A 121,896-nucleotide genomic window follows, 5' to 3' on the forward strand; every position below is an offset into this window, starting at 1 on the left:
GCTGTCGTAATTGCAAAGAAATTCGTAGGAGGTTTTCGGCGTTGAAGGTTTATTTATTTACCTCCAGCCTCTGTTAGAGCCGGGGCCTGGCCAGGGGGCACTGGGACTGGTAGGCACCCCAGTGACCCCTCTTCTCTCTCTGTCTCTCTTTTCCTCTCTCCTTCTCTCCTCCCAAAAGGAGCCCAGTGCTTTCTCTCTATTTATTTATGTATCTCTGTTGCTCTCTCTCTCTCTCTCTCTCTCTCTCTCTCTCTTCCTAATAGAAGCCCAATGCTCTGTCTTTCTTTTCTTGCTCTCTCTCTTTCTCTCTCCTCCTAAAGTAGTCACTGTACCTCTCTGAGTATTCCAGCCCAGGATACAGTATCTATAGAAGACTTATCACATGACACCACTGCACAGTCTCCTGTCCTCCAGTCCACATCAGCCACTTCCTCCCTGTAGATAGCCTGCAGGAAGTGTCTGACCGATGAGAAAACCAGCCACAGATTGTATGCCACAGCTAATTCAATTTGTTTGCTATCAGTTATTCCTGGCGCTTGGATCTGCAGCAATGAGTGTGTATGTCTGTGTGTGTGTGTCTGTGTGTATCAGGCTCTTAGACACTGAAAGAGTGAGGTATGTAAGAAATGCACTGCTGTGCTGCTCAGGGGTTGTGTGAGTGTGTGTGTGTGTGTGTCTGTGTGTGTATGTCTGGGTTGGGGAAAAGTGCTCCACAGCTGGCGTGACAGGGGACAGATCCACACATAGCTGGCGTGCTTCTCTATAGCAGGCCTTTATTGCTGATATCCTATTGCCCTTTCTCATAACTGCCTTCATATTTCTGTCTCCATCACAGCTTTCTCCCAGACAGTGGACCACAGAACGAGCCTAAAGAGAGCTACAAAGACACACACCACCACATCCACTTGCTTGTGAATGCAAATATATAATCACACAATCATGTGGCAGCAACTGGATGCATAAAAGCCTGCAGGCTTGGTCAAGAGGTTCAGTTGTTGTTCAGACCAAACATCAGAATTGGGAAGAAATTAGATCTAAGCGACTTTGACTGTGGTTTGTGTAGCATGTAATTGTTGCCTGTACAACAGTTTTTTGAGTTTACAGAGATTGGTGTGAATCACATCCAGTGACCGGTAGTTCTGCTGACGGGAGTGGAACCTGCTGTGGTCTTCTGCTGTGGTGGCCTGTCCACTTCCAAATTCAATGTGTTCAATCCCAGAAGATCAGCAGTTTGTGGCACCAACATGCCACACAAACCCCAGTCTAAATCACTTAGGAATAATTTCTTCCTCATTTTGATGTTTGGTCTGAACAATTTAAATTTGTGACAATTTCTGCATGCTTTTTTGCATCCAGTTGCTGCCACATGATTGTCTGATTAGAGTGAATTTGCATTCATGAGAAGGTGTACAGGTGTACTGAATAAAATGTTTACACACACACACACTCACACAGTATACTGGGAAGAAAAAGACAGAGATGCACAAGTCTGAGAGCTGCAGTATCCATGGTAGCAGCAGGTGAACATGAAGTCATGAGGATGGGCAGACCAGATGCTGAAAGAAGTATTACTTCTGATCCAACAGCATTGTGAAAAGTTCATATTCAGGGCATATTATATTAAATGAATCGATGGAATGCATGTCTGGAACATTATGTTACGTCTTTGAGAAACTCAGAATAGATTGTTTGCATCTGTTTGAATAGTATGCGGGCATCTGGACATCTTGAACGTTTGTTTTCTGTTCTCTCAATGTAATGTTGTTTTTACAGCTGTGTTCAGCATCACGCAGAAGACAAACGGACATACCACATGCCTTATTCAACTTGAGTGGCAGTGTTTGCTCACATCATCTCAGTCCTCCCCATCTCCCTTCTTTCCTGTCCACTTAATGCTTCTCATTCTTTTGCCCTCTCCTCTCCTGTCAATCACTTTTCTCTGTCTCCCCTTTCGCTATTTTCGTTTCTTGTCTCTCTTCCTCTTGCTCTCTTCCTCTCTCTCATTCTCTCCCTCTCACTCACTCACTTATTCTCTCTCTCTCTCTCTCCCAGATCTGGCAGATAGTCTGGATGACTTCACCTTCCATGAGCAGCTGCTGACCCCTCGGCTGGCCACTGACGGAGCAGGAGCGTCCTCCTCCGGACCCTCCCAGGGGTGGAGCTACCTGGTGGCCGTCCTCTCCCTGCCCCTCCCCCTCCTCCTGCTGGGGCTGCATTGACCAGTAAACAGCCTCAGCTTCTCCTCTGCCTCTACACAAACTCGTTACAACTTTTCAATCGGCATTAGCTAGAGCCCTACTGGACAGTTCCTCAACGTGGCTGAGATGAGAGAGAAGGCTCCCTACTCCTCTACTACAAGCCCTCTCTGTCAGCTGTTGTACTGTGTGTATGGAAATGGATCAAACAACAGTTTTCACCTTTTACTCTACTGAACCCAGTTTTAAACTAAGACTTGTGGATGACCTGAATTGTCCCGTCCCTGGCCCTACATGAACCCACAGCACTGTGTAAATAACTAACCACCCTCTACCCCCCTTTTCCCTCTGACCTGCCCCTCTCTGGGTGACACTACTTCCATGGCTACTGCTGCTACTACCAGGAAGTAGTCAGCTCCCCAGTAAGGACGTATCCCCCCAGGAGAGGAGAGCAGTCTACCCCGCCCCTTCCGTCCAGTTCCTGGGCTGTAAATGCAGAAGCGAACATCAAGGGGTTCAGGGGTTGTTGTGAACTCTTTGTCACCACAGGCTGAAACTTACACCCATCGGGGACTCAATTGAAAATGAACTTTATAAAAGGCGGTCAAAGCTCTTGGTCTTTTTCTGTCTCTTGACCCTCCCCCCTCCTCCTCCTTCCCCCCCCCCACTCTCTTTCACTCTGTTTTCCATGCTCCCTTTCTCACACACACTCCCTCTCTCTCTCCTTGATGGTGATCTGATGAGGCCTAAATTATGCTTGTTAGATTAAAGTTTGGCTACAAGTGTCAACCCCTCACCATCTCTACTCCTCTCTAATCTCTACTGATGTGTTGCCCCGGCAACTGCTGAAGCTGATGTGTGAACGGTCAGCTTTGTTGGGCTGGCTCAAGTGTTTGTGTCTTTTAATCATCTGTGTTTGCATTACTTAGTGGAAACATACTGTAGTGCTCTTTCAGTGATAAAACTACCCATCAATTAAGGGCTATCACGTGAGCCTCCTTTCACCATACAGGATACTGTGTGTGTTGTCTGCATTATTGACGCCATGAACGTCTATGTTGGTTCAAACTTGGTTTGATTATTACAGTATTGATGTGTTTTCAAATGAATATGTGGGAGAATAACTTGTTACTTACTGGTCGTCTCTTTGTTCAGTGTGTCCTCTGCTGTCACTGGGTACCATCTTCCCAGCTGTCTTTAGCATAGGGGGAAATAGAGCCTCATTAGACAGACAATATATATGTACATATTTCTTTGATTTGACCATGTGTTAGTCCAACAGAGACTTCAGAAGGTTTGAACCATGTATCTAAATTGTATGTACAGTAATTCTTTGCAGGTTTAAAACTAAGAGTTGAAATATCTGTGTCGACATTGTTATTTAAAACAAAATGAGCCAGAAAGAGGAATAAATCTCCCTGACTACCTAGAAGTTGGAAGCCTAGGTTAAAGTGTGTTGTTTTTCATTGAAACCAATCATTAGACCTTTAGAGATACTGGTGGAATTAAGAATCAATTAAAGCTCACTTTATTTTCTGAGCTAAAAGGGTGGTTCTCTAACTCACTGTGAACACACGCACTCACATAAGCACACAAATAAATTACACACACACATTCACATGTTCCAGTACACACGAGATAACATAGTCGTTAACAGCATTCAAGTTTTCATGCTAAATGGTTTAGTATTCGCTTTTGCTTTTTTAGGAAAGCCAAAGACATCGGCTGAAGGAAGGCTGAGAAGTATACGTGTGAAGATTGCGAAAGTTGTTGTTAATTATCTGGGTGGGTTTATTTTTTCTCCAGCCAACTGCCTTGCCAGTTTGGCATGACAACAACAACAAAAGATTTAGTTGTGGCAGAGCCGGAGTGGCAGCCAAGGCAACCATTAGCCAATGTGAATTCAAAACATCTTATATCCTGTGTATCCTGGAGTTTGGGGTCTAAAGTTGAGTTATATTAGATGTAGTTAATGTTTTGTGTTCCCAGGCAGTCTGTGCGTCTGTGGTCAATGTGTCTGTGTGTCTGCCGCCTCTCTGTCTGTCTGCCTGTCTGTGTCGGTCTGCCTGTCTGTGGCCCTGCAGTTCTTCCTCCTACCAGAGGAGGGATCTGTCCTGAGTAGGCACCTGGCTGGGGCATCAGACTGGAAGTGGGTCAACAAGTTTACTCAGCACAGCAGGAAAGTGTTTACAATTACTCCGAAGCACATATTTTAATAAATTGTCCCTCGAGGACTAATATACAATACACCTCCTTATATCATCACGTGACCAAGGTGACAGACAGTCATCCACGACTCACACATACGTCAATAGGTAAATGTGCTTCATTAGTCCTTTTGTTATCTCTCCTGGTGAAGCTGCTCAATCTCATCAACTCGTCTGTAACCCCCCACCCAGCCACTGCACACACAAACGCCTGTGGTCAAACATCACGTCTAAAAGCTCACATTCTGTGAGAGATCTACTGAGAGTTCTCCTGTAACTTTTCACCCCCACGCACCCGTCTCCTCCTCAGAGACAGAGGAATGAAAGACACTGGTACCGTGTGCTTCTCAGCTGTGCTGGCTTGCAAGGACAGAAGAAGCAGCTTATCAGGAGGTGAGCAAACGCAGAGGCCGAGCAGAGAGGCCGAGCAGAGAGGCTGACCCTCACTGGAGGGCTGTACTGAATGCTAATGTGAGGCTAGAGAAAGGGCAAACAGGCCCATTGAAATGCAGAGCCCTCATGTTTTCTTAGGGTAATATTGGGGCAACGTTGGAAGGGCCCGCATTATCAGAGTAAAAGGTCAATTTGATGTTAGCCAGTTGGAACAGCAGGAGCGTTGGCTGACTAACAGGGAATAGTTTGGTTTTCTGATTAACTGAGTGGCATTTGAATATGACTCTGAACATACACTGAACCTCACGCACACATCTCTTCATTGGGGGTTTTTCTTTATTGTGGCGGACATTAACAGACATTTACATTACATTTACATTTAGTCATTTAGCAGACGCTCTTATCCAGAGCGACTTACAGTAAGTACAGGGACAGTACACTTCACCCTACTGAGGCAAGTAGGGTGAAGTGCCTTGCCCAAGGACACAACATCAGTTGGCATGACCGGGAATCGAACTGGCAACCTTCGGATTACTAGCCCGATTCCCTCACCGCTCAGCCAACTGACACGCAACTTTCTGTGCAAAAGTGTGAAGACGGCAGACTCTACAGTTCATGAATGATTAAGTCTGGTTCGTTCCCCTTGCTGCAGAGGAAGTGGACGAGGAGAGAAGCTTGAAACATGTCATGTCGCTCAAAGCTTTTTCACAGTTAATTGCCATGGCAGTGGACCATTTTCTTATCTTTTGTTGGCCTGTTGAGAGGAGCGACAGGCCCACGCTCTCCCAGGCACCTCCAGCATCCTCCCTCCATCCATCCTCTTGCTTCTCAGCAAACCCTGGTTCCCCAGCAGCAGCAGCAGCACTCAGGCTGAATGAATGGAGCAGGCTGTGGAATGTGAACACACAAAAGGAGGAATGTCATTTTGCTGAGTGCTAGCTACCCCCCAAACGAATGTGCATGCATACACACACACACACACACATACACACACACACACAGACACACTCAACTCCACCACTAGTTCAGGCATGTTTAAACACAGGGGGCAAAGCTTTAAAGTCTTGATATTATGTTCATATTTAGCGTGATCCTACACAGCAGGCACAGCTTGGAAACAGAAGTTTACTACTGGATTCACTGGAGTACATTCACAGTTGGGTTAAAATATTTATTTGGTCAGACAGAAAGACTCTGTTTCTGTGTGATTCTCTCCTTTGATGTCCTGCAGACACACAAAGTATCCCGCACTTCACTTATTTTTTGTTGACAAGCAGCCACACCAGACACAGATGTTTCTCAAAACATATCCTGTAGGCCTATCCTATTTTCTATTTTAGTAGCTCCAGGCTGAAGACAGATACTACTGTACTTTTTTTTAGCTCCTATGGAATCCACTATCCCTGCAGTATTCGTTTTTTGGGGCAAAATATCACTGATTCCATAAAGTATAAATATAGGCCTACCTTGTTCCATGAATCAATTTTAATTAGGTGTTTTGCCACCAGCGTATCTTCTTAAAAGGGATACGGAATTGTCACTTTATACACATTAGGATTAAAAGGTTTTACAATTAGATATGAATCACACATGAGCACGGCTAACTCTAAATCCTCTACCAATTCCTGTTTCCGACTGCTGAAAAGGTTTGACTCGTGTGAAAGACACTGGGGGCGAAGCCCTGTTCCGTGCTCCACCCCAGGTATTTGACGTCGCCAAGTCTTTGTCTACGGAACTTGCAATTCTGGCTATCCACCGGGAGTCGAGACTTTGCTAGGCGCTTTCTCTGGACTTCAGCACGCAGACAACACGGTCTATATCTGTATAGCACCCACAGCGCGCTGAAGATCGCAAAAAACTTTTCGGCAACTTTTTGATTGTCCCGTCATTGTTGGAATTTAAGTAAAAGTGGATGCAAGTTTTTTGAAGAGCATTTTTAATCGTGTTGCTGTTGTTTTTAGTTGGTGTACTCACTTGTGAAACATTTTATTTTAATCCAATGTTTTGTTGCATGCTTTATGTTTTGGAAGAGTCTGGAACTCTTACACTTTGAAGACTAGAAGAAAAGCCACTTTCTGAAGGGGATATCTTTTAAACTTTCCCCCTAACCATTTTTGGTACTTAAACACTTTCACTGGTGGCCAAAGAACTGTTGTGAATGAAGACAGCTTTGCGCGAACTTTTAGAGCCAGCGAAGTGCAAGGAAATCAGCGCGTTTCTCCATGCGGACACTCAACGTGGGAGTTGAAACTCAGTACTAGCTTTACAACTGAGTGCCCATTTTATTTTAAATTTTAAAACGCGAGTTTAAAACAACTTTTTTTAACGCCGCAATGAAGACAATGTTAGTATTTTCTACGCTATGCACATTGGTCTTGCTTTTTGTTTCGGCGAAAGCAGAGTCGAAGTCGAAAAACTGCAATGAAGTGAAGGCTGCATACAGATCCAAGGGCTTCAACGCCAATGATGTTCCTAACAAAGGGATACATGGTGAGTTCGCAAAATACTTTTTCATGAATAACTGGAAGGTCGCCTTCTTATTTACAATAATCCCAAATGTGTTCAGGCATATGTCACAGTGTAATTGTCGCTTCCTCTGTTAGGCTGGTAAATTCTTGAAGTTGACTTGATTGAAGCATCTTCTCAGTTGTTAACAGGAATCATACCTGATATAACAATGTAATACCTTGCACATGTGAGAAACCAGCTTGCATGTCTCTTCTTTGTTAGTCAATGAAGTTAAACTACACAATTTGAACTTTTCCTGGCCAGTAATGAAAAGATAAGGCCTAGGCCCATCTGTGGAATACCAAGTGACAGATTTAATTGGTATTAGTGACTAATGAATGGTTCATTATGTATCCCATTCCTGTATCTTAATTCGGATATACTTCGGATGTAGGCTGGTGCGTAAACCTATACTCACCAATATAGGAAACAATTGTTGCTGAATTACAACAACAGGAACTAAAGCAATATACAAACTTCAACCGCAGTACAAGCAACAGGGCCTCTGTTTACCTCCAAGCTTCCGATGGCATTGAAGTCGTGACTTTAAGCAAGTATATTGATTGAATAAATGACAGTAGTTGGCTCAGACGTTGCCTGCTTTTACAGTGCCGTTTTCGACGGTCTTTTTTAAACATTGTAACATTAGTCTACTCTGAACGGGAGTCTAGCGCCAGTAACCCCCTGTCCCCCTCCCCTTCTACCCGAGAGTTTTAGGCAGGTTATTTGTGTTACCAGTGTAAGTGCAGCAACCAGTCTACCACCCCATAGTGTAGCAAAAATAGTGAATGTTTAGGAGTTCAGCGTGAAACTTTTTTGTTTCTTTTTTTTTGGGGGGGGGGGGGGCTTCTTACATGGCCTTACAGTGAAGCATTGAAAGGAGCGGAGAAGGGGGGATGGGGGTTAAGAAATTCCTCCCTATGACTCGCATTCTTAAATCCCTCCCTTCTTCCGTGTTCCCCCTTTCATTTATTTGGGGGCACATTTCATGTTTTGCAACGTGTTGTAACGTTTTGGTCACTGGTCGTTAGTTCCAGGCAGCTTGCTCTTGACTTGTAGTTTTGTTTGCATAGACAAATAGGCAACCGTTCCAATTTGGTTTGAGTTTAGAAATGGATCCAATAGACATGACAACTGTTGCCAGGTACTGTTATATTTACATGTCAATTAATCCTCAAGATTATTTTGTTTTATGTAACACTCTGTTTAAATCATAAAGAGTGGTATGAAAAAAAAGTCAATTCAGGCAAGGCCACATATGCCTGAGGTGGTTTTTTTCCCTTCAGGACACCTTCCAATCATGGAAAATGCTCCCCATGTCTGAATTGGCTCATTCGAATTTCACTTGTATGGCTCCCTCAGGGTAACCAAAGACTAGTTTTTCGCATTTCACACAAGCCTGTTGGCTCTTTGTCTTGTGGTTGTATGTCATTGTCATGGAAAGCACCATTGAGTGTACCCCAACATGTCTGCATTTATTGTGGTGGATCTCTGTGTTTTGTTGTGATGGTTCTGAATGAGGGCCATTATAGAGGGCAGTTGTGTTGAGAAGGTTTCAGTGTGCTGCACGCACGTGTCTCCCCACACAATGAAGACCCGGCCCACGCCTGTCTAGGCCTTGGACAGGGCCCACCTCAACGTGCAGCTCTTTGTCATCGATAGGAGAGAGACTGAGATAATTGATCCAGAGAAAATGACCAGGCCGTACTGTCGTCAGAGGACTAGGGCTCTCCAAGCGCAAAAGAGGGACACAAAGGTCCCTTGCTCCAGGATAACAATGTTTGGCGTTGCTAGGGAAAAAACGTCCCGGAGGCTGAAGCCTAATTGAGCTCCCTCCTCTGTCTCTGGCTTTCACAGTTGTAGCACTTCACCTTGCAGCCAGTCAAAACACTCTTTCTCCTCGTTCGCTGAATGAGTCTGAGTGCATCAGCCAGGCACCAGCACCAGCCCAGCAGACGCACACAGGAAATTAGGTCTCATCCCTGCCCTTTCCTCCAACCTGTGTGCTTTTTTCCTCCGAGTTGAATCAGAAAGGGTATTATAATCATTATTATCGTCAGTTAACAACAGTGACATTTGCTGTTAATCATTCCATTCCCCACAAACACTCCAACCCTGCATCACCTGAACATCAGTGTTTATTAAACTCCAAAATTATAACCATAAATCAGAGACTTACACTGTGCTACACTGTGCTTCTTATTGCAGATGTATCCCTTCTCAAACCACAAGCATCTTTTGTTATGACTCAAGGCACGGCGATAACAATGTTGGTAACCATTCCTATTAGAGATTGCTCAGTGGGAATCCAGGCTAAGCTTCCATAGAAATGTTTTAATGCAATAGAAACTGTAATGGACAAACTCAATGCCTGGACATGAAGTGATATTTGGAGTAACAGCAGACTTGATTGTTAAATGCAGTCTTGATCCCATGTCCCAATCTTGCACTCGACTCACGTGGTGCTAGTTAAGGCCTCATTTCTGATCTCCACTCAGTTGTAACGGGGTCCCGGCTGTTATTGTATTTTGAGTTGCACTGAGAATAAAGGATAACTTCTACTCGCTAGAGACTGCTCTTGCCACTCTACTCTTTTTTCTAATCTCATATAGGGAACCCTGCTGGAACCCTACGGATGACAAAAAAAGACAAGTGCGTGTGTGCGTGCATATGTGTGCATGTGAGTCATGGATAGAGAATATATGTGGGTCGGATAAAATCACTGCCTCAGTGTCTGATCGCTGGCGTACATGTTGAGCAAGTGTGTGTATGTGTCAAGTGCTTTAGTGCACAGTGGTGTTGGGGGACATGCTCTTCAAAAGAGACAGAAAACAGAGCGCTTAACACTGACCAGATTGGTATCTACCATGTCAACAGCTCCTCATTCCAGGGCTGCCTTCTCTCCCTCTCTCTTACTCTCTCACTCTTTATCTATCTCTCTCTCTCTGACTTTCCCTTTTTCTTTCTATATCTGTCTTTGCTCCTCAAGCAAAAATCTGCTTTGGTTTACACTGGGAGTCTAAGCTGACGTCATGCGTCAGGTATGGGACAGTGGCAAGATCAAAGTGGAGAGAGGGCTATGGGTACATTTCCCTCTCATCTGCACGAGGAACATCCAAGCTCATAATCAGTACGGCACATTATGGCTGAAACTCAAAGCGACTATGACCTCAGCACATTGGCTTCTCAGAGAGCCAGAGCCATTCTGTGGTGGTCTCTTTCCTCCCCCCAACAGGTCTCTGTAGGTGGCTGGCTTGAGCACCCCATGCATCTTTATGGCTTGGTAAATAATGGGTTGTGTTATTGCGATGACATTCAGAAGATAAGATAAGATGAGGAAACTGGGACACAGTCTGTCAAGGCTTTTATTGCTGGAGGCCAGTCTTTGTGGGAGTGTGCTTTTGGGGTCAGTCTGAATGTGTCCCACTGTTCTGACGTCTTTAATGATTAACTAATAAACTACTGGGCTACAATCTTGTTTTATCCCTCAAGGTCACCCCTGTTAAACTTTTAAAGACGCAACCAAGCAGTTCTTTCTCTTGAATTTATTTATATGAGAATATGTCATGATGACTGTACGTATTACCAACGTATTATTCGGTTATTGTATTTCATGTGTTTGTTTTCCTATCATGACTTGGAGCAGTCGTGTCATTAGGGTGTGCTCAGTTGGCAGTTTTCTCTGTCAGTTTAATCGGTTTCTGCCTCCAACTGCCATCTCACCTACCACCTGCCAGCCAGACTGTAACTGCTCATCTTGAGTTAGTAGATAAATCCAGAAGGAATCTTAATGAACAAAACACTGTGAAACACGTCTCCCCTGATTATTGTTACCAGACCAGTAGTTAATAGTTGATAACTAGTCAGCCACTTTTCATTCTGTCTCAGTGTCATTCTGCTTATGTAGTCTAAGATGCTGGTCAATATCTGGGGTCTACTTCCTGATTAGCTTAAGAGCAAACGTCCAATAATCAGAGGCTTCAAAATGGCAGCTAGATAATGAGATGGTTCCTGTTGCTCTGCCTTGGTCTGTGTATGCGGTCGGTCTCCTTGGTAACTGTTGACAAGGCTCCTGTGCGTAATTGAGTTTGGGTGTCATGAGGAAGAGGTCTTGTGAACCTGGGGCTTGCTCGGCTGCTGGAGCTGTGAGAGACAGACAGCTTGATAACGAGAAGAAGGCTGCAAACAGGAAGTGAGGCACGTAGCTGAGTGTGGAACAAGGTGTAAGGCCATGAGGAACCAGTCTGGACCGGGGAAGACGGGGGCTGAGTGAGTCGGTCAGGGAGTGTGGGAGTGAGGGACTGGGTAAGAGTGAGGGAGTCGGGGAGTGAGTAATGATTAACTGGGTTAGGGTGTCTGGTGAGGAGTTTGAGAGCACGGCTGGACTGTGGAGGCCCGGGGGTTATCTCAGGTAATGTACACTGACTAACCTTGAATCTCAAGGCTCAACTCCTGTTTTAACAGTTCAAGCATGAGCACCTTCCAGGCCACATCTGATCTTAGAGGGAGCTACTCCTTCATGAAAAATGGTTTTGGTTTTCAAAGCACCTCCGCTACGCACCTAAACAGTGTAGCGGGGAGAAGGGGAGGTGGGGGGGCCACGTGTCTGGCGGCGTGCTGGGGTGGCGGGCAGCTCTCTTATCGGTTTCCTGTAGCGCGGGGCTGGGGAGGCAGCTCCGCGACCTGTGTTTCTGATGGCGCCCAGCTCTGCTCTGACCTCCGTTGCGGCTTCCTTATCACTCTTCAGAGACAAACAGCCTTATCAATCCTCCACCGAGCAAGGTCTTCTGCAGGAAGGACCCAACCCAGCATGCAGGGTCGTGCTCTCTCTCCCTTCTCTGTTCTTGAGCAGTTTATTCCATGTTCCCAACCCATGGGATAAGCTGGACGGTTTCTGCCGGCGCTGGACGGCATTCGTCCTGCTGCATCCACAACAGCAGCTGAATGGGAGCTTCTGTAGAGCAAACGTCCACACTCTCTGCCATCTCTCCCCAGCCACAGCTCAGGCTTGCACTCTTGTCCTCCCTCCCCCGCCTGCCTGCCCTCCCTCACCCCCACCCCAATCCCATGGGGGGTGGATGCAGTGTGTAGGAACAATGGGGCACCCCCCTTTTGGCCAGTCTGCCCCCCCCCCCTCCCTGCAACATTCCAAACCGGACCACCAAGACCCACACACAGGGAGCCCCCAAACTGAGAACAACAACAACAAAGAGAGGAAGAAAGAGAGAGAGAGAGATTTACAGGGGTTTTCAGTGAATTGTGACTGACTAAGAGTTGGTGATAGAGCTAGTGTGTGACACAGGCTCGGGGAATTCAAGGGAGTTGGAAGTAAAGTAACATGGCTCCAGGCTAGATGCATGGGCTGTGACTCACCCTCTCTCCCCCTCACTCATACGCCCATAAGGACACGCAGGGACATATAGCCTGTTGCTCTCAATAGCCTCTGGCCTTTATTGAACACTCATGTGTCTCCCTCTCTCTCTCCTAGTTTGGCACGGAGCATGTTTTCTCGATGGGGGGGGGGGGGGGGCTGTAGCTTCATGTAGGGGACTGCGTGTATCTGAGGCGATCCGTGAGGAGGAATCTGGATCTGGGTTTGTGGTTTTCCACACTTGGGCTTGATGGGAGCACCCCTTGAAACTCCTTGTTAACACGTCCTGTTTGCATGCTGTTAAGTCGGCAGTCTCTCTCCCTTTCTCTCTTCTTCCCCCCTTCTTCCTGACTGACATGTCAGTTCCCTCTCTCTGCCTTTTCCTCTCGGAGGAGCTGCACTCTTAACAGCTCCTGAGAGGGCTCTGTCTTTCTCTTTCCTCCCTTTATTCCCCCCATCCTTCCTTCCTCACGCCTTGGTGAATCCCTCGGTTTTCCAGTTCAACATAATGGTTTACAATCACTTTCCTGCTGCTTTTTTTCCTTCCTTCTCCACACCCTGTTTCAGAGACTTATCCTCTTCAGCAGTCCCTCGCTTCCCTCCCCCCACCCTCATTCCCTCCCTATCAATCTCCCTCACCCTTGTTAGCTCTCTCCCCCTCTCGGTCTGTGTCTATCTTCTCCTCCGGGTTTCTCTGTGTGGGAAACTGTCCAGATGATTTCCGTGCCAAAACCGACTGCTGCTGCTGTCGTTTTCACACACACGTCTCCTCCAGGCTTTGCTGTCATGCCTCAGCATACCAGCGACTTGTCGTTTGCTATTGTCACACACAGACATGCCGCTGCTCCCATGCCAACGCTGTTGCAGCGTGGCTCAGATACATTCGCGCTGCTCCACGTTGCCGCTCCCCTTTGCTGGGGAAGTCCTTTATGCGGGAGGTGGTGGGTGGTGTATATCTTTTTTTTTTGTTTTTTTGTTCCACTGATATGTGAGCTGCTGTGTGTCTCTTTTGTGTCGATCCCCTCGGAGCTGGTGTCACTCGGCCAGCTGTGAGGAGTGTGGAGCGAGGCTGCAGGCACTGATCCCAAACTGCAGGGTGGAGGCCGGACCCCCTGACCCTCCTAGCTGGCTGGCCCACACTCAGCCCTTACAGGCCTTCACTTCCTCACTCACTCAAGTCATCCTATTAGCCTTCCGAAGAGGCACCAAGGACAGTATGGAACTCACTGTGTAATTCAGTCACGATTTATTAAATGCAGCGATAGTGAGTATGATGATGACCAGGATGATTATGGTGATGATTAGGTTGGGAGTGTTTCCAAAGGTCTCTATGGTTGGGGAGAGGCGTTAGGGCCAAACGCCAGGGACTCTACTGCATGTTTGGGCTGAAACCCCAGTGCTGGGTCCAGGCCAGATGAGATGGAATCCCTGCTAATTACTCCCAAGGCCTACATCAAGACTCCCACCGATGAGGCTCCCACTAACACTTAACTCAGTTTTCCAAAGTACAGTCGGCCTAATAGGTCACCTAATTACCTAATCCCTCTCTCTGTAGTCTGCTCTTGAAAATGTATAACATAATAATTATTTGAAGCAGAGAAGCAAAGGTCTTCTGCTTTTGCTTTAAAAACTAAATGTTTTGGCCAAACTAGAAAGCTGTGGGAGGCATTCTGGCTTTTTCACATAGCTCCAGGAATTTGACTGACGAGGTGATGCCATGTCTTAAAACTGGTCGTCAAAAACCAAATTTAAAACATGAGCCAACCGCCGGCAGTAGTCCCACTGGCTAAGGTACAATTAGAAAAAAGAGAAACTTTCACAAAGAATCAAATACTTTTTGAATAAAGGCTCCAAAGCTCCCAAATCACCCAGTTGGTGAGTTTGAGGTTGGTTCTCCCTGGAAGAAAAACTAGGCTTTGTGAGGAAACCAGAGACAGACATTCTGGGAGAAAGAACCCATCTACATTATTGAAGCGGCACAACCAGACTCATATCTGCCATGATTTATTGACATTCAGTCCACATCGGTGAGGAGAGGGCCGAGGAGTCCATGACTCAAGCTCAATAAACCATTCTACCTTTAGGTTTAGGTTTTCGAGCTTCCTTTGACAGTTGGCTATGAGTGGTTTTCTTCCCACCGCCTACGCTGGGTGTCCAGTTTCCTGAAGCCCAACAGGTATATCAGAATCATTGTTGCCCTTTTGTAGCTTTGAGGGCCCAGAAACCTGATCTTGTACCTGACCTCATTCTGCCTGGGGGTCTTCGCCGGGCCTGTCCTGCCTGCCTTCAACATCTGGTGGATTTCAGCTGCTCTTGGATGTCTGTTATAAACATTGTCAAAGACTTCCCCTGTCCTGATGAGGTGCGCTTAGCCTTTTACTGACTAGGATGAAATGTATTGTTTGTGTGTTAGAACTTGAAAGGCACTCATATGGTGGATCTTGCCGATGTATTGTCTTTTTTCATTTCTTTTCATCCTTTTGTGATGTCTCTTGAACTCTTGCCTATACGTGCTGATGGTTTGCTTTAAAAACATGTACGTTTTCAACAAAAAAGAAAGAAGAAAAAAACAGTTTCAAAAAGGAATCCAGAAAGGCCCAAAACACTGATTTACTGGTACTGTGAAGCATGTTTGAGTGAGGACACATTTGTAAGCTTGACAGAAGTCAGTAGTCCATTTCTCTTGACAGCCCAACATTGTTTGTGTAAGGCTCCCATGGTAAAGCACTTGGCCTTAAGTAAATAGTGTTTTTCAGGCCCTCTTTTAAAGTCTGTTTTCATTTGTGTGCTGTGAGTTAGTGGAAAAAGGGAGGGCTACTGAAGAGTCGACGGGAAGATCTTTTGTGCCTCGTTCCTTTTCCTCCTCTCTTCCCTTGTGATAATCACGCTGTGCTGTAACTTGTCCTCTCCGTTTGTCTGCAAAACCTCGGCCTGTCTCTGCAAAGCTGGGAGATAACACGCTCACAAACACATACACACACACTTGTGTGTGCACGCACGCACACACAGCCCCAGACTGCCAAGCTGTAATCCACGGTAGAGGCCCTAGATCAAACGGAGAAACTCAACCACTCATAAAAGGCCCATACCTGGAAGAAGGACGCACAGAGAAATGTTGGATTAACGGTCTTAGCTTAAATCACATCCTCTGTCTCGAATGGATTCACTAGATGTTTGTTGCACAGGTTGCTAGTGCTGGTGGTTTTAGCTTTTTCTTTCAGTGATGTCATGGGTGGTTTGGCCCACCCTTGTGTCTGTGAGTAGCTGTCTGTGGTGTGTAGCTGTCTGCCATAGGAGTCCCCAGAGATGTTCGATGTCCTCCACTCTTCTTTCTGTTGTACTCTTCGGCAATGAGATCCACCATTGTAAACGAACACGACATTGACACTCACATTGCCCCACGCACACACACACACACACTCTCTCACTCACTCACACACACACACACACACACACACTCACACACATATTAATAGTGCTTTCCCTTCAAGACAGAGAGAGGTGGGAGCTACCACCTGAACCCATCTCTCTTCAGCTGTACCAACAACCTCATCTACATTCAGACGCTACATGGGAATAAAGTTCACACTGCATTGTAATTCACTAATCTGGAACCATATTTACATTTACATTTAGTCATTTAGCAGACGCTCTTATCCAGAGCGACTTACAGTAAGTACAGGGACATTCCCCCGAGGCAAGTAGGGTGAAGTGCCTTGCCCAAGGACACAACTTCAATTGGCACGGCCGGGAATCGAACTGGCAACCTTCTGATTACTAGCCCGACTCCCTCACCACTCAGCCAGGCTGACTATGTTTACCTAACGCTGGCTCACATGCAGAGATCCGACCGTCCAGAACCGTCCTCCTATAGCATTCAGATGAGACGGGAATACAACTGCAAGCTCATGAAGCTCCCAGGGTTTTCTGTGTTCTGGTGTGAGCAGCTCCGCTGGTGAGCGTAGGCCGCTTGGTGACTTTTTAAATGTATGTGGGGAAGTTAAAATCATTGACAAAGCAGTGACCTGGGAAGTGGTGTAGGCAGGGAGCTTTTGTGTGGGGAGACAAAGGTGGAGACGCAGGGCTGGGGAGGGAGACGGGAACAGACACAGAGCGAGAGGCCAGGGCCATGTTGTGGAATCTCCCCAGGGGCTTCTGGGTAAATGTTCATGGATGACAGCATTTTGGAATGTTCACAAATGGAGAGTTTTAATTGGCCGGAGGCCCTGACTGGCTTAGCAATCAGAGATGGACTCTGGTGGCAGGGGGTTAGGATTTATGGGTCTCAGTGTGTGTGACTGTGCACCAGTTAGAATGCATTCCTTTCTCAATTTTTTTTCCATTCTTTTACAACAGGGTGTTTTAGTTAGTTAGGAAAAGATTTCATGGTAAATTTCCAAATAAATGGGGAGGGGACCTGTTCTCGGTGTTACTAAGACGTACTACATTTACATTTACATGTATTCATTTAGCAGACGCTTTTATCCAAAGCGACTTCCAAGAGAGAGCTTTACAAAGTGCATAGGTCACTGATCATAACAAGAAGATAGCCACAAAACATTGCGAGTAGCCAAAACATGAAGCACACATTGTGAACAACCAAAGTAAGTGCCAAAGGGAAGAACCATACGAGCATGTAGTTAAACAAGTTACAATTAAACAACATGAACTGCTATAAGTGCAAGTGTACCTGTGGAAAAAAAAGACAAGCAACAATAATAAAAAACAATATATCACAGCGAGTACAAACAATTTTAAATCAGTTACCACTAACCACAAGAGCAACAAGTCTCTGAGCAAGAGTCATTGTGATCCTTGAGGAAACTAACATCGGGTCAAGCGAACCATTCCTAAGTACCGTTGTACTCCCGGAACAAGTGCGTCTTGAGCCTTTTCTTGAAGGTGGAGAGACAGTCAGTGTCTCTGATGGAGGTGGGGAGTTGATTCCACCACTGGGGGGCCAGACAGGAGAAGAGCTTGTGTTGGGACCAGGCGGTACTGCTGTCAGGTAGTGTTGGGCCGTGTAGTGAGGGAGAGTAGACAGCTCAGTGTTACAATGGTTTTCACCCTGACTTCTGCTCCTTCATGTTATTCAGTTTTATCAATGTCGTGCCATCCAAAAAAGCAAATCCTGGCAGTTTGGTGTTTTGACAGCTGTGTTTTGTGAGAGATTTTAATCCCTGATTTATTTAAGGAAACATAATTTTCTTTCACAGATGCTTTCCATGGTCTTGCGGCTGGCTGCCTAGTTATGCTAACTGTAAAATATCTCCCTCTCCAAATTGAATTCTCCTTAACCTAAGCTCCTGAACCCATAAGGGAATGTGGAGCATTCTTCTAAATGGATTAAAAAGGGCGAGTCAAAGCGCATGTTACAAGGCAGGCTACTATTTCTCTCGGCCTGTCTGCACCCACTACTGTTGAAAGGACTGTGAAGGATGTCGGTGTCTCTCTGTGACCTGGTGGCTTGGTTTTAAAGTTAACTTCCTGTCTCTCCGCCCCGGCAAAGAGTGGCAGCTGGGATGCTCATTACTCGCTCAGCCAGACGATACAAAACTAATCATTAACTTTGTGTGACTTCTCTAACCACATGTATTGAGGTTAAAGTTGTTTTCAGCAGTATCTGTTGCATTCTTGATGTACCCTTCAAATAATTGGTCACGCCACACAAATGGGTACTCCCATGCAATAAACTCTGGTATTGTATTAACATTGAGTCATGCTTTTATGCTGTCATTTTATGGTTACATAGTAATCCAAGAGAACACCCGGGACTCTGAGCACAGTCCACATGTTCTGTTTCCACATTTTCTGTTTCGTCATCGAAACAGAATGGCAGATCCACATGGTTCTGATTGGCCACAACAGAGCCACAGAGGAAGTTCTCACGTCGTCGGCAATGGTGGCCGGGGCGAGAGCGGCCCGGGGTTGGCTGTGGTGTCTGTGTGCTGAAAGCTGCTTCCTGCAGCCCTCCCGCAAGAGGCTGTATGTCTGCGCGGCGTGGGATATCCTGCTCGTTAGCACACTTCCTCGTTAACACAGCACCTGCCCTCCCCCCAGGCCGGGGGGGGTGGGGGGTCTGCCCAATAACTCGCCTGGCGTTGAGGGGGATCCATGTGACGTGATAAGTAATTATTCGCTAGTAGGTTTCGAACTCGTGTTACATTGACACCCTCTCATGAGAGTGTAGCTCCATCATTTATAACACAATCCGACACTCTTCCATACTTATTCATAACAAGGACATGCATACACGGGGCACTTTGTTGTGTCAGTGTACCAGTCATGCGGAGTAAGCGCATTCATAAAAGTGAGACGAGGTACTCCATTGTACAGCTGCGCTTTGCTGAGCTGCTGAGTCCGAAATGCCAGGCCCAGAAGAGGAATAGAACAAGCTGAAGCTACCGTATTAATGACTCGGCCCCTGACTCGGCTGCCTCCATTTTGTTTAGAGCTTCTTGGCTCGTTCAGAGCTGCCCGAGTCAGTCCACCCAAGGATGGGAAGCGTTATGAGGTTGTCCAAACTGCTGTAAACTTGTCGTGCCAGTATTTTGAAGGGAGGTGAGGTGGATTGGGAGAGAAGGAGAAAGTAATTCCCTGCCCTGATGATCTCCATATGAGCAGTTTAGTCTCTAATAATGGTCTCCGGTTACAGGAGAACGTTGTTTAACATTTTCCCCCTTGCGGTGGTAACCTCGCAATGAGGTTTGTGTGTGTGTGTGTGCTTTTTAACATTTGCTTTTACCTTAATGTTTAAAATGTATTAATAGAGTTCCATCTGTTTTCCGGTTGAGTGGGACAGTGGTTGCGGTCTACTGATCAAGCTTTAGAAAGGTCTCCCTGAATATCTTGAAACGCTGTCCAAAGACGCAGAGGAACACTGAGCCTTTTCAGCCGGGCCTCTGTTTAACCTTTGAAACACTGCAGAAACAGAGCTGCTGGTGGAGAAGGCTTGTGTTCAGATGTCGGGTGAACGTTCTAGTGTTCCACCTTCCAGTTTCACACAGAGCTCAGTAGGGAAAGCTTCGTGCCAGTGACTTTGTCTCGAGTTGGGTGGATTTTAAAGTGTCTCCTAGGGAAATGATTATCCCTCGGCTTGACTTGAAGTAGATGTGTATAGACATTTACGGAGGCACTGACTTGACTCCGATTGAACGAAGACTGGGAGTAGGAGGAGAAGGAGGGAGAGGTGGGGGGAGAGAGAGATGCAGGAATGGTGGAGAAGAGCAGTACCTGACAACATGCTCTGACATGACAAACTGGAGAAAGAACAACCCTCTGAAAAGTAATTGCTATCATTTTAGAAATGAAATATCTAGTGGTTAGCTGTCTTTTTATCTTTCCCCTCCATTCGACTTAATTTCCCTCCCCTGTAATTCGCCTCTGCGAGGCATTCGAGGTATCATACTTGGAGCAATCGGGCAAAGATGGAATCACTTTGTCAGTAGACGTCACAGTCTTGTTACTGCAACCTTGTATCGGCAGCCATGGCAACCCTGAGTCCTCAACAGACCTATATCTCAGTCAGAGCTATGTGGAGGAGGGACCGTTGGAGCAGTCGAGGAAAAAAACAAGTAGAAGAAAAAGTTACCCGACAAATGGTCCCACTCCTCCAGCCTGGGGATAATTACAGCTCTGGATGAGGTGAGGTTGGGGGTGAGCAGGGAGAGAGGGGGTGGAGAGGGTGTTATGACTGCAGGGCGTGTAGATTTACACTAGTTTCAGTGTGAGTAATGCTCCAGGCCATGTTTACCTCCTCCGCATCCACTGTAGGGAGCTATCAGAGTGACTGACTTAAGGAAGAGAGCTTCCAGAGTGAAACCTTATATTTCACAATCTCGGGGCTGGGATACATGACACTTTGGCAGGCAAATGACAGCAATTTACTGATAATCAAGCTATTTTCCTGACATCCGTATCCTCTTTGGGTGTGCTGCTTTCATGTGTTACCTCAGCACCATTTGTTGCTGCTGTAATCTAAACAGGAATCTAGTTGGTGGCTTCAGTTGTGTGTGTGTGTGTGCCCTCAGCCAGACAGGGGTGTGGTGTGAAGAGCGGTTGGCGGACTGTTGCTGTGATACGTTAGTGACAGACGCCGGTCGTTGGTCAGGGGGCAGGCGGGGACCCCAGGGCCTCCTTCATGGCGCTCTTTTAGCGGTCTCTGTGGCGGCTGGAGTTACGGACTGAAATAATCCCCTGGGGAATTTATGACTTCTGACTAAGAGTGTTTGTGTGTGAGAGAGTGTGTGTGTGTGTGTGTCATTTAGTATTTTATAGCTGTGTGTATATCTGTGGTCTTCAGTGTGTGTTAATCTCTGTTTGTTTGTGTGGGGTGTAAGGCGTGTGTGTATGTGTGTTTGTGTGTTTGTGTGAGTGGTGGGTGAACTTGCTGGTGGACAGAGGGGTCAGGGGACAGGACCTCTCTCAGAGGAGTGGCTGTTAACCTTTCACCCTGGCGGTTAAGCCTGCAGGGTGGTGAGGGTGAGGTGAGCAGGGGGGGATTCCGTCTGGGCCAGTCAGGGCCACATGATGGCAGGCATAGGGGGCGGTGTGGTGTCTAATCTGGGTTTTGTCCACCATGCATTTTCACCTCCCCCACCATCCTTCCTGAGAACCCTGGTTAGAACGTCAAAGGGAAGTGACTTATTTTATGAGGCGTTTAAAAAGAGAATGGTGGTCGCCCACAAAGGAGAAGCCGGGAGCACTGATGAATAACATGACACACAGTCACATGTTTGTTTACAAGCTTATGTTCTCTTGTTTTGACCACCATAAATACTCATTTCTCCTTTTGATTGACACTTGAACAATGCCACCCCTTGGATCCCCATGTAATTAGGAAGCGAGACAAACGAGGTCTTTGAAGGGTCTCACGTCTGTGACAAAGTGTTTTACCCAGCTCCCCCCCCAAACACAAAGGCTCCTGGGAAGTCCCTCTGTCACCCTTCACATCCACTGATAACGAGCAATAGATTCCTCATAAGGCATCATGAGAAGGACTGAACATTTCGAAACCAAAGACTTTATTTGTTATTGAATGGGCATAATGCGTCTTCCATTTCCCAATTGATTCGCGGGGATTTGAGTGGCGGGCTGCCTTTATGCCAAATGCACTTTACCTCATAAAAGGCTTTTCAATTTCAGAGACAGTGGCAAGAAATACATGTCTGGTTCTCATTTGTACACTGTGACTAATGCTAGTTTCCTCATGGATGAATCCCTTCAGAGAGTGTCTGCTGCTGTGGCAAGCAGGGGCCCTGGTGGAGTGCTGACTGAATAGCTGTGTGTGTGTAGGTAGTGTGTGTGTGTGTGTGTGTGTGTATATAGGTAGTGTGTGTAGTGTGCCCACTGCTTATTTTGGGTCGCTCTCCCCTCCAATCATGCTGGTACAAAGAGGTATGTGTTGGGCAGTGATGCGATGTGTGAATGTGCTTAGGTAGTGGTTGCCAAATCTGGGTGTGTTGACCTTGTCCCTGAAATATGGGGACTAGTTTGGTGGTGTCTTCCCTTCTCTTTGGTGCATTGTGAAGAGATTCATATTTTAATATAGGCTAAGCTGCTCTCAAACTCAGCACGCTCAGTTTTTTTTCTGTGTCCCTATTTTGCATTGACAGTTGCATCAGTGTCTTATGTATGAGATGGTTATTTGTTTATTTTGATGTTGATTCTTGCGTAAGTGATCACGATGTTTGTGTGGCGTGTATCCACAGGAAACATCTTCATCTCACACTAGTCTAGCTGTTGGGGGGGCTGAATAGGAATTAATAGATGTAGGTCTTCTATTAACATCCCACATTGGTTTCTTGTTCTGCGGCCAAGTGTCTGCTAGCTACAGCCTTACGGCTGACTTTCATTTAGTATGAAAAGGTGGGGACTTCAGTTGAAAATGTTCTCTGTGCAGGAAAGCAATGTGTTGCCCGTGACGACGGTGTGGAGGCTGCCTGTGCAGGCGCGTAGGCCCCGGGTCGCTTGGTGCAGGCGGGGGAAACCAAACAGGCTCATGGAGCCTGGGCAGAGTGAAAGGACCCCTGTGTTCTCCCCAAAGTCCAACAGCCGTGTTTAGAAAGAAAGAAAAACAAAACATTATTGCAGCTGCAATTTTGCATTCGGCCTCCTCTACCCACGGCCGACCTCACCCCCGTGTTAATGGGATGTTGAGCTCACGCCGACCACCCCTTTCTCAGACACTTGTTCTAACTCCAGAGGACTCGGTTACATTTTGAACGGTCACTTTGTTCAGTCGGAGAAGGCAGAACGTCTTGGGACAGTGTCTGCCCGGAGCTTGTCAGCTTGTTCAACATCCTGCTTTATGTCAGTCCAATCTCCAACCCCCCCCCTCTCTCTCTGGGATACACACACTGTCAGTCTCCTATGAGAAGCAGCTGTAGAGGTGCAGTGTAGAGCGTCTGGACTGACCGGGGCTCAGAGCCGCTCATGTGGGCAGAATAAAACGGCTCAAACTGAAACACGTAAATCAGCATTTCTCCTCTGATGTGAAAACAAGATGCCACTGAAGAATTCTTGGACCGTAGCCGGGAAGACAATATGTGCTTGCCGCACCTGAATGTGTGTTGGTATGCACTTGCTTGTGTAAGAATGGTCATGATGGAGGTCTTGAAGTGTGTGTGTGTTTGTTAAGTGAGTGTGGTGGTGTGATAGAAGTGTGTGTGTGTGTGTGTTATGTGCGTGTGATGGAGCTGTAGAAGAGTGTGTGTGCGTTACGTGCGTGTAACAGAGGTATAGAGGTGTGATGTGTGTGTAACCCTGTGCTCCGCCCCCTCCAGGAGCTCCGCTGAAGGTGTGTCCCCGGGGAGTGTCCTGCTGCACCCTGGAGATGGAGGAGAAGCTGAGTCAGCAGAGCCACTCAGACCTGAAGGCCCCAGTCTCCCACCTCAGCAACAACCTCCAGACCACCTTCAAACAGAGACACAACCACTTTGACCGTAAGGAACACACACACACACACACACAAGTCATGTTGTAGCTGGTTTGGTTTTCACTCCTAGGCGCACTCATACATTTCCCTGCCAACACGCATACACAAACACACACACACACAGAGTACTGGGCTGTTGATCCCTTGCTTATCTCCTACTGCCAGTCAATGCTCAGTCTGCAGAGTTGCAGCCCTTGTGCAGCGAGGTTTTGACAGACACTCCCACCTGCCAGAGCAGAGACACCCAGTCTGTGTGTGTTGGCCCCTCCACCTGTCTCACAACGTCTATGTCCTGGGTCCCCGTGTCCCCCTCTCCACTCTCTCCTGGCCTGCTGGGGGAGCCAGGCCTGCTCCCAGATGGACCGCGCAGACGCTCACAGGGCCCTTCTTGCACATACTTCCTGTTCTGTGTGTTGCGCGTGTCTGTAAATATCTGGATCAGGTTTCTCCTGTAGGGAGGATGCATGGGAACGTGCAGCAGTGCTGAGTCACTGGGGAAAGGGACAGTCTGGTCACTGTGCTGAGTCACTGAGGAAGGGGACAGTCTGGTCACTGCTGGGGGGCTCCCAGGCCCCCCCCCCCAACCTCACCACTACCACCAGCTACTGCCTGGGGGGGGGTAGATACTGGGGCAAGGAAGGGTGGAGAGGGTGATGGGATGATTGTGATCAGAAACACACACACACACACACACTCCTGCCACACAAACACACTGTCATGTGTTCTCAGCCCCAAGTCTTCACATGTTTTGCTTGGGGTTTGGGACGTGTAGTGAAAGACCTTAACAAGAGGGGGCTGGGGGGGGTGACAAAAGGATAGTCAGTTACATGGAGCATGTGTATTGCAGCCAGATGTGAACAGGAATTTGACGTGTTGGAATGCAGTGGCTGCTTGAGCTTCCCCCCCCCCCCTCCGTCTCTCTCTCTCACTGCCCTTTGTCCCATCACTCTTTTTCTTTCATTCCTCTTTCTCCACACTTTTCACTCTGTTCTCCCCCCTTCTCCCTCCAATGCTCTTTCTCTTCTATGTCACACAATTCATTTCTCTTTCCTTCTCCTTTCTGCTCATGATTTTATCTTCTGTTATTATGACTGCTAGCAACCACTTTTCTTCTTTCATTTGTTCTTTGACTGCCCATTCCTCTCTCTTCTCTGTCTCTCTCTGTCTCTTTCTATCTCTCTCTCTCTCTGTCTCTTTCATTCCCAGCTCTCTCTCTTCCTCCCTTTTCTGTTTGGGTGGAGTGTGTGCTGGTCAGCCTGTTTCTCAGAGCTGTTAGATGTGGGGTACCTTTACAAGCCCTGCTGTGCTCTCTCCTCCACCTGGAGTATGAGACCAAGATTAGGTGGCAGGCTCAGGTTTCTTTCCCAACATTTCCTGTTCTCACGTTGAGCTAACTGGAGCAGGCACTTCCTCCTGACGGATCCACGACAGGAAGTGGGTTGCATTGTATTTACAGTGACTGGAGATGGTAATGATGATGACGCAACCTAATTGCTCATTTTCACCAGTATACATAGGAATAAACACAGCTGCATAGACATAGGAGTGCACACACACAAACAAACTCAGGAAGTGGTGTGTGTGGTTAAGCAGACTCCTCGTCATGCGCCTGGAGGTAGGAGTCATGGCCAATTAAGCGCTGGGCCAGAAATAGTTCCCGCTCTCCATTGGTCAGGATTTGTCCCTGTCTGTCTGTCCAGTTGCACTGACCCTGTCCAGTGCAGCTATGTCTGGGAGTTAAGCACTGGGATTAAGCCCTTCCCTTCCCCCCAGACACACACACAAACACCCCCCCCCCCTTTCCACCCACCCACACATCAAGACGCATCCATCCACCACTGCAGCCTGCTCACAGCAGCCTGCTCACAGCAGGAGGGATGGAATCCCAGAAGAAAAGGGAGAAGCTCAAGGACTAATTGGCACAAATAGGATGCAATTACTGCCTGGGTTGGTACTGGGAGGAGCAGGGTTTATGGTAGCTGGGGGAGGAGTAGGGGGTGCGGGAGGGCAGGGGGAGGAGATTGGGGGGAGTGCAGGAGGAGAAGGGGGGGCGACAAGGTCCAACATGAAGGGAAGGGGGGGTGGGGGGGGAATGGTCAACTCTTTTCATGGAGTGATGGATTGTGACCACCATCGGGGCTCTTGAGTGTGGAAATGCAGAGAAACGTTGAGAGAGAGAGAGCGAGGGAAAAAGACAGGAGAGAATATAGAAAGTCTTGGCGGTCATCTGTCTCTTTGTCCCACATGATTCTTGGTTGTCAGGAGGACTTTACTCACGCACACTTCCACTCAGGCTCCTTCCTTCTCCCTGCAACCTTTCACCCACATTTTCTTAAACCAATGGCTGCAGCGGCACATTTTTTGAGGGAGCGAGCAGCTCCGCGGCCTGTTGGCAGATGGCTGGATGTCATAAACCGTTTTTAATGACGATGCAAGATGCTTGTGTAACGCTGGTCTCATACAGGCTCTTAACTTCAGCCAGAGAACCCCCCCCCCCCCCCCCCAAGTCTCCTAAATGAAAGTTAGTAACCTGAGGAAGGTTTGTGACACCTCATATGACACGTCTCACGCTCCTGTGCCTGGCTACAGAGTTGGATGTGTTGGATCATCAGGAGGGCTGAACAGACAGAAGATGGAAGTACAGTCTCTCCTCCTCGTCCCATGGCTCCTTTCACTGACTTTAAACTTGTGGCTACTATGACATTCCGTAGAGGGGGGGGGGGGGGGGGGGGCTTTTGTTTTAATTTCTGTGAATGGAGTGTGGAGCTGGGTGCCCTCTCGCCTGTCTTTGTGTGTGTGTGTGAGGGGTGGGGTGGGGTGGGGCCTTGGGGGGAGGTAAATGGAAGGGCTGCAGTGTTTCCGGTATCCTTGGCGACACAGTGGGGATTTGGAGTTAAAAAAGCCCTCAACTTAACCCGCTCCAAACCACCCCCGCCTTGCCTTCGCCCCTCCCCCACCTAGTTTTTTTCTTCTTCTTTTTAGTGCGTCAGTCTGAAGTGGAAGTGACAGCGCTGCTTTGGGACTGTGTGTGTGTGTGTCCTGGTGACAGATTCAGGAGCATTTGGTGACTCCCTCAGAAAGAGCATGGGAACTTTACATTTCAAAGCGGAACAGAGGGCACCCAGAGAAACTGCAATGAGACAGAAGTTTTGTGTATACAAGGAGCAGAAGGAGGGAGAGTTCAGTCCACACAAAGACTGAAAGGGGTGTGTGTATGCGTGTGTGCATGCAAGAGTGAGGTGAATTTTTTTTGTGGGGGGGAGAGTGTGGAATTCTCATTTTGTTCAGATTAAGAAAGTGGTGGTGGTGGGGTGGGTTAGGGGGGGGGGTGATCGTGGGAGAGGGGGGCTGGATTATTTGGGGTGGAGGGGGGGGGTGATGGACATTCCTCAGGATGAAGTAGGTCATTGTTCCCTGTCTCTAGTGAAGAGAGCCCTCTGAAGGAACTGATGAAGAGAAAGCAGTAGAGGGAGAGAGAGATGTGGGGCTGGAGGGGGGTACAGGTCCCCTACTCGGGGAGGGGACGGGGCTGCATTATTCAGTAATCCTATTGAGAGAGCCTCTGAGGGACAGACCAAGAGAAGCTGGGGAGAAAGGAAGGCCAATGGAATGTGACAACAGAAAAATGCCATTGATGGTGGTCAGTTTGAAGCGGCTTGATGTGGAGAGACATTTCTGTTGAATGGTGTAGTCTACAGGGACGAGGCAGCTCTGCTCCCATGCTCAGCCTTCAGCCACATTGCCTGAAAGAGACTCCCCCCCCCCCAACTCTTCTTCCATTTCCAACTGTTTCTCTTCCCATACAGACCAGGTTTTAGGACTTCTGCTGAAGTCAGGAATCCAGGACAGGTCAACTGGAATAAACATCAGTCTGTTTTGATGGTCTCCCAAGCAGGTTGTTCTGCCGTCCGTGGCAGTGTTCCCTGCTGTCGTATATATGGAAGCATGGTTGTTTGTGCTTCTTCAAATTTTCCTCTCCCTCTGTCATAGAAATGACATGGTTGAAAACATCTTTAAAACAGCCATCTTTAATGTTTTCCGTTCTTTGTTTATGGAAATGTGTACAATGTTTGTTTAGTATACAATCACAGTGTGTCTCAAAATCTTGTTATATTTACAATCCCACAGATAGATATAATTAAATCTGTCTAATTAATTTCAGATTTTTTATATGAAAAGTCACCACAGTAAAATTCTCTATCTAATTGGGTTTAAAAATGAAGCCAAGCCTATCCCATCTTAAATATTTTTTATCTTGATAGCTGAAAGCCAATGTTAATACTTAACCGCTATTCTCTTGTTCTTCTTCCAAGAGTTTTTCCGGGAATTGCTGGACAACGCCGAGCGTTCTCTGAACGGCATGTTCGTCCGCACGTACGGCCTGATGTACGTCCAGAACGCAGAGCTCTTCAAGAACTTCTTCCAGGCGCTGAAGCGCTACTACGTGACCGGGAGCAGCGCCGTCAACCTGGACGCCATGCTCTCGGACTTCTGGGCCGACCTCCTGGAACGCATGTTCCGATTGGTCAACGTGCAGTACGAGTTCAGCGACTCGTACATGGAGTGTGTCAGCCAGCACACCGACCAGCTGCAGCCGTTCGGAGACGTGCCACGCAAGCTCCGCCTCCAACTGACCCGGGCCTTCGTGGCGGCACGCACCTTCACGCGCGGCCTGTTGCTCATGCCCGAGGTGGTCAACAAAGTCTCCACGGTAAGAGAACGGGCGGGTGATGTGACACACGGGGGGGGGGGGGGGGGGGGGGCTGTGTATGGGCTGAGCAGGATCTGGGTGTTGGGGGGTAACATGCAGCCAGTCAAGCTGCGACCACACAGCCCCCCCCCCCCCCCCCTCCTTCATCCGCAGGGCCCTCTGTGCTGTCTCAGCAGGTGTGGTGACTGCAGGTGAAGTATGACAACATAATGCAGCGGGCCAATAAACAGTGAACTCCATATCCCAGGGTTTTTCTGACCTATATGTCTCCGTTGGGGTGGAAACACTGTGTGTGAGTGAGTGTGAGAAAAGAGAGAGCTGAGGTCTGATGTTATGCCTGAGTGACATAACGGTTTTACAACAGTCCTGGCAGGATGGTGTGTGTGTGTGAGTCACTAATCATTAGCTGCTGCACATTGGACTCCCGCTATAAACCTTCAACCACCACTGCCATGGTCTGATTTATATTTTAAGGAGCAGAGCTTGAGAACATTTGAATTATGAGGGCTCCAGTGTGTCAGTTTGTCTGTTTTTGTCAAGTAGGACCAGATAAAAGGAGCTGTGGACACATTCACTGTCTTTCTACATTCCATTGGTAACTGTCCCCTGTGCCCTCCTCTCTCCCTCCCTCCACCTCTACTCCAGGTGAGTGCCTCCCCCAGCTGTGTGCGAGCAGCCATGAAGATGTTGTACTGTCCATACTGCTCCGGCCAGGTGGCCCTGAAGCCGTGTCAGAACTACTGTCTCAACGTGATGCGGGGGTGCCTGGCCAACCAGGCGGACCTCGACACCGAGTGGAACAACTTCCTGGGTAAGAGGAACAATGACTCTATACTTGACTACTAGAATGAGTCTTAAGGTACTTTGACTTGGCATACAGGTGGCTTACTATTTTGGGGTTTTGCCCTTTGTCCTGTGAATTAGTGTCCCAACTGCCATGGCTGGTATCTTATCACTAGTTTTTATAATAGTTGATTGTGTGTGTGTGTACTTGCATATGTACGCGTGTGTGTCAGGCTGTATAGGCACAGTTTACTTTCTCCTGAACCTCTTTTCCTCACTAGGGGGGTGTCTGCTGCCTCCTTGTGTGGCAGCTTAATTTAGGTGCCTTGTTCAGCACCCCCAACCGTTTAACAACCCCCCTTTCAGCTAACACACTGAGTAGCCTGCTGTGTGCTCCCCCCTGGTGGTAGAAGTGGGGAACATCAACACAGGGATAATTAGAAATTAAATTAGAAAGAATTTGAAAATGTAAAGAAACTGCATCCTTTACCCAAAGCAAAGTAATAACTATGTGGTTGTATATACATATGTGTTCGTGGCTGTGTTTTAGATGCCATGCTCAGCCTTGCTGACAGACTGGAGGGGCCCTTTAACTTTGAGTCTGTCATGGACCCCATCGACGTGAAGATCTCAGAAGCCATTATGAACATGCAAGAAAACAGCATGCAAGTTTCACAAAAGGTAGTTTTCAAATTTGTTTAGTAAAGACTGTGTGTGTGTGTGTTCGCACACATCTTTGCTTTGTGAGTTTGTGCTCACTCCAACCTCTACCCAGGTCTTCCAGGGGTGCGGCCAGCCCAAATCCAGCATGGCCTTCCGTAGCCGGCGCTCTGTCAAGGAAACAGGCTTCACCGGACGCTTCCGTCCCTACAGTCCCGACGCCAGGCCCACCACTGCCGCAGGGACCAGCCTGGACAGACTGGTGAGGGACATAGTCCAGTTCTCTACTACTGAGCAATACCTGTCACAAACACCCATACTGATGGTGTAGCGCAGAGCTGCCCTTTCCAGTTCATGGACAACTAAGCTTCTGTTGTTTTTTTGCTACAGAACAGTAGCTCTCCAGGAACAATGTTGGGCAGCCCTGGCGTAGGCAACATACTTGAAAGTCAAATATGGACAAATATGGTAAATTGAGCACAATTGCTGATCCGTTTGCCACCTACTCTGTCTAGGTAACGGACGTGAAGAAGAAGTTGAAGCATGCTAAGAAGTTCTGGTCCACGCTCCCAGACACTGTGTGTGTCGGGGAGAGGATCACCCTCGGTGACGACTGTTGGAACGGAACCGCTAAGAGCAGGTGAGGTGCCCGGTTCTTACCGTACCACTGATGCTGGGATATCAAGAGAGAGAGACAGAGAGAGAGACAGAGAGAGAGACAGAGAGAGAGACAGAGAGAGAGACAGAGAGAGAGACAGAGAGAGAGACAGAGAGAGAGAGAGACAGAGAGCGACAGACCGAGAGAGCGACAGACCGAGAGAGCGACAGACCGAGAGAGCGACAGACAGAGAGAGCGACAGACAGAGAGAGCGACAGACAGAGAGAGCGACAGAGAGAGAGAGACAGAGATAAGATAAGATAATCCTTTATTAGTCCCACAGTGGGGAAATTTGCAACAGTGGGGACATTTTCAAGATCAGAGGGAGAGACTTGTTTTTATGCCACCCTCTGTCGACATGGAGATTCTAAAATTAATTTTTGCCTCTCTGTTTTAGATACGAGTCTGTCGTCATGGGTAATGGATTGGCCAATCAGGTGTCTAACCCTGATGTGGAGGTGGACATCACAAAGCCAGACATTGTGATTCGCACCCAGATTGCTTTGTTGAAGGAAATGACCAGCTGGCTCAAGGCTGCTCACAGTGGCAATGACATCTCCATTGACAATGGTAAGGAATAAGTACCAACGGCCGTTACCAGGCTTGCTTTCCTGTGCTTATCCTTGTCTCTGCAGCATACTGACTCCCCTCTCTTTCCCCCCTTCTCTCTCTCTCTCTCTCTCTCTCTCTATCTCTCTCTCTCTCTCTCTCTCTGTCTCTGTCTCTGTCTGTCTGTCTGTGTGTTCAGATGAGGATGCGAGCGGAGGAGGAGAGGAAAGCGGTAGTGGCTGTGACTCCCCGTCCTGCGAGGCTGACCGGGACATCTACTTCTCGACTCCGCCTAACCCAGTCAAGCCCCGCGTGGTCCCCGTAGTCAACGTGCAGCCAGAAGCCCCCGCCAGCGTCGCCACGGCACCCAGCAGCATGGCCCTGTTGGTGTTTGCCCTGGCCGTGCTCGCCCCCCTCTGGAGATAAAACTGACCAGCGAGGGGGAAAAGAGAGAGTCAAAAAGAAAGAAAAGTGAGACAGACGGAGAGAAAGGGGAAAACTGTCAGAGAGACATTAAATAAGACTGCCTTCAGGACCTCGGTCTGTTTGCCATCGGGGGGGGGGGGAAGACTCTTGAGTTATTAATATTATAATAACTTCACTTTAAAAATGTTTGTTTGTTTATAAAAATGGACATCAGTGTACAGCGATACAATATTCTTCCAAAATGTTTTTTTGCTCATATTATCCCGATTTAAGTTCCACACATCAGTTCTAGGGAGTCCCCTTGTCACACCACATGAGCATTATATCCCACTATTCATAGTTTAATTGCTACCCTTAAATGGTTGTTATTCCGATTTATTTGAAAAGGAAGCAGTGCGCGGTTCGTATGAATGTATTGAGTACCTGTGTTTGTGTCTGTGTCTCTCTGTGTAGCGTGTGTGCGTGTGTGTGCTTTTCTGAATCTATTCACCAATGCGTTTCCCTTATGAGATCAACTAAGGAATGATGTAGCATGTACTCATGTTTTGTTGTGCATGTTTGTGTGTGTGCTTGCGCTTCCTTTTTAGACATTGGCCATATGTTTGGGCTGGTCAGGGATGGGGAAACAAATACCTGACAGGAGCAAAACGACATGTCTTGAAGCTCTGGACCGGTTTTCAGAGCAAGACAGAACATAAATCAGGTTGCTCTGTGAAAAATACAATGAATGAAGCTCCAGGGCTAACATTGACATGGTTTGGAAGGAGGAGAGCCTGGTTGGTGAGGGTTTAGTGCTCTCTGCATGCCCATGCTGTGCATACAATTCAGTATGTATGAGTAAGGAAGTGAGGAGTATCACATCCCAGGCGTCCGACCTGTATTTACACTCAACTGGTTCACTGAGTTCATACCTCATGTGTGTTTTTTTAGTCCTTTTTAAACTAGCAGTGTTGAAATTGAAAGTGTCTGATGGAGTTGGAAAGGTGGGGGGAAAGTCCCAACGTAGAGAACAGCGAGAGAGGAGGGACTCCCCTGTCATGACCCCTAAAGAAGGCGAAGTTAACACTTGCCAGGCCTGGATCCCTGAGTCACAGTCAGTCTGATAGGTTGAGCTCAGAGCAGACTGTACAGTCTTGCGTGTTTGATAAAGGAGTGGCCTTGACAGGGAGGGGCTTGCATGTCCAAAATGTTTGAGATGAATCAGAAAAGAGAGAAACAAAAGGCAACTCTGATTCAAATCGGAGAAGAGTGAAACGTGGATGGTATAAAAGAAAATTGTAACAGGGTTTTATGTGGAGGATGTGGTCTAATTGTTAGTCATTGTTGGATATAAATATATATATTCGGTACTACAGTGAATTTTACAGCTAATTTTAGGAACTGGTGGGAGAGGTCTGTGTACAGAACAGATGAGCTTTTGGGGCATTTCTTTGTCCCACATAGACATTTACCTCTTTACTCTGATTGATTGACATGTCTTTTTGAGATGTGTTGACTTACAAAGTCTGTCAACCAAGGTCCCTTCTCACATCCAATTGTTTCAAATTCTTTGTTTTCATAGCATATAAATTTGATACCATCCTGTCTGATGTGTACAATGAAACATTGGTATGCTTTTGGCTACTTCTCATTGTAAGAAAAGAACATAGTTAAATGTGGCAGGAAATGTCAGATCGTCTCTAACGTCAGTTGAGATGTCTAGGTGTTCCAAGGTGGTGTCACTGAGTTTCTTTTATCGGATGACTTGACAAGCACAACAGTTTCTTGTGGTCCAGAAAGTCATGGATATTTTATTTTTCACATTACCCTCCAGTTGCTCTTGTACAGTAAATTATGTAATTGCATGTTTATTTTAAAGCATTTACAAACATGGTTCTAGAAATGACAAAAATATCTGAAAAACACAGTATTCAGAATGTATTGATATGCATATTTGTAGATGAAAAGATATTAATAATTTTTACAAATTAACAGAAATATTTGTATGGATATCAGATTACCTGTTTTACATATGAATTCTGTAAAAGAAACAGATTATCTTATCTGCAGTTTTTTCGGAACCATATTGGCTGATTGTATGGTATGTATGGTGATGTCTGGACAGGGCTGATTTCTTTAGACATTTTGTGCCTCTTCTTTAGTTCCTCCTTGTGCCAGAAGCATCTTTGACTTCATTTATATTGTACATTTAAAGACAGCTTTAACCCCTAATGACATAATGCCCCCTAGAGTTATGATTGGCCAGTCAAGAGGGCTCAAAAGGATCTAGGACATAAGAGATTACGCCATGAAAGGGACCTCATACATACCTATGCCCACACAAAATATCTATGCTGTCATTTGACAACTCACATGGCTTTACTTCTTGTCCTACTTTTGTTGAGTTCTGAGACCTATTACATCATCTTGTTATATATTTTTTCAAACGGTTGTGCTTGTTTGTGTCATTAGGGGGAACTTATGGGGTATCTGTTATCAGACTCATTTTTCAAACCTAACCAATTTGTGTGCGTGGGGGTGGGGGGTGGGGTGGGGGCAAGGATGGTAAATGTCAGTGCTTGAGGGTCAAGGCAGCAGCCTTTTCCAACCAACAGCTCTGCTGGCCAGGCAGGATTTTCCTTTTTATTTGATCTTTAACAGGACAGCCATATCGTGAGAGCTGCCATCCTGTAGGTTTTTGCTCCTTGCCCAGTACTACTAACCTGATCCATCTTATCAACCAGCTTCTTATTATAACTAGATATGTTACATTAAGGTTGGAGCAGAAACCTAAAGCATGGTAACTCTCCAGGAATGTGGTTGGGCAGGCCTGATCAATAATATGGAGCACCTTTAGTTCTGGGAAAGAAAAATACAGATGAAGTTGGTGGGCAAGATACTCCTTCATCTGACTCTGGTACTCAGAACGCCTCTTGCCAGAGAAAAAGAGACTGAAAAACAATAAAACAAAATGTGTAAATATTTGAGCTGCCGTTTTAGAAGTCTCTGAAAGAGGCCATAACAATCCATACAATTTTTACTCGGAGAATCTCCTAAATGTTATGATAAAAACAAGAATGACATAGAAGATCAATTGTAAAAGAAAGGTATATTAAACAACATTTCCTGGTCTTGTTCAAATAAAGACTGCCAATATTTAAATTGTTTTTGCATTTTTCAAATCATTATAATACTTTTTGCTTTGTTGAATGTGCAGTCAGACATATCTGTATTCAATATTCCAATGTCACACAACTCATTCTGCCACATACCATTCGCATTACGAAGTTGCTACCATATAAGGATATGGATTAATATGGTTTATTTACGTAATTTTCTGCCTACTATTATATTACAGATATGTCAAAATGCCGAAACCCGGGATCGAACCAGGGACCTTTAGATCTTCAGTCTAACGCTCTCCCAACTGAGCTATTTCGGCTTGTTAACAAACGTCCTAGAGGCTACATTATCATCAGTGTGTAGAATTACTTGACATTTATGGCAACTTTATAATATTATGGTATTATAGTATATAAATATTGTATGTATAAATCTTTCAAAACTCAAACCTTCAACAAGTTAGAAATGCGTAGGCAGGCGGAGCCTCGCGCCCCCGCCTATGTATGTGACGTCATTATCTGGGAATCAAGGCAACCAACGCAGGGACTGATGGGAGGAAAGGTTAGAGATCGGACGGGAGCAGATGAGGGAAACCTGATGTCAGCTGGAGTTAACTAGGTACACACAAAATGTTTAAAGCTGGATAGCTTAATATATGAATCCATATAAATCGCCTGCCGGAGAGAACGAGTCTAGAAAAACAAATGCGATAAGGCTAGTACCTCCATTGTTTATTTGGACTTGAGCCAGCCGACAATACGATAGCCAACGTTAGCTAGCTTACTAGCTAGCTATGTCGTGCATTGTTTTGTTAGTTAGATAGCTAGCTAGCTAACTGGTGCTAGCTAGAACAGATATAAGCAGTGTTTCCCCTAAGCCAAAACTGGGAATACAACTGCCAGTTATGTGTATATGTTTCTTTCTGGAAGATGGATGAAAAGTCCACCAACAACCACCGCCTCATAATTGCCCTATTGATGGTGTTCCTCTTTGGTGTGATAGTGCTTCAGTATGTTTGCCCTACCTCCGACTGTCAGCTGTTGCACCTAGGGTCATTGTTTTCAAAGTCCGGGGACAATACTGTTCGATCCCAGACAGAAGAACACGGAATTGGGAATGGACCCGGAGTAAAGGACCCGTACGTAGCCGAGGACGGTGCCCTGGCACGTTTTGTTCCCAGGTTTAATTTCACAATTGCTGACCTTAACCGTGCAGTGGATTTTAACATCAAAGGTGACGATGTCATAGTGTTTCTTCACATCCAAAAGACAGGGGGTACAACGTTTGGACGTCACTTAGTGCGTAATATTCAACTCGAGAGGCCTTGTGAGTGTCATGCTGGCCAAAAGAAATGCACTTGTTACCGTCCAGGTAAAAAGGAAACATGGCTTTTCTCACGGTTCTCCACCGGTTGGAGCTGTGGTCTTCATGCGGATTGGACAGAGTTGACCAATTGCGTTCCCTACCGTATGGACACCCGTGAGCCTTCCAAGACACCATCTGTTCCCAGGTGAGCAACATGGTACCACAATGCCTAGATGGTGTCCTTAAAAAAGACAAGGTAATGCGGATGAAGATTACAAAACTTCAGGATATACATTTGTATGAATGAAAATGGGTTGAATGATGCCTCTTGGCTTTATGGGGTTGGATACAGTAAATTAATATCAAGCCCCTCTGTTATGTTACACTTTTCCTTCTGGCTCCACAGAGCACTTGAGTGGATCTCAACATCTCTTCCCTTCTTAAATTGACCACCAAGAGGAATATCACTTGGTGTCTACTGAGTGAAGCGCTTGTGAGGTACACCTTAAAACATGTCTTTCCTTTCTTCTCCTCCAGTAGGAACTACTACTATATCACCATCCTGCGGGACCCGGTATGGCGCTACCTGAGCGAGTGGCGTCATGTGCAGCGTGGAGCCACCTGGAAGGCATCCCTGCACCGGTGTGACGGCCATGCGCCCACACACACCGAGCTGCCCAGCTGCTACTCTGGGGATGACTGGTCCGGCTGCTCCCTACAGGAGTTCATGGACTGTCCCTATAATCTGGCCAGCAACCGGCAGACACGCATGCTGGCCGACCTCAGCCTAGTGGGCTGTTACAATGTCTCGGCCATGAACGCGGACGAACGGTGGGCGGTGCTGTTGCAGAGCGCCAAACGAAACCTGCTGGACATGGCCTTCTTCGGGCTGACCGAGTACCAGCGCAAGACCCAGTACCTGTTTGAGCGTACGTTCCGCCTGGCGTTCATAGCGCCTTTCACCCAGCTGAACGGCACGAGGGCAGCCAGCGTGGAGGTTCCCACTGAGACGCAGCACCGCATCCGCCAGCTGAACCAGTGGGACGTGGAGCTGTACGAGTACGCCCGTGACCTCTTCCTCCAGCGCTTCCAGGTAGCCAGGCAGCAGGAGCGCAGGCAGGCCAGGGAGAGGAGGCAGCAGGAAAGGAGGTGGCTCAGAGGGAAGCTGGCAACCAGGCGGGGGAGGCCGGAGACGCCCAGCGAGAGACCCGGGTGGCCTGAGGCCCGGCTCGGCCAGAGCTCCTTTTTAACCACCCCTGACGTTAGACACAAAGGAGGGGCTGATGGAGGGGAGGTGGACACCGAGGTGCAGCTGCCAGACTGGTGGGACTTGGAGGAGAACAGCACCATGGAAGACTACTTGGACAATGTAGAACAGTGGTAGTGATGGGACCAAGCTGGAGAGACTGGGGTTTAACTTTGCTGAGTTTGCCAGGTTTGCCTTCATCCAACCGGATTCAAATGGTAACAGTGCATGCATCTTTTAACAAACAACCAGATCTTTAGTTCATTTGTGGCCAATGCAATACTACTGTATGTTTATACTGTACTAGTTCTCGATTGTAATTTGTGTATTTAACACATTTTTGTGTTCAGTACATTTCTTATGAAGTAAACCAAGGAGTAGTCCTTGCCAATCCAATGCAGACCACAATCACCCAGGCCTTCTCGGATGTTTGTTTAATTACACCCCTTGCACTGAACAGTATTTCAAATATCGTGGGGGGAGGGGGCGAGATACATGCCAATCTTTTGTATATCTGTACATGTGAAAGTTGTTAATAAATATGTTAATAAATTCTGAATTTATGGCAACAAAGCTTTCAGATATGTCACATGTATGTTACAAGAAAAAGGCTTGAAGCAAGGAATTGGACTAGTAATCAGAAGGTTGCTGGTTTGATTCCCAGCTGTGCCAAATAACGCTGTGTCCTTGGGCAAGGCACTTCACCCTACTTGCCTCGGGGGAATGTCCCTGTACTTACTGTAAGTCGCTTTGGATAAGAGCGTCTGCTAAATTACTAAATGTAAATGTAAGCAATGGTTCAAAGAGAAATAACCTAATTTAAAAAACCTTAATTAACCTGTTTACCTCAACATGTTGCATATTTTGTTACTGTTATCCATTTATTATATACTCATTGTGTCCTTTTCATAAAAATAAACATAAACTTGTGTCCTGTTACTTTTAATGGTCAAAGATAATCAATGTTGATTAACATCAGTGTCTAAGTTTGTGTAGGACTGATGTTCAAAGCACTACAGCAACAAAAAAGCCTCTGTTGAGTGTGCACAAATGGCCTATAATCGATTTATTAAGTATAGTGATGTATTGCATTGAAGTATCGTAATTCTGGGAACTTCCAGACCTGATGGAAGAACTGTTTTACTTTAAGGGAGTCAGATGGCTGAGTGGTGAGGGAGTCGGCCTAGTAATCTGAAGGTTGCCTGTTCGATTCCCGGCCGTGCAAAATGACGTTGTGTCCTTGGGCAAGGCACTTCACCCCACTTGCTTCGGGGGAATGTCCCTGTACTTACTGTAAGTCGCTCTGGATAAGAGCATCTGCTAAATGTAAATGTAAACCTGCCCTGTTGACATAGCAGCACCTTACTTGCCTTGTGCTCCAGCAGGTGGTGCCACAGTCATGTCACGACCTACAATGCTGGATTTATCTATTACTGTACATTTTTTCTACTTTTGTCTACTGTAAGGATTTACATGGTACAATATATACTTTTGAGTATAAATGTATTAGAAATAATTTCGCCAGTCCGGTAGCTGCACGGCAGGAAGGCATTCTGGTAAGGTGTCAGTTTTGTCCATCAAATGTGTAGGCCTGTCATCGTAATCATGAATCTCAGCAAATTTAAAATAATTATAATGTGGATTTTTTATGCATTAGACAAGTTATTGGGATACTTTTATATCTTTAGTCTTTCCTTAGATGTTACCTGAAGCTGTCATGGTGTGACTCAGGTATGTCTGGCACAGATAGCATCCTCCTGCCCGGGACAAAGCCCGTAGCCAGTATTTAAATCTCTGAAATGGTAGTTAGTCTGTTGGGTGCTCTCCTTTGGTTGATACAGAGGGCATGGGATTCCCATAAAATGGAGGCAATACACGGCAATGCGTAATACCACCCAAGAGACGCAGACGAACAACACTTTTCAACTCCTCCCTTTCGCCTTCCCTCCATCGATTTTACCTCGCCTTCTTGACTGTGTGCTTTTTATTTAGGCATGTAGCAAGTTGGGACATTTCACTTCGCGCGCTTCATAAATGTGGGCTCGTTTCCTCATTTTTCAACCCATGCACATATTTTGACACTGGCTTGCCTCTCTGTTCTACTGTCGTCTTTCAGCGAAGAACGACATCTTTGCCAATTATTAGGCGACATTTGTAGGCTACTTTGGCTGTCACATGTGTAATTTAGTAAGCAGACTGTGATAAGAAGATTTTGGACCGAAGAACGTTGTGGATTTGGCTTTAGCTGTTCACAGCACAGGTAAGCACACGTCTGTCGCATTTGACTTTCACTTAGCCTCGTGCTTTATTTCATATTTCATACAGTAGATGCAGCACATTGCATGCCCAAAAAGTGTTCATTTGGACATGTAATTACAGTAAACGTCTAAAGTAATGGGAAACGTATAGGGCAGACAATCGTTCTCATCTCTGAGCTGTATTTGCCTGTTGCTGGGTAGCTTAGCCACGCCACACCAATAGCTGCATGAAAATGAAACGAGCGTCATTTCACACCTGCTGTCATAACGTTCATTTTAGTAAAATCCAATAGCAGTTATACTGACGACTAGAGCTACTTTAATGCCAGCCAGTCCTTGATCATCCGATTTCCAGTTGGTATAATCAAATATGAATACGGAAGACATTAGATTATTGTCATTGTCGTTTACAAAAGGCGCACTTTCATGGCACATGTGCAGCGCTGGATTAATTTCATACTCCTGTGTTCCTTTTTATTAAAAGCTTAATTTCAGTAAGTAGCCTAAACCTCTGCAGTTGACCGACTGTGGACTGTAATACCAATGCCTTCGTTAGCAAGGATACCATCTCTTAGTAGATACTAGATTTTAAATATCTGCACAAAACGGCTAGGCCTAATCGCCTTTCGGTGTAGACCTTCCTGTCTAGGCTTTTACTTGGCTTATTCTCAGGATATGAAATTAAAGGCATTTAATTACACTATGGGATTAATAATGTTTTTTATTTCTTAGTGTGATTGGGTGATAAGCCCACACAAAAGCAAAGTATTTGTATATTAAAGTGAGTTTCCTTTTTTTCAGTGGGCCAGGGTTAAATAAGGTCACTTGTATCAGCAAAGTTACATTCCACTCAGTCAAGTGTTATTCCCTAATTTGATTGGTCAGATTTACACATTGATATAACAGGACATGGGAGATCTACGCCAAAGTCACATAGGCTTATTCTCCTATGCACCATATCCTTGCATTTAAACACATAGTGCTCAGTCTTTGTGTTGGTGAGTCTTTTTGAGTCCATGCCATTGTCTTGCCTCATTTAACAGCACGGCGAGTCTAGACTAGTTTATGTGCTCTCTCTCACTCTCTCTCAATCACCCCCCCGCACACACAAACACACTTTCTCTCCCTTGCCTTCACCCTCACCATGGATCTGTGGACTCTGCACCCATCTAGCTAGCTTTGTTTTACTCCGTATAAACACTGATAACTGACACACACACAACCTCCTGTCCTCATTTCCCCCCACACAAGAAGGCCTGGGCTGCCCTAGATGATGTGTGTTTTTATGGTGCAAATAAAACATTACACTGATAAAGCAGCTGCATTAACAAATCACCAAATGTTATGCTTGCTATATGATATTGATTTAGCCATAATATCTGCTTATGCTCACTCAGTTCACTGGCACTAGATATCTGTTATCTGACAATGGGTCTTAAGAAAGGGGTGTAGCTAAGAGGTAAGACCACTTGTATTTTTTTATTAGCAAAAATGTTGAGGCATTGGAGTTTTGATCTGTTGTGTTGTTGATTGATTTAATTCCAATGTGGAATATAGGCTACACGCCTCAATCTATGAGGCATAGCGTACTGTTCTTATCCCCTGTTAATCATTTATGGATTTACATATTGAATTGGTGTGTCAGAGGATGTATAGTGGTGTATTTGTCTGTTTTTGTGAATGGGTGCTGTGGTGCTTTAACAAGCTGAGGGGATAATAGATACTTAACCTAATTACTTTGCTCTCTCCCTCTAGCAGTGGGCTTTAAATCTCATAGTTCCCCATAGCTCCCCTTGTCTTCTCTTACATCTCTTTCTTTTTACGCAACCACCTGATCTTTCCTTTTGGACCCAAGCCCAAAAGTGTCATTTTCAGATCTTATCATCCTTTCAGTAAAATGTTCATCTTAAAAAAAAAACGTCATGCGTTTCATGATTCCGCCCCTTTTCAGTTGGGTGAACAATTTTTCACCTAGCTGTGTGTTACTTGGTGTCAGCCGTGCCTCCCTCCCACACTCCCAGAGTTGACTGACTTGGCTGTGGAAGAGAGCAATGCAAGGGAGACTAACTGACAAACATTTAAAAAACAGGGAGAATTCCACAGCTTGGATTGGCTGCTGATATCGCTTTTTCAGTCCTTGTGTTTTTTGAGCAAGGTTATTCTTTCTGTCCTTCAGTTTTTAAAAATATTTATTTTACTTTACGATGGCAACATAGTCCTTCTTTCATGCAGACCGGTAAATATGCTCTGTAATGGTGGCATCCCTGCTGGCCATACCTGCCTACCTCAGCTTTCTGGTGTGAAGGTTACACTGTCATGGAGTGCCGCTCTATCTTTGATGAGGGACGCAATGCGCTGAAGGCTGGAGCCCAAGGCAGAAGCCGGCATGCAGGCAGCCGCTCTTCCCCCAACCCCAGCTCCCACCTCCACCCTGACCTCTACCTGCTCCCATCCTGGAGCCCCCCACCCCCTCATGCAGACATGGGGAGGGAATGCAGCAGCATGCTGCCCTATATACTCTACCATGCTCTCCTCACCACTCGGCCAGTCAGTGCTCATGCTTCATAGAGAATCTGTCTACTGTTGATATAGGCTAGGCTAGGAGGTGGTGTCATCAATCGTTTTCCCCTTCTCCAACTATTGATGTGTTTTTTTTATCGACCTATTGATTTGTATCATGGAACTTTTGCAGGTTCAAAGGTCACCTATCTTACAGCAGCTACTTGTGTACGTGTGTGTTGGTTTTGCTATGGAGTTGAGACTGATGCAAAGTGTTTGTCAGGTTAATGTGTATACAAAAAATAAACGCTGCTGCCAAAAACTTGAGATATCAGGTATCAGGAAAAGCCTTTTTATATCTTTTTATACCTTGAAAGATTACTGTTCCATGTGTAACCTTACAGAACCAGGCTCACTTTCATGTTTGTTTCATTAAATCCTAAAATTATGTTTCATTAAAAATATACAATTATATTTTTCTTAAGAACACTGTCACAGGAACTGTAAGTGTGTGTGTGGGGGTGTGTGGGAGATTGTATGCGGAACAGCCTTGCTGACCTTCACTCCCCTATTTTCTCCTTCTCGCTCTCTCTGTCTCTCTCTCTACTATCTAGATATTTACAAACATAAAGCAATAGTTACAGATCCTTCTCTCACTTCTCTCTCATCTCATCTTTTGTTCGATGTGTCCGTCTCCTCTCCTTTCCTTCTTCCCCTGACCCCTCTCCTTCCTCTGACCTCTCCTACGCTCCATTCCTCACCTTAGTGTCCCTCCTCTGCAGCATTGTGAACACAGGGCCACTCCCAGGCTCATGTACAGTCTTTACAGCACTTCCATACCATAGGGTTGCGCCTGAGAATATATGCAGATGGTTATTGCTTGGATATATAGCTTATGAATGTCTGTTCAATTATTCAAACACTAGCCCCATGGTGTGCTAAGAGAATGATCAGACGTGCTAGCCTAGCAGGCATGTGCCGTTTATTTGAGGTCAGTTTACTTTCCGTAAATCTGCCAGTACTCCTACTATTTGCACATCTTCACCTTATCTTGAGAGTGTCATATTATTACAGATAAACCTAACACACGTAACAAAAAGTTGACATGTATGCATTTGGGACATGAATGGGCCAGTGTGGCTTTGAAATGTTTTGACTGTCTGACACATCTGTTACAGCCTGCACTGGCTAGTTGAATCAATGTTGGATATTGGTTACAACTGTTACGTCTAATGTTAGTTACTGCTGTTCTACTAATGTTGGTTGCCGAGAAAATGGGATGAATACTTATAGGTGTGATGACAGGGTGTCTCTATTTGTAATTGTCACGGCTGTCATACACCAGCTATAGTGCTTCATATATCATATAAAGAAGTTCCAGAGGTGCTCAATACCTTTGCAAAAAACCGTGAGGGTAACTACAATGAAGAGGAGGCTTTGTTAATGAATGTGTTGGCTCCTGAAAGGTCACATGGTTCTGTCTGTTAAGAACACGGGACGGGAGCGTCATGCAGGAAGCAGTATGGATCCTGAGCGCCATAATGGATCGGGGAAAACCTGTGTCTGCCGCGTTAACTCACCACCAGTGTTCGTGGGCTTGGGTTGGGGCAGCGTGGGGGGGGGGGGGCAGTGGGTGTCAGTGGGGTAGCTCCTGTGAGCATAGAGGGGTTTGATGATGATGCTGGCAGCAGCAGCTCTGCAGAGTGCTGAGCGGGGCTCAGAGGTGTGGGTTAGCGGGGGCTCGTGGCGCTGACCTGGGTCTGCCTGCAGGAACACAGCGTGCCCCCCTGAGGAAACTCTTCATCGATCTGTAGGTAGGATGAGAGGAAGGACGGGGAGGGAGAGGAGGGAGAGGAGGAGGAGGGACCAGCCTTGCTTAAGCAAGCAATCCTACACTCTCATCTCTCATCCCTTTTTTTATGCAAGTGTGTGCCTTTGTTCTTGAGTGTGAAGGTGGGTGTATTAATTCAATTCCCCACCTCTCCCCACCCCCACATCTCTCTCTCCCTTACTCCACCGCAGTACTCTCCTTCTGGCTGTCTGTCTGCGGACTCTCTCTCTCTCACGCACATCATCACACTCACACCCCCCACGGCTCCTCCCGTCTGTGTCTGTCGCTATGAGACACAGGGACAGATAGAATCTTCTCCCATCCCGTCTTTACCTCATTTCCTTTCTTCTCCCTCTTTCCCTCTCTCTTTTTCCCTCTCTATTTCCCTCTCTCTTTCTCTCTCTGTCCCTCTCCCTCTTGCCTATTCACTCAATGAATGGATATACATTCAGGACCTCATGTTTTCTCTCCCTCGAGCTCTCTTTCAGACCCGTACCCCTTTTTCATGTGATATGTGATATGGCTCTACTAAAACGGATCATCAGTTGCTGTCTTTCACGTCATCATTGACTGTTAACGGCCACTACCGTATTCTAGTCCTTTACGCACCCGACCACACCACACCTAGCTGTGGACAGTACAGTAAAACTCTTATCTTGCCCATCTATCTACCCGCACTGCAGAGAGGCTTGCTGTTTGAACAAGACACAGGTGTGTACACACTTCCGAGATAGAGAGAGAGAGAGAGAGAGAGAGAGTTAAAAGTCAGACCGTTTTATTCTCTTGTTTGAATCTGGGCATGAGGCTCCGCCATGACAGACTGTGCGGGAGGAAAGAGAGAGGGAGGGAACAAGGACGGGTGGTGGAGGGAGGGAGGAAAGGAAGGAAGGGCTCTGTGTGGAAGCCGTTCCCTCATTGGTTCGAAGGCGCACCCTGCACGCTTCCTGATTGGCTGTGGCCCTGCACTGTGCACAGCAGCTGCAGCTGTGGAGAAATGCCCCCTCTCTATCCTTTTTCCTTGTCACTCCTTTTTTCTTTCCCTCGTATTCAAAACTGTCTGCAAGAGACTGCAAGTGCCAGCTTGTGCCAGTTCAAGGACACTGTATTTCAGCATACATACACAGCATGATTCATGTCAAGTTTGTCAATTTGCTTTGCCAGGTGACGTCTCTTTCCCCTTCCCCCTTTTTCTCTCCCTCCCTCTTTCTCCCTGTCCCTCCCTCCCTCTCTTTCTCTCTGTCCCTCCCTTACTCTCTCTCTCTCTCTCTCTCTCTCTGTATCTCTTAATCAAGACGTAGCTTGCCCTTTCCTGTGCATTGCTGCCTCCCTTCTGTCTGCTGCGCTACTCTACCTCTGTTTTTCTCTCCCTTTCCATTCTCTCTCTCTGTCTGACTTCTGTCTCACTTTTTTGCTTCATGCTCCACCAACCTCTCACCTCCTTTTTTTACTGAGTTTACTTGTTGACAAAGTAGGCTTGATACTAATGATTCTACTTCCAGAATTTTCCTGACATTGCTTTTTTAACATTGGATGTTTATCTTCCGGTTTTTCTTCAGCCAGCTACTTGCCAACGGGTTTTTGATAATCTGTCTTTTTTTTATGTTCGCCCCACAGACAGGTTATTACGGAAAGGGCAGACACACCACGAGGACAGGGAAGAGGAGGATGACGGAAGGATAAACGACAAGAGGAGAGGACCAGGAAGGAACGCGGAGAGGGAGGGATGAGAAAGAGACTGAAATAAGAGGAGGAAGCGGAACTCCAAAGTGCCTACTGTGAGTGGCTGGCTGCAGGTCCAGTGCTTGGCTGCGTAAGTGTTCGGCTGCTGCTGCTGTGTTGCTGTCGCTGTCCGCCTGGCGCTGCGTGGGAGCCCTCCTCCGAGCCCTCCAGGGTAGGTGAGAGAGAAGAGGAGCGCTGTGTGTGTTTGGCCTTGAACGAGGATATATTTCACCCTGACAGCCAGAGAGTCATCTGTCCTCCTGCTGATCTGCAACCCCCTCCTCCCCCCCCTCCTCCCCACCCGTCACCTCGGCTCATCGATACAAGGACACTGGTCGATAAGGCTGTGTGCTCTTTCTATCTTTCCGTTTCCCTAACGACCTGAATCGTCCGTACTTATCGCTCCAGTTCCGAGTTCATCCCGAAACTCACCGTGCGGACGTGAGTATGACTGTGAGAGACTGTGGATATCCGAGGTGATTTGGGTGTGTAAAGACAAAGTCAAATATAGGGAGTGGCCTGAGGGGAGAAAGATATCGAAACTGACGGTGACAGACTCATCAGGACACAGAGGGTACAAGAACACGTCATCTGAATGCCTCCTTGTAGGACAACGCCTGTCCAAACTACGTTTCCCAGAATGCCACACTGAGGAGCCCTCTCTTGTGATGAGACAGAGCTGGCCTCTGCTCACTGCCTAGGCCTGTTATCTCAACCTGAAACCCATAGATCTCTCACCTGGACTGGCCCTGGAAGAATCGAGACTAGTCCTACTCATCTTAAAACCCAAAAGGACCTGCTTTTGATTTGTGCCCGGGATAATTTTAGATTTTTACTCTCTTGTCAAGGAGTTTTTGTGTGTACATTTGAGTGTTCCATCACTTGCCTTTGTGTACGCAGTCTTATTTTTTCTTCACTTTGCTCCTCGCACCACACGTCTGCCATCTGTGTGTGTGCCTGTGTGTGAGAGGCCGTGATGGCGGTCAGTATGGCCATGGGGCGGGACACTAAATGGCTGACCCTGGAGGTGTGTCGGGAGTTCCAGAGAGGCACTTGCTCGCGGTCGGATGCCGAGTGCAAGTTTGCCCACCCTTCCCGCAGCTGCCACGTGGAGAATGGCCGAGTCATCGCCTGCTTTGACTCACTCAAGGTAACGACCTCGCAGGCAACACACACGCACACACACGCACACTCATTGATAACGGGTCAAACTAATACAATCACACACAAATACACACGCAACTTGCCTGAGTGGGCAGAGGCTTTCAAGGTTTTGGAAATATTCAGAACCTAGCGACACCTGAAATACTGCCCCTCCCAGGCCTGCGTTTCATCCTCGTCCATTCATCCTCCTGTCCTCTAAAGCCATTTTGCTGACTAGCTGTCCCTCTGCTGCTGATGTGGCCCAGTCACTCTGACCCAGACAGTGCAGCTGCTTCCTGTCTCCCCCCCATACATCTCACCTCCACAGCAAGTCAGACTGTCACTGTGCAGAGAGTGACTCAGATACACCATCCAATGCAGTAGTGATGATGTTGCTGTATGTCAGAGTAGCTGGAACTGTGTTGACATTTTGGATTCGTGTTCGAGCTGTATGTGTATGGGTCTGTGTGTGTCTACGTGTGTGTGTGTGTGTGTGACTGTGTTTGTTTCTGACCAGCGTCCCTGCAGTGAAAAAGAGAACCCCAGACAAGGCGCTCTCTGTCTGAGTGCAGCTGCTGTCTCCCCGTTTATTGAGTTAGAATTTATTATTCAGCCATTTTTCTGTGTTATGTCCTCCAGAGCAGAGCAGAGGGGGAGATGTGGAAAGAGAGAACAAGAGAGGGAGAGAGAGAGAGGGGCCTAGCAACAGCGCAGGAGTGCCCACCCATTGGATAGTTTGGTTTGATCTTTGTGAGTGGCACTGCTGTTTTTAGCACAGAGCAACAGCCTGGCTGTGTGTGGGTTATATTGACGTGTGGTAGATGGGAGCTGCTCTGTGTTGGAGGGACTCTTGTGTTGAAGGCCCTGTTGGGCTGTCTGGGCACTCAGGGGGGACTCAGGGTCACACAGTGCTGGCGCTTTGAGAAAGTTACAAACAACTGAAGGTCATCACGGCTCGCTTTTTATCAGGAGCCAGCCGTGCTTTCTCACACACACACACACACACACACACACACACACACACACACACACACACACACACACACACACACACACACACACTCTGTCCACACACTGTCCTCACACACAATTTGTCCACACTCCATCCACTCATATTTTATCCTTCTATGTTTATCCTCTATGTCACATTGATGAATAGTTTATCGCAACTGTCACGTATACAGGTTGACTAAGAAGAAGGAAGCAAGTTTGGTTCCTGTAGCAGCTCATTCCGCCTTTCCTATGCTCTTTTACTCCCATACTCCCATCCTCCCCTTCTTGCTAATTTATGGATTTATCTCCTAATGGCCACTTCACTGTCCCCACATATCTGGCATCTCTTGTGCAATGCTGTTCCTTCTGCTGCTCTTCCAGCTGCCCTGTCTCTCTGCCTGCCTCTCTGTCTGTCTGTCTGCCTCCCTGTCTAATCTGTCTGTCTGCCCTTCTGTCTCTCTCTGTCTGTCCTGGTCTGTCTGTCTGTCTGGTGACCTGCTGGGGGAAGGGCAGCAGGAAAGCATGGAGGTCCTTTACCTTATTAACGGGAGTGCTGGCGTTGTTTTAAAGGATGATAGGTGCAGTCACATTTGCCCCCAGACCCACTTTGTTCATAAACTCTGGACAACGTTCAGCAGAATACTGCTCTTGCAGAGAGAGAGAGAGAGAGAGAGCTCTTTTGGATGATGTAATTGTCTAGCATGCAGAGGATCTTGTACAGCAGGGCAGGGTGAGATTCTGCACCTAACACAAAGAAACCATGCAGGGAATATTTGCCTGTCTAGGGGAGGTAGTTATTATTAGTCAGATGACCATGTGCAGTATTTGTCATAAATGCAAAGCATGGTGCTTTTATAATGCAGATCAGTTTGCTGTTCCACCTTGTATTGGTGAATCAAAATCTCTCTCTTTCTCCCTATCCAGCTTTGTCTTTCTCTCTCTTGTACTCTCTCAACCTCTCTCTCTGTATTTTACTTTAAACCTCTCTCTCTTCTCTGCATGCATAGCATAGAGACTACTGTACTAGGAGGGACTTCCTCTGTTGCTTAGCGTGTTGCCATGGTTACAAGGAGGAGATTCCTGACCCAATAGATTCTACTTGACATGACTTTTCATTTGCCTCTCCCTCTCTCTTTTGTTTTTCACTCCCCCCCCTCCCATCCCCCCCCCCCCCCCCCCCCCACGGTTTTCTGTTCATGTCCTGTTCTCAATGCGGAGAATAGTAATGTGTAGCACACCCCATTGGAGTATGATCGTCTGCCAAGCTATGTACAGCAGACTATGTACCAGAGACATCATTAGGTGTGTTATTCTTAGTGTCCTCAGAGTGTTCTACTGCTCCTCAGTATTGAGGTTGGTTTACCAAGCTGGCTCACGAGACCTGTCTTCTAATTACTCACACATCCCTTAACACACAGGCTGCTGACGCAAACCCCACTGCCCTCTCCTCCATCTCTCTGGTGTCTGGCACCCTCTGTTTGTATGAGGCGCCCCGCATGCTTGCCTGCCGACACGCTGGACTGCGCCTGGCTGTTCAATAACAATGTTAACAATGAATGTTATTAATGACACGCTTTTGACTGTGATGTGTGTGTGAGGCAGTGTGGAGGTTCAGCTGTGGGAGACACTGCGGCTGTCCACCTCTCTGCCTCCGCCTTGGCTGCCATCCTGCTGCTGCCGACTGGCTGCTCAGCACTTCTGCAGATAGGCGTCCTCCCTGCGTCCTCATCACAGCGCGACGCGATCCATCACAATTACCCTCGCCGTCCCCGTTCAGTGACATCACTAGCGCTAGAGTGTCTCCTCTGGCAGTGGGACCAGGACACAACCTTCTGGCTCAGCTTTTCGGATCCTTTCACTCTCTGTGACTAGTTTCAGACGCACATAAACCCACACACATGCAAACATACACACACACACACGTACGAACACACACACACATACAAACATAAATACTGTACATATACGCATGCAAACACACAGAGGCTGGTTCAAGGGGGGTGTGGGGCTTGGTGGGGCTCTTTAAGGGGGTTAACAGCTCCGCTGCAGATGGACAGCTGCTAGGAGCCCAGGGGTTTAATGGGGACTGCAGTTCTCTTCCTCTGTGAGAGTCTCTGCTTTCACCTGCAGTGTTCCTGCACCACGTCTTCTACCTCACACACATACATACACACACACACACACACACACACATACTGTACACTCACACACTACCAAATAGAACCTGACAGCCAGGCAGGGCAGAGGACAATGCCTTAGAGGGCATTTCGAAGAATGTAATTAGTGGAATGAAAAAACTTAGATTTTAAGTTGGTTTAAAACTGGCAACAATTTGAATGAAAGTATTTAAGAGGGACTTGGGGAATTATGTCCCTGGCAGAGCTCTGGGGCAGAGGCTTCTGGTGACGAGCCAGACCCTGCTGGCTGAAGTACACCACATACCAGAGCAAAGGGGAGCTTTTATGGACAGTAGACCCTAAAGGAGTATAAAAATATATATTTGAAAATATTTGAATGACATTTCCAGGAAAAGTGAGAGCTCATAAGGACCTCTGTCAGGACATGTCAGGTGTGTGCTAAGGATATGCATATGTTTTTGCATATAAATTATATATACAGTGGATTTTGTTTAGGGAAGTGTGATACAGACATTCTATCTCTCTCTCTCTTTTTCCAGGTCTAATAAGGTCACTCAGTAGGTTAGCAAGCAGGTCTCACTGGTCTCTCCCCCCCTCCGCATTCCGACTGTTACACATTATGTCACCAGCCATGTGCCTCAATCTGTCACATGCCCTGATATGTTTGTTTTCTCTGCTCTATGGAAAGCTGCTTACTTCCTAGACTGATAACTGACTGGAGAGGTTGATACAGGCTGTGGTCTGAGAGAGATTGGAGCATGTGTTTTCTGAACCCTGGGTTTATCCTGTGTCAGCAGGGTCTCTCAGCCGGTACTGTGCTAGTGTGCTAAACCTGGCACAAGCCATATCTCTGTGTCCGCGCAATTTTCCGTGGACTCATTGTGCTTAACTAGGGTTATCTTTCAGTCAAAGGTTTTTTTCTATCCTTGAAATATCTAGTAACATTTTTATAATGATTGGTACAAGAATGGGGTGATTCAGTCTATCTGTGTCACCATGGCAATTAACAAGAACTTCAAATGATGCACCAATTAAAAGTATTCTCAGGGCTGCTTGACTTTCCCAATGTGTCATATTTAAATAAATAATCATCTGATATTAGATTCTGAGTTTTCATAAAGCACCATATATTCCTCCAATTAAAGTATTTAATTATATTTTTGTAGCAGTTTTTTTATTCTCCATTTCTGATGGTACTACCCTGTATTTGTCGTTGTCCATTCCTCATTTTGGAGATGGGGGTGACGGGACAACTTGTCCTATAGCCTTTTCTGGCTGCCTGTCAAGGAAACCCCTGCGTGATTTATCTCTCTAATCCCATTACTCATCTCCCTGTCACACTGGTTCATCTCTCCTGGATCTAATAACTAAGAGCCACTGCAATTTATCACTCTGCCTGCCCTACAGTAAAACTGAACCCCGCCCTTCTCTCTCTCTTTCTCTCTATAACCTCCTTTTCTCTTCTCCCTCCGTTCTGCAGGGCCGCTGCACGCGTGACAACTGTAAATATCTGCACCCCCCTCCACACCTCAAGACGCAGCTGGAGATCAACGGCAGGAACAACCTGATCCAGCAGAAGACAGCAGCCGCCATGTTGGCCCAACAGATGCAGTTCATGCTGCCAGGGGCCCAGCTGCAGCCAATAGTGAGCAGCTTACACTAACACTAACTTAGCCATGGTTGTTTCTGCCAGTATATATTGTGAACAGCAGGTTTTGAACAAGAACATTGGCTGCTAAAGTGATATGTCTCGCTCTTTCTCTCTGTATCCCTCCCTCCCTTCCTCCTCAGACCACGTTCCCGGTGACCCCGTCCCTGGCTACCAGTCCCAGCATGGCGTTCAGCCCCTATCTGAGCCACATGGGTCCAGGCATGGGCCTGATGCCTGAGCTACTGCCCAGCGGGCCCCTGCTGGTCCCAGGGAGCCCCACCGGCCTGGCCAGCATGGGCAACGGCAGCTCTGCACACAAACACATGCGTACAGACAAGCTGGAGGTGTGTGATGTTATGTCGAACCATTATGCCACTGTGTGTATGGTGTGTCTGGATGTCTGCGTGGTGTGTCTGGATATCTGTGTGGTGTGTCTGGATGTCTGTATGGTGTGTCTGGACGTCTGCGTGGTGTGTCTGGATGTCTGGGGTGTGTCTGGATGTCTGTGTGGTGTGTCTGGATGTCTGCGTGGTGTGTCTGGATATCTGTGTGGTGTGTCTGGATGTCTGCATGGTGTGTCTGGATATCTGTGTTGTGTTTCTGGATGTCTGTGTTGTGTGTCTGGATGTCTGTGTGGTGTGTATGGATGTCTGTGGGGTGTGTCTGGATGTCTGCGTGGTGTGTCTGGATGTCTGGGGTATGTCTGGATGTCTGTGTGGTGTCTCTGGATGTCTGTGGGGTGTGTCTGGATGTCTGTGGGGTGTGTCCGGATGTCTGCATGGTGTGTCTGGATGTCTGCGTGGTGTGTCTGGATGTCTGCATGGTGTGTCGGGATGTCTGCGTGGTGTGTCTGGATGTCTGCGTGGTGTGTCTGGATGTCTGCGTGGTGTGTCTGGATGTCTGCGTGGTGTGTCTGGATGTCTGCGTGGTGTGTCTGTATTACAATAAAACAACCCCCCCCCTCCTCTCTGGGGCCTCCAGGTGTGTCGTGAGTTCCAGCGGGGTAACTGCACGCGGGGCGAGAGTGACTGCCGCTACGCCCACCCCCTGGAGGCAGCCATGGTAGACGGCAGTGAGAACTCGGTCATCGTCTGCATGGACTACATCAAGGGCCGCTGCAGCCGCGACAAGTGCAAGTACTTCCACCCCCCTGCTCACCTGCAGGCCAGGATCAAGGCTGCCCAGCACCAAGCCAGTCAGAACGCCGCCACTGGCACCATGGTGAGACCAGCACACCCACCACCTCAGCATTATCATCCTGGCTTCCACACCATAGCCTCGGAACCATAGCCTCAGAGCAGAGCAGCCTCACAACACAGTAGTGTGGGATGGCACGTATTGCGTTTTTGAAGCGTGTTCAAATTAAAGCTTAACAAGGTAAATAAACTTGAAATACTGTAGGACGTTTTGGTGTTTGGCACGTGAAGCATTTACCACCAACAACCTCATTACAGCACATCTGACTTAATACTGTTTTGTTGTATTGGAAATTTTTGTAAAAGTTAATAAGGAAATCAATTCTCACATAATCCTTCTATTAACGCTAAGAAATCCTATGATTTCTGTATCAGTCGTTTTAACGATTTAACAATTGCAATCGATTCAGTCATAAAAAGCCTGTCAAACTGAATTGACCCAATTGAGATTTCATAGAAGATTATGTGGTTTATCTTCCTTTTAATTTTAGTACTGGAGGCTCGTGTTCTTTTGTGTGCTCTTGATATGAAATTAGCAATGTGTGTTCCTGGGTGGTTGCATGAGGCACTGTAAATACACTGTCTGCATTGCAGATAGATGCAAAGTAAGAGAGTATGAAAAAAGATTCAGAGATTCATTATATGGATGGTTATAGCAAAAACTGGTCAAGTGCAGTACTTCCAGTTCTAGTGTAAGTTTGTATTTTGTCTGCTCCTGACATATTTTTACAAGCTTGCTTTTCATTGCATGGTTTCATCATGTTGGCTGTACCTAATACCCTCTCATGAAGCTACTGTTTGTTATTTACTTTCTTACACTCTGCTGCTTAACATTTTCACCATCATGCGTTGTTCCTGACTATGACCTCACCCGTATCTCCACTGCCTTGCTGTCTGAGTGTCGTTTGCTTAATCCTTATTGGTTGGCTGTTGTCATGTGCTCACTGCCCGCCTTACCCCGCCCCAGCCTGTTGGTGTTCCTCTGATGGGAAACCTGCAGCCACTCTATGACGTGGTATTTTGACATTTCACCTTTTTTTTCGATCTTTTTATCCTCCTGTCGTAAATGCAAATGCCCTTCAGGTTTTCCTTCATTCAATAGATGGTGCAACATGGTTTTCGGTAGAAAATAGAACCTTTGCAGATCCATTTTGCTATTGGCTGGGCCAGTGGGATTGGCCTGTCTTTCAGTAGCTGGTTTAAGATACTGCAGCATCCTCTACTGGCGGAGAAAAGAACCAGACAAAGCTGTTCAAACTGAGTGTCTCAGTCCACTGGCACTGCATCCACTAGACGATGCTGGAGTTGTGTGGGGTGGTTCTGCATTGTAATTCTATTATATGAATCCGTATTAAGCAGCTTCATCGAACCAGTTGTTCTACCACTATTGTAGTAGTTGTAACTCTAACTATTTTTCGTTTTGTGTCTGTTCTCTTTCTCTGTCTGTTTCTCTCCCTCCCTCCCATCTCCAGGCCCTGCCCCCTGGGGCCATGCAGCCGCTACCAAAGAGGCCCTCTCTGGAGAAGAGCAACGGGGCGGCGGCTGTCTTCAACCCCAGCATGTTCCACTACCAGCAGGCCCTGGCTAACATGCAGCTGCAGCAGCAAGCCTTCATCCCCACTGGTGAGTCCACATGAAGAATTCAAGAACAACATTTTAGGGGTGTACATTTAGACATTGTAGTTGATTTTAGCATCTCACTGGGGAAATTTACATTTGGCATTGGTTTATGTCCAACCATGCACTATCCCATAGTGTAGGACTCGGAATCAGGCATACAGACTCCTAATGTATCTATGTACTATGTCAACACTTGGATCTGTGGGGTTAAGTTATGGGCGGTTTACATAGGTAACCAGCTCCAACATGAAACATGAATGTACATTAAAAAACTGGTTTATTAAATGGCCGATGTTAAATGGCGAGCATTATTTTGTTTCTCTAGAACTTGCACATGCTGTTGGATGACTGTTTGTTAGTAGGAGGTTGATACAGTAGGTCGATGTAACAGTTGTTGTATTAGAAGGTGGGTAGCATCGGGGGGAGAGAGAGAGGGCAGTCTTTGATGAGGATGTTCAACATTACCCCTGTGACCTGTCAGCAGTGTGAATGTGCTGTGTGGAATGTGGGGCAGATGACTATTCTCATCTCCCTCCTGCTCTTACTCTCTTTTTCTTTCTCTCTCTCTCTCTTTCTTCCTTTCTTTCTTTCTTCCTATCTGTGCTCTGTGCATTTGCTCCCCTCTCGACGTCGATAACACTCACATGCCACCTCTACAGGTGCTACCAAGTTGCGAGCACCTTCACGCTTGTGCTGCTGTAGTATAGAGAGAATGTACACATCCCAGTGTGACCCACGCTTCCATCTCCCCCAGCTCCTTCTCCACCAGGTGCACACACTCCCAGAGTGACTAGTAATACTGCACACACACGACAGCAACTAGCTTATCAAAGGCAGACCATCAGCGCTCTCAGTGTATATCTGCATCCTGTGTCCTCCACCGCTCTTCGTCTATTGTTCTGCGTGTCATGTGTGTGTGTGCGTGCGTGCGTGTGTGTATATGCGCATCCCCTCAGGCCTCCATATTGTCTCTGCTGTGTGTTGTACCTGTGACAGCCTCGACATGGCTCACCTTGTTCCTGTCGCTTGCACTAACCTGAATGTTGTTTTTGTCTTGTCGATCCCCCAACCCCACCTCCTTCCTCCCCTCACCCTCCTTCTTTCCCCCTTACCACCCCCTCACTTCTGCATGCTGTGGCAGGCTCAGTCCTGTGCATGGCGCCCTCAGGAGGCATGGGTAGGTCTGCTCCTTCACTCACTGCTGCTGGGGGGCATGGGGCAGCTGGCAGTACTGGGGCTTCTCTGTTGAGCGGACTGCAGGGAAGGGAAAGGGATGAAGGCAACAACAAAGGCAACAACAGGACAGATATATGTTATCACTGTTTGAGGATGGTGATGCTGTAGGTCTGTCATATCGAGGCTAGGAACTGTAGAAGATGTGAATGGTAGCTGACTGTAGAGCTGAGTCCATCATAATGGTCAGCCTTGAGATGCTTTGGAGTTTTTTTGTCTGCCTGTCACCCTGTCTCTGTCTGTCTGTCCGTACGCCTCAGAACACCTGCTTGTCATCTTCACTGCTCTTACTGACCTTCTTTTTAAACTCATTAACAATTCTATGGCTATTTGTTTGTGTTCATATTTGCAAGTCCATGTGTATGTGTGTGTGTGTGTGTGAGGATGCTTGTTCATGTGGGCACAGCAGATAAGAGTGGGTGCGCCTATGTGCGTGTGTGAGGGAGACATTTCAGATAGCTTTGAGCGTGGGGCCAGTGCTGGGTCATGTTGGTCTTGCTGTAAGCCCCCCCACCCCCTCCCTCTCCTGTCTCCTGTAGGGCTAATGAAACCCCCAGTCCCGCTGGCAGCGGAGGGCCGCTGGGAGAGGCGGGACTGGAGCAGCTGCAGGCACCCCCACAGCCGCCTCATGTCAGTGCCTGGATATGCTGGTGAGGGGAACGTTCAGCCCCCTCTCTGGCCCCCTGGCCATGTACTATTACCCTCCCCCCTTTCTGGCCCCCATAACACACCTTTCTAGCCTCTGCTAGTTTTCTAACAGTGTGTAGATGGTCGGATTCACAAATCCTCCTCTCTGCCAGTCTACAGCACAACAAAGACTAATCTGGACCTCACATTGAATTTAGCCTGTGTTCTGCTCCTCTCTCCCACCAACCGTCTCTGGAGGAGGGGATCCCTCTCTGAATTGCTCCTCCCAAGGTTTCTTCCATTTTTTTTTCTCCTGTTGAGAGTTTTTTGGGAGTTTTTCCTTGTCTTCCTTGAGGGTTTAGGTTGGTTGAGGGGCAGTTCTATGGGCCTATGTGAAGCCCTCTGTGACATGCTTGCATGTAAAAAGGGCTATACAAATACATTTGATTTGATTTGATTGAATTTAGGCCATTTTTATCTGATATAACCCCTCTGGATGTACTGTATATATTTACACACATCCACATATTAATGTCCATTGATATTCATATTCCCAGACAGAAAAGGATATCAAAGTAGCAAAGTCTAAAGAATGTGCAGTATGTGCCTTGTTGTTTGGGAGAGAAGGTCTGGCTGTTTGTGAGTGCTTTAGCCATCGGCTGTTTATGCATTTCCTACCCTGTGTTTGTGTTTTGTCATCCATAGCTCAAACCCGTATGATGATAATATGATGCTAATTCAGGATTTGTTAAGGGCAGCAATTCTTAAATAAGTCTCGAGATAGAAAACTAAAAACACGACCACTGTTTTTATAACCCATGATGCAGGGTAGTGTAGAAGTGAGCTCTTGAGATGCTGACCTTTCTCTGTCATTTAAACAATTCATAAAATCATCTATTTTGTCTAGTTGGGGAGTAGGTGAGACTTGAAGGAGATTTTGATCAAATATCTCACCAAAGATAAAGAGCTACAGTAGTATCGCATCAGGATTTCCAAACTGTTATAGCCAATATTTAATCAAAATTAAGTATTACATTTTTGGAATTATGTGATAAAAAAAATGACAAATGAGTGTCATATTATAGTCAGGATCCCTATGTGAGTGTGTGAGTCTGCATTTTACAGAAATAGCTTTTGCTTCCTTTTTCTCTTACTCATTTGCTCCCCCCTCCCCACACATGCCTCCTTCCATTGGAATACAACTATCAGATGCCTTAGTCTGATTTGATTGTATGACTATAGAATAATGCCATATTTTGTAAACTCTCAGTTGTGGAACTACACATTTCTCCATATTTCTTAGAACATGGTGTTTCTCTCAATAGAAATAGTAACGTGATTTTCTTTTTCTCTTATTTCATTTGCATGTGTCTTGATTCTTGTTGAAACCCCTCACCCCGGCGGCAATGTCACATGACTTGTTGCCTCGATATTTACTCCTCCTCCACATTTCGCCATGGTAACCATAACATCCCCTCCTCCTCCTATTCCTCCCCCTCCCCACCCATCCCCTCGTTCTCTGTCTCTCGTCTGACTCGCCTGAATAAAAGTTCCCATGATGCACGGTGCCACCACCTCCACTGTTTCGTCGGCCTCGACCCCAGTCACCAATGTTCCTTTCGCAGAATCCGCCGCCTCCAATCAGGTTTGCCCCTTCATTTTGGGTTTTCTCTTTTGTTTTAACCTTAGGTTTTTAGACCTCTGTCCACACAGAGACATGACCATAGTCCTTTTACTGTAAAGTCCACCCAGCTATATCTCCATACATACTGTATGTGTTCACACATTTCACTCCTTTGTGTCACTTTTTAATGTAACAAAAGTGAGCAAGTGAAAAAACAGCATCCAAGAAGAGCTTTAACTTTATCAGCAGGTGACAGATCAGTTCTGGATCATATCAAACGTTCCTGATGCACTTAGGATCTAGTGTCATCTTCTCTGTCTGTCTCTGTCTTCACTGTTGTGATCTGTGTAGACTTTATATTTGCGGGGTGGCAATTTCAATTTCTCACTAAATTCCCAAGATCCAACCACTGCCCTCACTCTCTTCTCTTATGTACACTGTGTATAACTTGTAATGAGAAATACTGTATTACTTTTATTCAAAATCTTGATGCTTTTGAACTGTCTGTCTTATACCAAAGTTATTAACTTTTCCTCATCACTTGTTTTCTATCTTTCTCAGTGGAAGGGTTTCATGTTTCCTCTTCCTGCTCCGCCCTCTCTCTTCCAGTAGACCCTTCGGAGGTTCTGAGTGCCGACCCAATGGATCTTCAGTGCATCCCCATGGAAACCCACTTCTGTCCTCTCCCCAAACTGCTGGTTGCAGCTCCTGTGGCGCTGAACCCAGTAAGCCTCTCTCGAAACCCCAGTTAAACTACCCATAAACATAGTCACCGCCCCCCCCCCCCCTCCCCCCATCAGTCAGTTCCTCTTTGCCAACTGACCCTACCCAAGAACACAGCCAATTATCTGAATGCATCTAACATGTGCCTAACCTACAGTGCACCCCAAGTGAGAGGTAGTGGTAACCTCATTTAGGAGGTACTCACGTAATCAATTTGTCAACAATGTTGATATATACACAGGCAATACTTAAGCTTGGACCCATTACTGTTGATAGAAACCAGCCATCCTGATGCACACTAACTTGAAGGAGCAGGCTGACTGAGGAAATACAGCTCCTAATTCCTTACAGCCATACACGCTCACACCTTTAACACACACACACACACAACAGTAGAATCAGCAACCCCTCACAGAGACCATGCTGTGGATGTGAATGAGGATTGAGATCTAATGATCCTAAATATTTGACTTTTTTGGAAAGCAATTTTCCTGATGTTGGATGCACCTGCAGTGGGGTTTTAGAATTCTATGACATTTTAACTTTTTCCTTTTTTTTGTATTAATTTAAGTAATTGTAGTGGGTCATATCATGTTTACGTTTAAATGTAATGACAGTTGAAATGTGTTGTGTTATATATATGAACCCATTTGCATTTTGATTGTTTATTTGTCTGTGCCTTTAATTTATCCCTAAACTGAAGGGAGTTGTTTTATTACCATAAACAATTTAAAGTGATTAAAACTAATTAAAAGACTCAGTTAGCCTAAGATAAAATGCAAAGTCTGAATAATATACTTTCCAGATGTGGTTTCTCTGAACACATAGAAAAGGCTATATCCCAAATACCAATGAATTGAGTTAAAATGTTTTACCCTTAAAACATTAATGTACAGTATGTTACAGATGACCATTGGATATTTTTAAAGCTCACTAAGATGTATTGTTTATCATGTAACCTCAAAAAGATTCCCGTCCCCTGAAAGATACTCATGTGTTGCTTTGATTATAACAGAAAATGAGGCAGTGTTTTGTGGGTTACAGCTCTCAGTTGGTGTTGTTACACCCAAGACAGTAATGTTTGAGAGGTAACATTTAAAATATATTGTCAAATCAAATCAGTAGCCTGACACAAGGGATTGTGATATCATTATTGTGATAGTGAGTGTGGGACTAAATTAAGAGATACTTTCAAGAATGTGGTTCTTGACTCCTTGGTTCTAGAACAAGCTGCCTTATACAGCAGAGGTGGGGTACCTTATGTATTGTTTGTATTAATCTAACAAAGGATTAACTAGATTAGAGGGCTCAGATGGTTGGAGCTACAGCTGCATTAGTGGGTTAGTGCTATGACTTGATTTGCAATCCAGACTTTGTTAGCTCCCATTGTGCAATGTAAAGGAAAGACAATCTAAAGGAGCTCACTGTCCACCAGGTATGATTGACTGCTTATCTTGGTCTCGGTGCCACACAAGCTCTCTGCGCACTGCTGGACTGTCACCGGAAATCTCCTCATGACATGATATTAAAACCAAAAATTTATTGTGAAGATGAAGAATATTAGGCTTCTCATTTGTTCTTTCTAGAACTTTTCTGTACTGAGTGGCAGATGGTGGAACTACGGTGTTGTTTTCTGGTTTGAGTTTAACATCCTGCCTTTGTGCCAAGGTTTCTTTCACAAAGGTCTGTCTGTGCCAATCAGGTGGAGCGGGGTGTGTACACAGAGAGCAACCCTCCTTAACTAAATGCTGTCAGATTGATACCTGAAGGAATTGTCCCCACTGATTTAAGATGTTACTTCTCCAACTGATGTCAATGAGTTTGTGCTAAAGAATCAGTGTCTGATGTAATCCCTCACATTCTTTAATCAAGAAGAAAGTGGTACATTCATTTGTATCTGTTTTACGGCTCTGCAGGGAGTACGTTTAGAGAGCTCGAAAAATGTCTGTGTTTAAAGATGTATTTGATTCTTGTCACTGATTGTGTCCTTACTTTCAAGTCGGCAGACTCTAAATGACAGAACTACAGTGGTCAGGTGGTCTTGTACATAGTTTAGTCAAGGAAAGACTTAATTGTAAAAGCCAGAGACACAATAAGAAAGTTTTGATGGACTAGATGATGGTTTGCTGTTTGAAATCATCTGTTTGCAGTAAAGAGAAAATAGGGTAAATAATGTTGTTGACATTACATCAAGATTTGTTTGAATGTGCCCTCTCACTTGTCTCAAGTCTCCTTTACCCAACCACAGTCCATACACTGTAATGACAGACAAATCCTTAAGAACAGGTGCGTTAATTAGCACTTTTATCTTCTATGTTGTGTCTCTGTAGTTTCTTCTTTGAAACAGCTGTGCTGTCTCATCTTTGATGATGTAAAAATTGTCACACTGAGTAGTCTATATAGATGTTTTGATGACTAGACACAGAGTCGCCTATTGAGGTAGTTTTGACATATTAAAATGTAAAAACATTTTCCTCGTTGGAAACATTATCAGACAGCCGTTCATGTTTTAGTCATGTCATTGTGTGGTGAATGTATCTAATAATGCAAAAATTCTGAACATGTCCATTTAAAAGACCGGCATGTTTAAATGTGTTGATTTACTACATAGGCTATTTCGAAAAGGTCAAATAAAAACCACATTAAGACAATATACTGTGTTAAAAAATGTTAAGTATGTGTATTGTCATATAGATTTATATTTAATGTTTGTGGGTGTGAAGACTACTTTCAGAAACAACTTTGGGCAAATGTGGTCCTTGCATTTTATAGCCATTCTTTGAAGCATTGAAATGCTTTTTTCAAGGCAGAAATGATCCTTTCTGAATCAATGAAATTGATTATTAGAATGTCCAGGCAAATTAATTTGTCTAAATCTTATAGCTTTGAAGTACTTGATTTGCCCAGCCAAGATGAAAATATCTCTCTCTCTCTTCTATCTCTCTCCCTTCTGTCTTTCTGTCACATCATTATGCCTTCTCCAACTGCTACCCAGCTGGAAATAACAAAATACTTGATGAAAAAGTTGTGCCTCTCTTGGGGGCTTTAGCATAAGTGTTTCAGTACACTGACATTTTTAAGAAAGTGTGTATTCCTTGTACAAGAAAATAGTTAGCTAGAGTAATTGTAGTGTAAATGGTACAAATATATTGTTATTTTTTCCTTGTACTGTTATGTTCCAAAGTTTCTCTCTCTCTCAATGGTAATTCATAGAATCTTCATCACAAATAATTTCTCAATTGTTGTAACAAAGGTGTGACTACTATCCACAGACAGAACTATTAGGGATAATTTAACAAATTTTGTTTGATAAAAAAGAAAACATAGCATGACTATAAAGTAATCTTCATTTATACATAATTCATAGTTTCTGTAGATTGCCATTTAAGGAAAACAATAAAATACAATATATGAAAATATATACATTTGTATCTATACAATGATAGATTCATTGTTACTTAATAGTACGTTGTTGTTGCAATGGCAACAAAATGACAACATGGCTACCTTTGTATATCTTAATTGTGAATTTTTTCACATATGAATTGAAATAATGTACTACACTAACTTATTCAGAAAGGGAATGTCTAGTTAGATTGTCTTGGATTGCGAAATTATTATTTTTTAAGAAAAAAAGTTAAATCCTTAATGTCCAAAGGTCCTCTGGGGAGATCAGGTGTTTGTTTTGTTTATCTTTTGGGGTCTTAAAAGTTTTTGTTTAGTTTTGTTTTTTTTAAGTAAGAATGCATCTAAGATCTTTAAAGCGACCACCAACAGTATGTCTATCTAGGTGGAAAAGAGACTTCTGGACTTGATACAAGATTTAAATGACTCGGCTTAAAGACATCATTGTATACTTCCTGTTTGGTCTTATCACCATGTTATATTCAATTTAAAAAGGCACTCAAAATGACATTTGCCTATGCAGAGATATCTGTTTTCAGTATTGAAAAATTAATCTCATATTCCTGGGATAGCCTCTTGCACCAGAAAGAGCTGATTTAACAAATGTCTTGGATTGGTCTTTAAGTATAGTCTCTTTGCCCCCTCTGGCCTGTCCAGCTGTGCTGGGAAATGTCGATGCTCGCTTGAGCTTAGTTTGTTCAACCGGTGTACGAATGTGTGATATTCACCTTGTTTGCACTTATGTACATAACGAAGTCAAAATATTCCAAATTTATTTTGAATAAATATAGAGAAAAGAACTGATAAAAATAAAATACCTGTATTGTTAAAAATAACAATTATAATTTTAATACAGTGTAAAAAGATAGTTGTTTTTGAGGGATTTGTCTTTTTTGTTTTCTTTGCTAGTGCCCTACTCTTCTCAAAGCATGACATTGCCCGCTGTAAAAGACAAACAGTAAACAATATGCGTCAAAAGAAGCTTCATGTTTTGCTATACCTTATAGAGGCACAGTTTGTAAGTCCAACTATATCTGATCCTGACAGTCAGATGTGTAATTGGTATGTTCATGGGTTGAATTGATATGAAGATCAAATGATAATAAGATATTTTCTACATTGAAGTTGTGGTATCAGAATTTGTTTTTTCCCAGAATAAATATATGGTCAGCCTACACATCATAAATACTGAACTACATATATTTAGTATTACATCAAAATTCACCCTTATGTGGAGCAAATATATTGTGTCCGTGTTCCCCCTGCAGGCTGTCTGGGAAATGGTATGTGGCCAAAAAACAATCAGATGTCAGGATCAGATGATAGTGGGGAATGGGTGTGAGTAGTATTAAAAAAATGTTTTGTAAGTTCATTTGTATTACGTTTGTAAAAGGGTTATTCTTTGCTTAGCCATCAGAAACCAAAACAACAATAAATCTGAATTCTCCACAGGATTTTAGTCCAAATTTAAAAAGGAACTTTTCTTTCTTTTTTACAATCACATAGTTGCTAAACAAACATCCCCAACTAAAGCCTCTCTGTTTGTGCAAACTTTTGATGTACATTTGATGCTCTTCAATTGCTTTGGAAGCCAATGATTTTGTTGCCATGGCACTCGTCATTAGGGTGGTGGAGGGACTTGAGTCTCAGCAGGCCATTGGATAAGATCAGTCCAAGGCCTTAAGATTGTAACGAGAACAGAGCTGCAATAGACTTAAAGTCAGGACTCCCAGCTAGTACTAACTGAACATGGTTATAATTTGTTCTACTACCCTTCCCATAAATTGCCACTGTGCTTAGTCATATGAAAGCTAATTATTTTGTGTCAAGGAACTGTTATGAAAGGTTTTGTTTTGTTTATTTACAGTTGCAGAACTTGCTAAGTATGTGACGGATGTTACAACAACCTGTACCTATACCAATTCCAGTGTCCATATAATATATCCCTTTAACGTTGAGAGTGATGTTTGCTGCCTGGGTGTCAGGCGTGGTTTCTGCTTGACAAAATAACATCACCATGGTGAGAATAAAGCACCTAAGGTAAGAAGCTGGGGTCTGTGCATGCAAATGAATGTTCAGGATATTTAAAAGCCATATGACAAGAGCTCCTCTCTCCTCCACTCTAAGACAAACTTGAAATTGACAGCTTTGATTCTTGGTATTAAATGCTTCTCTAATTCACTTTCTATTTAGCTGTTTGTGCTTGTATGTGCTAGCGAACTGTGCTCAATGCCAATTTATTTCGCTATGTATAAATATATAGATGCACACTGTAATGTATGACTTCTGTTATTTTTGTTTTATCTTTAATAAAGCACTTAATGGTGAACATCTCTTCCTTGGTTTTCAATTGTTCAATACTGATATCAAATAATAGTCCATTAAGAATTGTCTGTATATCAGTGACTTGTTCCGCTGGGCAGGAATTCATGTTAAGTTGGCACCTGTTTATTTACATAATATTTTTGTAATCATTTTCGGTTTTCGGAACAACAAGTCTAGTCTAGTATCTGTGTCCAGTGCAGAATTTTAGACCGAGGCAGTACTAGATTTCTAGCAGGAGTGGTTGGTACAATGCTTGTTCAGAGATTCTTTAGTAAGCAGTCTTTTTCCTTTGGGCTGAGACTTTTTTAGTTGAGGACAGCCTCGGATATGATACTGCTCCTTTTTTTTCGGAAAACATAACGTCATGTTGAGAGTTATTACTATGTTGTCTTTGGCCTGCATGACTTATAAACGTATCTAAAATGGCCAAATTACAGTGCATTGCCAAATTCACTGTGTTGTTTGGGCCCTTTAACGGATGCACTGAAGGTCCCGCCTAAAATTATATTTTCACCAATGAAAACACCAGTTGTTTTGGGTCTTCTCTGGTTGTCCAATCGCCGCTAAATTCCTCCTTGGCCCTCCACTGCATACCTTTTCTCAGTTTTTTTTACATGAAGTGTTGTATTTGCACCAATTAAGCGCGATGTGTTGGCAATTGGTGCCATAGCTTAAGATACCTGTTAAGGGAAAATATGCGGTACTTTTTTTTGCAGTGTGTGTTTCCCAGTACAGGACTTGGGGAGAGGGCCGGGAGGCCGGTGTAAGAGAAAACTAGCCAGGTTGAAGGGAGGTCCATGTTGGGAAGCTGGACACCAACCACTACAGTGGTTTGCAAATTTGAAATCTCACATCTCAGGAGTTCAAAAACGTTAGCTGGACGTTACCAAGTGTGAGCGCAGTACTGTGGCATACAGGTCAGGACGTCGCTGCAGTTTATGTGGCAGGCAGTAGCCTCGCGCTTTTGCGACACCGCCGGTATAGTTTGCTGAGGCACTCATCGCTGCTGGCACTGCCATGCTCTCTAAACATTACGTTAGCTAGCTCAGCATTTGCTCATTGTGCGTCTGTGCTATCTAGCTTGCTAATTAGAGAAGAAATAGCAAACGAATGCACGCCTAATTTTTACGATATCCCCATACTGTCCCTCAAGGTGCATTTAAACCTTGCGGGATTTAGCATTAGAAGACTCCTTATCGAGAGCGAATATGGGGCGTTGTGGATTTAACCAACTTTGCTAGCTAGCTAAGTTAGCTAGCTGGTTGAGAAGCTTGCTCAGGACTGCGGACGTCTGTTGTAAGTTTCATTGAAGCTGGTTAGATTTTTCCTTGTTACAGCTCACGTATTATTATCAACAGAGAGGGTTCGTGTGTTGGGTTTGTTTACTTGATTCATGTTGGTCTAAATGTTGTCAACGGATATAGCTAGCTAGTTAAGTATCCCGGGTCAAGCTCGTGCACCCTAATGAAGGAGTACAAAGTGGTTGTGTTAGGAAGCGGCGGTGTCGGCAAGTCCGCGCTGACCGTCCAGTTTGTCACGGGCACATTCATTGAAAAATATGATCCAACAATTGAAGACTTCTATCGGAAAGAGATCGAAGTGGACTCGTCGCCATCCGTGCTTGAGATCCTTGACACGGCAGGGACAGAACAGTTTGCCTCCATGAGAGATCTCTACATCAAGAATGGCCAGGGATTCATCCTTGTCTACAGTCTCGTGAATCAACAGTCTTTTCAGGTAGATACTGTTCGTACTATCGTACCAGCTCACTCAAATATAAATTGTAGTCCCTTGAGTTACGAATATGAGGATATGAATGGGCCTACAGATTGTGTGATGGTTCAAATGTGTGGTGGTATTTAAGTTCATAGCCTTAACAGAGAATCTTGGTCATAACTGTGAACCTTCGATCTTGACATGCTGTTTGGCTCTTTATATAGTGTGCAGCACATTAATATAAGCGAGTACAAATGTCCAGCTTCCCTCAGCAAAATTAACACAGTACACATGTGCTTACAACCCTCCCATGTGCCACAGGACATCAGACCAATGAGAGACCAGATAGTGCGTGTGAAGCGCTTTGAAAAGGTGCCTCTGATCCTGGTTGGGAACAAAGTGGACCTGGAGTCAGAACGGGAGGTGGCTGGGTCAGACGGCCGGGCCCTGGCCCAAGAATGGGGCTGCCCCTTCATCGAGACTTCTGCCAAGAGCAAGACCATGGTGGATGAGCTGTTCGCTGAGATTGTCCGGCAGATGAACTATGCCACCCTGCCAGAGAAGCAGGAGCAGTGCTGCACTGCCTGTGTGGTGCAGTGAGGGACTGAGGCGAGGGGAAGGGTACCATCCTCCCCACACCTCGTTCTCAGGTAAGGGGAGGAGGCTAGATATTCCTAGAATAAAGATACAACCCACATTATTAACAAGAATGAGTAATAGGGTGTGGCCCTCAAAGGTGAAGAGCTTTCTTATAGAGAATGGAAATGGATGCATGGGAGTTGTGCATGCACTACAGAGAGAGGCATGAAGGAGGGTTGGTACAAAGAGAACAAAATTACTGCTATTGGAGAAGAGCTAGAGGAGGGGGGGAGGTACTTTGTGAAAATGTTGGTTTAACCGGTTATCATAAGATCACAGAAAGAATGTGGCGTGAAGAACCAAACTGCCTGAGCACAGGGGTGGAAATGCGGAGCTAACGAAGAGAAAAGAAGATAGTATTTTAAAGAGCAGAGTAGGGGTAGAATAAACTAGAGAACTGATCTAGAGGGGAGATCCCAGAGAAAGGAAGAGGAAAATGCTACATCCTGAAAATAAAACAATGTCCAAAAACAGGAAACAGATTTCTGTTACATAATAAAACTAACACATAAACAGTCACACACTGTGTTGAAATAGGTTTTTCCCCCAGTGTCTGTAAGGATGGATGGATCAAACAGGGTTGAATGCAGTTGTAAGAATTTTGCACAGTATATTTCAGTCATTTTTGTAATATATACGTTTGTATTCTTGCTTTTCCAATGTCGTTGTCATAGATGCATTTGGCAGGATTTCTACCACCAGTTCCTGCTTTGATACCCTTTGACCCCCAGTGACCACTCCAGCTCCACCACACTGACCGACTCAGCTGGCAGTGTCACCTGAAGGCATGTTTGAAATCTGTTCACAATGAGACATCCAATGGGTTTGGAGTCTTCTGAGCCTGTCCTGAGCAGAGTTTTGATACCTGGACTGTGGAGCACATGCATCAGCAGACTTACTGGCATTCATCCAGGGGCGGCTAGTCATTGCCTAAAGACAGACTTATGGAAATGGGGTAGACGGGCTGTTAATGGATTTATATTTTCATCTAGGGGTTGAGAATGCTGGAGTCTGCTTGGGAGTGCAGCGTCCCCTCGAAGCTGCTCAATCATTATATCCCTGAGTCTACTTTTTACTTGTATCATTTAAATTGAACACATCTGATATCTAATTTTAAGTGATAACAGCTGTTATGCAGGTTGGAGGCTAGAGGCCAGAATTCTATCAAACCATTCAAAACACATGACTGTTGTGGTTTACTAGCTGATACAGGTCAGCCATAATATATGTTGATATGACAGTATCACACATGCATGTTGTTAGACTACTGCAGTGTGGTTTTTAACTACAGGAAAAAAAACAAGTTATATCATGCAAATACTGTTTTTAGATGGCAATGTGGTTTGATCAAATTCTGGCCCAGGGTGATTTTAACTGACTAACATTGTGATATTTTTATTGCATTTGCTTTTCTCATATTTATTAAAATCTCTAATTACAATGTCAGCCAATTATCGCTTTATTTTATACTGGCTTTTGGTTTTGCTTTTGTGACATTTCAGTATGTTGTTTCTGAAGTTATGAATTAACAGAGCCTTAATAATTTCAGTCTTACCCTTTGGTGTCTTTGTGGTTATTATCTATTTTCTTCACTCTAAACTCCCCGTCACCATGTTCTCATTATGACAATGACTTAACTTGTCATGCACATACTTAAAAATGACCACTTATAGTTGTATGTCAACAACTGCTACAACACGGGTAGCTCATACACTACCTTTTACGTTTAAAGTTGTCAACAGTCACAGAAGAGATGAACGTTTCTCCTTTTGGAAGGATAGCTGACATTTGAAATGGTAAAAGAAAAAGAACTTTTTTTAACAATAGACTGCAAGTCTACGTTTGAAACATCTACAAACTGTAGTCTTAGCTCCCAACCTATAGGTGGCAGTGTAATATATTTTACGGAAACGCATAATGAAGAGTCAACGACAGATTTCAACGCAATCTACGCCATTGACTCATGTTATGGAGCTAGAGAATATTATTTTAAATGGTCTCTAGACAGTTAAACTTTGAAATAATGAAGATAGTATTTGTAACTGTAGGAACAACGAGCTTTGATAACCTTATTGAAAGTGTGACATCTCCCGAAGCTGTTCAAGTGAGTGCCAAAGTTTGTCACCGATATCTAGTATTGGTGTAGTTGGTGTGACTCGAGCAACATCCCACAATTGACAAGCTGGCGAGTTTGACACTTGCATAAAGATTCTTTCTTCATTTCTCACTAGGCTTTGAAAGCTCGTGGGTACCAGCACTTGATTCTTCAGGTTGGACGAGGCTCCGTCCTTCCAAGTCCAGAAGCTTGTACAGGCCTGACGTTAGAAACCTTTCGATTTAAGGATTCAATTGCTGAAGACATCACACAAGCCGATCTGGTTATCAGTCATGCTGGTATGAACAACATTTGATACCTGATGTGGGACATGTAATGTGAATACATCGGTTATTTCAGGAAAATCCCCAGTGTTGACATATTGCTACATAATACTACTAGCATTATTCTGCATCAGAAGAATTTGTTGAGATAAAATGGTGCAGCTAAAATGACTAAATGTAGATACTATAATCCATCTATACTCCATCGTTATGAATTTCTAGGGGCAGGAAGCTGTCTTGAGACCCTTGGCTTTGGCAAGCCTCTGCTGGTAGTTGTCAATGACAAGCTGATGGATAACCATCAGCTAGAGCTGGCCAGACGGCTACACCAGGACTTACACCTCCTCTACTGTACATGCAAGTCAGTGCTTTTACTGTTTATATTGTCTCATATTTGCCAATATTAAATTGCCAAACTGTCTTCATAGGCCTGATTAGACATGATTATAACAGTCCTCCTCTAAATTCCCAGCAACCTTACAGAGACCCTGAGGACCATGGATTTGTCTCATCTCTCTCCCTTCTTGCCTGGACAGTCTGAGAACTTTGCCAATTTTCTGGACAAGGCTCTTGGTGTACAATGAGGCACATATATTTGGTTTACTGCTCTGTGTCACTGTTATGGACTGGACACCCTGTATTCTCTGAACACCTTGCCAGCTCTCCATGGTGTGTGTGGTTGGACTACTTTCTTCACTGAATCCTGATTCTGACTGATGGATGAGGCCTTCCACTTAGTTGTTGGGAGCCGTATGGGTTTTATTTTAAAATAGAGAAATGAGGAGAGCATGTACTGTTACAAAGGACTAGCGAAGCAGCTTATCCTGAAGTGATTGTTGTAGGTTAATAAAAGTTTTGGTGAACTGTATTTTCTTATATGAATTATAATTATCCTCTTTATAGTCACAGTCCGAGCCAGTAATACAATGAGCTTTCATCTTTTTAATTCTTAATAGTATTAGATATCTGCATCAACAGTGACAGTTTAGAGTGGAGTTGCACAGTGAGATGAAAACAAACACCACATCCTGCTCAGATGAAGATGAAGGCGGGGATACAGAACAGACAGCAAACCCAATGTACGTTGTCATGAAAACAAACCGCATAAGAAGGCCAGCTGCCATGTACATCACAAGAGAAATTATGACATCATGAAGATTTGAAAGTCTATAGAATCATCAAAACCGATAGAACAGTTTGAAAATCAATATGACATGGATTTTTTTTTAAAGAGTAGCAACCTCAGGCATGCTGGTTAAAAAAACAAACAAGGAATTCTATTATGTTCCTCTATATTAAACATGGGGGTAAGTTATATTGTGTCTTGAGATACATATTTGCTTGTTTAAATGTCTTGTTGATAAGGTTGAGACTTTATTGGTCTAAAATCAATAATGTTCAGACCAATGTTCGCTATTGGATAATATTATGGTGGCTTGTACAATATTTGCTATCTTGTCATTCTTTAATAACTTATCTACAGAATGAGTTTTCCTTGTATTTAACAGAGATATTACAGTGTAAATAAAAATATGAATACTTTTCATGTTTTATATTACATATCTTATATACACATTGTTTGAGGGATGAGTAAATGAAATATTCTTTAAACCTTGCCAAAACAAAACCTTTCCGTGCAGACAATGAGACATTTCTTGCGAGCACCAACTGCCGTGTGGTTGTCCTTCTCCAGTACATGAGATCCAAGCTTGGCCTTCCAGAGTCAGGTGGGAGTTTAGATTCACGAAGAGTTATGGGCATGGGAATTATTGGAACGTCCAGGACTATTTCGTACAATGCAGGAGGGAAGGGCTAAGAGGACGCTTAAACTGCATTTTTTTCCTGCATCCAATGTGTGTGCACAGGGAAAGCAGGCTCTGTAAATATTTCTGGTGTGATATAAAAGGATGTAGATGAAGATTGAGCTAGGACTATTTTTAAGGGTGGGGGGTTGGAGGCTACTGTTAAATATTTCACAAGGCTTCACTCTAAGGGTTTCTGCTTACACCTGCTGGGATATGCTCAGCTCACCACACATTAAAACAGACTGAGAGGGAGATTCCTGTATTAATGAAGCTATCATTACTGCTCTCATTACCACAGAGATTAATGGACCTCATTGGGTGTGGCCACAGCAGAGCTATCAGCTGTGTATGAATGGTTATTATGCTCTCCCTCGTCTTCATCTTTAATTAAAACTAGAAATTGATCTAACTACAGCCTTAGCTTAATCCATGTCAGAAACAAAGCTTAGTCTCTCTGGGTGTTTAATATATGAGGAAGCACAGCTGATTGTTGACATAGAAGTTTTGTTGATCCTTCTTGGTCCTCACATTGACAGTGTGTCTGCGTTCGTGTGTATTTCAGAGCTAGTGGATCTGTGTGATGACAAAGGCTCTCTGAAGCTGATGTTTCAGTCCCACCTGTCACAAGAGTATTGCAGTCAACTACTTGCCTCCAGATGCACCTTTACTGTCTGCGTTATCAACAGTGAGCCACGCTTCTACATTTATGTTTAGCAGAGTGTGAATAGATGTCATCTTTCCCTTTTAATGTGTGTTTTTCACCTTGACAGGAAATCCAACGGATGGTGCCTATGTTTCCATCACTCCCTCAGTGACCAATCCAGATCCTGCCCTTCTCGGTAGCAGCTGAGCCTGGATGAAATCACTGGCATAGAAACTTCTGTTTGTGTTCACTATGTGCTTATCTTTGCTGTTTATTTTCTTTAGTGTGAGTTTATTTGTGTGTGTGTTTGTTAGAGACACTGCAGACTCAGACTGAAAGTCTGGAGAGGGCTCGTCTTCGACACCTCCGTTCTCAAGAGGACCGCAGATCAACAGAGATGCCTACTCAGGCCCAGCCCACACAGCCAGTGAGTGTTTTTTTGTGTGTGTACTATTACTGGCACACGCATATGTGCCCACATTGTGCCCACATATGTGTCCTTTCTTTGCCAATCACATGGTTAGTATGACAAGCTGCTCATAACTGTACATTTTAAATGTTAAGTAGAATAGCAACCTCTCCACTGTGTGCTGCAGGCTAAAGGTCGAGGCCGAGCAGTACATGTAGAAGCCCCTGATGAGGAACCCCAACGCCGTCCCGCAGGGAAGAGGGGCAGGAACTGAAAAATGAAAACATCAAATTCAATTATATGCACATAAAGGAGACTCAACTGAAACTTGAGTAGACATTGGGGTTTTCTAGCAATATATCTTGTGATTTCTTCACATGAAATTATAGTGTTTGTGTGGGGTCATTAGTGTAATTTATTTACAATGATATGTGGCAGGATGTAGGTCTATCAATAACATTTGCATAGGATTCCAACAGACTAGTTTTACACCCACAACAGCAATGCCTGCGGTATAATTTATTTTTATGACAGATAAGACAGATAAGAAGTAGGCTAAATTAAGTTGCTGTACCAAAACTTGCCACAAGGAGAAAAATGTAATTCTCTTTTCTTGAGCCATCTTAGTTTGCCAGATATTTGTACATGCATATCAGAAGATACTGACACTGCATGACCCATCCTACCCTGCACACAAAAAAGGACCCTGATATTACGTATTTACCAGAAATAGGTTAAATCGTCTTTAAAGTTGAAGATATATAATTGAATGATTGGGTTGTAAGCTAAGCTAGCCTTAGTTATGCATAAGTACAACAACATAATTACAATTCCAACAACAAAGAAAGCATTGTTTGATTCAAATAGCCTAACACAACTAAATAAACAAAAATAGCTAGATATTTTCGATAATGTAAAAAGATTTGGGTAGCCATAGTCTTTTAAAAACCGAAAATAATAAATAGTGATCTGTGCCCAAGTCTCAGCCTGTTTATTAATACTTGCTAATTCCGTTGTTTCCCTATACATACCTACTCTGTTTTGGATTTAGAATAGCCATGTCTCCCTTTTAATAAAAGTGATATTGCATTATTCCAATGCTGCTGCCACTGCCACTGATTTCCACAAACTCTCGACACTCGTAGCTATTTAAATATGGTTTTGTTATTCTAAAAACGACTACACATTAATTTACATGTTGGCTATGTAATAGTAGCCTGGCTCTGCCCTCTTACGTACTTCCGCTCAATTTTGATTTAGCTTCTATACTAGGTCTGGCCATTAGGTAAGTAAGTCAGATGTGTCCGGTTAATTTTCTACCGGCCAATCAGCGAACAGAGGGAGTGGCTGTCATGCGCTAGTTTGTGTTGTAGTTCCATAATGGCGGCGGAGAAAGATGCGAGCGAAGCCATTCGTTCCGTTGTGGCAACGCTGCCGAATATCCATAAACTAAAGCCAGAGCAAGAACAAGTTTTGCTGAGTTTTGTTGGTGGCCATGATTGTGGCCCTCCTCCCCACGGGGTTCGGGAACATTTTGATTTTCCAGCTACGGCAGCTAGCTCTGTTACAGTAGTGGTGAAGGAATTGGCTAAGGCGAACGATAGCGATTGGTTATGGCAGATCAGAGTGGCTCTGGGCAGATCCAATAGTTTTAAACTTCAACAGAGTACCCGCCTACAAGGAAGTCAACACTTGTCAATGGAGCCAGGCCAGACTCTCTGTACAAATGAAATGTACAAGAGTCTGGTTAGGACCAGGCTAATGTAATAGTAGGCCTAAGTAATAACGTATACAAGTGTGGTATTATAGGTAGGGGTTAAGTAGCTACATTATGTACGTTCATTTGCGGTAACGCAAAGGGTCCTTTACTTCCGGTTAAGAAGATCGTGCAGGGTATGATGGATCGTACAGTCACAGATATGTTTGTTGATACGCTTGATTTAAAGGCAGTAAATACATAATTTTCGAACGAGAGTTGTTTAGCGCTCCCTTCTTAATTTTTTACTTTCAGTGGAGAATAGTTTTAAGATGGTCCCTTGACGTAAGTGACGAATTATGTCATTTACGACTTCAGTGATTGGTGGGTATGAATACCTGTTTGTTACCAAGCGTCAACCTGTTGGAAAATTGTATGAAATGAGTTTGGATGGATAATTCTTTTAAAGGTGCATGTAGTGTGTGAACCCCAAGGTTTTATCCCTGCTAACTGTCAGGAGTTGATGAGCTGTACTTGTAATTGTCTAGTTTTGCTTTAGTGAAATAATATTGAAAAGGCCCAAAACATTGTTAGAATATGAAACAAGACTGTACATACAGAAGCAAAGGTTATAGCAAAATACACCATATGCGGTGGGTGGAATACCGTTACACAGGAAATAGTGGGCGAACAGGCGGTTTGCTTCAAATGTCATTTTAATTTGGCATATTTTATGTTCAATTAAATGTATAATGGCAGCTTGATGTCATATGCCACACACTATTCATTCTGTATTCTTCAGAGTTGAAGTCTTAAACTGAAATAATCTGATAGAGCATTTCTGGCTCTGCAAAGGGATTTGAAATAGGCTACTGGTGGTTGTGGTTTCCCTGCCATTCAGTAAACAGCAACTAGGGCTTGATCGGTAAAGCGTAGCTAACTTCCCTCTTGAGAATCGCCGATTTGTTTCTTCAGCGTATTTCTGTAGAAGGCCCAGTGTTTTATGAGGAATGAGTCTGGACTTCACCACAGTTGCTTTTGTTTCGTATGCCTTTTCTTTTAATATGCCCTTTTGTAAACCAACATTCTCAGAAGTGGCTCCAAGTGTTTTTCCCCTAAACTCCAGAGAGGGAATTTCAGTTGGATAACAGTCTAAATGTCCTTAGAGGTTCTTCAAATGACCATGCTTTTTATATTTTTCATCAGTTGTCTTACAACAATAAAATTCCTGTCTTTCAAGACAGTTGCTTGAAATGACTGTGAATTGTTCTTGACACACTTTCTGACGTCATAGAAGAGCCTACTTCCGAATGTGAAAACAATTTGTATACAATTAAGGAAGTCTGTAAAGCAGCTGTCTGAATCACGCAGACATGATCTTGAAAGAAGGACATTTCTTATCTTAGGAAACTCTGATTGACGCTTGATTAACCCAGTGTCAAGACATCTGTAGTTATTGTGTTGATCTTTGTACTTCTGTGAATATCAGTCAGAATCTTAACTAATAAATTATTTATGTTTCCTCAACAATTGTTTTGTAATCAGTCTGTTTTCATAACTAGTCTTGTGGTAGACATGTATGAAAACGACATGTATCTGCCAATTTCATATCTTGTCTTTTGGTGATGGGTAATGACGAAATTTCAGTAAGTATTGTACAAAGTAGCGTAATTCTCTTTATAGCAAAATATTGGTTCCATTCAGTTAGCCTATTTAGAGCACATGATGGTTTTATGCAACACTACTTTTACCTCACAATTAGAAGCTAACATTCAATGTTTCAACTTGGCCTATAAAAGAATGCTCCAAGTGTTAAGACAGTTATCTTTCCTTACTCACCCACTCAAGTAGGAAGAGGTTTCTCTCAACTCTTAACATTTCAGTTTGCCAGTTTAGACTAGCCTGTGATTGTTATCATATGATATTTTTGTGCATATCTGTTTGTTACTCGAATGGATTGCATTCGGGAAGGCTTCTTCCAGTTTCCCCTCAAGCTAAAACAGAATGTAAATATTTTTGTATGTCAATTAAGTAATAGTTTGCAATGCAATTTGTATATTGTCCACTGCAATAACACAACATGAGTAATGTGATCACAACATGAGTAATATGCACTGGGTGATCTATTACTTGTAGTTACAATCATGGTGTTTCTTTGTATGTGTCCCTTGTGTTTGGATGTGTTGAACAGTTTTAGAGCTGATCAACTAGTCCCTTCTCCCCTTGGAACCAAAGTTACAGTGACTGAAGGCTGGTTTCAGTATAGTGTACAACTGTATCTCCATCACCATTCACTGGCGTGTAGTTGACTCCCAGCACAGATGACTCAGTCACTGGCAGCAACTCATGGATTATAACCCCAATACATTTCCCAACTCTGAATGAAGTACTTGTTCTGCCAGATGAGAGTATAAAGACCAAAACAATTCCAATGAGTGGCATATCTCATGTTTTTGTAAACATATGTGTGAATGCCACAGCCCTCCAGAACACAAAGACACCATGCAGGAGTAACTCTTAATATTTCATGTTGCATCTACATACTTATTTATTTGTTGCCCTTCATTTATTTGAATGCAGTAATACAAAGGACATTTTTAACTTGGGGTTTAGTCCAGTGACATACCTACAACATACTGTCTACTATCAAAACATATTGCCTGCAACAGGTTTTACCCTGCATGGTTTTCCAACTATTTTACCAATAGGAGGAGTTCAGTGGGAGTGTGTTTCTGAAGACAAAGCAAAAAATTGATGTTTGTCTTCAGATAGAACGAAAACATTCTGATTTAGCAATACGTAATAGGATGATGCCCAGATTTCAGTTGTTGGACAAAGGACCTTTTCATTCAAAAAAGTTGGAATTGAGTTAGACCAAATAGAAAATAACAAGGGACAGAAGGTCAATTAAATCTCAGTCCAAATGGAAAAGCTATTTGTGTGGGTATCACATGGTGAGACTGCAGTGATACTTGTTTATTTGTAGACCGCAGAAAGAGGAGGGGGCATTAGCAGGGCCTTGACTAAACCACATCTCAAAAAGAGTTTGGCCTTATAAATATGTCAAATATGTCAAGTCTTTTTAAAGTCTTTATAAAAATGAAATTCTAACATGGAAGCAACAATTTCTTATTATTCTTAAAACAAAATGTTGCCGCCATTGTTCATTAATTAGTCCCCTGCTACAAAATGTTTATCATTGTTGTGGTATAATACATGTTTGGCTTTTGAAAGAGGTAATCTAATTATTTATACAACCCAAAAGACACTGTGGTCTCCTTGAAGAAGTACACCAGTCATCAGTGTAAAGCTCTCAGACCAGCTTAGTGAAAATACAGACAGGCAGCAGAAGTGAGCCGGTTGTATTTTCCTCAGGTTCCTGCTGACAGCGCCACAAAAGGAGATTTAATGTTGTGATTTATTATCAAGCAATAAATTGATTAACCTGTCTTTTGTTTTTGCCTGTTCATACTTTTCTGTACCTTCCCTGAGGCTTTGTACAATGCCAACCATCACAGCTACTTCTTTGCGCAGGGGCTACAAAGTTTATTGATTCAAGTTTGACAGAATTCATATTGTGATTATATTTCAAATGAAGGTTCTTCTGCAGCACTGGACTTCCTTCTAAAGTAAGTAATGACCTCAAATCAATTATACGTTTATTAATATATCAACTGTATACTTTACTGTATATGTTATCACCCCAAGTCTGGCTCTGTGCAGAACTAAACTGATCTAAAAGAGGAGCATCGTTTTCAGCATTCAAGACTGAAATAGTTCTGTAATAATTCAAGGGATGCTTGAATTTGCCACCTTATCGACATGAAATAAATAAATACAAGTTTGTGGTTTACAGAATCAAGAACACGTTCATTAAACTAGCCATACAATGGATATCTTAGAAAATGTGTTTTTCATACAACCCCCAGTTTCTTGCTCCGCCCCTCAAGGATTTGATTGGGTACGCTGCAACTGGATCTGTCAGTGCGCTCAGTCTCATCCGTTTCTCCTGACTTGTAGAAAGGGACTCTGCTTTGTTAGCTGGTTGGGCAGACTTGAAGAGAGACAGAACCGCATTCATGCACTAGATAATAATAGAAAAATGATCATCTGTACGAAAAAAATGGATTATCCCCTCGGACATCAATGTCAGCGCGTTCAAAAACAGGTAACACGTTTTCTTGACTTATCTGTACTTCCAGGTATCTTAACACTATAACTTCAGAAAATCGGCTAAGCTAGTGATCTAGTCTATGTCTGACATTCATTCATTTGTTCTGCTGTGTGAAACTTGAGGCGGATTTGTTTCCTCAAAATAATTTGATGTGATTGTACATAATTACTATAACCTAAATATAATATTTGATCTTGTTGACTTTTCAAAACTATCCAGCTAGCTCTAACGTTTAGAGAAAGGAAGCAAGCTCGAGACTAACTCAGCCACTTGGTTAACTAACTTGCTAATCAGCAAGCTAACTAGCTAACGTGTATACATTTTCTTGCTAGTTAATGGACGTTATGTTAGCTAGCTAAATGACAGTTGCTGAAATTCAAGTTTAATGGGGCAGCTCGCTTGAGAGAACAAGCATGTTGCCACCTACCAACGACTTATAGTGTTATTTGAAATGTACATTTGTCCCCCATACCCTAGTTTTAGCAGCTAGCTCGATAGTTTCAAACAGTTCTGAGCTCCAACTTTAGACTGTGACAAAGAGCTTGTTAGGTAGCTTCATATGCATTGCTGGCTAGTTCACTAGCTAATTTAAATCAGACTAAACAACGAAGGAAACCTGTGTGTACACATTTAGAGGTCGACTGACAACATATATCGAGCCTCATGCAAAAAATGAAATTATTTGCAAGCTACTTATGTGTGGGCAGTCTGCAATAACTGGAACTACCTAGCTAATATTGTTTTGTGCATGCTTATCCTTTACAACGTTCAGTATTTTAGGCAAATGATTACCAGCCTGCGCATTGTCTTATTGCAGTAATGACATCATTTCAGGAAACTGTGTACTAATGTAGTGTCAGTAAATTTAACACTCAGTCTCTCATATCTGAAGGTGGTAACAAAGAATGCAACGAATGAGCTGAGATCATAGACAATATGAGTCCGTGGTGGCAGTAATTTGTTTGCATCAAGGAAACTCTCCAATTCGCTTATGTCCCATGCAGCAGAAATGTTTATGACTTGTTTTGTATTTCCTTTTTTACGTCAAGATTCAGTCCTCTTTGTGTGCAGTGATGCTGGGTGCACTGCCAATCAAAGTTGTTTTTCTCTTCCCTGTGCTGTACTTCTTTTTGCAACCGAAAGGGGGCATTGCATTTAGCGCAACTTGTTTACTGCAATTCAACATAGAAGTGAAACAATGGAGGAATGTGATCAGTGATATTGGCACCGATATAGTATGTATTAACTCCTGATCACCAGCTTGTCTTTAACTTAGCAATGACATGCCATTGCCTGGCTATAGTTATTTAAAAATCATAAATCCCATTTATTAATTAATGTCAGATGTGCCTTTGGGCTTGTGAACAGCCTATTATAAGATACTGCCATGAATAGCTCTTGAATTGAGATTAAAGTATAAGCCTATGCCCTCAACGATAAAATGTTAAAGAACGAACAATATCTTCTCATGTTTACCAGAACATTCTTCTGTCTCGAGAATTCCAGTTGTAATACTCAGTCTGACGTACAGTGAGAAGGCAACTGTTAATAATGCACCATCTCATTGTTGAGTCTTCTATGAATGTGCAGAGTCAAATAGACAAATAAACTTGTCAGTATATGAACTTCTCACACTTGCCCAAATTAGATGCCTCCTCCTTCTAACTGTTGCTCCCCTTGGCCCCTTCTGTCAATAACAGTACCATAGATAAATGGCAGACGTTCAAGTGCATTCTTATCACTAGGCATGCACAAATGAACCATTTCTATCACATGCCTTAGTTTAGTTCAGAGAAACCCATACATCTGATTGAATACTTTTCTCTTACACATAAAGATACCAGCAAACCATAAAGGAACTGACAAGCAAAGCAAATAGAGTAACCATGATATCTTGTGTGACTTGTCAGTCCTGCTTTTATTCTTTGGTTGTGTGTGTGTACATTTTTCAGTCTGCCACTCAAGCGATATGTATTGGTCACATGTCACGAAGCTTTACATACCTACCTATAGAAAAGAGAAACAAAGACAATATTTTAGGGCATTTCTGCTTTATTTGTATAGACAGTGAAGAATTACAGGAAATGCAGGGTGGAGAGAGAGAGGGGGGCAGGAAATGCAGGAAATGGTCCAGACTGTACTCGAACCCAGGCCCCTGCGGTAAGGCCTCAGCCTATGTGGCCCCAGATTACTTACCTATTTGCAAAGCTGGGTTGTGTGTCTACCCGTTTGTCACCATCTACAGCTTGGTAGTGTGTTGTAGTTGTGTGTATGCTGTCCTATCCAGTTTACTCTCCCCTTCCCCTTTGGACTGCAGCTGGTTGTTTTGAACTCCTCCCTGGGTTCAGGTTGCAGAGCCAAAAAAGGGGTCTGGCTGTCCGGCCTCTTGTTTTTCCGGTGAAGAGGGTCGGGTGTGTTGGTTAGGGCCATCAGGAGGAGGACACTAGCGCGTGACAAGAACGGACCCCTTCAGGCCTACTCGGAATGCAGATTGAATATCCCTTGCCTCCTCCTCTCCTCCCGTCTGCAGCCCAGCCCCCCTGCAGCCCACCTCCTCTCCCCCTCATCCCCCTCCCTCACTCTGACACATTTACCCTTGGACACAAACGACTGGCATCATTTCTCTAGTTCTCTTTGTTCTGCTCTGCTGTCTCTGGTCTCTGCAAAGTGCACCTTTCATTTCCTGTCTTTCACACTTCACCATTTGTGGACTGCTGTTTGTTTGTCCTGTTACCAAAGCCTTTCAACGTGTCATCTCCTATTTCTTTTTCTACCCCCTGCCACTCTCCTTTTCTCTTTTGCATAGACAGCCTGCGTTGTGTTTAGCTTACAATAAACAAATGGCTGCCCCTGTACACTGGAGACAAGCAGGGAGGGTGTGTTAGATTGCCAAGGCTTTTGCATCTCAAATGATTGTACCCTCGACATGGTCAGAGGAGATGGTTCTTTTCTTCAGAGAGCAGAGCTAACCTAACAGAGGAGGTTATTTCAAGAAAGGAAGTCATGCTAACTAATGTGATATTTGTCGAAAGCATGTTTGTCCGTCAGCAGATTTGGCATGGCACACAGATGGTGTCATTGCTGATGGGTTTGAACAATGTTGGTTCCTGTTTTCACTTTGACTAGTCCTACTTGTTTCTCCTTCTAAAGGAACATGTCCAAACATGTTTTTTGTTTTGTTTTGTTTTTTAAGAATGACTTGATTACAACACCCCACAAGGTAAAGATTGGATGCTGAGATGGAGGTTAATCCAGATGAGTGGCACAGAGGCACTAAAGTCCCGGTCATCAGACCACGCCAGTTTCTACCCTCTTCGTAGTCCACAGTTGGTCCTACAGCCTCCTGAGTATTGGGAGTTACCGTGGCATAAATTGACCTGTGACGTCTTAAACAATCTGTTAACTGGTGACTGATCTGGGGTGAGGTACTGTACTCTTCTGTGTGTCTCTGATGTTTGTCTTTACTGTGGTGGTGCTGCTGCCAGGCTGTTTTTCTGGGTCAGAACCAAGGTGGGGTGTGAGGCCTGTTTATCAAGTCCTGCTGAAATGTGATCTATTTACAGGAGAGTGGGGACGGGAGTGTGAACGTTCTGCCGAGGAATGGTGAGGGGTTCAAGCACGGTCAGAGCAGTGTCGTTCCTGCTTCGTGTTCTGGAACCTCCCTCAGTGGGTTTGTTGGACCTGACAATGAGACATGAGACTGTGTTTTAGGTTATTCCTACATTAGGTCTGTTTGTTTCTTAAAGAAACAAAAAGCCCAAGTAGTTTCAAGTGTGTCAATGGTTCCTCAGTGTTGGTGAAATACCCCTGGCCTTTTGTTTAAAAGTTAAAAAACCACAAGGGTTCTTTGGGACCGAGAAGGCCACAGAGACCACAAACACAAGATGTAAATGTGCCAACACATGTAAATATGAATTGAGTGACAGGCACCTGTGCCAAACGTCCCTGAGAGTAGAATTCCCATGTTCCTTGATAGAGAAATGTAGGTCAGGGTCTTTGCCTGTAACTCTACATCCCAGTCTACTATATCTCTACGTGTAGGTATGTGGGTGACAAGGAAGAGTTAAGCCACCTACTGGGGGAGAAGGGAACTGTCCCTCAGTGGCAGATAAACATGGTGCTAGATACAAACAACAGATCCTGTTAGGTAAGAGATTGAGATGAGTAGCCATCCTTGTCAGTCACCACATGTGACCCTCTGACATAAGGTTGTACAGTACCGTTGTTATGAGAAGCCCATTTAACACAGCCATCAGAAGAAGGCACCAGCCCCCACCAGCCCCTGTGTGTCTGCCTGCCAGCAGCTCTGTGACCCCCCTGGCAGGGAGGTGAGGAGAGCAGCCAGAGCCCCTCTCACATTACAAGTGGTGTCCAAACTCAGGCTTGCGGTGCCAACACCTTTTCCTAGAAGCCATTGAATGAGAGGCAATGAGAGAGGGTTGTAATAAATGACTGCTTCTCAGAGCAGAACAGGGAGACCTCTCTCTCTCTCTCTCTCTCTCTCTCTCTCTCTCTCTCTCTCTCTCTCTCTCTCTCTCTCTCTCTCTCTCTCTCTCTCTCTCTCTCTCTCTCTCTCTCTCTCTCTCTCTCTCTCTCTCTCTCTCTCTCTCTCTCTCTCTCTCTCTCTCTCTCTATCTTCCTCTCACCCTCCATCTCCCCCCACCTTTCCCCCTCCCTCTCTCTCCCTGGGTCTGTTGCTTTTGGCTATTGGCTTCCCGGTCCACTAAGCCTAGTGTCTGCTTCCTTGGCTGCTGTGTTTGGTCTCCTCCTTCAGGCCAGTGGGCGTTTGGACAGCTTCCCTCAGAGGGGCCTCCAAGTTCTGTAGATCCAACATTTCTTCTTTTCTCAGTTCTTTGTACTCTTGTTTGTCAGCTCACTTCAATTGTATGTGTGCATATGTTGGTAGGACCTCTGGCCTAGTTGTTTCATACTAGTTAGTCACTGTATTATCATGTAGATTTGTGCTTCATCAACCATTGCATTTATTTAAAATGTAACTCACCTCTGACCTACAGTGTGAATGCATTTAGCTGTCCTGTAGAGCCTGGGATCCCATAGACAGAGAGAGAGAGAGAGAGAGTAATGTGAGGAGTGCAGTGCAGCCCAGCCTGTGGCTGTTAGAGAAGTGACAGTATATCTTCTCTGAAGCTCATACGGCTCCAGTGAGGAGATTAAACATTTGAAGCAACTCCAAAACAAGTCTTGTGATGCACACAACCGTGCCGTCGGTACCTCCCGCCGTAGGCTCGCTCCAACCTCGCTCAGTTTGCCTTCAGGAAAAGCTCCCCCAGAGTTCTGCGTTCCATGCCCGTCTAACTGTCCCCCCCCCCCGTCCTGTCTGCAGGTGTTGAAGGTGAACGTTGAAAAGGAGCGGGCGTCGTTGCTGTACATGAAGGCTCTGGCCAACAGGGGGAGTGTGGACGCTGTGTGGCAGCAGATGGCCTCTCACCCACAGTACCTGGAGAGCTTCCTCAGAACACAGCACTACATCCTGCACATGGACGGACCACTGCCCCTGCAGTACCGCCACTACATCGCCATCATGGTAGGAGGACTGGACAACACACACACAGTCAAGCACTCAACTCGGTCACCCTCCATTAACACACATAATTACTTGCATGCAATGTAAAATAAGCACGTAACTTAATATGCACGTTTTCCCACACCTCCTGTCCTCTAGGCTGCAGCGCGACATCATTGCAGCTACCTGGTGTCCCTGCACTCAGCCCAGTTCCTGAGGGTGGGGGGGGACCCCCAGTGGCTGCAGGGTCTAGAGGCGGCCCCCCCACGCCTGCGACACCTCGACCACATCAACAAAGTGCTGGCCCACCAGCCCTGGCTCACATCCTGCTCTCACATCCAGGTAGAGTCCCAACACCCCTACCGAATGCCCCCGAGCCCACTGCCACGTGGGCACTCAGCCCTGCTGCAGAACAACTTCCACTTGTTGTATGAAATGTAGTTTCTGATGATCTATACCAGCTACCAGGTATTTGGGGGATGCTTCTCCCCCAGTTGACTGTGTGGGGGAGAACAGAGGCTCACTGTGCCATGTGCTGTTGCCCCTCCAGGCCCTGCTGAAGCCAGGGGAGCAGTGCTGGTCTCTGGCTGAACTGGTGCAGGCCGTGGTGCTCCTGGCCCACTGCCACGCCCTCTGCAGCTTCGTGTTCGGCTCCGGCTCCGACGTGGATCCCGCCCCTCTCCCCCGAGGCTCCAACGGCACGCCGCCGGGCTTCTGTCTCTCGGACGCCGCCAACGGAAACGCCAACGTGCCTGCTTCTCTCACACCGCCCTCGGGGCAGGTCACCCGGCGACGGGTAAGTGGTTGTCGCTGACCAAACGTTTTCCCCCCTTATTGTGAAGGATTTTTCTTCACGTTTTCCCCCCTTATTGTGAAGGATTCTTCTTCAATTTTTCATCCCCTTGAAAATTGCAGTGTCAACGAGGGCGTGTTTTTATTTATTTCACCATATCAAATCCTCACTGCTCTCTGTGTGTCTTGGCAGTCCCTGGACTCCAGCAGTGAGATGTTGTGTTTGAAAGAGAAGATCCAGAAATCCCAGGAGGAGAAGGAGAGGAGAGAGGAGCGACTCATGCAACCCCAGACACCCCAACAAGCAGGCACGCGCACACACACTCACAAACATATAAAATGGTGTCATGTGTGAAGCTGGACTAACATGCCTCCTCTACCTCGCTCCTGCCCTCAGATATGGAGGAAGAGGAGGAGTTGTCGTGCTCTGCAGACCCCTCACGCTTCATCACAGACCCTGACTTTGGCTACCAGGAGTTTGCCCGGCGAGAGGAGGACCACTTCCAAGTGTTCAGGGTGCAGGTGAGAGCGGCTCTTCTTTGGGACATCCTACTGGGGGGTGTCAGGTGTCCTTGTCAACACAGACTTGTAAATCATCTTTATTTGAAGTGAGGATCCCGTCCTGCATCTAATGTCGGTGGCTCTATAGATAGTCACAGCATGGAGTTTCATACTATGAGCCAGGTCCCAGCCTGCGCTAACTATTGTCTGAAATCACAAACGGCTTTTGTTGACCGAGACTGTTCTATTGCAGACTTAAAGTGAACTAGAAGAAAGTCGAAACGCTGTAGACCAGTGATGGAATAACAGTGTTTTTATGGTGTGTGTGTGTGGCGTACGCAGGACTATTCGTGGGAGGATCACGGCTTCTCATTGGTCAACCGGCTGTATTCCGACATCGGTCACCTGCTGGATGACCGCTTCCGCAGCGTCACAACGCTTCCCTCTTCCCACGGCCCGGACCTGAAAAGAGCCATCTGGAACTACATCCACTGCATGCTGGGGATTAGGTGAGAAGACGCCAACTCCTGCAGTAACACTGTAACAGCACATCAAACCATCACTCGCTACTGGATTTCAGGACTATGATTGGCATTGACATTCATTGTCAGGACTATCCATTTGTTTCCATTGTTGCTTTACTTTTAACGTGTAATTTGAACGCACGCAGATATGATGACTATGACTACGGGGAAGTGAATCACCTGCTGGCCAGGGAGCTGAAGCTCTACATCAAAGCTGTGGCCTGCTTCCCTGATGCCACCAAGTCCCCTCTGTGCCCCCTGCCCTGGGCCATGCTCAAACCTTCAGAAAGGGTACGGATGACATGACAACACCTGAACAGCCTCCATACCCCCACCACACACACACTGTGGCTCTGTCAAAACGATTGTGTAAAGCCTACATGTATTGTTTCCTTTCATATCAGAGACACATTGGCCGTTGTGTTTTCTAGTTTCACCCCAATCCTCCATTCATTTCCACTGTCTCTAACATTCTGCCCTTCTCCCTCCAGATCCATGTGAACCTGCTGATCATGGAGGCCAGGCTGCAGGCGGAGCTGCTCTATGCCCTCAGAGCCATCACACAGTACATGATAGCCTAGCAGCTGGGCTCACACAAGGCCACCGTGGCCAGTGGTACAGGAAGACCAAGCTAGGAGGCTAAAGGAGGGGAAGAGGAGCATGCAATACTCCTCTAGCAAATGTGCCATTATTTGTGGCTTATTCTCTGTAAAAAGAAACAAAAACAAAAGAGAGAGAATGTATCCATAAGATGTATTTGTGTGGTGAGTTTCTCACACTGCAGTGAAAGCTCCTTGCCAAAGTCAACACACTCCAAACCATCCTACCCTGCTCCTCTCTCTCCTCGGATGACTGGTACGCTTTCATTCTATATTGTCCTCCAAATCCAACATCTCGGCTCAATATTTAATGTGCAATAGTATTACTATCATTATAGATATTATTTTCACTTTTATTAATGTATTGTTTGTCTCCAAACTTTGTTGACTGTGATGAAAGCAGCATCTCTGAAATGTAGCAAGAAGTTAGTTACCTACAGCCAACACAATACTCCCCTTTGGTTGGTCCATCATTCTTTTCTTCTTTCTCTTGTTTTTGTTGTTTAAAACAAACTGTTCATCCTTTTATTGGGTTGAATGAATGTTTTGGGAGAGATGGCCATAAGATGTTTCGTCCAAGTCAGTGTTGGTTGAAGGTAGGTAGGTAGGTGTGTTCAGACTGTTTCACGTCAGTGCTGAAAGTTCAAGAACAAACACTGCTGTTAGATATCACACAACTATAGCTCCTTTTTAATAAGCACTTTTTAACTTTATATATTTATACAGTAGCGCAAGGTAAGCTCAGTGGTAGAGATGCAGACCTACAAAACATTGGTCAAAGCCTTTCTTGTCCACTGTTTGGTGTTAGACACAAATGGCTAGAGATGAACTGGCCTCCATTTAGTAAACTTAGTCTCTTATAGTCTCTCCCAGATGTGTAGACAATATGTGTAGTTCTATTGAATATAATGTATCATACAACTTGACTTTGCCAGGAGATGGACATGTTTTCAGAGAACAAACCCAGACTAGTCATGGGTGAACGGAAGTCTCATCTTAGATGTGTGTTACAAGTCTTTCATTGTCAGGACTATTCCCAAAAACTGATTGAAACTTAAGTATAACATTAACTGGCACAGTTAAAAGTGAGGAATAAGCTCAGCCAATTTTCAATAATCTGTTTGTACATGAATGTGCTTTAGTGTAGATCAAAGGAAAGAATTTCCATTTCAAGACCACTAATCTCAACAATCTATAATACAGCAGTGATACATTATGGGATATAAATTGATGGTTGAGTGGTATAATGCCACACACACACAAAAACTACAAGATCTGCACTTTTCCCAAACATCTGTTAAGTGTAAAATCCCATTCATGTGTATGATACAATGGTAGATGGTGGATATTTAGAGGGTCTAATGTGATTGGTGGTACATTTAAGATCTGATGCATGCTGAAAGCAGGTCTATGTCAATTTATTTACTTGGTGAGTTTATATGATCTGATTTATGGAAGGTGACAACCAAGTATATATTCATGGTACAATTTGCAGATCAGAACAACGTTGGTACTGCAACCTAGATTGTTTTTGTCTTTGTTGTTTTTGTCTTTACTTTTTTAAAATGTTTTTGTTAACTTTGCCTATAGTACTATGATTGTTCAGTCCCTTTGCTATGTTGTTTTTTGGTTCGCTGCTAAATCCTGCTTGTTGCTCTGCATCCTGTAAATTGGAGAGTCGAGAGAGATTGAAATTACAGGATGGGTAGAGGAGAGAAAGTGCATATCAACAACTGCAAAGGTGATTTTGCGCAGGTGCCTTTAGGTCAAACCAGAGTAATGCTTGAGTGGGTGACTATGTACTCTGGGTTTCGTGGATAGTCACTTTTTTGACCTGTTCTGTGGACAGTCCAGACTTGGTCGGAACAATCCCAGATGGACAGACGTGAGACGGGCTCTGGCTCCAGATGGATCTGAGCTCTTGTCTGAAGCTTTCTGTTCTGCTCACCAGCCCACGGAACTTCCCGAGAGCCACTGACACAAGAGATGGATGTTACAGTTGTTCAATATTTACCACGTAAATGAATGGACAGTAAAATAAAGACAAAAAAATGTAAAATTGTGAAAACAGCAAAAAAAATGTTTTTGAAAATGTGAAAACTTATTTTTTCTATAAAGATGTTCTATCTATCTTTGTTGTTGTCATTTTTATTATGGTTTATTTACAATGGCGACACAAAGATGGTCAATACAAAGGAGTTTAGTACATTTGATTGGCTACAAAAACTACAGTTTGTTACCTGTAAATAATAAACATTTCTTGTTTGAGTATAGCAAAGACACGTTTTCAAGGAAACCAATGGTAGTAATTTTACCCATAATCTTAACTAATCAATGGACTGATTCATTGATACCAGTGGTGGACTAGCTAGCCTATGCAAGATGAGAACTAACAGATGGTGGGGTGATTTGAGCAGGTTTGCAATCATCTAGTAATTCCATGTTGTTGCTCAGCCAAGTCCCCTGATTCAAAGCCCCACACACATATCGTTACTAAGACATGTACATTTGACATAATGCTGTTGAACTATATAAGACGTTTGAACAATGGATAGTTTAATAGCACAATATATGTATATTGTATGTCTTCATAAAGTAGGAAATTGACAAGCTGTCTAGACTTTTTCCTTAGATCAAGCCAAATATTTATGATCTCATAATTAACCCTCGTGCTGCCTTCGGGTCACATGACCCAAAGGTTCATAACGAACCATCGTTGTGTTTACCCAATTTTACCCAATACAAAAACAAATAAAAATAATTTTCTTTTAACCTTCGCAATGTGGGGGGTCTGAGACAGCCCAACGGTTATAAGAAAATGCTTCACTTTGTTTTTGTATGCGGTAAAGTTGTCGCAATACGACGGTGGGTCACAATGACTGATGGGTCAGAACGACCCGAAGATAACACAAGGGTTAAAGGAGGAATCATGGCATTATTGCAACTTCAGTATTATTAAGAATTAGTTTGACTGTTAAATTACGTAATTTAAAATGGTTGCACAAAAAGAATCAAAACAGATACATTGCATTATTTGCATACAATCTATGAGGCAAAAATGTATTCCACAATTCTGTTTGTTACGCCTGAGTTTACTGAACCATGATCCAACCACATAACATAAAACTCCACCACGCATGGTCATTTGAGCCTAGTTAGATATTCATTTTGATATACTAGGTCATGGTTAATTCAACAAGTGTGCCCTCCAGTGGCAAACAGTTAATATTGTGTTTCCGAAAATAAATAATAGCCCGCAAAGCCTTGCACGACTTTCTCTGCTAATTGGCAGGGTCATTCAATGTTCACTAAAACGGCACCACGTCGTTTTTGCAGGCTTTCACAGATGCAGGATAACACCATCCAACCATTTATTGACACTTAAAGGAAGGTAGCCTTCACTCTGAACAGCTTAAGGGTTAAAAGTGGTTCGTTTGAAGACTTATGCTTGTACATTTGTAACAAACGTGGAAAAACGGAAGTCAGTGTTTTGTCAATCAGTAACCAGGCGTTCCAATTCAGTTCTAATCGTACTGTTGTGACCGTACCGGATCGTACTAACCAAAGTGTGAAACTACTCGGCCAGCAAAGTAAACCAGCTAGCAAGCTTCATTAGCTAATTTAGCAGTTCACTTGACAGCCGGTGTTATCAATCTAGCCTGCTACTGTAACGTCACAGCATGATTCAGAGTAGGGACAACATTCACTGAAACAAAAGGATTACATGAACATTGTCCTGTTAAGTTGTGAACTGAAGACTATGTATTTGAAAGACAATAACCAGCTAAAAAGTTACTCGTCTACTGAAACATTGCATATGTATTGTTTACCAAACATTTAGGTACCCAGTAGGGTTGGGGAAAAAAACGATTTACATATGAATTGCGATTCACATCGATTCACAAATTTAAAAAAGTGATTCAAAAGTTTGGGGTCACTTAAAAATGTCCTTATTTTTCAAAGAAAAGCACTCTTCTAGCAATTCACATCGATTCACAAATGTAAAAAAAAGTTTGGGTTTTTTCTATAAAAAAGTACAAAAAATAATGTAAGCATATATTGAATCGAAATTTGATAAAAAATCGTGAATCGATTTTTAATTGAATCGTGACCCCAAGAATTGATTAGAATCGTGAGGTACCAAAACATTCCCACCCCTAGTAACCAGCTACATTTCTAACCATGAAGGTAACAGTTAAGATACAAACTTATCAGGACAACTTTCAATTTTCGCTTTTTGATCTCTAGAGCTATGCATTACTAAGCCATTGGCCAATCTAGATAGATAACTTTATTGCTCTCCAGAGGAAAATTCCAATCAGGGTTATGTAAATAGTTCAGCCCTATTGTGTTCTGAAAGCTTATACAACTAAGAAACACCAGAAAGTCATAAAATAATGACTGGACAAAGTTAGTTTAACAGATTAGGTTTATTTTGACTGTCCTGAGCTGCGTTCACTGTCATCTCTGGCTGACTTTACAATATGTAAAGTAAGATTAGGGAATACATTTAATAAGAGAAACTATCAAAAATTAATCAACACATATTGGCTATGCACAACTCATCAATCCCCCCCCCCCACCTCCCAAAACAATAATAAAAAAACTGTCCACATACTAAAATACTGTATTAAGTGGGGCCATTTTTATTTCAAAATAAGAAACATAACTAACTGCTACTTTTAATTATAAGAAATTGAGTAGTACAGAAATAGAAGAAAGAAATATAAAGACAGTTATGATTACATAGATTGGGGGAAACAATGTTAAAAATTCCATACCATTTTAGTGGGGTGTGGTGATTCCTCTAGAGAGTTCAAGGCATGGCCCTACAAATACTGTTTCTGGGTGGTGGAAGGGGGGGGGGGGGTCCTCCATAACCTGTACTCTTCAAATCACGCACCACTCTGATTTAATCAGACAAGTCACACAGCCACTTCAATCCAACTGATTATCAAAGAGTCAGAGAACGAAAGAGAATAAGAAAGAACATCTACAAAAGAGCTGTAGCAAAATAGAAAATAAAATTCTCTGTAAAAGCACAGAAACGTGGATCTGGTTTACAAAAGTGGGGAGAATGAAGAAAAAAGATTTCATACCTTAAAAGAATACCTGAAAACGACTTGGTATTCCACAATTGGTAATACAAACCTATTCTTTAAGTGACAATGTTTGGGGATAATAACATACAAGAAAAAGAGAAAAGTGTTTATCATACACAACTACCATTGTAACCATTCAAGATATCTGCTGTATACAAATTATTCAAGGCCCTGAAAGCTGTTCATACATCAGTTGCATTATGGCCCTCTTAAGGTATGTTGGTTATGACATTAAGCACCATTTTTTGAGAACAGAGTGCTTTATAAAAATTCAACTCATGTTTTCCATTTAAAGTAAATATATGAGTTAAGATGTCAGACTGTGGGGATGCATTTCTAAATTAAAGTCTGGTAAACACAAACAACACTTTCAATGATAGATAAAAAAAACTGTAATAAACAAATAATTAAATATAAACTTCAGCCTAACACAAACACATTATGATCAAAAAACGACATGAAAATGACATCTGCATCTTGCTACCAAGTTACATGCTATAGTGTTCAATATTGGCAGTTTAACAACCTTAGACAATACTACTGTTATGATATACATGACTACTGAGCTCTTTTTTACTGTTGTGTGAAACAAAATTTGAATACCTGTTAATTATAACTCACTCATGTGACTCCAATCCAAGCTAAGTCTATGTCACATCATCAGCAAATCAACAGAAAAGTAGGGGTTGTTGGTTTCCAGTCTTGTGTTTCACCAGAGAAATAAACTAAAATAAATATTGATTTTCTCATGATTATCTGATTACTCCAATAAGGAGGTTGCTATTTATCTTTCCATTGATATTCTTTTTAATGACCCTGAGAAGTAATCAATTTCACATCTTGTCTGAGATGAGAATTCGTCTTTACTGCTTGGCGGACAGAGGGATAAATGTTCTCTGTTGTGTAAGTTCCAAGCACAGGTTATTTTCACTTGGGTGTTTCACTTGGGTTTGACTTGACCATTTTACAACAGTCAAGTCAAAAGAACCAAATGGCAAATCAATTTGGATTCAATTTTTTTGTTATGCTGGTCAAGTATACATGTACTTAGCCTCACCTGCATTTGTTTCATCTCCAATGTCTTAAGACAGGCTCTTAAGCTTATCTACACTGAAATCATTTTGTCCCAAGCACTCCCCATCTGCCATGCAATTCTTAGTGTTCCTTTGGTTATGTATAAAATCTACATGCATCTTGTCTTTTACAAAAATAAAAGAATATATAGAAAATGAAGATTATCTGAAATTGTTCTCTCCAATGTAACAAAAAAAAGAAAAAAAAAAGGTTTCTGATTAGTAATATAATCTGTTAACATTTCACTTATAACCTCCATCTAAATTGTATATTAAAACTATAGTCAAATATATTCATTTCTTAATGTCTCACACATTGTATTAATTTCATAAAACGACTGTTAGTACTGTATAACAAAGTGTAATCTATGAGACAATCTTCTCACATGAAGCCCCTATATCCCTATATTATGGGGATACAACATACCAAAAATCCACATTAAAAAGCAAAACCCTTCAAGAAGTGATCTTTACAATGTCCTTCAAGATTTTGTCTAGTTCTCCTGATTGATTTTGCATAGCATGTTATGTGTGTTGACACAGCCATGTATACAGTCGATTCTGATGAAATGATTTAACCTTAATTGGACTCCCTCTCCTCTCACGGATCTGAGTGCGGGAGCTGCATCTGTAGGAATATCATTTCCAACCTGTGTGCTTTCAGAGACATACAAAAGCTCTGCAAAGACATCAGATGGCCCATCTGGCAGCAGAGGTATCCTGCTTACTTTCTCATAACACCTTGCCAAAAATGATTTGTTGGCAAATAAAATTCCATTTGAATGCCCTTCTGGAAATATTCCAAAATCACATTTCTTCATTATGTTAGTGTAAATGCACATCGGGAGATAAACATTCAATCAAAGTGACCTCTACTCTGCTCACGAGCACACACTGAGCATAAGTACTGAATGCCAAACTGTAAATGCATATCATACAATCACCCCATACTGTTGAATCCCTAAATTCTCCTCTAACTAAGTAATAACTCGCAGTATGCATATCTTAAATGAGAAGAAAAAACATGCATTTCGTACCAACAAACTAACCATACACACAGATGGATCAACTTGCGTAAACAAAATTTGAATCACCATGCATTCTTAAATCAAGCCGTTGATGAACTTTAGAAACACCATCTGCCTATGTCCATGTCACGGTGGGATGCTTAAGGGGAGTAGTCCAGCTGCATTGTACAGTCTCTGGGAACTGCACAGTGGAGTGTAAGTACAAAAGTTTCCTACATAAACACTCACACAGCAGTCTTTTTAAAAAGTCTGTTATGTTCAAATCTAAAATGTTTTACCAACTACTGTTAAACAGAAAACTGGCCTTTTCTCCAGATAGCTCCATCTTCCAGACATCCTTGGGATGAGAGGGGTACCATATATCAATTCTAAAGCTATTTTGGTGTTATAATAGTTGTAATATTAAATCCAGATATATTGGAGTTGTTAGTTGTGCTTTTTCACTCCAACACATTTATCTGTCATTGACATGTCACTGACATTTATTCTGACGAAAAATTATAATTCAGTCAAAAAGTGAGAATAGCAAAAAAAATTGCTAAAGTGTTACTGAGATCAAGTTTGGGTGCATAGAGTGTTCCCTCCCTGGCCCTCCACACGTATTGGCACATGACATGGATGAGGTCTGGTTTTGTCTTTAAATCCAAAGGAGACTCAAAAGTACAACTTAAATTTAAAAATAGCTTTGGATCATCAGCCAATCGGGATGAGAGGAGGAAAAATGTACTGGGGCGTGTTTTTTGCTGTGGATGAAGACGAGTTTGGAATCCTCTCCTGCAATGGAAATGGTCAGAAACTCTTATTTTAAGGTATTCTCATTGACTAATACACACAAATGAGAAAATGCACATTATTTCCCCCAAAAAAGCATATTATTGTGACAGATTATTGGGTCTATAACAAATGTAAAGGTGTTCGTAAACGGCAAGGGAACTATGTAGAGTGTTTAATACAAATGAATCAATTTACCTGGCTAACACAACATGGTTGACTGGGGAGTTAGCTAGGCACCCAGTTATGGGCAGAGCTCTGTGTGGTTGCCGGGCCATTGTAGCCCTGTCCGCCTGGCACTATGGGGTCAAAGTTGAAGTCGATGCTTTCTCCATCCATGAGGTCGCTGTTGATGATGTAGTCCACATCACAATCCAGGTTTTCTGTGAACATATCAATGTCCAAGTCTGTGGGCAGGCGATCCTGGCTGGACAGGAAGCAAGGAGTCCCAAACTGACTTAATCCCTGCAGACCCCCAGAGTTGGCTGAGATGCCCCCTCCGTGGTGAGGCCCCACTCCTGGCACCTGTGTGTGCTGGGCTTTGAGGGCAGAGAGCTGTGAAGATTCATGGGTCATGCCAGACAGGATCATGCCCAGGCCCAGCTGAGAGTGATGGTGATGCTGCTGGTGATGGTGCTGGGACTGCAGCTGAGACTGCAGACCCATGGATGCCACTGTGTTTGTCTCAAGTCCCTTACTCAACAACAACTGGTTCTGCTTGGGCCGACCTCCTACCATGCCTCCCCCCAAACCCATCAGTCCCACCCCACCAGGACTAGGCATCAGCGGGTCTACCTGAGTCATCATGACATCACTAGGAGGTGGAGAATCAGAGGTGAGCAGCGCCTCAAGGCTGGAGGGTACATGAGGGCCATAGTGACCAGTCCCACGGGAGCCAGGACTGGGTATTGGATTGAAAAGAGAGTTACCAAAATTTGAGGGTTTAGAGTTATTGCTCCCACACTGTGAGATGGAGGATTGCACCCCAGGCTGGGTGGGGGCCTGGGGGAGGTTGGCTGGCTGCATCTGGCGGAAGGAGGGGAAACTGGAGCCCCGAGGCAGCAGAGTAGCAGCAGAGGGAAGTGGGGTGGGGGGGGCTGGTGGGGCTGTGCTGGGACTAGCACCTCCTTGCTGTGCGGTCATCAGTGTAAGTCCATCTATCAAGTCCAGCTCCTCCATGAGGGTTTCTGTGAGGGTTGGGGGCAGACTGCCTGTGGTGTAGCTTCCTAGAAGCCCCTCCTCTGGCAGGTCATCTTCATCCTCTTGTCCGGGGGCGATTGGGGACAAACGGCCACTCAGAGTGCTGGCATTAGAGCTGGTTCTCGGACGGAAGCTGGTCCACATGTCAGAGTCGTCAAGGCTGCCACGGGATGATGGGCTGCCCCATTTAGGGAACTGCTGGGAGGAGCTGGGACTATCGGCGCCCCCAGACCCTGTGCCTCCATCCCCCTGCAAGGCCCCACTGTGCCCCCCTAGCCCTGCTGCCACTGCCTGCTTCTTGGTCTGCTTGGCCCTCATTCGACTCTTTAGCAGTTTGCTGCTGTTGTCCATGGAGGCGGCTCGGCGGCGGGGAGCTTTTCCAGTCTTACCCCCCTCTGGGTTGAGCATCCACCAAGAGCTTTTGCCTGTGGACTCATTATGCACCCTCAAAAACTTGTTGTGGAGTGATAAATTGTGCCGAATTGAATTCTAAAACGATAGAAGGGATCGATAGGAAAGAGAGAAAAATTTACAAATGTATTTAGTGTAAATAGCAAGGTGGTAACATTGAATAACATGTGTGCCAACGGTGCAAATATGTAAAGAATTTTAAGAATGATTTGGTTATTTTACCTTCCATCCTGCAGAGCTGTTGCTGTCTCCTTTATCTTTGAAGTAAGGCACAGTTTTCACCATCCAATCATAGATCTGTGCCAAGGTAAGGCGCTTTTCAGGGGAGTTCTCAATTGCCTGACTGATCAGATCAGCATAAGACTGATTCCCCCATGCATTCCGACGTGATGATCCCTTTCTAGGTGTCGCCCCACCCGCTCCAGCTAAGACTCCTCCCTCAGACACTGTGACTTTCTCAGGCTCGGATGTGATTTGCTGAGGCTCCTGCTTATCTTCGTCAGCAGGCGGGGTTCCAGCAGCCGACTCAGTACCGTCTGCCCCCTCTGATTTGACAGCTGAGATGTCGGGTCTCGGGAGCGGCCATGTGCACGACCTAGGTCTGCTCTGCGGCTCAAAATCTGGGTCAATCGGGGGTACTGATGATTCTTCCATTGTGACGTTTAGGTCAATGATTTTCTCCTTGAAGAGCAGTTGTATTTCTTAAGTGGCAACAATAAAGTACCACAAAGGTACGACTGGAAAATCTGGTTATGCAGTAGATAGTAAAATAAAATGATATTAAAATTAAGACCAAAAGGTGTCTAAAGTGAGGTGACCAGGGCACGTGCTTCAGCACAAGCCTGGTTGAGCAAGTGGGCCAATTTCATAACAAATTAAGACTTGTATTGCAACTTCACATTGGTCTAATTTTGTTTCTAAACATAGATTTTTTCAATACATACTGATTTTTGTTTGCTAAATAACACAGTCTGAAGTCTACTATTGGGGGAGAAGATGGACTCAATAATCTGGATACACCAATAGCTTCAGTTAATCCTGAGATTGGAGATTAGGGGACACAAATAATCTCCTTAATAGTAACTATCATAAACCTTCCGATTTACATAGAGCAAGTACATAGAGAGCCAGAATGTGGGTTCCTTTGTTTAAAAAAGAACAAAGGGAGCAGAACATGCATGCACATCTAAACATCAGGATTGAAAATTGCTATGAATGACTAACCCATCTGATGCTCCACTGACGACTATAATAATGGCAAAGCGTTTCTGAGGAGCGCTATTATGAGTAAATAACATAGCACGTTTTTGTTTAACTTTGTCACGTTTCAAATTAAAAAGAAATATCTGGTAATTGGGATCATAAAAAGCAACTAAATGCTCGATATAAATGGTGGTTATTCAGCAATGATTATCAAATAAATGGCTGAATAAACGTTTCAGACCGTTGTTCAAAAGTTCTCTCAAACCATCTAGACATCTCAACAAAGTTTAGATAAAAACCAAACAAATTTGGATTACTACAGTGGGTCACTTTTACAAAAGAGCGATTTACATGGCTTCAGTCTACACTTGTAAACAACGTGCAGTCTCGCTTCTGCGCACGAAGACCTCCCGCTTCCTAAAATAATCGAGTAAACACTAACGTTACCTAATTCATTCGAATTAAAACATCTACGTTAAAAAACCTGAGCAATAGAATAAAGAATTAAGATTTCACATGTACAATTATTAAATGATTATCGACGCAATGGTTTAGGAACTGCTCAAATGTGTCGAAACAGTAGCCTAACAACAGGCTTTTAGACCCCTGTTTGACTTCACTATTTAGTCAACAAATATGCCAAGAGTTAACACTTCTGTAACGGTTTGATCATGCAGGTCTATTATAAAAGCAGAAGAGAAATAATAGATGAGAAAGTCTGTTTTACTGATTCAGGTTTGTACGCTCCTCCACATTGTGGGCAAGCGCGTGTCACCATCTGCCATGTTTCTCGACACGCCGCAGCGGCAGCACACGATGCTCGCACTTTCCAAATGTAGCTGATTTGTACCAGTTATCCTTGTTCCGTAAAAAGTATATATGAAGCAAAAGGCGTAGTCCACGAAATCTTTAAATCCACTCGCGAACACCTCAGGAACTCCCCGACGTAGTTTTGAAATAGCGTGATAGCCGAGCTGGCTAACTCCAGTTATTTCGGAGTTTAAAATCCTTTAAAAAGTCGTAAAAACGGTTACAATCCCCTCTTTCCAACATCCGAGAGATTAAATAATATGTTTTATCTGAGTTATAGATCATGTAAATGTCCAAATATGAATTAACAGTAGATCTTTTTGTTTTGTTTTGCTTTGTTTTGACTCGAGGCGAAGACTCCCTTCTGACGTCTGTTTACCACTGCCAGACGACACACTCTGCGCTTGCGTATGGAGGAATGCTGGGAATTGAAGTCAGACATGATGTGATAAGTGCAACACAAGGAGGTTTTAATACAGTACAGCTCAAACAAACAATTTATGGACTCAGGCATGATTTACAGTGCTTAGGTGATAATCTGAATTATAATTATGTAATAGTGTACTAAGAGTAGAAAGCTACACATTTCAGTTCCCTTGCTGGTGAAAGTCTATTTGACTTGAAATGCAATTAATGAGTCTTTTTGCCTGTCTGAGAAAAGGAAAGTGGATGTCACAAACGACAGACTGAACATTCTGTGGTAGATGTGTCTCGTCTAATAAACTAGATTAATGACACCTTTAATTCCGTTATGAATTCTGAATGGCTTTCTTTATCATCATGTATATTCCCATTGTAGATATTTGTATAAAATATATAACTTTTTCATCACCCACCATAGGACATTTTCCACTGATTATTTGTTTGGGTGACATGTCAATTTAACCCTAAATCTAAAAGATAATGTACTGTGATACTAACACTATATTAAATCATTTCTTCATTTTAAGTATTAATAAGATCAAGTAATAATAACTACACACAAAACTTTATTCTTATTTTTTATTGTTTCAAGTAGGCTAACCTAACTGGACACTACACACTTGTTTTTGCCACAATGAAAGAAGTACACTCTGTTTCTTCGAGTGGGTGGGATCTTCGTATACTCTGCTTCGATTGGCTGAAGAAGGAGGACGCTTCCTGAGTGCAATCGTTTAGAGATTTGCATCAACTGAAACCGAAAATGTCCGACCCTACGGTAGCAGATACTCGCCGATTAAACTCCAAACCTCAGGATCTTACAGATGCTTATGGTCCCCCGAGCAATTTTCTCGAAATTGATGTTTATGACCCACAAACTGTCGGGGTCGGCCGGAACCGATTCACAACATACCAAGTGCGAATGCGGGTGAGTGTTAGCGTTGGTGATGGAATAGCACTGCGAGTGTGACAAGGCCTCGCAACTGGAACAGGGGTTGGGAGGTCCGTGGTTGGGAGGGGTTTTTAGTTCAAGTCTAGACAGTACTCACTCGTTTCCGCTTAGCTTTTCTCACTTTTGTCTACTGAATAAATTGTACCGTCTGCTATGTTATTGTCATAAAGATGCTCTGGTAGGCACCGAAATGTATAGATCTGCTAATGTGAGATAGCAGGCAACCCACTACAATTGTAGATGGTCGGGTGTATGTCTTACAATATGATGTATTCGAATTCATCCCTTTTTCAGCGTGTGTCTTATTTGTATTTGTATTTGTTTGAAAATACAAAAATATTTATCACAACTACTAGAGATGATGTGGTCACCCACATGAATCACATAGCTAAGTTGTGTCGTACGCCCATGTTACCAGACTGCATCATCATTATTTTGAGTTTTTGCTAACTCGTATTTGTTTTACCCCACAGACAAACCTACCGATCTTTAAATTGAAGGATTCATGTGTACGGAGAAGATACAGCGATTTTGAGTGGCTGAAAAATGAGCTGGAACGAGATAGTAAGGTAGGTGAAGGTGATCATGCAAAATCATGATGATAAAAAAGTCTAGCAGTGTTATATGGTCTCAATTATTACATGCAATGAAGGCGTATTGTTACAGAGCCTCGAGTTTTGTGCTATCTATAGATTGTGGTACCCCCTCTGCCTGGGAAAGCTCTGAAGAGACAGTTGCCCTTCCGAGGAGATGAGGGTATCTTTGAAGAGGGTTTCATTGAGGAGCGGAGAATAGGCCTGGAGCAGTTTATCAACAGGTTTGTACAGTTACTGTGTGTTCTGTGGTTAGAAAATGAGCATAAACTAAGTGAGGAGCTGGGAAAGGTCTTAGGGTTTCTTTCCCTAACTTCTCACCATCTAAAAGCACTTCACATCAAGTCTTCCTTCAACAGTATTGGGTTGATGGTAATCTCCATACATCATACTCGGATGACACATGCTTGCTAATGATACATGCTATCCCTGCATGTCATAATTTTCTCACCAGAATCGCAGGCCATCCCCTGGCTCAGAATGAACGCTGTCTCCACATGTTCCTGCAGGATGAGTCCATTGACCGGAACTACATTCCTGGAAAAGTACGCCAGTAGGAGGGTTGGGTGGGAGGCTGGTTTGGTGGGAGATTCTTAAGTGTCAGAAAGGCAGTGGCTTTTATAAACCTACACCTACAATACATTCTCTGCAAACAAAAAGCATTTATTTTTACACTAAATAATTTAAATATTCATAATGTATACAAACAGGGTTAACCTCAGTTAAAACATGTTATACATTTTACACATTTACTCAGAACCATGTGGAATTTTTTTTATGCATATCATCAGATGCACATAATGCTCCTTTCTCAACAAATGTGTGTGTGTTGTGTGTTTGGTGTCTCATGTATTGGAATGTTATATGTAAGATGTACAAGTACAACATATAGCAGGTGGCAGGGCAGACCATCCGCTTAAATGATGAAATAGGATTTAGCATTGGAAAGGAGCTGTGTAGAATCTGTTCTTTATCACAGGTCTTTTTTTTTGTCTTACAATGTTTTCCCCACCCTTTTTTTTTAGGTGTGAATAAAGTAAGTCTTGTCTTATGCTTATTATTCAATTATTATTCAATTATTCAATTCAATTATTATTCAATTTAATACCATAGTTATAGATTTTTACATGCAAATGCATGGTTATTGAACAAATATTTTATACAGGTGGGGCAGGGGTTAACAATGTTGTGTTCAATTATATTGTCTCAAGAGATGTATCAGCTTTACTTCATTGCTGTTCAGCTAGGATGTCAGTGAAGACCTTGTAGTGACACTTAACAGCATTTCACTTTCTTATTTTTCTTCTGGTATGTGTGGCGTGCATGGGTGAATCATCACTGCGTATTAGTAAAAGTTATCCTCGTGCTGTTTTCTTAATCTGTTGTCCACAACTGGTCACAAAGGCATACTAGAGGACTGGGACCCATAAGTCATTATGGTATTCAGAGGGCATGCATTATGCTGATGCGGTTATACTATACCAGTATAGTAAAAATACCTATGTGCATCAACATTGTGTTGGTTTGTTACTCATCAGCCCATCTGAAATTGTGTAAGAAATGTAAATGTTGGTTTAAATGTTGTACCTCAGTTTAAATATATTGAGTACATTTGAAGCAAAGATTGAAGTATGCACATGTCAATGAGGCTATGAATTACATGTAATTTGTTTTTGTTTTTAAAGCAGTGCCAGTGATGAAAGTGATGAGGTGCATGCAGCCCAGCCTCCAACCCAGCCCTGGCTGTTTGACTAAATAACAAAAACCTGTGGTGCAGGTGACCATCTTCTCCTTCAATGCCTGCATATGTCTGAACTCTGTGTAAATACTGTGTAAATATATACATATCTTGTTCTTATCTATCAACCAAGAAATTGCCGCAATATATTAATGGAGTGTAGAGCTTAGGTCAGTAGCCTGGAAAGGTGAATACATTGTCAATCAAGGGGGATTTTTGCATGCAGACTTTAACTGAAACCTATGCTCACCGTACATGTCATAGTGTCTTTTTTTACACTGACATCCAAACCTCGTGTTGCTACTCTTCAACTCTTTCTAAAATGTGTTGAAACTGCTCTCTATCGACACTTGCGACAATAGACAAAGTTTGCTTCTACACAAACGAGTTGTCAAGTTTCTCAGAAGGTATGTGGTGGTCCTCAGGTGCATCCATTGCCTCTTATTCAGCCATGCATTTCACCAGAAAGCACCAAAGACAGTCGTTTCTCTGCTGCCCTGTGATTGTGACGTCTTCCTGACCCCCTGCCTAGTCTATGACTGATTAAGCAACACTATTTTGGGTGGGGGGTGAGGGGGGGTTCAACAATATTTTCATGTGTATTTGATCAATTTTCAAATACATAGCTGCTGCTGAGAATTCACCATTTTTATACATTGATTGATAATGTAATGTTCAGTTTATTAAATCATTGTGGATCCAAGGGAACTGGTTGTCTCTTCATCATTGCTGTACACTAATTATCCACAAGGACACAGGTTTGTTTTATGAAGCAGTTTGACAGATTTTAAAATAAATTGTCACTACACAATAAAAGAAAAACGTGTAATCCGTGTGGCACCCTTTTCCTCAGGGTAGTACCCAACATTCCAATGACGTCGGTGCCCACCTCCCACGCCCTTGTGGTTTGCCAAAAATGGTTGTTCCGGTCCCAACGCCACAGTGCTCAATACCCCAGATTTGATGTTTTACCTATTCCAGTATCATTATCGCTAGCATTGGTAAGACATTGCAATATTTAGTGGCATTTCGAAATAAAGTATCGAACATTTTGTTCAGAATAAGTGAATTATGCTTCTTGTCAATCGTCATTGGAATGTTGCAACGACATTTGAGAGGGGCGGGATTGGAACATACTAAGCCAATCAAACCACGCTGGTTGTAAGCTTTACATTCTGCATGTGTTCATTGTCGTGAGTTGTAGCTTTTCCCCGTTGTGTGTGTCTGAGGAATAGCTGTTTACTGAATACCCTGAAACACGTTTACTCTGTAGACTGCACACCATCGTAGGCGTCCATCGCCGAAAATCCCATTAATCGACATAGGGTATGTTGTACATCGTTCTTTCATCGTTCTTTCATCGTTCTTTCATCGGTCTTTCATCTAAACATCGCTTTTAAATGTAGCGTTTGTTGTTTCACCACTATTGCTAGCACGCTAACCGTTTCAGAGTCACATTTATGAAGTTAACTAGCTAGACAGATTACTTTCATTGAATTTTGTATTCATTTTTTGTCATCTTTGCCACAGTGGTACTGCTGGGATAGTTGTATCACATCAACTATCATCTCGCGTCTTGTTTTCATTACCTATGGATTGATTATTGATTGATTATTTTGAAGCCAACTAATTAGCTAGCTACGGACGCGCGCAACAGCAAATATTGCTAGCTACTTCCTCTTTGCTACTAATACTTGTAGCAAACTCGAGACCCACAACCTCTGTTGGGTTTTTGGCCTTGTTAGGAACTTCCGTGGATATGTGGCAGAAGATAGGGTTACAGTTACTAGTTATAACTACCGTTAAGGTTGGCTGCTAGTGGGGTTGTACTGAAGTGTAATGCTGCTTTCAAGCTAGCGAGATAACTGCCTATATCTCGCTAGCTTGAAAGCAGCATTACACTCATGAGTCATAATGACTCATTTCTAATAACTAAGTAATTTCTAATTAGTAACTAATTCACAATGTTATTCGAATAAGTAAGTAATTCGTTTACTAAGAATGGGGCTGACACACCTGCAACCTGAAGCGTATCCTCTTCGCTGTTTTTCATCCTACCGCACGTCATGAAGCTAGAATTCATTCAGTTAGGTTTTAGTTTTTAATACTTCTTAGTAGACTGTAACCAGTGTCAGTTCATCGAATTATAAGTGGCTACTCCTAATACCTGACATCTAAAATATTTATACAAACGTTTTATTTTAGCGTCATAATTAAACTGGTATGACCAGCTGTACTTCTGAAGGGCACGCCAAGAAGACGTTGCTTGACTGAGCAGATGTACATTACTGCGTGTGGGGTCAAGGTAAAGATGCAACAGCCGCTCAGTGTGATGATTATAAAGATGCAGAAAGAGAGTCTTCACCTATGGTCAATCTCTTTACAGTAATAATTTCAGTGAATCGGAAGAAGCTGCTGAATTATGTGATTGTTTGTGGTCTGTTATTGTCCAGACGGCCCATAATTAGGTTGCCCTTTGGTGGCAGGAAACCGTTGAATAGCAAATGCAGTGTTCATCAGGTTGGTAATTCAGAGCTGGAGAGGGTTTGTCATTGAGATGCACATTCTAAAATACATTCCAGGACCCTGAAATTGAACATTCTATACCGTCTTATTTATTCTTCTGCAAACCATACTCTGTTCCAAAAGGGCTATAATGGTTTTCATGACCGGGGCAAGGTTTTCTGAATTGAGTCTCGAGCCTGTCTATTTGCTATGCAAGCTCTTATCTGTGCCAAAACGGTGTAGTCTATGTCCATTGTCTGTATATCAGACTGTGCCTCCCATATCAAATCAGGGTCTTTTGAGTTGTACAACATCAAAAATAGTTGATAAACAACAAATGTATATGTTAAGTTATCCAGGAATGTAACTGTATACTGTGGGATCTGTCTAGTGTAGCAAGGTTGCAGTAGTGTGTAAGAAAGACATTTAACAGGGAAATATTCCAAAACATTGATTGTGTAATATTACATGTAAATATTGTTGGTTTTGTGTTGAAGGCCACCCCACTTCCAAGCAACACACACATTGTGGCTAATTTCCTGGTTAGTATGCTGTTCTAGTTAAAACATATATGTAGGAGTCATGACTACAACAAACCTTTTTTTTAATTTGTTATGTATTTTATCAAATGACAAGTAAGGGACTACAAGGAAGTGGATTAGGGGGCTAGCAGTTTGAAGCTTTTCCCTGTGGTTATGCAAGGATTTATTGTGTGCCGTGCAGCATAACAAGCCAACGTGTGTATCCGCTCTAGCTAAGTACATACCAAAGTAGGGATTGTGAAAGAGCACACACCTGAAAGTATTTAGAGTTGGACTGCGTCAAAGATATTTTGATTGTTGAGTGGGTGTTGTCTTATGTCAGTCAAAAAGCATTGACTCTTGATGAGGTGTGCCCCAGACTGAGCCTAATTAAACTTGCATGGCTTCTCAAGTAAGAACGTGTGTTAACTAGCTTAACTGTGAGGAAAAAACCCTCAACCTCTTGTTACTAGACATTTGATGTCCCTTTTCATTACTCCATGGTTATAGTCTATGTTCAGTTGAATAGTAGCAGAATTGTTTTTGTATATTTAGATTGGTCATTTATATTCTTCTAGCACAGCTTGTATGGGGATCATCTGTCTACTTGCTAAAAAATTAATCAGTCTGCTGTGTCAAGTCAGTCCTTTCATCAGAGTTTTCCATTCCTTTTCACCAACTATGCATCCATTCCCTTTCTCCCCTCTTATTTCTTTCTCCTATTTCTGTCCAAAACCCCTTTTTGTCTAGCTTTTTTTTTGGCTCCTTGTGAAAGGCCTGCCTCTAGGTTTGCCAGTTTTTCAGAGGAAGGGTCTGTACTGGTCAGTCCCTCCACATGTTTTCATTCTATTAGGGCTACCAGCCAGTGGTTGGGTTTGAGCCGACTCTATTAAATCACTGGGAGTACGGCCAAACTTCTTTAACCCTTGTGTTATCTTCGGGTCATTCTGACCCATCAGTCATTGTGACCCACCGTCGTATTGCGACAAATTTACCTCATACAAAAACAAAGTGAAGCATTTTCTTTTAACTGTCGGGCTGTCTCAGACCCCCCACATTGGAATGGTTAAAAGAAAATTATTTTTATTTGTTTTTGTATTGGGTAAAATTGGGTAAACACAACAATGGTTCGTTATGAACCTTTGGGTCATGTGACCCGAAGGCAGCACGAGGGTTAAGCAGCTTGAGATACACAGAAAGCTGTGCTTGACGTTGGCATATGACTGTGACGTTGTGCCTGTCCTTGGCACGGTCTACAGAGCACACTCCTCTGACTAACATGATTTGGGACTCTTGATTGTTTGTGTCAGAGACCTTGTATGGATTGCCACACCTTGCTTTGATGTTGCGTCATTAAGTGCTACAGGCGTTTGGGGTTGTGTGTTGGTGTGGAGCAGAAAATTGAATATTTTAAGTAGGATATTATTGAGTTGAAGGGTGTTAAGTAAGCTTCCTACCTTATATTGGCACATTTTTTATTTGTATTTTTACCGTTTTGTAATATATTTAACCTTACCTATTACACTGGTGAAATCAACTTTCTGATGCAACATGTTCTGTTGCTCAGAGTACAATAGGTTGTGCCATTTCTTTTCTTGCCAAACCATCAGGATTGTATCATGTGTGATTTGAGTAAACCCTATTCTTGCCTCTTTATATTTAGTACCTCACACAAACACAAAATCAGACTGCGAGCATGGTGTCATATAACCCACTTCTATCATCACCTAATATCTTCAGTGTCAGGAAACATATTTTCTTACAATCCCAGGAAGTATACAATGAATGAAGATCAAATGTGTCACACCATGATGTGCCATCCATTTATGATCCCCATTCCCACACCCTGTTAACCTAAATAATGTTCTTTGTCATTCTTATTTACAGCTGTAGTTCAGAGCAGTCTACATAGAGCAGTCTACATCCCCCCTCCAGTCTATATTCCCATTCCTGGATCAGTGCTGGTTCCTGTCCTGTGACAACATGCTTCAGAAGAAACTGGTTTCCTTTGGGAAGATGCTGCTCCGCCGCCGGGAGCTGGACTGCAGCCAGGAGGAGACCCGCTTCGCCCGCTGCCTGACAACACTAGACCTGATAGCCCTGGGGGTTGGTGCCACGCTGGGCGCTGGCGTCTACGTCCTGGCAGGGGAGGTGGCCCGGGAAAAGGCCGGACCCGCCATTGTGCTCTGTTTTCTCATCGCTGCGCTCTCCTCAGTCCTGGCTGGCTTGTGCTATGCTGAGTTTGGTGCCAGAGTCCCTAAAACAGGTTCTGCCTACATGTACAGCTATGTGACAGTGGGCGAGGTCTGGGCCTTCATTACTGGCTGGAACCTCATCCTGTCCTATGTCATAGGTGGGTTATAGATGGATGATAAGACGAAAGTGGAAAACATGTATTCATGATAAATACATCAGTATGTGACTAATCTGAATCTTACTCTGGGGACTAGTGGAAACTTGACATTCAGGGATTTAGCAATTAATTGGATGGCTGAGTCTGCATGCACTGAAGATGAACGAATATGCAGATGAATAGCCCTCCAGATGGATAGCCTCAGAGTCATTCAGGACAGGGTGAACAAGAGTGGTTCACATTTTCTCTCAAATGTTTTATTCCTCTTCTGCTCTTCCTATCGTTCTTCTTCTCTTCCCCAGGCACAGCAAGTGTGGCGCGAGCTTGGAGCTCGACCTTTGATAACCTGGTTGGGCAGGCCATCTCAAAGTTCTTTAAAGAGTTTATGTCCATGAATGTTCCTGGGAAGGTCCTTGCAGACTACCCAGACCTCTTTGCTCTCCTGCTGGTGTTGTCGCTCACTGGTGAGTGTCTCATCGCCCCATTGTAAGAGTGGGCTACGTAATATGTCCCTTCAACTAGGAGAATGGTTCACCAAGTGTTTGGAGCTATGTAGATGGATTGTGTCCTGACTGCTTTGTAACACTGACACCCACACAGGCCTGCTGGCGTTTGGCGTGAGCGAGTCTGCTCTTGTGAACAAGATCTTCACAGGGATCAACCTGGTGGTGCTCGGCTTCGTCATCATCTCAGGCCTGGTGAAGGGAGACCGGGCCAACTGGAACCTTACACAAGAGGACTTCATCAACTCCACCAATATCAGTGATCCTGAGTGAGTCACTGCCAGATGGCTTGCTGAGACGTTCATTGTTTTGACACGGATATTATTTTTGTCTGAAAATAACCCAAGACAATAGTTGATTGGGTAGGGTGGAGGGGGACTTGATTGTTTACCGAAAATAGATCAGAGGGTTTTAAGAGGTTTAACTTCAAGGGAAACAGACCTCAGTTGTTGACTTTGGCAGTAACCAGGTCCTTGTTACTCTCCTTGTCCAGGTGCATCCAGCGGCAGTTTGGCACCGGGGGCTTTGCACCGTTCGGCTTCAGCGGAATCCTCTCTGGTGCTGCCACCTGTTTCTACGCTTTTGTGGGTTTTGACTGCATAGCCACAACAAGTAGGTCGTTTCCTCTCTGCCTCAACAGTGTTGTGTACTAGTCTGTGGTTTTGCTGTAGGAACCAAAACCTGACAACCTTTTTCCACAGGTGAGGAGGCAAAGAACCCCATGCGTTCCATCCCCATCGGTATAGTGGCCTCTCTGCTCATTTGCTTCTTTGCGTACTTTGGCGTGTCTGCGGCTCTCACCCTGATGATGCCATACTACCTGCTGAACACCCAGAGCCCCCTGCCGGAGGCATTCAGTTACATTCACTGGGACCCTGCCCGCTATATTGTGGCTGTGGGCTCCCTCTGTGCACTGTCCACTAGGTGAGCCTGATGCCTTCCAAAAGCAGCTTGTGCCCATATGCAAATGTTTAAATTCCATCCTAATTTTATTTTCTAATTCTAACCATTTAGAATTTTGAACTCTCTCCTGAGAGCCCTCTCACAATGCTGAATTTAGCATCTCCTTGTGCCAAAGTGATGTTTTTCCAATAATACAATTCATTACTTTTCTAAATAAGATTTTAATATTTTAAGAGTGTATTTGTCGTGGTTTTGTCTACAGTCTGCTGGGCTCCATGTTCCCCATGCCTCGTGTGATCTACGCCATGGCTGAGGACGGCTTGCTCTTTCGCTTCCTGTCGCGCATGAATGTGAGGACCAAGACTCCTCTGCTGGCCACCATTGTGTCAGGAATTGTAGCGGGTGTGTTTATTCTGTCTGACATTCTGTCTCCAGTTTGCTCGATGATCTCATTGCAAGATTAAAGCAGAGTTTTTTCAAAGTACTGTGCCTGAAGTCATGAAATGTGTTTCCTGTTCAGCCCTTATGGCGTTCCTGTTTGACCTAGCTGCCCTGGTGGACCTGATGTCCATAGGAACTCTTCTGGCATACACACTTGTGGCTGTATGTGTGCTTATTCTCAGGTTGGTACAGTTCTGATGTTACTTTCAGTTTTATAATCTACAATTAAACCAATAATCTCATTTGCTAATACACAATGAGATCTGAGTGCATGTTTGGCCACTGTGCCAGTTTATCTGTTTATGGTTTTCATGCATGTATTGAAATCCCCAGGTACCAGCCAGGCAGCCTGAGTATCAGCGGCCCCAGCCAGAAGCTGGTGGACCTGGCAGGGCCTGAAAAGGCAGCCATGGTTGAGGGAGACAGTGGGGACGATTTCAGCAACGAGGGCCTTGAGACCCGGCCCCTGAGAGAGAGGTTCACCTACAAGATGCTGCTGCTGCCCAGCTGTGACATCCCAACCAAGACCTCCGGCCTCATCGTATACGTCACCACTGCTGTCGTCTGTGAGTCCCCTCCCTCTGCTTTCATGGCAGGAGTATAGCAAGTACATTTTTATGGAAATATTGGGATTTACAATTTTGGGATAAAGTACATTATTAGTATTTGCTTAACATTGGTTTCCTCCCATCCTCTCTGTGTAGCTGTGCTGTTCACCGTGCTGTGTGTGGTCCTGGCCGTGTGGGGGGAGTGGGTTGTGGAGGGCCGACCCGTTTGGGTCACAATTGCAGCAGTGCTCTCTTTCTCCTCCCTCGTTTGTGTGGTTATCATCTGGAGACAGCCTCAGAGCAGAGAGGCTCTTACTTTCAAGGTACTGTGTCATGTACAAATACCCAGCCTGCGTTTTCCATGTTTACTCAAGTTCAACAGAAACTCCACACAGTATCTGACAAACTTTCCCCCTTTGCCTGCTGAACTAGTGTTTTGTTTTATTTTATATTTTAACTCCCCCCCCCCCCCCTCTCTATTCCACAGGTACCACTACTCCCAGTATTGCCATTAGTCAGTATTTTTGTCAATATCTACCTCATGATGCAACTGGATGGAACTACATGGATTCGCTTTGCAGTGTGGATGGCAATAGGTTTGTGAAATCAAGCATTTATTCCTTAACTTCTAAACCTGTTAAACTTGTTTTCTTGACATTTGTGTGGCTAGAAGCTGAAAGGGTTGTCCACATATTTCACAAACTTACTGTCTCTTTCTCCTTCCTGATTCCATCCGGTTTTTCAGGTTTCGTCATATATTTTGGTTATGGCATCAGGAACAGTTCAGAAGCAAGTCAGAACTCTGGAAAGTTTGAGCCGGTTCACCGATCCAAGAGTCCCATCTATCTTGCAGATGATGACAGTGAGGTGGAGGGCATGACACCCTAGAAGAGGAAGGGACTAGCAGTACTCTAGTACTCTATCATAGTATTTTAGGTTTACATGGATGAAGTTATCCTCAATTTCATCAGTTAGGGATAAAAGTATTGCGCTAAGACAGAGTTTTAACCTGTCCCTTTCATTGGGTAATTCATGTTATGTGTCAAGAGTGGTTGAATGGAAAGGGCATCACAATGTTAAGCACATCAAAAGGACCAGTAGTACAGTAATATATTCTAAGGTGAATTATTATACTTATTGTTAATATTATTAACCAACACAAATTAACAAACATGCCAAATTGTTACATATCTAACCATTGACAGTCATTTCTCTCCATAATGATTTCATTCAAGTGGTGCAGACCTCCACCTAAGTCCTTTTCCTATTATAGTGCCTTTAACTTGAGCTAAATTTAGCCATTTTCACAAATGAAAGTTATCCTCTGACTTTGCTGTGCATGATACCACTTAAACAGGTCAATTTGTCTGTCTTCTAGTCAATGAAATAGGTCAATCATTTTTGTATCCTTACACGTTCAGATTTTGCTCAAAAAATAGGACAACACAAAGTGCTTATGATAATCTGGTCAGACCACACAGAATTTAGTCTTCACTAAATTGATTTTTGACAATGAAACAAATTATAGATTTCCCCCCACAAGGGGGGCACAATTAAAATTAGGGAATTAACCATTTTGAAAAGATAATATTTTTCTTATCATAAGATGATTAAAATATTTATACAGATACATGCATGTTTATTTTGTTGGATACATACAATTTTATGTATGCTGCATTTCAAAGTTACTGAAAGGGCTGCTGCTGGCCATAAAAGTCTCAATGAGATTGTTAAATTAACTTATTTTTGCACCATAATATAAACCTCTACCAAATACAAACATTTCTATATAAAGGTACAATGACGCTGTAATGAAGGCTGCTTATGTTTGTCCAACACTGACACTACTGAGAGAGCGTGAGATGGGATCAAATAAACTTAAATTGATCCTGGTTATCGTCCCAATATTATGCCTTTGAAAGTATACTTTTCTTCAATTGGTCAAGGCTATGTAATATAATGGATGGATTATATGTATATTTTTGTACATAACTATTAATATTTCAAATTGTCTTATAAATGACAGTTTTGCCTTTATGTGGTCATCTCTCTTTATACTATAGTCTTTATAGATCTGATGACATGAATGTATATTATTGTTTAGATGTAAAGTAGATGGGGGTCTGTCATATTTTTCTTCTATATACCTTCTCTTGTGGTATTCATCCTGTGCCTTTCTGTTGTATGAGTTATATAATTTCTATTGTACAATTGATTATTAATTGTTAAGGTTAATCTTCGTCTGATGTTTGACATTTGTATTTTTGCTTGGTATTCTGAGTGTGCTTTCAATGGCATTTTAAGTTGTATTTAATTGTTCAGGTCTGGGAGCTTCTTGATACGGTTTTGCAGAGGCCTCGAATAGCTCGCAGGTCTAAACAAGGAACTGTGAGGCGACCACGGGTCAACCTGAAAACAGGTTGTTGCTTTTTTTACTTGCAGAATATGAGATATACTAATTTTGTTATGCAAATATTGTATATTCTAGAACATGAAGTGATTTAAAATGTTGTGGTGTTTCCAGTTTCAAGCAACGTCTTTAACAGCGTATTTTGTAACTTATTATTACTAAATGTTTACAGGCATCCTGGTCTTAAGATTTGTTTTCAGTATGGTTACATTTATAGTGTACTAACTGATGAAAATATATTATCTGTAACTGTTACAATAGAGACCAATACGCTGCTGTATAAAATGCAAATGTTTTAACTGTCAATAAATTTCCATGGAAATTAGTTAATTGGTAATTGTTTTAGCGCAATATCCTAATCCAACAAACAAAAGAATGACACGTTTTAACAGGTTTATAATGTCTTAAAACGCAACTAAAACAGACTAGGTGAGAAACTTTCCGGGAAAAAATATATTATTATTTTACAACACGAAAGTTGCAATTTCTCTATCATAATGGAATTTAAAAGCAAAACTTCCGTTTCTTATGTTTACAACCAGCTGATTTCCGGCGTCGTTAAATGCCCTGCCATTATTATTTGCTCGACAAGCAGCATAGTCGATGTTTTCTTATCAATAGAACCCTTCTATAGATTAATGGTTTAAAAAAATTGATGCTGAAGTTCATAGTATTGCTGAGATACTGGACGGATAAATGGAATTTAAAGATTTTTATGGAAATTAGCCGAGGATAGCGGGTGTTCTTTACGTAGCTCCCATCAGTTAGCTAGCTAGCGTAGCTTCTCGTTCTGCCGCAGTCCGATTTTTTTCTTCAGCTAGCTATACTGGCTGGGTACTGGCTAGCTAGTGTGTTTTAGTGGATTGTCATCTTCCCAGTAGTTTTAACTGGTTGTTCTGTAATTTTATTCTGCTGTTATTGTCGTTTGTCGTGGTTGCTTTAATCATCCGGCAAGAGGTCGTATTGGCTAGTTAGCCATCTAATGTTAACTCGTTCAGCTAATTTGTACTAAAAAACGTTAAGTATCTAGCCAGCTAACGTTAGCTGATTTGGTATCTGTTTTGACAGACAGCTGTCATTCATCTCGTCACTGCAAAAATTCTGTGTTCTGTAACGTTAGCTAGATTTTTTCAGTGACTAATTTACATGTGGGCCCTAGCACAAACGACTTCAGTCGGTGCCAGGCTGTGGAAAGCAGAGAAAGCAAAGGGGAGAGAGTAGTGGAACGTTTCAGACACAGCGCTCTTTGTGCCAGGGCTTTGGCCCCGTCTCTACCAGCGGAGCGCATCACTTCCTACTGCAAGTCAAGACCCTTCTTGAAACCATGAGCACTCAAAGGGACCTAGATATGGTGAGTGATCGCAGAGAAACTAGTCAAAGATCCCTGATCGGTCGCTGTAAGTACAAAAGTGTGTGATGTTATTCTTCTGAGAGTTCATTGGGGTGGGGGCTTGCAAAGGGATTAACGTAAACACCCTCGCAAACAGAATCATAGCTACTGTTTCTGTGAGCTACACCATCTGTCAATTCTCAATTTAAAGATTGCCCTACTTTTCTCCCAAGGTTAGGCCCCTAGCCGACTGATCTGTTTCACATCACCTCAAATGGCAGTCTTACTTCTTAGTTCCTACCAAAAAAAAAAAAAATCCAGTTCCTGTAACATTCATAGGCTTTAGTTTTTTTATACTGTACACTAGATTAATAACCAAGAGCCCGTGTAGTTGTTAGCAATTATTGGAATAGAAAAAGGTTTTAAGAACAATTTGTTATACAGTTTTAGTTGTCATATGCTCAGATGACATCCTCTCATCTTCATGTTTGTGGTTATGAGGCTATTTCTGTTATGTTTTATAGATGGTAGACTACTGCTGTATATTCCCAGCTGAATGAATGTGGAGCTTGTTGTTCTTGTTCTCATATTCCTGATGTTACCAAGGGCAGCTGGGCAGATTTACATTGTTTGGTTGAGAATGAAAGGGATGAGGTTTGGTGGATGATGGAGACAGGCGGGGGGTAAAGCTTGTTAATGATGACATGGGTATGTAACCCTGCATGGAGGTTAACCAGTTCAACAGTGGGGGTGGGTTTGCTGGGGAAGGGGAGGCCATTTGTTTGTCAACAGATCATGTGAGGCCCTGTCCTGAAGTCACAGCTTGTGGCTCAATCTCTTTGTTCTCTATGCCCCGTTTGGCATCATAGAATGCTTCTGCTCAAATGAGCATATAGGCCGCTTGTGGATTTAGACGGACTGTATTCCATGTATTTGCTCACTGTTCTCCTAAAAAAAAGCTATCAAGTATCGGCAGTGGTGAAAAGCTAATATTTCCAATCAGTTTTTCTGATTACTGGATGCTAGACTGATATCCAACTTGATACATTATTGAAGGGAAGCCAGTGGTAGTGGCAGACACAGTCCGTGAACTGATTGTGAGATGTGGACCAGGAGTGAGGAGGGTTCAGCCTCTGCTGGTGATGCTTCAGAGCACATGGAGATCCTGACCTGGGCTGCAGTCTGCTTTATGAGCTATTGAGCTGCAATGTGTTAGCCTGTGTGTTAGCCAAATTTGTTAGCCTTTACTGTAATTGTAGAGTGTGTTTAGGAATTGCGCAATTATGCAGCCCCCTCCCCTTAATAACATCTGACGGGAAATCACATAATTCTCACTACCTCTTTCTGAGCATGAGTTCCTCATTTTCTAAGACAGACACTGACTAGTGTTGGCTGACCGTGTATGGCTGGGTGTCACCCTTTCCCTTCTTACTTTAAACCCAGGGGAATAGATTTGATTGTTTGGCCAATATGAAACGTCCTACAATCTCATCTGTGTGTTTGGAGTCCATTCTGTGGGGCTGTGTGAGGAGTAGCCAGCCTTAATGGATGTGGCTCTGCAGTGCCTGGACCAACTTCCTTACCTTGTTTAGTTTTTCTCCTTTTTCTCCATTTAATTTTCAACGAGTGCATTTATTCCAAGCCAAACTGCACTCAGAAAATAGATGATGTAATTTAAACCAGTGTGCCACTGAAATCCAAGAAAGGCAAAAGTGCATTTACATTCCCAATATAAGCAAACAAGTGAGTTTTACTTGGCATTTTTGTTAAAGACTAACAAAGAAGAAATTGTCTTTAGCCACAAGGAGACACCCTTCAGGTGCTATTACTATGGCTACTGATGCAAATATTCACTTAGTCAAAAAAGGGCTTCACACTCACTTAGCTGTCGAGGAGGGGGGATGAGGATGGAACGAGGGAAAATCCTTGTCTGGAAGACCCCCTCTCTCGCTCTCTCGCTCTCTCTCTCTCTCTCACCACACACCACTACTACCCCCCAGAGTTACGCATTGGCCATGTAAATTTAATAATGTGGCCCAGGGCTGTCTGGGACACCTGGGGTTATCGCATTAGGCCGACAGCCCGGAGTGGAGCCCCTAGCCCTGGGGAACTGAGGGGTTAGTGTTCCCCCCCCACACACATACACACAGCACCACCCTTATCTCTGCTGTCTCTGACCATCTGACTATAGGGCTCACTTCACTGCAAGCCCTGTCTGAATGAAGCGGCTTCAGTCAAAGGGCTGAGATCCGCTCTGGAGAAATCTAATTAGGAAGGAATGCCCATTTCTGCTGCTGTTTCTGAAGGTCATCTCATGTCATTTGGGGTGAGACAAAATGGAAGGATACCATGTGATTAGGCGGAACGCTCCTTTACATCGTTATGCTAGTCTGAAATGTGGGCTGAAACGTTGTGGATTATTTATGCCGCATTTCTGTGGTCTACAGATTATGATTTTGGTTTCTGCTCTCCTAGGTGAATCTTCGTCTGATCTTGGTGAGTGGTAAGACACAAGATTTCACTTTCTCTCCCAACGACTCGGCCACTGACATCGCCAAGCACGTCTTTGATAACTGGCCCTTGGGTAAGCTTCTGTACAGTTGGTATAAGGCAGCACTGACTTGTTGTAATGCAGAATTGAGTGATTCATTTTTTGGAGCTATTTGTTGTTGTCGTGCTGTTTCTGATGTCACTACCAGTTTTCACACATCGAAGTTCAGAGATCTGTCTGTCCCTGCTCTGAAATGTTTTTATTCTTTTCTTCCATCTCTCTGTCCTCTCTCTTTTCCCTCTCTGTCATCCTTCTTCCTGACAGGATGGGAGGAGGAGCAGGTGAGCAGCCCCAGTATCCTGCGCCTCATCTTCCAGGGGCGCTTCCTGCATGGCAATGTCACCCTGGGAGGTACAACTGCACACACACACATAATCACATACCCTGTACAGGTGTGCCAAGCTAACAGTAAACTACAAAGATGTGATGTGTCCTCTGGAAGAATAAATGAAAAAAAGCAATTAAGAACAGTCTTATGAATTAATCAAAAATATGATCATTGGAATGATTGACACATATAATCCTCTTTAATTAAGGAATTATAACATGAATATGTATTGTGAAGGATAATGATTTATAATCCATTTGTGTGCTTTTTTATATTTTTAATGCAAAGCTTTAAAGCTGCCCCCTGGCCGAACAACTGTCATGCACTTGGTTGCCAGGGAGACGCTGCCAGAGCCCAACTCTCATGGTGAGATTCCCTCTTTCCCTCTCTTCTTCAGTTTCAGCCAACCCATTTACACCTGTCTGTCTATCCATTTACTTCTCTTTCAGAGCCATTGGTAAAGAGAGAGTAGTAGTGTGCTGGCTCTGTGGAGCTTGACATGTGGTGTGATATTTGCTCTTCCCTGTTGTGGCCTCACTGCTGTTGTCTCACCAAGTTTCTGTCGTCCGTGTAGGTCAGAGGAACAGAGAGAAGACCACCGAGAGCAATTGCTGTCTGCTCTTGTAAAATATTGAAAACAACCAACCAGTCCTTTCCTCCTTTCACATCCCCCACATGCCCCCACCCTCTCTGCCTATCTTTGGCCTTTCAACCATGGATTTGGGATGATCGCAGGAGAACTGTTTTGAGGACTGTTGGGAACTGTCACCCACGTTTGTTGCACTCTTGCCCAACCAGAGGCTTAGGATATTTTTTTTTGTGCCAATTTATCAAAATTATAGTTTTTTTTACCTTTTTTTCCTCTATTTGCCAAACTTTGCCTTTCTATTTGTGTCCTAAGACCGTGTTTTGAAATGTGTACATAACATGCTCCCATGTGAAGCTGGGTTGCAAACTAACAGCCTCTGGAACTCTATACTTCTGATTATGGGCATAGGATGGGTGTTGATCCAACCTGGGGCTTATGCTTTTGCTACTACTCCCATAGCAAATCATATTTCTCCTAATAAATAATGAAATGGAAGATCCCATCGGGTCTCTTAGAACGGTATTAATCCTCTCTCATTGCACTTAACTCTGTAGCTTATTTGAAAGTGTGTCTTGTACTTTTTTTGTATGGTCTTAATCTTCCCATCTCCTTAACCATCTTTTAGAGGACTCAAGTGTATCCTATTACTGGTAGAAGTGCCACCCTCTTCATCTGAGCTAGAACGTACATGCTTCACACTCATGGGGGAGAGGAAGGGGGGCTGCTTTATCTGTCACAGCACAGGTGGTGTGGTGTGTTTGTGCACTCATGTTTGTTCCTGGACTTGGACCAATGCTTCAAAGTTGTAGAGGGGCAGCTGTGTCAACATTTAAGTGTGTGTGCGTGTAAGATCGAAAGAGAGTGTTTGTGAGTAGGATGCTGATCACCTTGAGGATTAAGAAGATCTAGGAAAATCTAACGGACCCCTGCAAGGCCATACTATGTTGTTTTACTTGGCAAGAAAACCAGGAAAATACCAGAGGATTCGGTCTCGAGTGACCTTTTTAAGTGTGGTTTGGTTTGCAATTCTGATTCTGTGGAATATTTACTCGACTGTCTGCACTCCCCGCTTCCTTGGGGACCCCACTCCTTGGGGACCCCACTCCTTGTCTAATATAAGGAGTAAGGGAACCAACACAAAGAGCCAGTTAAAGGTGGGCTGAGAAGGGCCCGGGGGACATCAGTTGTGCAAGTACACAGCCTCCTTGTGGACATCAGGGCTCGAGACCGGGAATGAATTTATCTGAAAGGCCATCATAGGAGGATAAGAGAAACTGTGGTGGTAGTTCACCTTTTTGTTTGGATGCTGTCAAAAATTTTTTTTGCCTTTGATCGTGGAATTCAGTAATATCATTAATATTGAAATTTGTAGAGTTTGATCTTGTATTGGTATTGTTTCTTCAGTTTTATTGACTGACTCCTGTCAAATGAATAATTGTCTAAAAATGGGGTTAGTTCATGTGTACATTATGTATGGGAATGCATATTATTTTTAGATTAATCTTTTATGTTTGAGAGAGAAGAATGAGTAATACATGTGTGTGTGTTTTAGAAGAGCACTGAAGTTTCAGTGTTCTAGGACATCTGTTTGAGCGAGTGAAAACTGAGTGTGATACAGGTTGTGGGAGGGCAGTTCAGCGGTGGTTTCTATGGAAACAGTCTGGATTCTTTGATTCCTTCCTTTTGAGTGTCCTTTGGTTAGTGTTTATGTAAACCAACGTCACTGCTATGAAATTTAGCTGAATATGAATAAATGTAAAAAAAAAAAAAAAAAAACTAAAATGTGATGTGGTCTACTTAAAGCTTGTATTATAAATTAATAAAACATCTTTAAATACGATACTCCTTAACTCCAATTTGTGTGCTCTAAATGTTTTGTTTTTTTACAGATTTAAGTTTGACCTCTAGATGGCAATGTTCTTCATGTTCTAATTTTGGTCCTTGACTGAGTTTCCTTTTTCTCTGGGCTGCTTCTGATTCTAGCCTGGCAGGGGTAGGTCATCTTCTGCTTTGGTCTAAATGCCTCTTTCTGGACTTTTTTCAAAGACAATCAGAGCACTTTGATCATCGACAAATAACTTTAGTAAAATGTATTTATTTATTTTAGATTTGTCAGACTGGCTCAAATCAAAGTTATAAAGACAGTTAAGCATTTGGTTGAGCACATATTTTTCAGTATATTTTCTCCCATTTGTCTCAGAAATACTGTCATGACGTTTAGCTGCTAAAGCTCCAGGCTTCCAGTTGACATTGGCAGTAAATATTAGGGAAAATACCGTCAACCGGACGCTAGCTGAACTATAAAAATTCAGCTGCTGTTCCAAATTGTTTTCAATTAAACTACAGGTTGTCCTACATGGACTCTTGTCCTTCTGTTGTTCTGTCATCTCTTCATTCATGGTAGATGACACTCTGAAGAGAGATTATGATGGAGGAGAGGTGACTGACCTTGGAGGAGCATCACCACCACAGCAAAGCTCCAAACTGGACCCTGGAGAAACATCTGTTGAAATCATTGCTACCCTAAACATAAATACCCCTGTCTGGTCCTCGATGAATGACTTCTTGTGGTCTTGCATGAGTCAGGGCACACGTGCGGTCAGTTTTGCGAGTGTGCTGCAGCGGGCCTGGGTCCAGGCTGAACTAACAGGAGACAGTCACACATGGGGCATCCCAGGGGGCAGTCTCTGCTATGCTGTGGTAGAGTTAGAGGAGAGCAGCTGCTGCTAGGCATCTGTACCCAGCTTCCTCTGTCCTTGGCTGGGGACTCTTTGCAGGGAAGCCTGGAGCAGGGGAGGGGTTGCAGCCGTGACGTGGCGTGATGGATGTCTGTCTTAAGGTGGTGATTTCTCTCAGCCTGGGAGTTGTTCCCCACTCTGTCTCATCCTAGGAGCTGACTCACACATGGACACACATACACACACACATACACCACTCAGAGCCTCTATTCAAGCACTCTGTATAACAGGAACATCATAGAAGTTATAGATGTGTGAGGCTGTGTGCTGTTAGAAGTGGATGACTTGTTCTGAAAGCCAACTGCACCCCTTTTGGTTCTACTGCCTTTGGCAAGCTGGATACATCTTGCTCTTTCAGTCCTGTTCATATCAAAACCAGCTGTGTGTTCTCACACACACACTCGCACACAGAACATAGTCTAGCACATAAACTGAGGACAGGCTTCTGATACCATTGACTCTGGCCTTGTCATTTTAAATCATGGAGACTTTGTATTGATGTACAGCCGAGAGCTGAGAAAGAAGCACTGTGGGATTCAACCATTTAGTCCCTGTGAGAATGTTTTCCCAGTGTTTAAAACTGTCTGAGTGAAAGTATGGTTATTCCTTTGTCTGTGTTATTATTATAGCGTGTGCATTTTTTTGTCTCTGTTGTGCGCTCAGGAGATCCCCGCTGAGGCCTTGAAACAGCTCAATAGGCCAGTGTAAAAACACACATACATTAACAAGCCAGGCCTAAATTCACACTGCGGGGTGCGACTGAGTGAGTGACCTTCACACTGACTTCAAGAAGCCTTCCCCCTCTCTTCTTCCCCTTCATTCCTTCCTTCCTGCCCCTCCCTTCCCCCTCTCTTCCGCCCTCTGGTCATGGTCTCTCCCACTAATTGGAAAGGTGACACCAGTTCATCTGACTCCTGCGTTCCACATGAGGCCATCCGTCCCAGACCAGTCAGTGACATGGCCCTCAGCCGCAAAGTGTGGATGGGGAGAAACCAACATAGTCCTATGGTTTTCACAGCAGCAGCAGCAACAGCAACTACTCCAGAGCTGGGGGTGGAGCCGGTCAGTCCAACACCAGCGTTTTGCTACAATCCATTTTATATTTGGCTGTTTATTTTACCAGATGCTCCCTCGTGTCCTATAACATGCCACTGTAAAAAGGGAGTGAGGTAGAGGGCTTGACAACAATATAAGCTCTGTCCCTCCCATAGCAGGAGTGTAGGAGCAAAATGAGGAATAAAAAATACTTAAACAGAGGATGGGGATGGGCAGAGCTAGGTCTTGAATAAAGGATGTTGACACAGAGATCAGCTGACATGAATGTTGTCAAGCTGATGTCAACTTGATATCTTCTTTTCCATCAATGACGTCTCCCTTGGCTCTGCTATTTATTTTCACTAACGGAAATAATATGTTCAGCAAAACATGAGAATAGGAAAATAAAGTGAATAATGACTGTGTTTTGGGTTCCTTCTTCCTGTCAGTTAATCTCTGCGGATCTTACAGTTTTTCTCTTTATTATCTTATTATATTTCTCTCCAATCCCATCCCTCCACCCCACAACACACTCTTAGACACAACAACAGATAGAATATTAGATCAAATAATCCTAGGACATGGTATTGGTCTCCTGCTTATGAGCTGCGACGAAAAACATGTTTTTCAATAAAATTCCTTTCCACAGCTCACAGTGGATTTACATTTATACCATCCATCAGTACAAAGCCCACTAAATACAGAATGTGGGATGAAAACGGAAGGGTTGTTGAAGAAGAAAAGTGCTGAAAACGATGTGTGCTAAAAGCCTAATATGACTTGAATTGCTGAATAGGATGAGTTACTGCTAGCATATGTGTGTTAATAGGACCATTAGTGGTGGTATTAGCCATAGAATGAGAGTTAACATATTAATCTTTGCCAAGACCGAGTCTTCTGCAGGCTCTCTGGGGATTACTTAGCTTGCAGAGGATGCTTGAACATAGAGGCCATAGATATAGCTGTTTTTAAAGAGTAGCATTTTTCCAGAGATTGTGGTTGAGATGATTTGGCTTGGCAGCATGCACTCTCATTGTTCCAGAAGGGCGGGTGACGGGTCATTTGAGGGAACTTGTGACTTCTGTCCAAGCTTTTCCTCAAGCTTCTCTTGAAATGAAAGGCAATGAAAAATTAATCTAGAAGAAGAAATTACATTTAAAAAAGACAAAGAGAAGCAAAGAATTAATGAGTGACTTCCAGAGTCTATTTAAATCTTGAGTACACACTCCCTTCATTCCTGTTCCTGTCATGGAAACGTTTATTTGATGTGATTAAAAGTTGATTATGATGATTATAAAATGTTATGGATGTAACATGATGATCTTAAGCAATCAAATATGGTACAATAATAGAATCATGGCATTTAATGTTTTATTAACAACAGATTCAGCTGTAGTGTTTTCAGAACATTTACCCCGGTGACAGAGTGATATGTTCCCATATTTCCACCATCCTTCACATATTTCTTGCTATTGGTTTACATACATTTACGAAGGAACTGATCATGTTTACAACTTACTTTGAATGATGGTAAATAATGGTACATCTGTGATTTGCAGTCAAGAGAATCTTTAATAGTTTCCATATTGATGATCATCTCAGTATCTTCTCTGATCTCCCTGTTGTGCTTGTATAACTCTGATGATAATTGTGATTTATCAATGGCCTCTCTCTCTGTCTGTCTCTCCTCAGTCATCATTGCAGAATGGACTGATTGGCTCAGACAGTGCTGCCACCGCAGGCACCATGAGGATATGTATTACTTGGGATTGTTTTCTTTAATGTTTATAATGGTTTAGCACAGCAGATTAGCTCATAGTGATTCAGTCTTGTGATCTGAGAGAAGGAATCAGTGACTTAACCTACATATGTGTTCCAAAGCCACATACCTTTTGTGACCGCCACACACAGTAAGTCTCTCTCCTTCTATTTTTCTCTCACACAAGAGAGAAACCTATCATACCAAATTACTTTGTGATACAGTGTGCAATGTGTTTTTAATTAGCATTAACATAAAAGTGTTTCCAGATTCTTTAAATAAGGGTGCTTCTCTCCTTTGGGTTGTTAAACGTTTGTTCTTTTATGTTTGTACATGTTTCCAAAGTGCTTGCAAAGACTGGATTGATTCATCTTTATTAATAGCATTCTTTGTGTATGTTGCTCATTAGGGCATCTTACACATTGTGGTTCATTACAGGTGACCTCACTGGAGTCAGAGCTGTGATTCCTGTGAGAGATCAGAGGGTGTCTGGAGGTAAGATCCAGAGGTCTGCCATGCCCCTCCAGATGATACTGCAGCTCTCTGACTAATGGGCTCTCTTGGTGCGATTCTCAAGAGGCGATGAAGATTTAATACCTGGCTACACTCCCAGTCACCCTTCGCCATCTGGGCTTTATTTGAGTA

The 121,896-nt window shown here is 43.8% G+C and overlaps 11 protein-coding genes and 1 non-coding gene across 32 annotated transcripts; 10 read left to right on the plus strand and 2 right to left on the minus strand.

Moving 5' to 3' along the window:
• Positions 1–6,564: 6,564 nt before the first annotated feature.
• Positions 6,565–34,538, plus strand: gpc4 (glypican 4). The gene is made up of 9 exons (XM_062476754.1): positions 6,565–7,285; positions 23,459–23,617; positions 27,924–28,321; positions 28,967–29,132; positions 29,655–29,785; positions 29,880–30,026; positions 30,280–30,404; positions 30,820–30,992; positions 31,171–34,538. The coding sequence occupies exons 1-9, from the start codon at positions 7,129–7,131 to the stop codon at positions 31,395–31,397; spliced, it is 1,683 nt and encodes a 560-aa protein (XP_062332738.1). The 5' UTR covers positions 6,565–7,128; the 3' UTR covers positions 31,398–34,538.
• Positions 34,539–34,745: 207 nt separating this feature from the next.
• trnaf-gaa (transfer RNA phenylalanine (anticodon GAA)) lies at positions 34,746–34,818 on the minus strand. Its single transcript has one exon. It is a non-coding gene; the product is annotated as a tRNA-Phe (tRNA).
• A 225-nt stretch (positions 34,819–35,043) lies between these two features.
• Positions 35,044–37,830, plus strand: hs6st2 (heparan sulfate 6-O-sulfotransferase 2). 2 transcript variants are annotated; one of them, XM_062476755.1, is made up of 2 exons: positions 35,044–36,009; positions 36,342–37,830. In XM_062476755.1, the coding sequence occupies exons 1-2, from the start codon at positions 35,429–35,431 to the stop codon at positions 37,186–37,188; spliced, it is 1,428 nt and encodes a 475-aa protein (XP_062332739.1). In that variant the 5' UTR covers positions 35,044–35,428; the 3' UTR covers positions 37,189–37,830. The 2 variants fall into 2 exon arrangements, with proteins under 2 accessions (XP_062332739.1, XP_062332740.1); XM_062476756.1 differs by having other exon boundaries at positions 36,345–37,830.
• Positions 37,831–38,853: 1,023 nt separating this feature from the next.
• Positions 38,854–64,039, plus strand: mbnl3 (muscleblind-like splicing regulator 3). 18 transcript variants are annotated; one of them, XM_062476765.1, is made up of 10 exons: positions 38,854–39,310; positions 45,253–46,507; positions 51,112–51,276; positions 51,423–51,626; positions 52,264–52,503; positions 53,951–54,101; positions 55,240–55,275; positions 55,871–55,981; positions 57,509–57,603; positions 58,144–58,335. In XM_062476765.1, exons 2-10 carry the CDS (start codon positions 46,334–46,336, stop codon positions 58,192–58,194), a joined length of 1,227 nt encoding a protein of 408 aa, XP_062332749.1. In that variant the 5' UTR covers positions 38,854–39,310; positions 45,253–46,333; the 3' UTR covers positions 58,195–58,335. The 18 variants fall into 18 exon arrangements, 16 of the variants coding, with proteins under 16 accessions (XP_062332749.1, XP_062332745.1, XP_062332750.1 ...); XR_009932047.1 differs by lacking the exon at positions 58,144–58,335 and adding an exon at positions 54,758–54,867 and having other exon boundaries at positions 38,855–39,310; positions 57,509–57,533; XM_062476767.1 differs by having other exon boundaries at positions 38,855–39,310; positions 58,192–58,330.
• A 551-nt stretch (positions 64,040–64,590) lies between these two features.
• rap2c (RAP2C, member of RAS oncogene family) lies at positions 64,591–67,944 on the plus strand. The gene is made up of 3 exons (XM_062476786.1): positions 64,591–65,772; positions 66,073–66,401; positions 67,065–67,944. Exons 1-2 carry the CDS (start codon positions 65,500–65,502, stop codon positions 66,349–66,351), a joined length of 552 nt encoding a protein of 183 aa, XP_062332770.1. The 5' UTR covers positions 64,591–65,499; the 3' UTR covers positions 66,352–66,401; positions 67,065–67,944.
• Positions 67,945–68,308: 364 nt separating this feature from the next.
• Positions 68,309–69,637, plus strand: zgc:92907 (uncharacterized protein LOC436733 homolog). Its single transcript, XM_062476787.1, has 4 exons — positions 68,309–68,494; positions 68,622–68,784; positions 68,992–69,130; positions 69,242–69,637. The coding sequence occupies exons 1-4, from the start codon at positions 68,384–68,386 to the stop codon at positions 69,351–69,353; spliced, it is 525 nt and encodes a 174-aa protein (XP_062332771.1). The 5' UTR covers positions 68,309–68,383; the 3' UTR covers positions 69,354–69,637.
• A 194-nt stretch (positions 69,638–69,831) lies between these two features.
• On the plus strand, positions 69,832–74,826 carry c13hxorf65 (chromosome 13 CXorf65 homolog). Of its 2 annotated transcripts, XM_062476788.1 has the most exons (6): positions 69,832–70,076; positions 70,410–70,496; positions 71,137–71,259; positions 71,345–71,413; positions 71,532–71,644; positions 71,814–74,826. In XM_062476788.1, exons 1-6 carry the CDS (start codon positions 70,052–70,054, stop codon positions 71,898–71,900), a joined length of 504 nt encoding a protein of 167 aa, XP_062332772.1. In that variant the 5' UTR covers positions 69,832–70,051; the 3' UTR covers positions 71,901–74,826. The 2 variants fall into 2 exon arrangements, with proteins under 2 accessions (XP_062332772.1, XP_062332773.1); XM_062476789.1 differs by lacking the exon at positions 71,345–71,413.
• Positions 74,827–77,318: 2,492 nt separating this feature from the next.
• sesn4 (sestrin 4) lies at positions 77,319–87,566 on the plus strand. The gene is made up of 9 exons (XM_062476757.1): positions 77,319–77,490; positions 82,841–83,041; positions 83,180–83,362; positions 83,571–83,816; positions 84,006–84,120; positions 84,210–84,334; positions 84,656–84,822; positions 84,984–85,128; positions 85,329–87,566. The coding sequence occupies exons 1-9, from the start codon at positions 77,425–77,427 to the stop codon at positions 85,416–85,418; spliced, it is 1,338 nt and encodes a 445-aa protein (XP_062332741.1). The 5' UTR covers positions 77,319–77,424; the 3' UTR covers positions 85,419–87,566.
• Positions 87,567–89,847: 2,281 nt separating this feature from the next.
• foxo4 (forkhead box O4) lies at positions 89,848–97,429 on the minus strand. Its single transcript, XM_062476753.1, has 3 exons — positions 95,244–97,429; positions 93,609–95,099; positions 89,848–93,413 (listed from the first exon to the last, which is right to left on the minus strand). The coding sequence occupies exons 1-2, from the start codon at positions 95,673–95,675 to the stop codon at positions 93,639–93,641; spliced, it is 1,893 nt and encodes a 630-aa protein (XP_062332737.1). The 5' UTR covers positions 95,676–97,429; the 3' UTR covers positions 89,848–93,413; positions 93,609–93,638.
• A 746-nt stretch (positions 97,430–98,175) lies between these two features.
• LOC134032745 (sorting nexin-12-like) lies at positions 98,176–101,440 on the plus strand. Its single transcript, XM_062476799.1, has 5 exons — positions 98,176–98,382; positions 98,880–98,975; positions 99,099–99,223; positions 99,454–99,544; positions 100,685–101,440. The coding sequence occupies exons 1-5, from the start codon at positions 98,218–98,220 to the stop codon at positions 100,694–100,696; spliced, it is 489 nt and encodes a 162-aa protein (XP_062332783.1). The 5' UTR covers positions 98,176–98,217; the 3' UTR covers positions 100,697–101,440.
• Positions 101,441–101,887: 447 nt separating this feature from the next.
• Positions 101,888–111,246, plus strand: slc7a3b (solute carrier family 7 member 3b). The gene is made up of 12 exons (XM_062476798.1): positions 101,888–102,063; positions 105,651–106,116; positions 106,419–106,580; positions 106,717–106,888; positions 107,113–107,231; positions 107,321–107,543; positions 107,785–107,924; positions 108,043–108,145; positions 108,297–108,529; positions 108,668–108,834; positions 108,999–109,107; positions 109,257–111,246. The coding sequence occupies exons 2-12, from the start codon at positions 105,747–105,749 to the stop codon at positions 109,397–109,399; spliced, it is 1,941 nt and encodes a 646-aa protein (XP_062332782.1). The 5' UTR covers positions 101,888–102,063; positions 105,651–105,746; the 3' UTR covers positions 109,400–111,246.
• Positions 111,247–111,462: 216 nt separating this feature from the next.
• On the plus strand, positions 111,463–117,562 carry ubl3b (ubiquitin-like 3b). 2 transcript variants are annotated; one of them, XM_062476801.1, is made up of 5 exons: positions 111,463–112,272; positions 114,727–114,835; positions 115,067–115,153; positions 115,419–115,496; positions 115,705–117,562. In XM_062476801.1, the coding sequence occupies exons 1-5, from the start codon at positions 112,246–112,248 to the stop codon at positions 115,755–115,757; spliced, it is 354 nt and encodes a 117-aa protein (XP_062332785.1). In that variant the 5' UTR covers positions 111,463–112,245; the 3' UTR covers positions 115,758–117,562. The 2 variants fall into 2 exon arrangements, with proteins under 2 accessions (XP_062332785.1, XP_062332784.1); XM_062476800.1 differs by lacking the exon at positions 111,463–112,272 and adding an exon at positions 114,214–114,577.
• Positions 117,563–121,896: the final 4,334 nt, after the last annotated feature.

This window comes from Osmerus eperlanus, chromosome 13 (assembly GCF_963692335.1).
Source record: "Osmerus eperlanus chromosome 13, fOsmEpe2.1, whole genome shotgun sequence".
Lineage (NCBI taxonomy): Eukaryota > Metazoa > Chordata > Actinopteri > Osmeriformes > Osmeridae > Osmerus > Osmerus eperlanus.

Bases quoted from the DNA above. Each gene is read 5' to 3' on its own strand.
- sesn4 (XM_062476757.1), top strand. From the start codon at position 77,425: ATGATCATCTGTACGAAAAAAATGGATTATCCCCTCGGACATCAATGT. The intron at 83,363-83,570 runs GTAGAGTCCCAA...TTGCCCCTCCAG, and splicing joins CATCCTGCTCTCACATCCAG to GCCCTGCTGAAGCCAGGGGA. The intron at 84,121-84,209 runs GCACGCGCACAC...TCCTGCCCTCAG, and splicing joins CCAGACACCCCAACAAGCAG to ATATGGAGGAAGAGGAGGAG.
- zgc:92907 (XM_062476787.1), top strand. From the start codon at position 68,384: ATGGTCTCTAGACAGTTAAACTTTGAAATAATGAAGATAGTATTTGTA. The intron at 68,785-68,991 runs GTATGAACAACA...ATGAATTTCTAG, and splicing joins TCTGGTTATCAGTCATGCTG to GGGCAGGAAGCTGTCTTGAG. The intron at 69,131-69,241 runs GTCAGTGCTTTT...CTAAATTCCCAG, and splicing joins CTCCTCTACTGTACATGCAA to CAACCTTACAGAGACCCTGA.
- ubl3b (XM_062476800.1), top strand. From the start codon at position 114,530: ATGCCCATTTCTGCTGCTGTTTCTGAAGGTCATCTCATGTCATTTGGG. The intron at 114,578-114,726 runs GTGAGACAAAAT...CTGCTCTCCTAG, and splicing joins GTCATCTCATGTCATTTGGG to GTGAATCTTCGTCTGATCTT. The intron at 115,497-115,704 runs GTGAGATTCCCT...TCGTCCGTGTAG, and splicing joins GCCAGAGCCCAACTCTCATG to GTCAGAGGAACAGAGAGAAG.
- rap2c (XM_062476786.1), top strand. From the start codon at position 65,500: ATGAAGGAGTACAAAGTGGTTGTGTTAGGAAGCGGCGGTGTCGGCAAG. The intron at 65,773-66,072 runs GTAGATACTGTT...CATGTGCCACAG, and splicing joins TGAATCAACAGTCTTTTCAG to GACATCAGACCAATGAGAGA.
- slc7a3b (XM_062476798.1), top strand. From the start codon at position 105,747: ATGCTTCAGAAGAAACTGGTTTCCTTTGGGAAGATGCTGCTCCGCCGC. The intron at 106,117-106,418 runs GTGGGTTATAGA...TCTCTTCCCCAG, and splicing joins CATCCTGTCCTATGTCATAG to GCACAGCAAGTGTGGCGCGA. The intron at 107,925-108,042 runs GTGTGTTTATTC...TTTCCTGTTCAG, and splicing joins TGTGTCAGGAATTGTAGCGG to CCCTTATGGCGTTCCTGTTT.
- c13hxorf65 (XM_062476788.1), top strand. From the start codon at position 70,052: ATGTTCCTCTATATTAAACATGGGG. The intron at 70,077-70,409 runs GTAAGTTATATT...CTTTCCGTGCAG, and splicing joins CCTCTATATTAAACATGGGG to ACAATGAGACATTTCTTGCG. The intron at 71,645-71,813 runs GTGAGTGTTTTT...TGTGTGCTGCAG, and splicing joins AGGCCCAGCCCACACAGCCA to GCTAAAGGTCGAGGCCGAGC.
- mbnl3 (XM_062476761.1), top strand. From the start codon at position 46,334: ATGGCGGTCAGTATGGCCATGGGGCGGGACACTAAATGGCTGACCCTG. The intron at 52,504-53,950 runs GTGAGACCAGCA...TCCCATCTCCAG, and splicing joins ACGCCGCCACTGGCACCATG to GCCCTGCCCCCTGGGGCCAT. The intron at 55,982-58,143 runs GTGAGGGGAACG...TATCTTTCTCAG, and splicing joins GTCAGTGCCTGGATATGCTG to TGGAAGGGTTTCATGTTTCC.
- foxo4 (XM_062476753.1), bottom strand. From the start codon at position 95,675: ATGGAAGAATCATCAGTACCCCCGATTGACCCAGATTTTGAGCCGCAG. The intron at 95,100-95,243 runs GTAAAATAACCA...CTATCGTTTTAG, and splicing joins ACAGCTCTGCAGGATGGAAG to AATTCAATTCGGCACAATTT.
- LOC134032745 (XM_062476799.1), top strand. From the start codon at position 98,218: ATGTCCGACCCTACGGTAGCAGATACTCGCCGATTAAACTCCAAACCT. The intron at 98,976-99,098 runs GTAGGTGAAGGT...TGCTATCTATAG, and splicing joins AGCTGGAACGAGATAGTAAG to ATTGTGGTACCCCCTCTGCC. The intron at 99,224-99,453 runs GTTTGTACAGTT...TTTTCTCACCAG, and splicing joins CTGGAGCAGTTTATCAACAG to AATCGCAGGCCATCCCCTGG.
- hs6st2 (XM_062476755.1), top strand. From the start codon at position 35,429: ATGGATGAAAAGTCCACCAACAACCACCGCCTCATAATTGCCCTATTG. The intron at 36,010-36,341 runs GTGAGCAACATG...CTTCTCCTCCAG, and splicing joins AAGACACCATCTGTTCCCAG to TAGGAACTACTACTATATCA.
- gpc4 (XM_062476754.1), top strand. From the start codon at position 7,129: ATGAAGACAATGTTAGTATTTTCTACGCTATGCACATTGGTCTTGCTT. The intron at 28,322-28,966 runs GTAAGAGAACGG...CCTCTACTCCAG, and splicing joins TGGTCAACAAAGTCTCCACG to GTGAGTGCCTCCCCCAGCTG. The intron at 29,786-29,879 runs GTAGTTTTCAAA...ACCTCTACCCAG, and splicing joins GCATGCAAGTTTCACAAAAG to GTCTTCCAGGGGTGCGGCCA.